Here is a 144,179-nt window from a genome sequence, read left to right on the forward strand (position 1 = left end):
AGTTATTATATAAAAAATATTTTTTCCCTCACACTCAACTTCATAGGATATACCATCTTAATCTGTAAATCTTGATAAAAATATTTGACATTAATGCTACGAGGATTTATATTGCAGGTTTTTATTTTGTACATATCAACTCTACCTTTTTTAATGGAAAACATTATGAAAATAATTATTGTTATAATACCTTAGAGAAAGATATTCATAGTCTAAGGAATGAAAGTAATATCTTCTCATTAAGAGGATTTAATGATATAACCACAACTAAGAAAGCTATTCCTCTAATCAATGATTCAAAACCTAATCCTCATTAGCCAAATGATAATTGGATTTATAAAAAGAGACAAGAAAAACTCTAAATACCTTACTGAAAACTTCGGAGCTTGATGATTTTAATATTTCTCACATAGATCGATTCATTTTATGGTCAACATGGAATAGGAAATTATCTAATAGAGGAAATGTAACAATAAGTTAGTATATAAGAAATGTTTTTTTCCCTTACACTCAACCTCATAGGATAGACCATCTTAATCTGTACATTTTGATCAAAATATTTGACGTTAATGTTACTGGGATTTAGATTGAAATTTTTTATTTTGTACATATCAACTCCACCTTTTTTTATGGAAAACATTACGGAAAATAATTATTGTTATAATACACTAGATAAAGATATTCATAGTCTAAGGAATGAAAGTAATATCTTATTTTTAAGAGGATTTAATGCGAGAACCACAACTAAGCAAGCTATTCCTCTAATCAATGATTCAAAACCTAATTCTCATTAGGAAAATGATAATCTTGATTTAAACAAGAGACAAGAAAAAATCTAAAGACCTTACTGAAAATTATATTTAGTGACCGAGTTAGTCGAGAATTATAGTTATCAATATATCGTAATTTGGAATAATGTAATCACATGGCCAAACTCCAGGTAGAGTACTTTTGTTCATGAGACTAGCACAAGTTTCATGAATTATATTATCTACAATATATTTGTTTCATACCCTAGGATAAAATATTCATAGTCCAACAAAATAAGGTAAAAACCTCTTCCTAGGAGACTTTACTGTTAAGAGCATGACTATCCAAGTTATTTCCCTACACAATTATTCCAAACCTAACCATAATTTGTGAGATGGAGACCTTTACTTAGATAGTAGATTCAAAAGAAACTCTAAATACATTACTAAGAGTTTTTTTTTTACAATGTTAGTCAAGCTCTCTAGTTTTCAAGATCTATAATTTGCAATGGCATAATCAAATGGCGAAATTCCAACTAGATGATTTCTATTCGTGGGCTTCGTAGTAGTTTCATAGAATATATGATATATGATTTCCATGTTTCCAACCAATTTGTAAACTTTGACCTCTTAAATAACCATGGGCTTGTATTTGATCATAGACTTTTAGCGTTAACTCATAACTTTTCCATTTACAATAGCCGCACATAAAAGACTTGTGATATTCAAAGGCACCTGATTTCTGACAAATGTAAATTTGATCTCTTGTTAAAGGATTTAAATAGTGCTTGACATATCTTTATTTGTAAATATAACATTTAAAACCTATATAATAATTTTAGTACAACCCTATCTACTTCCATTTGTAACTTTTTAATCGAGTGCTTTTTTTTGGGTGGGGTGAGGAATAAATTATTATAAGATAATTTTTACTTATTTGATTAATAAGAACACATTCACATATGATATATATCGACTATAGAACATGGGACATCAAATTCATATCGAAATGCTCATTTCCACAAGCCCAAAAAATATAGTAAACCAAATTATCGAATTTTTAACACATGTACTTAGATATATTTCCTCTCTCCCTTCAATATTTCACACTCTAAAACATATCAGAAAATAATTTATAGAAAATTTTCGAAAAAATAAAATCTTAGGACCCTTCAATAGCCCTAAATTCCTTAAATCATATCCCGAATAGTATACTAAACCAATTCCCAAATCTTTTACTTCATGGACATGAAGATATCACCTCTATATTCTCAAACTTTCATGGTCTTTAAAAGCACAAGAGCATTCCCTATATTCTTTTCCTCACCTCAAATGTATTATTTCCTGGATGGTACTGAAATGAACTTATCCATTACTATTTTTTATAATGTTTCTGCATTCACTTATGTGGATGACTTGTAAAAATTCCTACATTGGCCTATACATCGTGCTAGGTTGACCTAAAGGAATTATTCATATCTCCTAAGTCATGTTGATTTAGAGGGAGTTCTGTATACCATTGGAAGCTATTTGAACAATGTTTATGTCTATAAGTCCTCTACTCCTACTTGACCTAAGTATATAGAGTGAAATGACCTCCAAAGACAAGGTATCCAAACTAGGAATCAAAGAAATAGCTCTGTAAACAATATTTCCAAGAAAATTCATCTTTTAATATTTATCATTGGAATATATAGTTTACCACTATATTTGAAATCAATGATGATAATATTTCCAACAATATCACCCTTTTTCATTAATGGAAACCCTTAATCAGTTTTGCAACAATACCAAAGTTCTCGTTCTATATACAAGTCTTTTTTGTGTCTACATATATTCCTCTATCTAGAACTTTCCCCCTTTGGAACCAATGCCAATGTCCTTCTCTCCTTGATATTGTGATTCCATTTTCTGACAAGATGAGAGAGATACGACACTTATATTTTTTCTTAGACATTTAAATGTTTCCCTAGGACCAAGTTTGTTAAAAATATATGCAACCTATTCCTTGCTAGCAATGCATTTGAGCTTGACATTTTCCTTAACTACCTTTTATATTAGTAGGTGGTACCTGATTGAAATAAGATTTTTTGTTGATTGCATAGAAATATTATTTGAAATCTTGGTTGAACTTGCATTGTTGCAGATGATGGAGACCAACTTCTCATATTCTACCTTGAAATTATTTAGTGTCTTATTCAACGAAAGAAATTGTATGCAACATGATACTATTGTGATATATTTGGATTCTACTTTGAATAGAGGGAATTAAGTTTAATCCTTTCTCAACCATAATATTATATAATTTACCATAAAGAATGCTCCTCCACATTTACTTTTGTTATCATCAATACTTTCTTCTAAATATGCATTTGTATATGTTTAGGGAGTGAAGTCCTTACTTATATAATCTACCATAAAGAATGTTCCTCCACATTTACTTTTGTTATCATCAATACTTTCTTCCAAATATGCATATGTATATGTTTAGGGAGTGAAGTCCTTACTTATTGAAAACCACAAACTAAAGTCCATTATTCTTTTCATTATATATGAATATTATTTTTTCTTCTTTCACATGTGCTTCCTTTGGTGCATATCGATATATTCTAACCAATCCTATTTCTTGCATGATGTTTGGTCATGATACTCTCACATATAGTAGGAATCAAACCATTGACTTGTAAAATGTTTGATTTTCTTCTAGTCATTCATCATCTTTTCTCAATTTACTTCATGTGCCCATGTTTGTAATGATAGGTGGACAATACTAAATTCTATTTCTTTTCAACATCTCCTTGATGGATTTGGCCTAAAAAATGAATATTCCTCTTCTAGATTGAGAAATTTGTAGACCTAGAAAGATTGACAATTCTCCAAAAATGGACATATCAAACACTTTTTGCATTTTGTCTGTGAAATTTTCACTCATTTTGTTAGCATTACTTCTAAATATGATATAATACTATAAAAAAATGATTAATATATTTCCTTTCTTTTTCTTGAGCTAAATATTACGTTTGATAATCCTCTTTGGAAACCTTGTTATTGTAGGTACTTTCCAAGTCTTTAATATTGAGGTCTAAGAATATTATTTAATTTATAGAGTGGTTTATTTATTCTACTTATAAGATTTAAATATATACAATATTTTCTTATTCTTCTATATTTCTATTCATAAAGGATACAAATTTACATCGATTTTATACCATTTAAAGTTCTTAAAGCATACAAATGTAAAAAACATTCTGATTACTTTCAATATTGTAACTGGAGGAAAGGTTTGTACAATGACGATACTCTCAGCATGAGGATAACCTTCACAAACTAAAATTGCATTATTTCTTATTTATTTTCCGTCTTCATTGAACTTGTTTCTGAAGACCCACTTGTTGCCAATCACATTTGTATCATCTGGTTTGTGAACAAGTTTCCATGTCTAATTCTTCTCAATCCAATTAAGTTTTTCTTATATATAATTAACACAATTCTTATCACTAATAACTTGTGTTCACTTCTTGGTACTTTTTGCATATAAGGTGAAAGTTTATTTATTTTGGTGTACTTAATAGTCTTCTTATAGTCTGAGCTCTTCTATCTATATCACCAAAAATGTGATTTTCTATACTTTCTAACAAGTTTGGATGGTATATTTGGATATATATATATATATATATATATATTATTTTTCTTTCTTTTCGTCCTCCTTTTCTTCTTTATTTTTTCATTCTCCATACAATGTATCCTCTCTATTTTCATTTTTTTGTTAATTTTATTTTTAAGTATTTCTTCATCAGCTTCTACATCAATATTTTCTACCAACTTGTGTAGTGTTTTGTTCTAGCATTTGTAGGCATTTATTTTTTAAGATGAATAACCATGAAATATACCTCCATTTTTTTTTGGACCCATACCGTTCTAAATTATCCACATTATTGCTATATACAACTTTCTCCAAAATACGTTGAAGTACTTGACTATAACTCATTTATTTTTTCATAATTCGTAGAGTTCCTTGTTATAGTTGACTATAATTTGAGCTCCATTCAAATTATATATTTCTATGTGGATTACTTCTCCGAAAGACGTTTTTAGAAGTTTGGATTGATTCAACACTATTGTAGCCATTTCATATACAATTATGTTCTTCCTTTCTAAAACTCCATTTGTTTTTGAAGTCCTTGTTATAATAGAATGTATCTTGATTCCATTATTATCACATAATTCATTAAATTGATAGAGGTGAACACTTCATTTATCTTATCTTAAACACTTGATTTTTAAATCAATCTCATTTTCAACTACAAATTTGAAATATTTAAATGTCTAAAATTCTTGATTTTTTTGAAATAAATGAAAATAGTGTCATTTTTGTGTGATCATCAACAAGAACCATAAAATAATTCTCACCCTTTAAATTTTGTGTTCTTGTTGGTTCGTAACTCTATTTGTGTATAAGTTCCAATGTATTTGATGTTGAGTATTCCTTTGTTTAGAAACCATGTCTTGTCTCTTTCGCATGTGGATACAGCTTGAAAATAATGTTTGTAGGTTTTGATATCATTGTCATATCTCCTATTTCTTGGTATTTTTGAGTTTTTCTAGATTATCAAATTTTATATCACACATCCTTTGTTATAACCAACCTTAATCTATTTGTCCCATGCCACATTTTTCTCCTTTAACTTCATAGAGGACATATACATCGTTTAGGTTATATTTACATTTGATAGTAATCTTCCTATACTTTCTTTCCATATCTCACATCATTTAGAATAAAATATGAGGTTGTAACCTTGACCACACATTTAACTAAAAATTTGAATATTATGTTTTAACCCTTCAACATGAAGTACATTGTATTTTTAGTCTCTACATAATTAAGACTAATTTTACCTTTTCCAAATATCCCTGCAAAAATATTGTTCCCAAAGGTAACATCTCCTCATTCTTCTTACTTTAAGGTGAGAAATTTGATCTAATCACTACCTTGTTCTTATAAGAATCATTATCAATGAACCCTTAGCTTCATTTTCTTTAAGCATATAGTGTAAGTCAACATATTTCCCTCTTATGTTATTCATACTTGCTTCCATTTCCATATCTTTTGGTGTTCTTCTAAATTCCTGATGTGAATATGTTCTTCCTTTATTTTGTTAGGAGACTGTATTATGGTTCTTATACATTCATGATGTTCCCAATGCTATTACACATACAACATTCAGTATGGTAATCAAGTATGGAAACGAATCAATTGTAGCTTCTATCAACAAACCCATAAGATTTTTATTTATTTTTCTCACATAATCATTCTTTGAGGTGTGATGAGATCATATTTATCTCTCTTACATGGTCACTTATTTTATAAACTCTATAACCTATTTCTTTATGACCAAAATTATCACAAGAAAATTAATAACCAAGATATTTTGTATCGGGTTCTGAAAGGCCTTCTCGATGGAACAACACTTTTGAACTTATCCTTCATGTTCTTGTATGAAGAATATAGGTTCTACCAATCCTCATTTCCGACACTATTTTTAGTTATGTTGTTGAGGGAGTTTATGAGAATACTAGAATAGATTCTATGTGTTTGTTCTTTTTCCTTTTCTGATGGCTTTATGATCTTGAGGCTTGCATCTCCATTGTGGGTCTTTAATTTTTAATTGTATTGAAGATATATCTTAATTAATGGTGACTTTCGGAACTAATAACATTATCTAATATATTAGGACAATTTCCAAATTTCATGTTTTTATTGAATTGGATAGTTTCTTTGTCTATTTCCATTCTTAAGGAAATCATTTTAGCTTCTAGATTCCACATCATTTTCTCTTCCTTTAGTTGGCTTCTCACTACCTCTTATATGGATTTTTACTTTTGTAGTTGAGTCTTGAGTATGATAATTTTTTCCTGTTAAATCAAGATCGTGATCATTATTTTCATCATTTTGTAGTTTCTCCTTTTGATTTGTATTCTTTCATGTAAGCTTATCTATTTCTCCTAGCGAGCTAATGAGTTCTAATTCAATATTTGCTTTCCCATTTATGTCTTGTTATTTTGAATTTTTTTTCTTTACATATTATTCATTTTCCTTAAAGATATGCGTTTTATCCATGTCCATGAAGAGGAATCATTCCTTTTCAATCTCAAAAGAATGTCCATAACTTTCCTTAGATAATTTGTTGGTGTGTATATAGAAAAACATATTCTTCATGGTATATTTTCCTATGTTTTTTCTGTAAGGTTTTCCTTTATTATTATGTTCCAAGACATGATGATCATATTCTCTTTTTCCATATACGCAATTAGTAGCAAGATGCGCTACTTTACCACAATTATAACATTTGAAGAGTATTTTTACTTCTCTACTTTTCAAATCCTCCTTTATATTTATCACAAATTGTGTTTATCTCATTCATGGCTAGACCAATTATTATGCTTTAAATATTTCTTCCATATTTTCTAGATTTTCTTTTTATATCCTCATTTTATTTGCAATGTGAATCCCGTGTAGCTCATGCATCATCAATTTATATATAGTCTTCATTTATTCAATGGAAAACAAAATTTGGCATCAAATCTTAAGGGTTGTGACCTTAGCACCATTTTAACCATCATTGGTGCTTCAACCCTCTCACAAATTTCTATGATACCTATGCTGCAGATGATTTTATAGACATGATTATTTACAGTTATTTGTAAGTAATGTTGAACTTGATGCATATGGAGGCTAGGATTTAAATTGGTTGAGTTTGTAATTAAATTTTATATAATAAATAAATGTTTTATATTGGAAATGTTACATTAAAAATGACATGAGTAAAATGGACTTCTTGAAAACCTAGGATCTATTAATTGGTTAAGTCCGTGTGGTGGGCATTCCCAAATTCTTTGAAAATTCTGAGGAGAAAGATTACCACGAGAGAAATAACGTAATGGGAGAGAAATGTAATTTTGTGTGGAAGAGATAATATTCGCTTGACATAAATCCTAAGTGTGGAGTACTAAAAAGGTATGTTTTTGATGATCATTTCAGTGGCTTTTCAGTAGAACTTGTAAACCTTTTTGCATCATGAACTTCGAAAACAATGAAGAATTATAACAAAACATGTGAGATTAGTATGAAAGACTTAACCACTGATAATTGTCATTCTCATGTGCAGGAAAGGGTGAAAATGAGGAGTTGTTGTTCCAAAGAAAAAGACAAGGATAAGGTAATTGTTGTCCCTTTGACGGGAGACCGAGTGTAAACAAGGCTAAGCAGATCAAAGCAAATCAGCCCAGAAAAGGGGGAGAAGACACCAGCTCGGCGCAGGAGAAAAGAGATGATTAAGGATTAATAGTTTGGTGAATCCCTCAGGATCTTTGATCTTGAGGGATCACTTCTTTATCTATCTTGTTACTTATACATCTCCGCCCTCACCCTTATATAAAGGGACAACATTATTAGCTTTGGGGATGATGCTTTTATGTAATTTTTGTTAAAGATCAAAACTTTGATCATCGAGTCTCGATAAGAACTGGTTCATTATAATTTTATTTCATGCATTAATACAAACTTGGTGATTATTTTATCTCTGCGTCTGGATTAACTAAAGCGGTGTACCCTTGGAGGCTAAGGGCCCAGCCTTGGAGGACACTTGCTTCTGTATTACTACGATTTGATTTCTGCGTGATTTGCTTATCATCGTTATTTGGTAATCTGATATGCTTTATAAGTTTACATCACATGCTCTGTTAAGATTAATTCATTAAGATTTTTACAGACAAAACTATTGTATTGACTCTGCATTATATTACTGATCCTTTCAGAGTTGATTGAATAGTATTAGTCTTGACTGAGTATTGTTACTATTTTGTTACAGAGCTTTTGTGTTGTACATTCATGTTATAGAATTCATCTTAAAGTTGTGTTCCTTACGATTGTTGGATTCAGAAGTAATGCTATTCTATTTTGAAACGTAGTCATATTCCTGTTAATTAAGATCGATGCTAAATCAGATTACTATTCAAGCGTGTTGTGTGCGTATATGATTTCCAAGAGTTGTTCCATAACTTATCAGTAATTAGTGATGTTCCATTAGTGTGTGCTGCTTGATCTGCCTTAAGAGTGAAAGATTGTTGTTTGATTACGATGAGTGCATTTGAGTTAGTAGATTAAGTTTGATTAATGCTCGCAAGACTTATTTGTTTAATTGCTGTTCCATTTTAGAATTGCTGTTCCATTCCAGATTTGATGTTCTATTTCTTATTTGTTGTTCCATTTTTCCATCTGCCGTTCCATTTAATAGCATTTGTTGTTTTGGTGTGAGAGACGATCTAAGGTTGTAGTGAGCCTCAGCATTTACTGTCTATCTCCCAGACCCATGGTCTATGCTCTAATTTCATTTCCATCAGTTTCTAAAGGGATGGGTTATCACTGCCGAACCCTTGACTGATAAGTTGCCTAGTTTTTTGAGTGTGTGATTTATTCTTTTGGAGTAACTTACTTATAGACAAGCATCCATTTACTCTTGTATTTGTGAATGTTGTACTACTAGCATTACTCTGAAAAATGATAGCCTCAGATTGAGACACTCTTTAAACTAACAAAACGCTCCCGGATTAACATATTAATGTGAGGTAATTAGAGGTGAAAGAGACCCTTTTTATAGCTCTACACTAAGTTGGGTAAAAAGATAAGCATAAGCACAAAAAGACAGAAAGACACACTTATGAAGGAAAAAAAATTAAGATAATCTTAGATGGAGATAAATACCAAATTGAGTAAAAGGAAGAGATTTTTCCTATATTTTTAAAAAAGGGCCTCGGGAAAAAGGTGGGTATACCTTAAAAACAAGATGTTGGTAAAATTATACTAGCAAGAGAATTAATAAATACCATAAAAATGAGTGTAAACACTTTGAAACATTTTGGTTTCTATCCCGTGGGGAAGAAATGTCACCTCAGGGGGGGTTGCTAGTTGCAATTTGTTCTTCGAGAGGAACATTTTCTTTCCAATAGTTTTCCCAGTAAGATATTATGGTAAAAAAAGAATTATTCTTATTTTTTATGGTATTTAAAGAAGTATATGAGATATTTTGTTATTGTGTGATTGTTTTATATATTTATTCAATAGAAAAAACATGTTTTTATTTCCAATTTTAGTAGCCCGAATTTATAGAAATTTTCTATACATTGTATAACAACGAGTTGTCATATGGCAATACATGTTATAGCCACATATGTAGAATTGAATATATCATATGTATGCATGTGGAATAATTTGTTAAATAAGTATGGTACTATATTCAACATGGAATTGTGCTATTGGAAGGTTTATCTATTATGTAGTAATCTAATATAGAGACATGAAGTATTCTTGCTTGAATGTGGCTTTTTTATAGAGAATAAAATTTGAATGTATTCCTAGTTAAAAATATCCTATATAAATGATGAAGTAATAGGTCAATTTAAATTATGGAAGTTGTTATGGTAGGAAATACATGCAAATAGTTGGATAATAATTCAATACAATAATTAGCTATAGATAAAGCCAAACAACTACTCAATATTGAGTAAGGAACCATGGAATAGAATTACTAATGGTTGAGATTGTTATTAGTGCCATATAGATTATGTTAGGGGGAAATATTCTTATGGTATTGTATACTTTGATGTTACGGTTTGTAATGGGGTTAAACAATATTTTGGAGAATCATAATTAGCCTACATATTTGTAAAACCCAAATTGTAGCTAGAGTGTCAAGAAAGGTCTTGTTTATTCAAGAAACAAAAATCACTTTATTGTGAAAAAAAATATTAATCACAAAATTAATGGATACTCTTACTTATCCATATCTAAATTAGTAATTTGTAAGTTGATACTCTTAATTATCCACATCTAAATTAGTAATTTCTAAGTTGGGCGAAGATAATAGAAGTACTGAAGAACTATCAATGCAATAGAAGGAAAATAGATTCTTCCAACATACATCATTTAGCCATGTCTTCTATAGTAATTACAAGTTACAATAATAGTTTATGTCTTCTTCTCCACATCCTTAAGGACCAAAAAAACCTAAGAGTAATATAGAATGACATAAGAATTCATGCTAATAAAATGTGAACACCATGGTAACTATGATAATCAGGTTATTGAATACACTAACCATTGATACATTTGGAAATACACAAATGTCCATGGATAAAATTATATAAATGAGAGTGGATTCTCATAACCAAGTATAACCCAGAGACTACCTTACGAAATATCATTTTGGTTGGTTTACCCAAAACTAGTAACTGACAAAAATCATGTCAAACATGACCTTGAAATTTTATATCATAAAACGCACCCAACCGACAATGCCATTATTAGAGATACTTAATTACAAAACTTTACCAACAGTGCATAATTCTAACCTATGTGGTAAGGTAGCTAGAAGTCAATTCTTACATGCCCAAAGCAATAAGGTAGATCAATAAACAAAAACCACGATAGAGACTACAAATGTTTGTAACAAAGTGAGCTAGCCTTGTTACTAAATTACTATAGAGAATAAGTCAATAAGAAAATTGGGAATATCGTTCAGCAAGAATATGTCAAATAACATTTACTTGTGGAAGAAGGATACAATGAAATCCATGGAAACCTACAAATGGAAAGAACACTTCATGAGAATAAAGATTAAAATGAGAAAATACACATACAGGAAAAAATGAGTTGACTACTAAAAACCCCGTAGTAATATAGATGCATGGGTTAAAAACCCTGATATCATAAGAAAATTGAATTAAAATTTCCAACTTCATTGTCGAGCAATGTGTCTGAATTTTAACACCAAAAATTCGTATCAAATTTTACGAGAAGACCCTAAAGGGATATAAAATTGAAATTATGGATGTAATGATGGAAATATCTGTAGTGATAAATCATAGAAAAAGAAATGTCTCCCCTTGGAGACATAGAAAAAGTAAAATTTTCATAGACAAATTTAAATTGGGTTACCTGGAGTAGTTGGGGTGTCTAGTAAAAAATAACCTTGTTTATGTTCCTTTACTAGCCACTTGATAGCAGGAGAAAGGAAAAGTCGGAACCACACACTTTATAATAGATAGAATAAGGAATGATAGTAACTCATAAACTCTACGACTGAGGAAAAACATGTTCCATAGAAACTTCCTGGAGGGGAAAACACCTTTCTGAAAACCCACAAACTTCACTAAGCTATGGAAATTTCTTCTTAGAACCTTCATAAAAAAAAGAAAAAGGTTTTAGATGAGTTAGGAAAAAAATTAGCCCCCACTTAACTTGCATGATAGAATTTTGGAGTAAATTATAGAAATATCATGGAGAGAAGATCAGTAAATAAAACCCTTGGTTGTAAAAGAAAATGAAATAAACATAAAATACCTCTAGTCTCTCTTGTATTTGGCTATGTGGAGGGAAAACCTCAGAAAAATGGAGGGCACAATAAGTTACATGCATATAATAAGAAAAAGAAAGCACCTAGACATGAGCAAGGGTGTTGAATGAGGTCAGAAACACTTGTGTTCCTCCAGAGGCAAAAACTTTGGCTGAAAAAAAAAATTAACAAAGAAAATGAACAAATCTATGAGCAAACCTACTTCTATTACCATGGATGAAGGATGACCATTAGATTATATTGAAAAATCTCCATCATAGAATATAATATTAATATGATCATGGTGAGTTAAGATTTGGTGGAACTATGATGTGGTATATGCCATATGTGATCAAGGACCAAAAAAACCCTATACTCCATGCAGGAAAGAATAAAACTAATATATATATATATATATAGATATAGATATAATTTTTTAAAAAGTTATGAAGTATAAAAGGGAGGGGGTGAAACCCCATAAAATACATTATAGTGTTAACCCTACGCAAAAATATGACGTGAATGTATTCCCAACTATATACATATGACAAAATATATTAACTTAAAAGGTATGGTGAACAAAGGGCCCCGTAATAGACTTAATGGCATCATATTCTAATAGGTCCTAAGTCCAATCATAGAATTAGGGAATAATAATCAGAATTTAGGGACAAATTATAAATGTATTTGTTTATAATAATATGGAAGGCTTGTTTAATAACTTATAAAAATCTTATGAAATGCTATTGGAAAGGAAATATGTATAATTACCAAGCTTTTAATAAGTAAACATGTCTCGGTTGTAAGATGAGTTATGTAAAAGAGAAAAATAAAATTTTGGATGTGTTTATAAGTACGTTACATGAGGTATGAGAATTGTGGTTCAACATTGAGGCCTATGGGCCTACCCATATTACAAATTTAATAACATTATTATGTGCATTATATAGAGCTAATAAATAAACAAAGAAAAAAATGGTAGAAGTGTTTGCTATATTGGTAGAAGTTTCTTCTAGATCTCTTGGTGAAGGAGAGAAAAATAGGGGGTAGTATGAGATGAATTGTTTCTTCCTACAATACAAATATTAGCATGGAAAATATTAATTCATAATTGCAGATGAAATAATAGTATGTTAGTCGATAGAAAAAGAGACACATTTGAATTGGAACGTATACACTATGGGTAGACATGTAGAAGCAGTGCATATCAACTATGCATGATTTCCTATACGAGTGAATTGGATTAGAAAAACAAGTGACATAGTGATGGAACCAACCCACACTCCAAGATATGACCTTATCTAAAGTATGTCTGGTGCTGATTAATAATTTGTGTTTGTATTGCGATTAGGCACTAATCACACATTAGTCATGAGATATTTTCCAACGGTGGCTGAATCATTTATGACAAGGTTTTAATGCGACAGTTGACCTGTACCCATGTCAGTTCTCATTTTCCCACTTGTTCAATTCGGCAAAACCCTTGGCATTTTGGTATTCTGTCATTTCTGCTTTTCATTCTGCATGATGAACTCAGTGAGGGTTTGTTCTGGTTATGGCTTCCTGTGTTGTCTGTGAATGGTAATGAGCCACACGCTCTGCCTGTGCCGGTGGTGGCTATGCTCTTTGCTGGTGCGGCTCTATCACACATTCTGGAGGTTTGTCTATTCAGCTTCTGGGCATAGATTGTTGATTTATTTACTTGAGCAAGGAAACAACCACTCATTGGTCTTGTCTGGTCTCTCAATTGTTCCTGTTCTGCTATTTCTTCGCTTTGCTATGGTTCTGCTGCAATTTTTTTTTTGTTAATGTCTCTTCATGCTCTAGGTTACAGGCATGGTGACCTTGCTCTGCTCGTATTCTTTAGGTAGTTTAACTATCCATGCTTCATTTCCATTCTCGTCCGATTCCAGCGCTAACGGTGTGTTGCCCCTTTGGTCTTAGGTGGTCTCCATGTTCTGTGGCTCAATGGCCTGCGTTTTCTTTGTGAAAATAAATCTCCAGGTAGTGGTTTTGTTCTCCCTTTGCTCGTATTATATTTCTCTTCGATCCCTTTTATTCGTAGTTGAACTAACAGGTTCTACCTGCTCTGGTCTCGCAGGTCAGGGTTTGACCTTTGATGTGGTTGGTTTTGAACTCCTCAGTTCCTATGTGGTAAGCTCTGTCATTGATTTCTTCTTATGTTTGAAACTAGGGTCTGTAATTTTCATTGGCCAAGCCACAACATTCGTTCATTTGTTTTTTTCGAATGTTGCTATGCAACCTGGGTTCACCTCTATTACAACTCTTGTTTGTATTTCATTTTGTTGTAACCATATAGTTGTTTACGAAGGTTGACTGTATCAAACCCTCAACTAGGGTTTACTCAGTTTCATGGACATTATTTTCTTTTACTTTGTCCAGCAAAGTAACACTTAACTATTATGCAATAAGAAACATATGTTTTTTTTCTTTTTCCCGTTGGAAATGAAAAGAAATTATGTTGAGATAAACCGTCACTAGTTATCTCTGTTTTGTGGTTTGTCCACTTGGGCTCAGGTTCTTATTTTCTAGTTTGGTTGGTTGTGCTACATTAGATTCTTCTAGCCAGAGGCCTATTTACTGTTTGTACATTCTCGTCTATGGAAAACTTGTATACATTTGATCTGTCAGTACTCTGATATTTAAGAGAGGAAATGTATGAAACTGTATGCGTGCACCATGTTTGTCATTCTGAATTATTTAGTGGTTAAGAGAAAAATAAATAAATATAGATACATAGCACAAGATTGCTACAGATGGATGGATTCGAAAATAAACTTGCTCTCTGTCTTTTGAATATTGTATGCAAAAGTGCTAAACCTACTAAATGATTTTCTAATTTCACATTTATATCTTCTATACACAATTATCTGAACTGTGTGTAGTTACTTTTTCAGTTGCTATTATATTAGTTACACGATTGTTCATGTGTTCGGTTCTCCCTGTACTGCAAGATTTTACATTAGAGATATTTGTCTTTTTCCTCTAAAATGAAAGAACAATTATTAAACTATTGTTTATTGAGGACAAAAAAATAGTGATCCTAACTCACTAAACTATCCCTAACTAATACTGATATTAGAAGAAACACAAAGTCCTACATCCTACTTTGACAAACAAAACATAAAGAAACCAATTTTCTAATGAAACATTCCACCTTGGCGGAGACCAACAGCCTATCATGGTGCCCTAGCTAGATGCTCCTGCATCATGCTCTTGGGGTAAAAAGAAATCATGGTTCTGGTCCGTGAGCTTCTCGACTGAAGAAACCGCCTACTCTATTTGCTTGGTGTCAAGCCACGAACTATCCTCAATAGGACAGTTCTTCCACTTGACCAAGTATTGTAGATACTCCTTCCGCCGAGTTCGTTTGGCCACCTGAGTGTCGAGGATTCTCGCCATCTCGGGAGGTTGAACGTAAGGCGTTTGTCTCATCCAAGTTTCATTTCCTTCTTCGGTGTCTTATGTAGGCCGTGTGGTTTTGTTTTCTTCTTCTGGGTCAGTAGTGTAGGGAAATAGGTCTGCTACATTGAAGATGAGCGAAATGTCTATCCCTAGTGGCAGCTGTATCTCATAGGCATTCGCTGAAAATTTCCGAGGAACATTTCAGGGACCTATCTTCTTGTACTTCAGCTTGTTGTATGCACCTCTAGGGAAGCATTCCTTGCGTAAATGCATGAAGAATTTATCTCCCACATTAAACTACACTTCCCTTCTTTTCAAATCTACTTGCTGTTTATATTTTCAGCTGCTTTCCTGCAATTTAATTTTCAACTGCTCATGCAAATCTCTCATGAAGTTAGCGAAATATTCCCCATCTACACATCGCCTTTCTTGCTGTCCAAGATCTCGCAACTCATGCCCTCCGCAAGAATGCATGTTGTACAAGATCTGAAAAGGACTACAACTCGTTTTATGATTAGGTGAGTTGTTATAAGGGAACTCTGCCTGGGCAAGTACTCGATCCCACATCTGCGAATTCTCAGCAATCAAGCTTCGTAGTAGGTTCCCCAGACTTCTGTTTACCACCTCTATTTGTTCGTTAGTCTACGGATGATAAGTAGAACTATAACTCAACTTCGTATCCATCTTCTTCCAGAAGGTGCACCAAAAGTGCCCTGTAAACTTCACATCCCTATTAGGAAGAATAGATTTAGGCAAACCATGTAGCCTGACAATCTTTGTAAAGAAAAAGTGGGCCACGTGAGTGGCATCACTGGTTTTTCTGCAAGGGATGAAATGCGCCATCTTCAAAAACATGTCTGCTACTACCATCACCGAGTCATAACCTCACTGCATCCTTGGTAGACCCAAGATGAAGTCCAAGTTGACTGAGTCCCACGGTCTACTTGGAATAGGTAATGGTGTATAAAGTCCCGTGTTTTGACTGTGACCTTTGGCTAACTAGCACACCTTACATCTGGTCACAATCACTGTACATCCCTTTGCATTTTTGGCCAGAAGTAAAAGTTGCTGAGCTGCTTTAGTGTCTTGTCTATGCCGAAATGTATAGATATACCTCCACTGTGCTTCTCTCGAATAATATTCTCTCTCATCGAGCAGTCAGGAATGCATAGTTGTCCTCCTATAAACAGCATTTTCTCCTGCAAGTGATAGTCCAACCACAGACTATTGTCTCTCACCAAAGGATTCTAGCACGCTTCATAAGCCTCCTTAAAATCTGTGTCAATCTGATATAAATCTTTCAAGTGCTCAAAACCCAGCACTTGTACAGTACTGTCCTACAAGAGTAAGGCCCTCCTACTCGATGCAGCTGCCACCTTGTTGGCCTGCCCGCTGATATGTTTCAACACAAAGGTGAAACTCTACAAATATTCCACCCACTTCGCATGTTTGTGATTCAGCTTGTGTTGTTGCATCACATACTGCAGTGTAGAATTATCCGAGAACAAAACAAATTCATTTCTTAGCAAATAGTGTCTCCAATGCTTCAGTGCCTGGACAACAGCATAGAATTCCTTGTCGTAGGATGAATATTTCTACATGATTTCATTCAACTTCTCGCTGAAAAATGCAACATGTTTATCTTCCTCGCTAAGTACAACTCTAATAGTTGTACCGCTAGCATCATAGTGAACCTGAAGAAGGTTTTTAAAATCTGGAAATCTCAGGATTGGTCTCTCTGTGATCTTCTTCTTTAGTAGCTGAAAACTCCTCTTTGCTGCATCAGTCCATCGAAAAGGCTAACTGTCCTTTTTGATAGTGTCCAACATAGATTTGAAGATTTCACTAAAATTTCTTATGAATTTCCCGTAAAAACTCGCCAGCCCATGAAAACTACGTACCTCAAATAATCTTTCGGGGATGGCCAATTGACTATCACTGCAATCTTCTCCGGATCCATCTTTAGCTCATTTTCTGCTATTACGAAGCCCAAATAAATCAACCCTTTTTGCAGAAAAGTACACTTTTTCAGATTTATCAGTAGCTTATTCTGATGCAATTTTTCCAGCACTTTTCAAACATGTCGAAAGTGTTCCTCCCTTGTCTTGCTGAAAATTAATATGTCATTCGAGTACACTATCACAAACTTCCCGATGTATTCTTTCAGTATTTCATTCATTAACCACATAAAGGTACTGGGTGCATTGCTCAGTCCAGATGGCATAACCAACCACTCATACAGTCCCTCATTAATCTTGAAGGCTATCTTCCACTCATCCCACTCTCGAATTCGAATCTGATGATACCCACTCTTTAAATCAATATTAGAAAAATATGCTACCCCACTTAGGCAATCCATCATGTCGTCCATTTGTGGCAGTGGAAACTTGTACCGAATGGTGATTTTGTTGATGGCCCTTGAATCTTTGCACATCCACCATTCTCCTCCTTTCTTGGGAGCAAGAACCATTGGAACTGCGCAAGGGCTCAAACTCTCCCTTATCAACCCTTTGTCTAGCAGTTCCTGCACCTCCTTTTTAATCTCCTCATTGTCTTTGGGGCTCATCTGATATGTTGCCTTATTCGGGAAGCTTTCTCCAGGTATGAATTCAATATGATGACTAATGCTTCTTTTGGGGGGCAGTTTATGTGGCAAATCATCCACCACTATGTCAGTAAACTCCTACAACATCCGTTGAATTTCTGTGGGAAAATCTGACACCTCTCTATGTAGCAATACTGTCTTTACTATTTTTACAACAACACAGCTCACCTCGTTGTCCTCAACTTGTTTCAGAAACTATTTTTCGCTCATTAACAATACTTTTGTCTCACTTTCTCCCACTGTCTCTTCATCTTTGATGGGCACAAGCGTATGCTTGATCCCATCTTTCACAAACTTGTAATAGTTTGTCTTTCCATCGTGTACCACCTTCTTGTCATACTGCCATGGGCTGCCTAACAGTATGTAACATACATCCATCGGCATTATGTCACAAAAGACCTTATCCATATATCTACCGATATCAAACTCCACTTCGCATTACTCATCTACCAGCAATTGATGGCCCTTTTGCAGCCATGAAACTTTGTAAGGGGCGGGGTGTTTCAACCGCTTCAACCCCAAATTTCCACCATCTCAGTGGCTACCAAATTATCTATACTTCCACTATCAATAATCAGCTTACAACACTTACCGTGTGACTTACAAACCATCTGAAAAAACTTTCCACTGAGTTTGTTCAGCTCTTTCTTTAGCTGGTTTCAACAAAACCTTGTTTAAAACTAGGGCTTCCCCTATTTCTGGAGCATTCTCTACTTCTTGGGGAGGTTCCTTTGCTTATTATGGTTGTGTGACATACTCAGTCCTCTGCTCGACTTCATCTGCCTTAGGACACTCAAACGATCTGTGTCCCCGCTTGTGACACCTGTAACATTGATAATCATCTCCTCTGCCTCGGACATTTCCCCTACCTTGCTGATCTGGCCTACCACCTCTCATGTTATCACCTTTTTCTGTTGTTCTGGAAGTTTTAAAATTGTTGCCTTCCTCATTACTTCTAGCAGTTTGCCCTCTGCCATAAGATTGGCCTCTTCTTCTGCCGGTGCGTCGTCCTCCCTTGGCATTTTGTTTTCTAGTAATTTTCTCTTCAGCTCTCTTAGCACTCTGATATGCTTCTTCAAATGTTTTTCAGAGAAAGAATACTAATTTCATCTAAGATTTCTAGCCTTAAACCATTTACATACCTGGTTGTCTTTTCTAGTGTATCCTTTGTATAATCGGCCCTTAAGTTCACTCGATAAAACTCTTCATTGTACTCCCTTACTGTCATCCCTTTTTGTTTCAGATTCTTCACTTTCCTATGTAGTGAAATCTAATAATCCTTAGGCAGAAATGTACCTTTCAACTTGGCCACCATCCTTGACTAGTTCTAGATCGGCAACTTGTTCAACCTCCTTCTCTTTATTTGGACATCTTCCCACCATAGGGTTGTGTGTCCCTTCAACTTTTTTGCAGTGAACTTAACTCTGTGGTCTTCATTGACCTCCTCACACTCGAAACACTTATCCAGCTCGCTGATCTAATCCAACAGAACCTCTATGGACAAGTTGCCATCATAATTTGGGAGTTATAGTTTTGGTTTACTGCTTGCCATTAAGACTGACCTCAACAATATCATTTCCGGGCCTTTTCCATCTGATCCATCTGTTTTCACTATAGCTTCCTCTTTTCTATCATCACCTATCTTTGGATCCCTTCTTCTCCCTTCTTCAACTGCCTCCAAACGGGTAGTAATAATCCTAATCTCCTCTCTCAGTACTTCCTCTGCTATCTTTTGAACACCTCTTCGATGACCTCACCTTCCTACCTCCATTTCTCCAGCCAATTCCAAATCCTGATCTGGTACTGCTATGATGGAACTAGCTCACACTCTAAGATATGACCTTATCTAAAGTTTGTTCAACGTTGATTAATAATTTGTGTTTGGATTATGATTATGCACTAATCAAACATTAGTCATGATGTATTTTCCAATGGCGACTGAATCATTTATGAATTTAAGGTTTTAATGCGACAGCTGACTTGTACCCACCTCGGTTCTCATTTTCCTACTTGTTCAATTTGGAAAAACCCTTGGCATTTTGGTATTTCGTCATTTCTGTTTTTCTTTTTGCATGATGAACTCAGTGAGGGTTTGTCTTGGTAATGGCTTCCTATGCTGTCTGTGAATGATAATGAGCCACAGGCTTTGCTTGTGTTGGTGGTGGCTATGCTCTTTGCTAGTGCGGATCTGTCACACGTTCTGGAGGTTTGTCTATTCAGCTTCTGGGCAGAGATTTTTGATTTATTTACTTGAGCAAGGAAACGACCACTGGTTTGTCTTGTCTGGTCTCTCAATTGTTCCTGTTCTGTTATTTCTTTGCTTTGCTATGGTTCTGCTGCTAATTTTTTTTTAATGTCTCCACATGCTCCAAGTTATAGGCACAGTGACCTCGCTCTGCTCATATTCTTCAGGTAATTTAAATATCCATGCTTCAACTCTATTCTCGTCTGGTTCCAACGCTAACATTGTGTTGCCCCTTTGGTCTCAGGTGGTCTCAGTCTTCTATGGCTCAATGGGCTGCATTTTATTTATGCAAATAAATCTCCATGTAGTGTTTTTGTTCTCCCTTTGCTCATATTATATTTCTCTTCGTTCCCTTTTATTCGCAGTTGAACTAATAGGTTTTGCCTACTCTGGTCTCGTAGGCAAGGGTTCAACCATGGACGTGGTCCGTTTCGAACTCCTCAGTTCCTATCTGGTAGGCTCTATCACCGATTTGTTCTTATGGTTGAAACTAGGGTCTGTAAGTTTCATTGGTTGAGCCACAACATTCATTTGTTTGTTTTTTTCAGATGTCGCTATGCGACCTAGGTTCACCTCTATTACCACTCTTGTTTGTATTTTGTTTCGTTCTAACAGTATAGTTGGATATGAAGGTTGACTGTATCAAACACTTGACTAGGGTTTACTCTGTTTCATGGACATTATTTTCTTTTACTTTGTCTGGCAAAGTAACACTGGACTATTATGTAATAACAAACGTATATTTTTTTTCTTATTCCGTTGGAAATGAAAAGAAATTACGTTGAGATAAATTGTCACTAGTTACCTCTATTTTTGGGTTTGTCCACTTGGCGCTCAGGTTTTTTTTTTTCTGGTTCGGTTGGTTGCGCTACATTAGATTCTTCCGGCCACTGGCTTATTTACTATTTGTCCATTCTCATCTTTCGAAAACTTGTATACATTTGATCTGTCAGTACTTTGTTCTTTAAGAGAGGAAATGTATGAAACTATATGCGTGCACCATGTTTGTCATTCTGAATTATTTAGTGGTTAAGAAAAAAAAGAAATATAGATACACAGTACAAAATTGTTACAAATGGATGGATTCAAAAAAAACTTGTTCTTTGTCTTTTGATTACTATATGCAAAAATGCTCAACCTCCTGAATGATTTTCTGATTTTACATTCATATCTTCTATCCAAAATTATCTGAACTGTGTGTAGTTACATTTTCAGTTGTTGTTATATTAGTTACGCAACTGTTCATGTGTTCAATTCTGCCTGTACTGCAAGATTTTACATTAGATGTATTTTTCTTTTTCCTCTAAAATGAGAGAACAGTTATTAAACTATTGTTTATTAAGGGAAAACAAAATAGTGATCCTAACAGACTAAAATGTCCCTAAATAATACTGAGATTAGAAGAAAAACAAATTCATACATCCTACTTTGACAAACTAAACATAAAGAAACCAATTTGCTAATAAAACTTTCCACCTTGGCAAAGACCAACACTCGGTCATGGTGCCTTAGCTAGATGCTCCTGCATCACATAGTAAGACTCGTAATTGCATGAAAGTTTGTTATTGACCTAAATGGAGATATACTTGTGTAAATGGGTGAAATTTCATGGGACACTCTGCATGATTATATTGACATAATTTGATTATAAAATGTAGAAGCATATATAGAGAACTTGACTATTAGTATGTAAAGAACATATCAGTATCTAAGTGCATATGGAAATAAATTTTCCATAAGAGGTAGTTGCATAAATAGGCTATACATACACACACACACACACACACACTATATATATATATATATATATATATATATATACTCATGTTTACTATTTTAACTATCAGATGATAGCATAAACGATAATAAAGTAATGAGTTTTGAAGGTTTGGTTTACAAAAAATAACTGTTAACACTAAGAAATATTGAAATAATGTTTGAGTATAAATTTTGGAAAAGTAAAGTGTGAAAGAACAATGAAATAAACCTTTTTTCTACATGTGTGTGTGTGTGTGTTTTTGCTTATATACCTACAAATATGTATATATCATGACAATAAATGTGTACAACATGTATATAGCATTGGTGTAGGAACTCCAAAATAAAACACTGAGTGTATTTAAAATAACTATTCATGCATATGATGATTGACTCATTATAAAGTTGACTTATTATTAAAAAATATGGGAACTCAAACACTCTAATCCCAAACAATTAAATATTTCCAATTGGAGTAGTTAGTAGTATAATCTAAGGTAAGAAGCATATACAATCCAATGGATACAATGATGCAAACACATGAAAATATAATCATAATGATAGAGAGCTAATGTAATATGTATTAAGTATAAAATAAATATATGTAACAAATTGTTGTAGTTTCTAGAAACAACAACATTCTTTGTTGCCATACAAGTATGGGGAATGAGAACCTATGACATTATAATTGTCTACTTAAACAAGAAAGTCTCATTAATGTAGAAGCCCTATGGAATGGGGTTTGAAGTGAAAATTTTCCCTAAACAAATGGGAATATATATATATGATGATGACAATGATGATGGTTAACGTCCGCTGAGACCAAACAATGGTCTATCAGACCTAAAGAAACAAATTATTTATTTTGATTTAAGATTTTATTCCTATGCTCAAAAAGCTTGTAAAGAAGCCTCCCAAGCTCACTATAATTTTGACATTGTAAATGGCTAGGAAGGTCAATATTGTAACAAATATTGTGAAACTGAGATCTAATGTGGTTGTACACGGGGAACTCTAAGAGGAAGTGGTTTTCATCCTCGATGTTCCTATTCTCACATATATTGTTTTAGAAACTGCCCAATGACCTGTTTCACTATGGAGCTCATGAGAATTCGTTCTAATATTTGATATATTAATTTTCTTCTTCGAGCTAGTTAAAATAGAGAGATACTTTTGATCTTCTAGCGTGGGGTTGATGACCTTATTATAATAACGTAATTTTCTTTTAGCTGCTAAATCTTTCTCACACCGCATTTTTCTTTGAACTTAGAAGTAAAAATATCTTTAATGTTATTTATGTTTTGCAATGCATCATTTTCGTTGATCTCCCAATATTTTAACCAGGCCCTTGTGTCTTTATGCCACCCTTCATTGAGTCTTAGGTGGTTTTGGTTGGAATTTAAAGCTAGCTTAGGAATTCTATGATCATCTATGTTATTGAGTTTGTGTTTGTACAACAAAAACCTAAGCATAGCTAGGCTCTCAATGGGGAAAGACCTGCTTCTTTAAGGATAATAGGATAGGGTGTATTACTTTTAATTTCTAGGTTATAAGTTATAAAATTCTTTTGGATTTCCTCAATCTTTCTCCATGATTCTCTGGAGATGCTCTAACCCCAAACCTCACAGCCATATAAGATAACAGGAGTGACTAAAGTTTCAAAGAGGAACTTCTTTTTATCCCACATTAGGAGGTTTGATGTTTTACAATTATTTTCAAGACCAAAATAAGCTTTCCACCCCCCATTAATCTTGTTCTCAATGCTATGGTTCCAGTTGAGCTTATGATGAATATCAACTCCTAGGTACTTGTAAGAATACACTTCCTCCAAGTTATTATTGTCATACATAAAATTAGCATAAGTGTCCTTCTTGGATTTGATAATCTTAACTTTTGTTTTGTCAGTGTTAACAGTCATACCCATGGTAGAGCAGAAATCCTTAAGAAGACTGAGTTTCTTATCAAGATTAGATGGGCACCTTTCCAAAAGAACAATATTGTCAGCATAGAGAAGAAGGATGACGACTATCCCAGCTAAGATCGTGCCATCACTTCCTGTTTCCTCTAAATAGCGTTCGAGCTTATCGATGTAAATTCCTAATAGGGTAGGGGAGAGGGGGCAACCTTATTTAACTCCGATGTTACACTTAATATCTTTTGACCACCCCTCATTGCTCTTTATCTTGGCAACTACATTCTCGTATAAGCTTATAGTGTCAGCTCTCAACTCGAGAGGAACCTTTAGCTCTTCTATTCTATTCCAAAAGGAATCATATCGAAAGCCTTTCTAAAGTCCACAAAGCAAAAAAATGAATTGGATTTATCATTACGACGTTCCTTCGTAATGATCCTAAGTGTAACAAGGTGGTCCATTGTTGAGTGATGCCTTCTGAAACATGCTTGGCCTTTAGCCCGCTTACCTTCACTTTCAAGCCATATGCTTAACTTCTTTTCCAAAATACTACCATATAAGTTGGCTGATCATAATTGTCCAATAATTATAGGGGTTATTTGTATCCCCATTTTAAAAATAGGGATAATGAGGCTCTCAGTCCAAGGTTTAGGGAGCATAGGAAATTTTAGGGGCGAATGTTCACCCTTTGGCAAAATTAAGGGGTTTTAAATTTTTAGTGGGCGAATATTTTGTATCATAGTACATTTTTACAAATCACCTCAAATAGCCCACCTTATTTTAAGGGAGAGGGTAAAAAAGGTAAATTTAGCCCTTGAAATTAGGAGTTACAACCTTCCATTCGCCCATTTTCAAGAATAGGTTTTATTTAAGTGAATCCTATGGGCTGAAGGCCCAGATACCATATTTATAAAAGAGTTATCGTAATTTAATAAAAATATAAATAAATGAGAGGTATGGTAAATAAATAAAACATTTTTTATATTTACTCCATAAGTCACATTATATACATGCAAGGGTGTAAAAAAAATTAAAATATAAGTAAAGTGGAGGTATGGTAAATAAATAAAACGTCTTTTTATACTTACTCAAAAGGTATGATAAATAAATAAAAATATAAATAAACTAGACGCATGGTAAATAAATAAAACCTCTTCTTATATTTAGTCCATAACCCTCGTTCTATTTATAAAGGCTCAAGAAAGAGGTTTTATTTAAGTGAGTCCTATGGGCCAAATACCATATTTGTAAAAGAGGTATGGTAAATTAATAAAAATATAAATAAACGAGAGGTATGGTAAAAAAATGAAACATTTTTTTATATTTACTCCATAAGTCACCTTATATTTACAAACACTCAAAAAATGTGTTATATTTAGGTGAAACCTATTGGACAAATACCATGGACTAGATTGTTATTAATACCATGCAGAAAAACATTATTAACCCTAATATTAGTATTAATAAAAATAAAAATGGCACATGGTATTGACCCATGGTATTCACCAGAATGGCACATGGTATTGACCCATGGTATTCACCTGGAATGTAGCCTATTTGAATGGGGAATTAAACCAGCATAGGTATCAAATATCGTGATATGAAAACTAGCATAGAGTGAAAAAATATTTGATCTGATCAAGAGTAAAAATGGATTTTGTAATTTAATGTATGTTAAACATTTTAGCTTGGTTAAAAAAAAAGATAAAATAAAAATCAACTATTAATTTTATTAATTTTTATAAATTACTAATAGTAATTTTTAAGCTCCAGGTTTATGATAACCCATGGTATTGACCCATGGTAATACCATGGTATTCATGTGAGCATAGACTATTTAAAGGGGAAATTCTATTATCTTAGATCCATCTTAATTTTGGGTCTACCAGGTGCTCAGATGGATAAATAGATTTCACCCCCCTAAGAGTGGTAGATGTGGAGTTAAGATGGATATAGGTTGGTTTTTATGATAATGAAGATATTAAATAGATTTAAGAAATTATATTGTAAAAACATCTTAAGGTGAATGGTTAAAGCATAGACATTGGACAAGTATATATGTATACTTCTGTTTTAAACTGAAACAAATCCAGGGCTAAAAGGAATGGATTGATTGCACTAGTCATCCTTCTATAACTTTCCAACATATACTGGAGTAAACAGATCGTAATTTGGGTAATTTTTCTAATTGCAAACAGGAACATACTTGTGTATTGGTAGGGTGGTTATGAGGTCCCTAGAAGTGATGAATTTGAATATTTCTTGGTTTTATATATAGTATTAGGTTTTTTCTCATGCTTTCTGTGAATGGCACGGGTGAATTTTATCCTACACCCACTAGGTTATCGATATGTAATTTCGGTAATTTTGATTTCAAAAGATATTTTAAAGAAATTCAATGATTTCATTTGTGTATTCAATAAACACAAGATTTTATAATTGAGTAAAATATTCGCCATGCCTGGTGAGAGATTCGCCAAAAAATTATATATACATATCATATTATTTATAAAATCGCCTTCCATTTTTCCTATATACCATGGAGATTCCCCCATTTATTATACATGTAAATTTGGGGGGGTTCTTAAAATTTTCCCTATTAGGGAGCCCTTACTTGATTGCTTGATTGAAAAGTTTGTGGATGTGGGGGATGAGGACATGACCTCCAGTTTCTAAGATTTTCGCCTGGTAACCTTCAATGTCCTTAGCTTTCCCATTAGCAAGGCGATTAACCCCAAACTTATTTTCTTCTAAAGAGAAAACATTTTTCATTGTGAGAAGGGTTTCCGAATTATCCATGACATTTGGAGATTCATAAAGCTTTTTAAGATAGGAATTCCAATTGTGAAGAGCAATTTTATTATTGTACTTAGTCTTCCTAGTCAGAATCTCCCTCCAAAATTTCTTAGGAGCTCCCTTAGAGAGGTGTAAGAGATTCTCCTATCTTTGACAAATGTATTGCCTCTTTTTCCTTTTAGTTAGGGCTTTCTATATTTTTATCTTGTCCATTTTAATAGATTCATCAACGGCTTCCTTAATTGATCTCCTCACATTTTTACAATCTTTGTCATACCATGGATTGGTTTTGCTATTTCTTTTATTATTTGAAACTTCAATTGAGAACTTGTTAATAGAATATGAGAGGGTTGTAGTAAAATTATGATAGAGGTATTCTATGTTGTCTATACTAGATAAAGGAAGCAAATTAGTTTTTAATTCATTTAGAAAGAGATCATTTTTATTTCTATCAAATATTAAGTTCTTTTGGCTGTAAGTGTTATTTTCTATGGTAACTCTATGCATAACAAAATTGAGAGTTATAAGTAGAGGCCTATGAACAGAGTTAGGTTCATGGTCATTTAAGATGTCAAAATTTATTATTTCGTTGTATAATGGGAGATCAGAAATAACGTAGTGTACCACGCTACTACCAAGTCCATAGATGTAGGTCATATTCCTAGAATTGGGCCACTTCTTTAGACCATTGCAAATTATGAGATCCTGAGCACTACAAAGCCTGAGTAGCTCCGACCCAAACAAATTTTCCCCGGGGTCTTCAAAGCTCCTTTTGTACCTGCTAGCCACAGTAGGGTCTTAATCTAACCAAAGAGGATTAGGGTTGGAATGATTTCTTAGAATAATAGCTTGGTTGTTTGAAGTTCAAGCATTAAAGTCACCTATTAAAATGATATTACCGTAATTCCTTAGGCTATAAATATCATTCTCTAAACCATTGTAAGGGTTAGTTTTATCTAGATTCTTCTTCTTATATGTTATAGAAATTTTTGTGCCTTACAGCATGAAGCATGAAATGTCCATAATCTAAGGGATCCAAAGTCCCTAAACATGTTGTTCCTACACCTAGAGGAAGAAGGTCAGCAAACCACAGCACTGAATAAAAGTTCTCCACCTGAAAACACTCAAAAACAAGGCAATTCTGGATCATGTCAACTGCTCCACTGAGCATCTGCGCTGAATGTCAAGTGCTCCACTGTCTACCTGCGTTGAATGTCAACTGCAAAGAAGGCTACCTGCGCTGGGCGAGTTTGGACATGTGGCACAGTCATTCCTCAAGGTGTCAATGCCAGGAAGCTTCCAAAATGACACTTGGATCAAGGAATTCGACTGGTGATGAGTAAGAGGGTCTCGATCTCCAAGTGGAAGCAAGAACCTCCAAGTGGACTCAAGAATTGAAGAATAACTGAAGTGAGAGAGGACACTAGTCAGCTTCATGCCAGCCTCAAGCTGACTCATCCTTTCTCCAAAACTCCTATATATAGATCTCTCTCATGAGGTCTAGGGGAGGCTGGAATCTTGTGAATGTAAAGAAGTGATGTTGGTTTGAGTTTAGAACTATTGGGTGATTTGCTTTGAAGGAGGTGAAGAGGAGATTTCTCTCTGCTGGGAAGGTGATGCTGGATTGGGCCTTTTATGGTTGTATCACTTCCTGAACCTTACTTCTTCCATTAATAAAGCATTTGAGGTTCTTCTATATGCATGTGTCTCAATGGTGTGTTGTTATACTTGTGTATTTGATTTATTCTAATCCTTGAATCAATTATGAATGTATGCTTCTTGTAGTTTCCCTCTCTTGCCATTTTGCAGGATCTTGGTGTAGCTGGGCCAGTGAAAGAGTAAGGAACTGAGGGCAAGCATCAAAGAGAGAAGATTGGATCAATCATTAGCGGAAGACATCGGTTAGTGGATCTCTTTCTCCCCTCTCTTACATCTCATAAAGAAGTAATCTCAGATAGCTTTGCTTTGATTGTTGCTAAGGAACTATCACCCTTAGAGTGGGATAGGGTCATTCCGTATTGGATACTTTTCCCAACAACAAATTGGCGACTCCGCTGGGGATCGTATCTTGTTGGTTGTTTGTGTTTCTGCTATTCATTTCCTAAACACAGGGAATACCGAATCGAACTGCATTTGGATCTTTCAAATGCAAAGTAGAGGGCAGCTACTCTAGCTCAGTTTCTGGGCATGTTTATGATTTGAAGAGCTGATCCACAAGGACTTTGAATAGCTCTTAGTGATAGCTTTTCATCCTCCTTTTCATCCTTTAGTGTGTACTTGATTGATAGCTTTGATTTGGCCAAAAATTGTGGAATTTTGAGCAATCTGTAACCCGGAAACCCAGAGAAACGAGAGTTTCTCTCTTCATTGCAGGCACTGTGAAGGCAGTCTGCATTTCATCGTAGGTCCCGAAGGGGCTACCTGCGCTGAACCAGTTTTGCCTTGTGCAACTGGGGTTCTCTCCCTTCTATTGCCCTGTTTTAATCCTTGTTTTTGCAGCCTGTTATCAGTCAATGTACCTATCTAAAACCACCTTTCTTTGCCACTATTCCGCCTCGGTTGTATAAAGAAACTGTATTTGTTCTTTGTGTATTTCTTATATCATTTGCAGTTTCCCATAACGAAAGTGAACTAGTCTTGCTGTGGCCTCTTAGATCTAGACCTGTGATAAGTGTCGTTCTGATCTTAAGAGTTAGTTTGTTTGTTGTTCATAGCTGATTGAGCTTTTGCTTTCGTCATATGGTTTGAATTTATGTATTTCTAGTGTTGAAACAAGTAAATCTTAAGGTGTCTTTTGATTTTGGACAAAAGCTTGTTTGCTTTCACTTGAAATTGAATTCAAAGTTATACAACAGCTTTCTTTTTGTAATACATCAACATTAAGAAAGAGAAAAGAAATACCTGCATTGTGCATTTTGCATTTGATAAGTTTGCATGTTGGTTTAGGAAAAAGTGCATTAGTGTGTGCTCTATGATCTGTGTGAAAAGATGATGTCTTTCTTTTCCCTCAGTAGTTAAGATTTTCATAAGTCGAAAAGATTGAAAAAGCTTGCTTATCATCTTAGACTGCATTTAGGAATTTGTATCATACATCTCGTGGTGAACCTTGAAAGGGAAACTTTAAAAAGATCAACTTAAAATATATTGAATGAACCTAACAACGCTTTGAAACATAACGCAAACACATAGAGGTCTAAGCTAGAGACGTGTTCCGACGTCGTTAAACGTAGTGACTGTCGATCTCGAAGAAGGTGGGTGATTCCTCCTGGGAGTCGGTGGCACTAATACGGACTTGTGCTCCCACGTACCGTCGCGTATATATTGGGAGACCCCTATAGGAACAAATCCTTTATCCATAGGAAGTCGTGTCGGCCGCCCTACTGATCACAATGCAGTGAACACATCATTCACGAAGATCGACCACCCGTACCGTAAAACGTATTCTGTGGTTTTGCGAAAAGTTTGGCACACCCTCTGCCTAGATCTCCAGAGCAGTTTCTTTTGGCCTTTTTCAAACTCTATAACTGAAAAAGTCCATCCGAGCATTTGTCACTTCGGGCTCGTTAAAACATCGAAGGAGACTAGAGTCATCTTTAGCTTTTTCTCGACTCTTTAAAACTGAAAAAGCAAGTTGTGTCTAAAAGCGTCTAATAAAATTCATTCAATTCGGAAACACAAATTTTCCCTTTTAATATTTTGGTTGATCGAGTAATCCGCAATCGTGGATGAAAGTCAATTGAAACCCCGTCGTTCGCGGAGGCTTACGAGTCGACTGTCTTTGTCTCCGGAATCGAAAACAGTACGGACAAAGCAAACTCGTTTAACTGGTTCAAAATCTCCTATAAAAGTTAGAACAAGTGTTCCAACTACATCTGAGGTTCCGGTTACTCCAAACATTTCTGGAAACCCTGCCTCTATAGAAGAAGTTCAACAGCCACAGAAGGACACTAATACTGATCCTAGTCTGGGGGCAAATACTTGTATAACTGAACCAGTTCCATCTGTAACCGGTCCAGAGAGTTTTGTTCCTCAAACAACTGTCACTGTCGAAACAACCACTTCTTCGGCACCAGAAATATTTTACGGACCTGACGGTCTTCCTCTTCCACCGAGTTTGATTGTGATAGAGGAAATTGCAGAGGATCCGCAAGCGAGTACTCCAACCCATTTTGGAGTCGGGGTCACTCTATTTCCTTCATCAGAAGTTAATCCACCACAAGTGGAGGTTCCTGTAGAATCGCTAGGCAATCTATTGGATAGACTTAAAATGTCTGAACAACCGTCATCATCTAGGACTGTGTCAAATGACACAACGATAGCAGAAGCCCCTGCCGTCACTCCGACAATGTTTGCCGGCATACCAGCTGTCCCGACTAGCTCACAACAGCTAGAAGGAGTCCACCAAGGGACTATTTCGGCAGTACGGTCTGTTCCAGTTTGTTCATCCGGAATAATATCCGGCAACTCTTATGTTGAGACTCGCCAAATTGATCCATATGGAGGTCAATTTGGGCAATCCAGTCCCCAAGGACAATCAATCCCCTTGAGTTCCGGATTGCTACCATATGGGGGGCAGTATGCCCTTTCATTACCCCCTCCGGGAGGGTACCCATACGTGAGTTCACAACAGTATTCAGGTTATACTGGAATTGCATCAAGTAGTTGGGTACCTATGCTACCTCAACAACCAAGGGTTGTATATTCTATGCAACAGTGTGTACCTATGACGAACATCCCAACCACACCGGCTATTGTAACAGTGTCACAAGTTCAAGCGATGCCTGTTGCATGTCAACCTCAGGTTGTAATACAACAGCCCCTTGACCTTGGGTCACAACCACAATCGCCAACTGGTGGGGCGACACAGGTCCAAACGGGTACAATTACCCCACACCTTGGTCCAACGGTTAGCATAGCAAAACAAAACATGGCTTCACAACCATGGTTAGTGCAATACCAACAACCACAATTCCAGCAGGTGTACCAAGGTTCTGAGCAGCAGATCTTTGCGAACGGTGGACAACCATATATCCAAAACGGTCAAAACCAACCACTTTACAGTGGTCAAGTCCACCAACCGTATCAGTCATACCAACATCAATTACATTATGCTGGTATGCAAAGGCCCACTGCTCAAGTGATTCCATTGTACCCTGGTTATGCTTTGCCTAACCTGAATCAACAGTTACCATTCGTGGCGACTTTAGAGTTACCCGATTTACACCGGTTAAGCAACGATCCGATTGCTTATGCCCCTTGGTGGCCAGCGATTCCTCATAAACTTCCATCTGACATTCCTAAATTCAATGGAAATCCAGGTGAAGACCCATCGAATCACGTGATGACTTTTCATCTGTGGTGTTCGTCGAACACCCTAAACGACGATTCGATAAGGCTTCGCCTTTTTCAGAGGACATTGACAGGTCCAGCAGCTAAATGGTATATTGAATTACCTAGAGCCTCTTTCGACAATTTTAGTTCCCTAGCCACGACTTTCTTAACCCATTTTCAATTACCGATAAGGTATGAAACGGGAACAGAAATATTAACCAACTTCAAGCAGAGAACTGCCACCCATATATCTGATCATATACATGAGTGGCGTCGTCGTCGTAGGATGGTGAAAACATACGTTCCCGATCAGCTGTTAGCTGAGTGGTTTATAAAGTCGTTACTTCCTGCTATAACGGAAGATGTGGCCAAGGGAGGAGTCGTAACAGAGGAGCAAGTTATCGCTCGTGCACAGTATTTGGACTTAGTTTATACTCAGTCTGGCACGCTCTACGACAAAATACCCGATGCTCCTAGACGGGAATTTTCAATTCCTCCTCCTCCTAAATCAAATAGTGACTCTCATGCTGGCGATGGCGTGATTGGCACGGAAAACGCGAAATCGATGAAGGCTTCGTCTAAGAAAGCCCGTAAGAATTCGGATCAAAATGCAAAAGAAATTCTTGCTTCGGAAGTAAATGTCGTATCAGCAGATAAAGGTAAAGAAACCAATCAACCAAGAAGCAAGAAGAAGCAAAACAAAGGGAAGAAGAAGAAACAGGGTGAATCGTCTCCTAGAAAAAATTCTTCGAACCCTCCTGGGCAAGGGAAACAAAATTATCCATGTCAAATATGTGATGAAGAGGATCATTACACAAGGAATTGTCCATTCAAAGCTGAGTTGAAGAGATTCTTTAAAAGTTCCCAAACCTCAGCTGTGTTAACTGATCCATTTCCCAACCCAGGTGAAAATATGGTTGATAGTGGAAATGCTTCCCCGTCGCAAGTACTTATGTTGTCGGTTTCAAAACAGTAGAATGATGCTTTGATTTCAACAAGGAACAAAGATTACGGGAATCCTCAGCTGTCGAACGAAAAAGGTAAAGATCAACCAAGTAGTTCGACAACAACTTCGACAGAAGTTGTACCACCCATCATCCCTGAATTAACAATAAAACCGCCAAAGGGTGTAGTACACAAGTCGACATTTAATCCTCGCGCCAGAGCGGCGCAGCATTATAACATAGTGGAAGATTTGGCACAGTCGCCATCCGCTATGTCGACTCTTGAGGTACTACAAAATTGTCTAACCCAAAGGCAGGCGTTGTTATCAGCAATTGGTGGGGTTGATCCTAAGGATTCCAATCTTGTATCCTTTGATCACAAGGGATACGATCCTCAGTTACCAGCTCAACTAGCTTTCCTTATTCAAGTGAAAGCCCTCAAAAAAACTGTTCACAGAACAATTATTGATGAGGGAGCATCAACATGTATTATGTCGATGAGTTGATGGAAAACTTTAGGATCTCCAACCTTGTCGCGATCTTCGACAACATTAAAAGCTTTCGACGGAATGACTTATACCCCGTACGGTATCCTTAATAACTTGAAAGTTGAACTAGGAGGAAAAACAGTAGAAATTGATGTTGAGGTCATCGATGGAAATCTTGACTACAACATCCTACTGGGTAGACCATGGATTTATGCCATGGCAGCTGTTGTGTCGACTTATTTTAGGAAGATCGCATTCCCGTTTGAAGGAGGGATTACGGTCGTCGACCAATAGAACTTCCTCCCTAATGGTTCACAAGTTACAGGAAGCATTCCCATGATCCATGAGAGCAACCATTCGCTTCAAGATATTGGAGTAGGATTATTGAAAGACCCAACATTGATGGGAACTTTCGCGCTACCACCTCCTATTTACGTGGGAAATATACCGTTTGTAGCAACCTGCAACATGATATCTTCCACGAAGGTCGCAAAAGACAATGTCAACATGGATCATATAATGGTTTTGCCCCCAAGCCCTTTAGAAATATTGTAGCAATCAATGTTTCAAGCATGGGAGGTGGACCCAAATCAACGCTCGTCAAGCGTTTGGGTAGATAGGTCTAGAGAATATGGTATCCCATTAGATCCTTGGTCGAAAGTACATGGGACTGACGAAGGAATCTTACGATCAATGTTGATTGAGGGGGCACCATGGAATGATCACCACCATCGTTCCCTTCTTCCGGAATATGAAGAAGATACTCAAAGTGACCTTTATCACCCTTCAGTTTTTGAATTCCTAACAAATAATGTAAATATGGTGGATTCCGAGCGAAACTTATCCAATATTGAAGAGACTATAGCCATAAATATCTCGACTAAAACAGATGTTGTAGAGAATATTTATGTCGGCAAAGGTTTTTCCCCTTCAGAACTGGAAATATATAACGCTCTTTTTCACGAATTCAGAGATTTCTTTGCTTGGTCATATGATGAAATGCCAGGCATTGACTCGAGTATAGTTGAACATGAAATTAAAATTTATCCTGATGTCAAACCAGTAAGACAGCGGCTTCGGCAGGTGCACCCCAAGAAAGCCGCTGCCATTAAGGCAGAAGTTGAAAAACTTCTCCATGCTGGATTCCTCTACCCGGTTCCTCTAACCGATTGGGTATCAAATATTGTCCCTGTTATGAAGAAACAAGGGACGATTAGAGTGTGTGTTGATTATAAGGATGTAAACCAAGCTTGTCCGAAGGACAACTACCCTACACCCTTCATCAACCAGATAATTGATGAATGCGCCGGATGTGAAATCTTTTCATTTATGGATGGATTTTCCGGGTATAATCAAATAAATATCCACCCACAGGACCAGTCAAAGACTGCATTTATTTGTCCGTGGGGCACATTCGCTTATCGAAAATTACCCTTTGGTTTAAAGAACGCAGGGGCGACGTTTCAGAGGGCTATGAATTATGCCTTCCATGACATCAAGAACATTGTTCAACCTTATCTCGACGACCTTCTGGCTCATTCGCGAAAGCGGACTGATCATCCGCAGCATTTAAGAGCGATATTTCTACGTTGCCGACACTACAAGATAAGACTCAATCTGCACAAATGTGTGTTTTGCGTCGGTTCTGGTCGTTTACTTGGCTTTGTAGTCCCTAAGGATGGGATTCGTCTCGACCCCTGTAAGGTTCAGGCAATCATTAATTTGCCTCCGCCTTCAAATTTGCTTCAGATTCAGAAACTCCAAGGGAAAGCGAACTTTCTGAGGAGGTTCATTCCAAATTACGCAGAACTTGCTAAAGGTTATACTCGTCTTTTGAAAAAGGATGTACCTTTCATCTGGGACCAGGTGGCGCAAGCTTCCTTTGATGCTCTGAAAGATTGTCTAGTAAAAGCATCATTAATGTACGCCCCGGACTATCAAAGAGATTTTAACCTGTATCTGGCTGCAGCGGATATGACCATTGCGATGGTTTTAGTTCAAGAAGTCGATGGAATTCAACATCCTATATATTATTTAAGTAAAACCTTAAATGATACAGAAAGTAAATATTCTTATGTTGAAAAACTAGCGCTTGCAGCTGTTCAAGCGATTCAAAGGTTTCGACATTATGTCCCCTTTCGGAAAACTACCATCTTGTCAGATTGCAACCCCATGACTTATATACTGTCGCGACAGTTGCTGGGGGGCAAATATTCAAAATGGATAGCGATCCTTCAAGAGTTTGATCTGGAATTTGTAAAATCCAAGTCAAAGAAAGCTCTAGTTTTCGCAGAATTATTGTGCGATCTCCCATCGTTGTCCAACGATGAAGCATCAGAAGAGTCAATCGTGGACGAAAGTTTGTTTCTGATATCTACAAGCGATGAGTGGTATGGAGATATCATAGTTTATCTCCAAACCCAAAAATTCAGGCCAAACACCTCTCACTCTGAACAAAAACGTATACGATATCAAGCAAAAGACTACATGATCATCGGTGATACACTTTACCGTCGAGGTATCGATACAGTTCTGAGGAGGTGCCTTACCCATGAGGAGGCCGAAAAAGCCCTGAATGAGTGTCATTCAGGTGCGTGTGGGGGGCATCAATCTGGATATGCAACAGCACAAAAAATCTTACGAGCAGGATACTTCTGGCCAACCATGTTCAAAGATTGCATAACCGCAGTCAGAAGTTGCCATGCTTGTCAAATTTTTGATAGCAAAACCAGACGACCACCCGCACCTTTACAGCCGATAGTTGTTGTTGGGCCCTTCGCCAAGTGGGGCATCGATTTCATGCAATGTAACCCCACCTCGACCGGGGGGCATGGGTATATTTTACCAAATGGGCCGAGGCGATGCCTACATTGGATAACACTCGTGAAACAGCTGCCCTTTTCTTTTTCAATCATGTAGTCGCCAAGTTCGGCGTACCACGGGCTATAGTTACAGATCATGGATCGCATTTCCGCAATCACATGATGGTCGAATTAGCTGCCAAGCTAGGGCTATCTCACGACAGCTCTACCCCGTGTTATCCGCAAGCCAATGGACAAGTTGAAGCAATCAACAAGGTCCTAAAGCGTATGTTGCAAAGGATGATCGGGGTTCATAAAAGAAGGTGGCACCTAATCCTGTACTCAGCTTTGTGGGCTTACCGAACGTCGGTAAAGAACGCAACCGGGTTCACACCTTTTCAACTGGTGTATGGCCTGGAAGCAATCTTGCCAATCCAGTGTGAAATTTCGTCACTTAAACTCGCAATTGATCTCCTCCCCGGAACTTCAGAAGAAGAGGCTCGTTTCTTGGAATTAATCCAGTTGGACGAAACCCGTCGTGATGCCGCTTTGGCTAACGAGGCCCATAAGAAACGAGTCAAGGCTCAGTTCGACAAAAGTGTCAAACCCCGTATCTTCTCAGAAGGTGATTTGGTCTTGCTTTATGACCAAGAATCTGATAAATTGGGAGCAGGTAAATTTAATTCCTTATGGATGGGCTCCTATATTGTTAAAAGGGTGTTAGCAAAAGGATCCTACGAGTTAATGGATTATGACGGAATTCCACTGGCGCAGCCCCGTAACGGGCTGTACCTCAAGCGTTACTATGCTTAAATAGTAACCTGCATGCTTTTGTTGTATTTTGTTTTCGCTAAAGTATTTGTTCTGGTCGAGTGATCCACCTTTTTCATTTGTTGCAGATGTCGAACCTTCTGGAGACATGTGTTGGATATGCCGACGGAGCGAGTCGTAGTTCGCGGAACCTATCCTCCGCAGCCTGGGCCATTTTTTATCCAAGCAGGCGAGTTAGTAAGTTTCAGAGGTGTGTGTATTGGGCAATCAACGAATAACATCGCTGAGTATAGCGCGTTGATAGAACTACTCTCTGATGCCATCACACGTGGCATATGCCGACTAATTGTCAGGCTAGACTCACAGCTCGTAATACTACAACTCAATGGTATATATTCCGTTTGCAATCCAGCTATTTATCGCATGTTCCTAAGGGTTGAGATTTTGGAAAGACAATTTGATTCAATTCAATATCAACATATTTCCAGAAACTTAAACACATTAACCAACTCATTAGCAAATTATGTGTTAGATAGACATTTGCGACATTTATAAAAGAGGCATATCATCAATGATTGTGCATATGGATCATATAACTCAACCAGAATAAAACTCGAAAATCAAAATATATATAAGCTGTTTATAGTTCATACATAATGTTTTGTAACCAAGACAAAATTGGTCATATGACCCAAAACTCAAAAAGATGCTAGGGGGCACCCTAGCCTAGTGGTGCTCATGATAGCACGTCACGGCCTGTGCAATAATGCGCAAGAGACGAGTCCATCGTCTAGGCACACCAGTAGTGTGTCGCTGCAGCTGTAAAGGTAACTCATCAATCCTCACATCGGGAATGCCGAGAGTAAGGCTCTCAACCTGCTCCTGCACAGCTGTAAGGGTCTCAGTATCGTCAAGGTCGCGGACAGGGAAAATTTTAAGAACCCCCCCTAAATTTATAAATATAATAAATGGGCGAATCTCCATGGTATATAGGAAAAATGGAAGGCGATTTTATCAATAATATAATATGTATATATAATTTTTTGGCGAATCTCTCACTAAGCATGGCGAATATTTTACTCAATTATAAAATCTTGTAAGATCTTGGTGAGTCTTTCATTGAATAATAAAACTTTGTAAAGTCCTAGTGAATCTTAGCATAGGCTACATGCTGGTTTAATTCCCCCATTTAAATAGGCTACATTCCAGGTGAATACCATGGGTCAATACCATGTGCCATTTTGGTGAATACCATGGGTCAATACCATGTGCCATTTTTATTTTTATTAGAATATTTTACTCAATTATAAATTCTTGTAAGATCTTGGCGAGTCTTTCACTAAATAATAAAACTTTGTAAAGTCCTAGTGAATCTTAGCATAGGCTACATGCTGGTTTAATTCCCCCATTTAAATAGGCTACATTCCAGGTGAATACCATGGGTCAATACCATGTGCCATTTTGGTGAATACCATGGGTCAATACCATGTGCCATTTTTATTTTTATTAATTCTAATATTAGGGTTAATAATGGTTTTTTTCATGGTATTAATAACAATCTAGTCCATGGTATTTGTCCCATAGTATTTTTGCCATAGGTTTCACCTAAATATAACCCATTTTTTGAGTGTTCGTAAATATAAGGTGACTTATGGAGTAAATATAAAAAAATGTTTTATTTGTTTACCATACCTCTCGTTTATTTATATTTTTATTAATTTACCATACCTCTTTTACAAATATGGTATTTGGCCCATAGGATTCACTTAAATAAAACCTCTTTCTTGAGCCTTCATAAATAGAACGAGGGTTATGGACTAAATATAAAAGGAGGTTTTATTTATTTACCATACGTCTAGTTTATTTATATTTTTATTTATTTACCATACATTTTGAGTAAGTATAAAAAGACGTTTTATTTATTTACCATACCTCCACTTTACTTATATTTTTATTTGTTTACACCCTTACATGTATATAAGGTGACTTATGGAGTAAATATAAAAAATGTTTTATTTATTTACCATACCTCTCATTTATTTATATTTTTATTAATTTACCATACCTCTTTTATAAATATGGTATTTGGCCCATAGGATTCACTTAAATAAAACCTATTCTTGAAAATGGGCGAATGGATTCACTTAAATAAAACCTATTCTTGAAAATGGGCGAATGGAAGGTTGTAAGTCCTAATTTCAAGGGCTAAATTTACCTTTTTTACCCTCTCCCTTAAAATAACGTGGGCTATTTGAGGTGATTTGTAAAAATGTACTATGATACAAAATATTCGCCCACTAAAAATTTAAAACCCCTTAATTTCGCCAAAGGGCGAACATTCGCCCCTAAAATTATCCTTGGTCGCGGAGGATAGCTCTCCTAGCAGGCTCCACTACCGGGGCAGCAAATGGCGGTCTCGGACAAACTGCTGGACGAACAGGACCAACATCTGCATGCAACCAAGAGTATGATTAAAAGTCTTGATAGAATAAAGCACAACGACATTATGAATAAAATAGTAAACAGTGATATGGTCAAAGAGTTTACCAATAGCGCCCCACTGTTCACCATCCGGTAACACCAAATCCGGATCACCTCAGAAATCCATACCCACATATGGATACTCGGAAAATACCATCTCCTGGTGCTCAAACCACCTGAAGAAGGCATCAGTAAAAGTAATCTGAGGTTGACCAGCATGCCTAGACATGTGATCAACCCACCTCTGCATGCGTGGCTCGGTCGGAGAAGGCAAGTCGAGTATAATATACTGAGGCTGCATTAGTGGTATTTTCTCCAAGGCGAAGGCAGTCAGAATAGAACCAAATCCAAAGTTCTTCAGCTTCCCGTCCTTTACCTTGGTCAATTGACTTTTCACCTGAACAAGTACTGCATCACACCAGTTGAATACTTTCGGTTGGAGACACTCCAAGGCGTGCTGCACATAAGATCTGTTGGCAACATGTAGAGCTGTGCTACCGGCCATCCTACCAATGGTATACAAAATGGACCTGAGAGACATGTCAGTAATCTCACGGATAACAACCTTGCCATCTCTGCTCGGCTGGGAACCTTCCCTGCAATACTGGCGGACATAATCTCTCACGGAGTCAGTCCCCCGAGCTGTACCTGACAAAGAAATGGGGGCACCTCGCCTTGACAATCCAATCAAGAAGTAAATGTCCTCTATGGTCAAGGGGATGGATTTTCCCCTAATCTGGAATACTTGGTTAATGGGATCCCAAGCATCAAGCATATACTGCAGCAAAGTAATTTGTGCTCTCATGCTAGAGATACGGAAAAACTTTAGCAGGCCACAGTTCCGCAGCGCGTTCACCATGACAGGGTCATGGAGGGCAATCATGTCCTCCTCTTCATGTTCTCGTTCTCGCCATGTAAGGGACATTTGTTCAAAGATCCCTGCAAAACAAAGAAGAGAAGGAGTAAGTTCCTGAATTTGATGAAAAACTAGCGAAAACTCATCAAAAAAGGTGCTGGAAACTCAGTTTTTTGAGCCCAACGCAGGCAGGCAGTGTCCCACCTGCGTTGAAGGTCAGGCTACCTTAAGGCAGCTTGACATTCAACGCAGGTTTCGAATGGGAAACCTGCGCTGAAGTTAGGGCGCCCTGGCAAAACCCATGGGGCTCAGAAAAGTTGAAAAATAGGCACAAAACTGAAAAAGGGAACCATGAAAAGAAAGAGCTAGGGTTTAGCTCCTACCTGGTCCAGACGGTGCCGAAAATCATCCGCAGAATCTCCCGGAATCAGCTGGTGAAAATCAAGGGGGAAGAGGCACCTCCAGAGCTCCAACAAACCAAATGCAAATGAAATGGTAAAATGAGAGGTAAAAACACTTTTTAATAGCTTTTTACGTAGTTCAAAGCAAAATATTAGGGTTTTCATCTCATGATTATGTATTTCTAACAAAGTTTGTTGCAACAATTGAGAATGCAGTACTATCCTTGAAAAGGGAAAAGCTAGTAATGGTAAAAAATCAAAATTTGACCATATAATCGAGCAGTTTTAGCATAGTGTTCATGCTCGTTAAAAAATAAACGCAAGATCCGAGCAGTTTTAACGCGGTCTTCATGCTCGTTAAAAAATAAATAAAAGCAGTGAGCAATGTTTCCCCCAGAGTTTAAGCTCATTTTTAAATAAAAAAGAACCTATTCCGGTAAACAACCTCTGTGATCGTAAATTTATCAGCCATAAAAGCCTTGGTCGTGTTTGCACCTGCCACCTCCACCGTCATTTGGCCGATCGTTCACCTCCATATGATTGTTTACCCATTTTGAGGAACAGCTGCGAAAAGTGATTTCACCTAGCCATCCTTGTGACACTGCCGTGATTGGAAAAATTCCAACCTGTACCTGGAATCTGCTGCTATCCCTGTGTATCACTCGTTCCTCAAAAGATGAGTCTTCTTTGAGCTCTTTTCAACTGACTCGTAAAATATGAAAAGATAGCCGAGTTTTGGCCTTCCAGCTCGTTAAAAGGACCGGAAGAGCTATCCCTCCTCTAGATTTTAATCTTTTTGGACCTGAGGGATTATTGTACAAAAAGGTCGAGCGCTTGTTTTATTCGGCTCGTTAAAGTTATCGAAAACTCATCCCTTCTGTATTGTTTTATACTTTTTCGGACTTAAGGGATTAGATGATGAAAAAGGAATTTTGGAGTTAACTTTCTGTACCTTTTCAGACTCTCTAAAAATGAAAAGGATCGAGTTTTCCTTGTCGTTAGACTCGTTAAAATGATTAAATAGTGACAAACTTGTCTTTAGACGAGAACGAGTTTCCCTATCGCTAGGCTCGTTAAAACATAGCGATGGGCTTGCTCGAAGGGCAGGTTATAGAACAAGCATATGTTATCCTCCTCAAGCTTGACAAAAATAAAGAGGTACTAGTCAGAAATGACTGGGGAAAAATTGGGAGAACCTCAAAGCTTTAATGGTAGCAAGTCGCTCTTGAACATGACACTTTTCCTCTGTACCACATCGGGTTGGGTTGTTTCATTCACCGGTCTCATCACCATGGTCTCGCCAAACCATCGACATTTGGGGTAATGCTACCAATCCATCGCATCAGTGTCGTTATATGTTCAAGAGATGTTGTTCAGAAAGAGTCAACCGTGTCCCATCCACTGCCATACATTATCCTTCATCCATCCATGACCGCCACCCTGAATCATATGTCACAGATTGTTTTCACCTCCATTAAAATCATTAGCTCTATTCCGTGTCACTGATGTGGGATTCATTAAGGCCCTCCTTTGACGGATCGCTTCTTGTCGACTTCAGCTCATTATCCAAGAAGTTGATCTAGGAACAACCCCCTCAGTACTTTGAAGCTTGCATGCCTCAATGGCAAGTTTCTCACTTCCAGCGACAGGTATACATCAATGACCTTCGACCGAAAGATTTTGCGTGGTGTTCGATGCCAAGTCCTTTATTCACACCACGTAAATTGTACTGCAGTACCTTGAGGGTCATTATCATTATCTTTGATTCCTCTCGCGCTTGTTAACTGTTTACATCATTAACCGGTAATCAAGCGATGTCTTTCCATGTTCGACTTCAGCGCAATTCTCACATGGATCGACTTGTACTTAGAGTGAAGATCGAACGAGTTTGAAGACCCCGGATCTAGTTTCATCCATCCGGGCTGCGATATATATTCAGGAAATATAGAGACGTTTGACATGTGCATCATTGCAGCAGATGATCATCCTACTCAAAGGATGATAATTTCAGCAGAGAATTATCAGTCTACCATCAGACGATCGTCTGTTCTATGTACCAGAATGAATTTATAAAGCTGAGCATGGGAATGCCCGCCTTAGCTAGATCATGAAAGCAGAATGAAAAATAATGTATTATATTGTATTTTATTACAGGTCACCTCTCAGCGATTGAATGAACTTCGGATCCTCCTGATAAAGCATTTCACCCAATAAACGACCTCATACTTTAGGGGGCAACTGTTATAGACATTTTTGTGCCTTACAGCATGAAGCATGAAATATCCATAATCTAAGGGATCCAAAGTCCCTAAACATGTTGTTCCTACCCCTAGAGGAACAAGGTCAGCAAACCACAGCACTGAATAAAAGTTCTCCACCTGAAAACACTCAAAAACAAGGCAATTCTGGATCATGTCAACTGCTCCACTGAGCATCTGCGCTGAATGTCAAATGCTCCACTGTCTACCTGCATTGAATGTCAACTGCAAAAAAGGCTATCTGCGCTGGGCGAGTTTGGACATGTGGCACAGTCATTCCTCAAGGTGTCAATGCCCAGGAAGCTTCCAAAATGACACTTGGATCAAGGAATTCGACTGGTGATGAGTAAGAGGGTCTAGATCTCCAAGTGGAAGCAAGAACCTCCAAGTGGACTCAAGAACTGAAGAATAACTGAAGTGAGAGAGGACACTAGTCAGCTTCATGCCAGCCTCAAGCTGACTCATCCTTTCTCCAAAACTCTTATATATAGATCTCTCTCATGAGGTCTAGGGGAGGCTGGAATCTTGTGAATGTAAAGAAGTGTTGTTGGTTTGAGTTTAGAACTATTGGGTGATTTGCTTTGAAGGAGGTGAAGAGGAGATTTCTTTCTGCTGGGAAGGTGATGCTGGATTGGGCCTTTTATGGTTGTATCACTTCCTGAACCTTACTTCTTCCATTAATAAAGCATTTGAGGTTCTTCTATATGCATGTGTCTCAATGGTGTGTTGTTATACTTGTGTATTTGATTTATTCTAATCCTTGAATCAATTATGAATGTATGCTTCTTGTAGTTTCCCTCTCTTGCCATTTTGCAGGATCTTGGTGTAGCTGGGCCAGTGAAAGAGCAAGGAACTGAGGGCAAGCAGCAAAGAGAGAAGATTGGATCAATCATTAGCGGAAGACATCGGTTAGTGGATCTCTTTCTCCCCTCTCTTACATCTCATAAAGAAGTAATCTCAAATAGCTTTGCTTTGATTGTTGCTAAGGAACTATCACCCTTAGAGTGGGATAGGGTCATTCCGTATTGGATACTTTTCCCAACAACATTATAGAAGTTAGAATTGATGGGGGAAACAACATATTGCTATGTAGGACTTTTTATTATTAATGTCTTTGATCTCTATCCAACTATATTGGTTGTGAGAGTCATTTTTATAAATCCTAATGTGTGGGGATATGTTCTTCTTAATGTAACAAGCTATTCCCCCAATGCCTCTACAGGAGGATCGCTTGTTCCAGGTAGACCATAGCATAAAGCCATCTATGTTAGGGACCTTAGATTCTTCAGACTCCCAAGATTCAACAAGCAAAATAATATCAACATCATTTGAAATCCAACTTAGCTTGGGGCCTTTGTTCCATGAGAAGCCCTGACAATTCCAAGATCCGGAGCATGTTTAATTGCTATTGATTACTATATTTTTGGTTTCTATCTCGAATAAAGGTTTTTATATTTCTAATTATTGCCCATTTTCCTTCCTTTCTAGCTTCTTTTACCTTTTGAACCTCCTTTCTTAATTCTACTTGATCTTTTGGGATGAGATATTATTTTATGAATATTTCCATTCTTTTTAGACTTGAGGTTTTACTAAGTATGTCGTGCTTATGATCAGTGGAGCTCACCTTTATGCGGATTAGTCTTCCTTTATTCTCAGTTAATTTCTGCAACCTTGTTGCTTCTCTGAGACACACTATTTCAATTTGTAATCTATTATGTAGTTCTGTCTGGGCTAAGGCTAAAGTATTGTCATCTACTTCCTCTTTTAAACTGAAGATTATAAGGTTCAAGGCCCTCTTGTTACGTTCATGGTCTAATTCTATTAATTTTTTCATTTCATCTTTAATTGGTTTGATATCTAACTTATCTACCACATTATTTAGGGTGAGGTGGCTATTAACCTTTTCTTCTAGTTCTTTAATCATGTCTTCCGTTTTAAGACTCTCTAAAGTATCAACATCTCCTTGCTAGGATGGTTGGTTAGTATATTGGTTTTGTTTTCCTATAACCTGCAATCTAGTCTCCATTGCCTCAATTTTATTGTCCAGTAGTTCTATTTTATAATCTATTTTTTTTTGGATTGTGTCTTCAAGAGATGCAAATTTATTTTCCAGCATGGCTTCTAACTCTTTTTGTAGCTTGGCTTCTCTTTCTTCTCTATGTTTCTCTAAAGACTCTATATACTCATAAAGGCCTTGCAGAGTAACTGTGCTAGGTTTGCCCTTGGTAATATTTGGTAACTGTGGTGAAATATTCATACTTTAAATTATATGAGCAAATATGTATTAGAAAAAGAAAAAGATAAGGAATGTGTGCACCTGATATTAGCAAACCTGACTGCAGATCACCCGTGCCCACCGCAGCTTGCAGAATGAAGAATATATGTGAAGAATATATAGAGTACGTTTTTAATTCTTTCATCGAGCCTCAGAACTCCTTCACTGAAGAATATATGAGAAGAATATATAGAGTATGTGTTTACATCTTTCACCGAGCCTCAAAACTCTTTCACCAAAGTATATATAGAGTATGTGTTTAACTTTTTCACCGAGCCTCAGAACTCTTTCACTGAAGAATATATGCGAAGAATATATAGAGTAAGAATATATGCCAAGAATGTATATAGTAGGCTTTTAACTCTTTCACTGAGCCTCAGAACTCTTTCACCGAAAGAATATATGAAAAGAATAATATATATATATATATATATATATATATATATATATATATATAATTTTATTACAACCTTCTTTCGTACAATGGCTATTAAATATATGGCAAGCTAAAAGTCTAGTGAATCGGGAATTTTTGGCGATGCACTCTACATAAGACCCATAGTAGACATAAATTTGGTCAAAAATTTCAGTGATGCATATAGAATTAGAAAGGGACCAAGGTAAAAGAAGACTCTTATGATTAAGATCATCAAAGGACCTAAGCTCTAGTGTCAAAATATTTGAAGAATATTGGTAACCGTTAATGTAAAACATAGTAAGAGGTTATAGTAGGATAAACTATAACAAATAAATATAAGAGGCCAAGTGATTGAACAGGTTATGAGCTAGATTAATTAAAAAGAAGGAAATATGGGAACTATTTTTCCTCATAAAAGGTGACATTCTCAACTTGAGAAAAACGTGTTGAATGACAAATAGATAGAAATTATAAAAATAGTAATTCTGAATGTATATAGAATTTTAAGTGTCAGACTCTATTTTTAAAATAAATGAAATTAAATAAATGAAATTATGGTATTAATATGAACTCTTGAATAAAGGTTTTGAGAACACAACTAATGTAAATCAGAGAGAATAAAGACACTGAGAATATTATAATTAGAAAATATAAGAAGAAAGAATTAGAAGAGAATAGAAAATATACATAGACCAAGGTGTATACAAGACTTAGTAAGTTATATAAATACCAACAGAAAATGACTTAAAAGAGAAGTTAAGAATCGAGAAGCATATAAATGAACTGTAGCACAAAAAACCATGTAGTAATTTATTTTTTCCTTAGCATTTCTAATAGTAGCATTCTCATAACTTAAGTATTTTTATCAAGAAAATTATATACTAACAACCTTACTCGAGTGTCACTATGCTGAGTGTTGTAATTTGTGGAGGTAATTGGAATGCCATGGCTATCAAATTTATCTACAGGACTAATAAGATTGATAAGGTTATGGATGAATTAATAATATTCTTCATGATAGATAAACATTCCTAGAAAATCCAAAAGAAAATCTATTGAACCTCATTGATGGACGAATTTTAGGAATTGATTTCCTAGTAGTCTAAAAATTCAAAGTGCAAAATATCTGAATAAGCTAAGAATTGTTCCATAGAGCATGACCAATAAGAATTTTTTTCCATGGAAGGAACCTGAGGAAGAGGTAAATATGTGATACTCAAAAGTTAACATATTCAATATTTTGTAAAAACCAGTAGGTTGTTGGTACTTTGAAATAGAGTATCACATAAAATTGTGGTTAGGAGAAAATTAATCATGGAATTACGAGAGAAAGTGAAACAAATTGATACTCTTACATTAAAAATGATATCAATAATGGAACCTTGCCTTGCTAAGAAACTTGAAAAGTAAAAGACATTTAGCAATAGTGATGAGAGGATTCAGAAAATGTCATCTTTATGCAGAATTGGGTAGTGCGAAATTAATATAAGGTAAAAACAAGAGTGAAAACATGTAATTCTTTAAAAGGTCATTATAATGGACCTTTAATAGGGAAAATAAATCCTTCACTAGCATAGAACTGAAGGATGAAATGGTCCTCGAGTCTATATGGGATTACAAATTTTTATTATTGGTTCAATGGAAAATTTTCCAATTGGTTTATTTTATAGCATTGTATTTAAAGAAAAGTTCACATGGAAACAAAATGACCAAGAATTTTCATTGATTGAAATGGTTGCTAACTAAACATTGATTTAGGTAACGCAACAGGATAAACACATGAATGCAGATTGAATTCTTAGAGCATCCCAGTGGAATTGAAACAATTACTATGGCTTGGAACAGTCCAATAAAAATGGAAAAGGTTATGGGTGAGTGGTGTAGGCATAAATATGAAGGAAAAAGTCTTAATCTAGTTTTTCTAGCCGATGTATTTTTTGTTTTTTTGTTTATATATATATATATATATATATATATATATATATATATATATATATATATATATATATATATATATATATATATATATATATATATCAAGAAGATTCCCTAAATTGATGAAGATAAATCTACTAACATAATGTGTGTTGAGAAAGTTGATATGCATATAAATGTAAAGGGAGGAGACCCTATGGTTGTGAACATAAGAAAAATGCGTGTAACCTTGATAGTAACCTATCATGCAATATGAACTGAAGAGTGAAGTGAGTGAGTTATGTGAAAATATTGGATGAAGTGTAGAATGAATTTTGCATGTTTATAGTGCTACAACTCTTTTGTTGTTTACCAGTAGATATCGAGTATTCCATAATGTTTTTTTCTCATGTGTTTATAATTGTAGCCTCTTGGTTTTACAGTAAAAGAAAGTAGTAAAGCAACAAAGATGGAAATAACTATGTCAACTTGGATATAGTAGACAAAAATATAACAATAATGAAAATGGTGAAAAAGGGGAGGATATCCTAAAATTTTAGGCATGCATGATTGATGCATATATGATAGTATGAAATCAAGATTAAAGAATAGTAATGCTACTGGGAGTGATAAGCCACTAGTTTCAACTTACCATAAGAGGCAAGTTAAGTAATTGATTTTTCAAATAACAGTGCCACTATGTGAATGGTATAAACAAAACTAGTATTTCCATGGTTTGGGAATTGCACTGAAATCATTTAAGGGGATGCATGTCACTTGACATAGCAATTAGGTAAGTGTAAAAAACGACTTAATGTTATTTTTGATGTGATATACTAATGTTGATAACCCTTTTTGGGTGCATGAATAAAAGTTTATAGTGTACAAAGAATGGATGAGAAAAGTTTTAAAATTGCATGTGAATTTCAAACAGGAGTGAATTTTACTGAGTCATCACTCAAAGTAAATTGAAAGGGAATCACTTCATCCATGGAGAGGCTATCTTGAAAATGAAAACGAAATGTAGGAGTAATTTCTTTCATTTCTCTAGGAGTCACAAAATTAAGGAAAGATTGGGGACAATGTTTATTTAAATCAAGAAAGATGTGATGCCTTTGGTGTAGTTTATTTTATAGGCATGATTATTTATAGTTATTTGTAAGTGTTATTGGAATTAATGGTCGTGGAGGAAAATATTTAAATTAGTTGATTGTCTAATTAAATTAGTTGAAATGTTATGGAAAAGAGAACATGAGTAAAATGGACTTCTTACCATACTACTAAGTATTAAGTGGTTAATTCCACATGGTGGAACTTCCCAAAATCTACCAAATATCTCAAGAAAAAGATTGTCACACAAGAAATAGCCTAATGGGAGAGAATCATTATGCTTCATGGAAGAGATAAGTTTAGTTGGAGAGAAATGCTAAGTTGCGTAAAATGTTAAGCATAAGCACAACTGGAGAGAAACACATGCATATGAAGGAAAAACATTAATATAATGTTAATTAGCTAGAAAGAAATGATAAGCTGAGTAAAAAAGATATTTCTCCTATATTTTAAAAAAGGAAAGCCTAGGCTGAAAGCAGGTATTCCTTAAAAGCTAGATGCTACTAGAAATCTTATGGGAAGAGAATTATTAAACACCACACCATTAAGAGTAAACAATTTGAACAAATTTTGTTGTTATTCATGGTGGAACAAAGCCCGAGCTTGGGGTAAATTTTTATTTAAAGTTCATTGGTTGGGAGGAACCTATTCTTTCCCATAGTTTTCTAAGCAAGGCATTCTAGTAAGACAATTTTTTTTTCTAATGGTATTTAAAGAAGTATATAAGATATTTTTTATTGCATGATTGTGTTATATATCTATAGAAAAAAAGTAAAGGTATTTGTTTCCCATTTTACTAGATAATTGATAGTATTTTACTATACATTGTATAGTAGTTAGTTTTCATAGGATGATACATATTATAAAGAAATTTGTAGAATTTAATATATCATATCAATGCATGGGGAATAAATCATTAAAGTATGGTACTAGATTAAATAAAGGACTGTGCTATTGCATGGTTGATATGTGTTGCGGTAATATGATACAAAGATATGAAGTAACATTGCTTGAATATGTCTAGTTTATAGAAAATAAAATTGGAATGTGATCCCAGTTAAAATGATGTTATATAAATGATGAACTAATAGGTATATTTAAATTATGGAAGATGTTATGTTAGGAACTACATGCAAATGACACCATAATAATTGAATATAATATCGTAACTAATTGTAGATAAAGCAAAAAAACTACTCAATATTGAGTAAGGAGTAATGGGATAGAATTGATAAATGATTTCAATTGTTAATAGTAGCATGTTTCCTATTTTAGGGGAAATATTCTTATATTCTTTTATACTTTTATGTTACGGTATGTACTAATGTTCAAAAAGAGTTGAGGGATTCAAAATTTAGCCTACATTTTTAAAAAACCCCAATTATAACTACAGTGTCGAGAAAGGTCTTTTTTATGCAAGGATATACAATTATCTTACTGCGTGAAATCTAGTTATCATTGAATTCGTTAATACTCTTAATTATCTAGATCCAAATCAATAAGATGCAATTCGGGTCAAGACAATATAATTATTGAAGATAATGTAACACAAGGAAGGTAGATTCTTCCAATAAGAATGGTTTAGCCATGGCATGTATAGTCAATATAAGTTACAATAAGAGCTTATGATATTTTACATTAAAGACAATGAACCTAAGAGTAATGAAAAACGAAGTAGAAATTCATGCTAATAAAATTAGGACACCATGGAAAGTATGCTAATAAGACTACTGAACGAACTAACCATCAATATGACTAGAAATATACAAATTGGAATTCCGAAAATTACATAAATGTGAGCGGATACTCAGAATCAAATATAACTGCGTACATTTCTTTACAAAATATCATTTTGGTCGATTCACCGAAAACTAGGAAGTGACATAAATCATTCTTGACATAGCATTGAAAGTTTATATCACATAAAACACGTAACCCACAATGGGGTTATTAGATAGACTTAACTACGAAACTAAGCTAAGCATTTAGGGTTTCCAACCTACGTGATAAAGTACTCAGGAATCACGCGTGGTATGTGCAAAGCAATGAATTAAACCAACTAATGAAAATGACGGTAGAGACCATATATACATGTAACAAGGTGAGTTAGCCTTGTTAGAAAATGACTCCAGAGAATAAGTAAAGAAAAACACTATTGTTATCTTTCATAAAGATCAAGTCCAATAAATTTTACCCCTAGAAGAAGGATACCATGAAATCCATCTAGGAACATGCAAATAGAAACAACACTTCATTAGAGCAAAGATTAAAATAAGGAGAATACACACAGGAAAAAAAGGAAAAAATGAGGTGACTACTAAAAATGTTTTAGAAATATAGAGGTAGGGATTAAAAACCCTAATATCAAAATGTACATGTCTAGAAACCTTAGAAGACAAAATCAAACTAAAATGACCTAGTTTCGAGGCTAGGAAATGCTCCTGAGTTATAACACCAAAAGTCTCTATGAAATTTTAAGAGAAAATCCACAAGGGATATGAAATCAAAATTATGGAAGAGAAGGAAATCTATATAATGATAAGTCAAAGGAGGAGAAATGTCTCCCTAGAGAGATATAAAAGAAATAAAACATTAACAAAGGAAATGAAATGAGGTTACCTACATTTTTTGGGGAATTTAATAAAAAGGAGCTCTATTCATCCGTCTCTATTATCCTCTTCATAAAATGCATAACCTAAAGTCAAAAACACAAACTTGATAATAAAAATAATAAGGAGGAAATTTAATTTATAAGTCTCTCTGAGTGAGGAAACAAAATTTCCATAGAATGTAGCTGGAGGGGCAAACACCGTAGCAAAAAACCCATGAACCTCACCAATTTAAGGCAATTCTATCTTAGAGCCTTGATAGAGAAAAGAGAAAGGTTTCCAACGAGTTAGGAAAAACATTAACTCTCGCAGAACCCGAAAGACACAACACTAGAGTAGATTAGGGAAATATCATGGAGAGAAGACTAGTAATTAACAACCTTGATTACAAAAGAAAATGAATGAAATATAAAATACCTCTAGTCTCTCTTGTATCCGGTCGCATGGAGGCCACATCAAGTTACATGCATAGAATAAAGTAACACATGGATATGAGGAAGGATTGAGCGAGGTCAAAAAAACTTTGAGTGCCTCGAGAGGCCAAAGCCTTCATAGGGAAAAATACATTCAAGAAAATGAATACGGCTAGGCTGAGAAACTTTAGTCATATTACCATGGATGAATGATTTCATTCATATTATATTGAATAATATCCACCATATAATTTGATAGCCATGTGATCATGGTGAGTTGGGTCTTGGTGGAACTGTAATGTGGTAGATGCCACATGGGAGCAGGGACCCAAAAACCCTATACTCAACACCAAAAGAATAAAAATTATATATATATATCTATATATATATATATATATATATATACACACACACACACACAATATGTGCAATATATATTTTCCAAGTTCCCATCTAACCAATGTGCGTAATAATAACTTATTTTTCAAGGATAAAATGGAGGGGGGTGAAAGCCCATAAAATACAATATAGTGTTAACCCCATGCAAAAAAATGTTTCGTAAATGGATTGTATACCTAGCTATATACATATGAGGCAATATGTTAAGTTAAAGGGTAGTTTGAGAAATTGACCCAACAATAGACTTAAGGGGATCATATTCTAATAGGTGTTAAGTCTCATCATAGACTTGGGTAATAACTATGAAACTTCAGGGATAAATTATTGATGTATGTGTTTATAAAAATAAGGAAGCCTTCTGTAAGAACTTAAAGAAATATTATGCAATGATATTGAAAAGGAAATATGGATAATGACCAAGCTATTGGTAGGAAAATATGTCTCGATTGCAAGAACAATTGTATAAGGAACTATAATCTAGCTAAAAAAAATTTTTTGGGGGGATTTTCTCTGAGGTACAATACAATTCCTATGATCATGTTCATAGTTTCATGCTTGCAGAGGATATTTGATCTCATATTTTCTTCTTCTTTGATCTTTAAACTCTCAAACTGTCTTGTATGAGTTTGCATCATTTGCTTCATAGATGTTTTCAAGCCTTTTCCAAATTTATTTTGTTAATTCATAATGTTAACTAACAAAATTATGATTTTGATATGCCACTAAACCTAACATTCATGATTCTACATTATGTTCACTATTATTCTTCTCAACCATATCCATTGAAGGATTATTTGGGTTTTTAACTAGCCATGACTAATTTTGAGATGTTAAAATCAAAAGACATTAGAAAAGTCCTCATTCTTATACTCCATTATTCATTGTTTCGTTTGTTAAACAATTAGGCTTTATTTAGTGATAATCCTTCATGCTTATTCATGTGTGATCCTAAAATCTACCTTCTAGTGTTTATATTCTTTTCAAATGGATCAACTCTAATACTAATTGTCTAGCACAAACTTATAATGAGAGGGGTCGAGGGGGATATTCAATATAGTATTGTTTTTTCTTATTTAAAAATCAATGAACCTTAATAAGACAATAACATATGACATGTATTAACTATAGAACTTGAAACACAAAGTTTACATGGAATCCCTCAATTCTATAGGGCATATCTACAAAATTATAGCAAAAGAACATATAAAGTTTTTACCACAAGCTTGTAGGGATATTGTCTTTGTCTCTTATGGTTTCACTATCTAAAACATATTAGAATATAAGATAAAGTGAAAAATGCAAATTGACTTATTTGAAGTATATTTCAATATAATTCAAGAATGCTAACTTATTCATATCATATATCAAAAATTATAGCAGGTAATTCACAAATGTTTGCCACATCTACATGGACATATCACCTCCATCTCCTAAAAAATCCATATCCTTTAAAACTCCTAAAATATTCCATAGCTTCTCTTACATACTTAATATCACTTCTTTCTTGGATGGTCTTCAAATTTAATCATCGCTCCGTTATTTGTAGTGATTTTACATTGAATTATGGATTTTCCTTGTAAAACTGGCTAGGTTGACCTATACGTTTTGGCTACCAAAACCTGACTTAGTATTTCATATCTCCACATTCTTATGTAGCTACATCGAGAGCCATTAACCATTAGAAAGATATCAGAATAATATTTTCAACCAGATATCTTATGCTTCAATACAATTAGGTACTAGGTTAAAAAACCTTACAAAATATAGTATCCAAACTGGACACAAAAAAATTGCGTATCCAAAAAAGCTACATACATTTATGTTGTTATATGTACTCATTACTTCTTCAATAACAAACAAAAAATTATAAATTTCCCTTCAAAAATATAAATATTCCATAACTTCTGGCACATTTTTCTCCTTTCGTCCATAATGGTATATGCTTACATAATTCCTAGCCTTAATCCTCTCAGCTATAGTAGGTTTCCAATCATTCGCTTTTACAATGATTTATTTTATTCTAGTGATTCATCGTCATTCCTCAATTTAATTCCTCTTATAATTGGTGTATTGATAGGTGAGTAGTCTTCCATTCTACATTTCTTCATCATTTGCTTGATTCTTTTGGCCTGATAATTGAGTATGCTTTCATTAGATTAAGGAATCTAGAAAACTAGAAAGAATGGCAATTCACCAAGCATGAACATATAAAATTCTTTTTCCATTCCTTATGCAAACATTTACCTCATTCCACCAATAATGTACTTCCAAATATCATACCATTGACATAAACCAAAATGATTAATTTTTTTTTTTTTTTGATTTTTTTTTTTTTAATGAAAATATTGATGTATGTAGTTCATTTAAAAAAAAATAAAAAATCCTAGGTATTTGTTAAGTCTTGAACATTGAGCGCTTGGAGCTTGCTTTAGCACATAGACTGCATTCTTCAGTCTACACATGTGATTTTCATTTCCTAACAATTCGTATCCATTTGGATATTCAATGTATACTTCTCTTATAGGTTTTCATTTATAAAAGATACCTTCGTATCCATTTGATATACCTTGAAATTGTTGAAACATGCAAATTCTAGAAGCATTTTGATTGCTTCCAGTATTGCAACTAGAGAAAATGTTTCTTAAAAGTCCATACCCTCAACTTGAGGATACCTTTTATAGACCGTTTTTTCTTTATTTCTCTCTATTATCATTTTTACTCAACTTATTTCTAAGTAGCGATTTGGTGCCAATCACATTCTTTCTTTCTATCTAGGAACAAGTTCCCATTTCTTATTCTTCACAATCTGATATAGTTCCTCTTCCATAACATTAACCCAAAGCTTATCTTCAATAGCTTGTATAACTTTCCTAGGCTCTATTTTGGATAAAAATGAAATGGTTTCTTATTTTTTTTTTGTTACCAATTTTATTTTATTCATTGTTGTATCTACATTACCAAAAATTTAATTTTTGGATGATATTTTATATAGGTTTCGATGGGGTCTCTAGATATTAACATCTTATTTATTTGTGCTCCTTATTTACTTCATCCGCTTATTCTTCCTTTCTCCTATTGTTATAGATTGTTTGCTACGTATTTTCATTTTTCTATGACTTTTATTTTTAAGGTATTACCCCATCCACTCTTACAACAATATGTCGTGGAAGTATGTGTCATATTTTGTTTTAGCATTTGTACTTGTTACTTATAGATGCATAGCCAACAAAGGTACCTTCTTTTGTTTCTTGAATCGAATTTTCCTAAATTATCTTCTTTTACCTTTATATAAAAGTTTCTCGGAAATATCTTGTGGTATTTTCTAGTAGCTTCTTTACCTTTCCATAATTCCCAAGGTGTCTTTCTATTGTTCACATTAACTTTTGCTCTATCGAAAATGTAGACTGATGTGTTGAATGCTTGTCCTAAAACGTTTCCTAGTATTTTGGATTGATCCAACATTGTCCTAGCCCCTTCCCCGATAATATTTTTCTACCTTTTTTCAACTCCATTTTGTTGTGTATTCATTTTTATCGAAAAATATCTCCTTATTCCATGATTCTCAAAGAATTCATTAAATTTATTAGAGCTAAACTGACCTCCTCTATCTGATCTTAATAAATTTATTTTTAAACTAATCTCATTTTAAAATAGAGTTTTGAAAAGTTTAAACTTCTCAAACGCTTCAAATTTTTCTTTAATAAATGTAGCTTATGTGATTAACATGTAATCATTGATAAGCACATTGAAATAGCTCTCACAATTTAAATTTTGTTCTTGATGGGCTATAAAGGCCTCTTTGTACAAGTTCCATTGGATTTGATGTTGAGTACTCCTTCGAAAACAAACTCTTGTTACTTCTTGTCCTAAAATAGCTTGCAAGTGGTGTATTTAGGCTTTCATATCCTTAGCATATCTCTAATTTCTCTTGACTTATTGTTTTTTACTATATTTTAAAAGTTTATATGACCCATCCTTCTCGGCCATAACCATATTTTTTCTTCTTGTCCCGTACAACATTTTTCTCCTCTAACTTCATCAAGGATGTATGCCTTGGTGAGGGTTGATTTTGCATTTTTCACAAATCTTCTTGAACTTCATTTTATAATATCATATCCTTTAGAATGCAATGTGTGGTTGTAGCATTGATCACACATTTTAATGACACTTACGATATTGTATTTTAACCCTTAAATGCACAAGACATTATACATTTTTTAAACACCCTCCTCACACATTCACCCAAGTAACCAAGCCAACCTGGGAAAACATGAGACAAGAGGCTACTATGATCAGATTCGACCTCCTAGGTAACCTTAAGGAACTAGAGTCGATGGAACATCACACACAACCGTCCAACACCATCAACAAAACCATCAAGAGACAAGTTAGCCACTCATTCAACCTATCCTTTGGTCCCACTATTATTTTGGACCTCTTAGTGCATAATCGATCTTGTGTTATGGGCAAGGGAGTGACGAGAGACCTAAAGTTGCCCTCATAGGCCTGCATGCCAACACCTCTGATCTAAACATGGCAGTTCTATGCCAGCAACCATGGGATTCAAGCCACCTTTTTAGAGCGAGAGCGTAGGCCACCCCCCAGAATTGAATGAAAGCTAATAATTAAATAAAGTATAGGGAAACAATGATGTCAAAGTAAATAGTTAGTAAAGACCTTAACCAGAACCCTACTAGTCATGACAACCATTTCATCAAACATATCATTAACATGTAACCTACAAGTGTAAACAATAGAATCAAGTGTAGGGATCTTGTACTTATTCGAGAATCGCTAGGAAACCATTATTTCCTCATGTCATTTTCTACCTTATCACTTATTAGGTCATAGATACAATATCCATTCAAGTACAAGTAAAAACATGCTAATATCCAAACATAGTTGCTACCATAAAATGTACATATAACCAATATAATAGGAACAAAAATACATTAAACATATCATCCATCAAAAGCCATATACACAATAGTACATTTACAAATGAAAATTAATGGAAGTAATTTCTCATTAATAAATGCAATGAACAACCTAGTGATGTGACTACCACATTCCAGCCGACCATAGATCAGTTGATCCAAGTCTCTCTTCATCCAATCACCCCCCTACCATATGCCAAGCATGAATGTGGGAATCATAGAACACATCAAAAACACCAATCAATGTGGATGCCATCGGATTTCTTCACTTACACCGTCAGGAACTTGAGTGCCTCCTAGTCTCTCAAGCTCTACCATTCCTCCAGAGTTTGATGCATGGATCACTAGGCCCTACAACGAGACATACTCTCTGGGCTTTACCATGAATTCCATCCCGGAATCCTTAGGCCCAACTGAGAGAAAAGCCACCTCTTGGCTTTACTGTATATCTTGTCATTCACCGACAAGGATTCCTAGGCCCACTCTGGCACACAATATTGCTTTAAGGGAAACCACAGTATGGTTCAGGGGGTTTCTAGGCCAGTGGCTTCATGCATCCTCACTCTAGTTTGGGTACCACTACCATCATGTGTTTATCAATTTAGAGATCCACCCCACTCGACTTCAAATCCAATCTGACCATCCCACACAAGTCATATGAGAGAACCTATCTCATCAAATCTATCCAGAAATGACAAGGCTAGGCTAAAAATATTGTCAAACCCATGAAAACCCATCCCATGGAAGAAAAGAACACATGAAATCCCATACATGACAAATATAGAAAGTAAAATACGCATACAAGTTGATACTTACAATCAAGCCTATTGTAGTTGCTTGATCCCACCTTTTTTGCTTGATCTTTGCTTCCCCTTGCCTTCTTTGCCTTTATTTCTCCAATGCCAAAGTGTTCCAAGAAAACTCTAAGTGTCCAAGAGTATGACAGAGAGAGAGAATAATGAAAGAGCTCCAACGTTGAAATGGCAGAAGGTTACCAACTGATCCTCATAAGACATTTTATGAATGAGGCCTCTATTTTCTTCATTTTCAATTATTTTCCTTCATTTTCATCCTCACATGTAACCTATGACCTTTCACTTCCTTTTTCTTCTAATTTCCATTATTTTCATAAATAATTGTGCCAAAAATGGCATTTTTCCTTTCCAAAGCCTTAGCCATTACCTCCTCCAATTTCCTTAGCCATAGACAAAAAAATGAACACTCCCTAGGATGTCTTGCCAAACATTCAGCTTGGAATAAGTGTCCCATTCATCAGTGGTTATTGTTTTTTATGTTTTATTACATGGATGTTTTCATAAGTGTTGTTATAGAACCCTCCCCTTGGGTTAACACCGTCCTTGGTGTTCAGTGACACCTATAACCAAGAAGACTACTGAAAACAAAACATACTACCCATGGATCTTTATAAAATAGCTCATTGTAGTTTTTACAATGAATGACCTGCTCAAAAGAAAAACACCATGACAACACGACCAAAGAAAAAACTTACCACATATTGGAGCTTTATAACACAACTCATTAAGGTATTTACTGAGAAAATGTGATTCTCGTACCAATTAACAAGGGAGTCGAGAGGCTCACACCTCCACCCTCAAAGTAATATAAGGATTCAACTCCTTCCTAGGAAGTCTAGAATCCCCTGCAATCTCAAGTATGCATCCAATGTCCAGTGCTATAATCCCACGCCACTTATCCTATCAACTAATAATTACCGTGTCATTGTTCTAGGGCACACTCCCATTGTGAATTTGATTCCATTTAGTAATGCTAATGACCAAAACAAATCCATCCCCAACCTTCCCTTCTCTGTTACACAGTCCCTGGGGAAATCTAGTCAACCCTTCTGTGCGTTCACTCACCTTCCAAGTTCCATTGAGACCCCCACCCTAGGCAGTCGTTCGCTTTCCAAGGCTTCCTCGCATCGGAAGATACATAAAACAAGGCATATACTTGCCTCAAAACCATCGTAACGGTGATAGTGTGCTCCTAGAAATCAATGGACACAATTGGGTACCATTGTCCCACAATGGAACTGTTCTTGAAGTACTCTATTAGCATACTGTTGGATGTTCTAATTTCTTTTACTATTGCTGCCAATTCTTGTAGTCGATTTCATCTACCGAATCGGACATCTTCATGCAGTCATGTACCAAGCACATAACTTCCATTATATTTAAAATAAATTGAAATAAATTCACATCATACTTCATCGGTAGCTCGTCAATAAGGTACATTTCCAATCATTTTCACATTTTGTTACAAGAAGTCAAACTTGCATATTTTACCAAATCAACATGAATAAAAATATCACATCTGATTAACTAAAAACATAACCATAAGAATAATAAATCACATGTAACCACCATAAACTAAAATCGTAGATCACATGTAGTCATCATAAATCGGAATCATAGATCATATGCATAGTAAAACTGAAATACAATATTGATAATTATCCTCATGGATCCTTACTCTACCTTTGTTCTTTTTTACACACACTCGAGCAATTGGCATGCACAAAAAGCACCTACTACCTTCTCCTCCACCAAGTGCACATACTCATAGTGTGCACCACAAACATATAACCACACATGTCATACAATACCATGCAATGCATGCACCTATACCTGGCATACAATGCATACACCTACTCCGAGTGTACATATGTATCCATGTATAATGTACATGAGAAGACAGTTATCCACACACAACATTTGACACCACAAAATGCATACTTGTACACTCGGTGTACAGCACAACTCATACACCTACACCCAATGTACAACACAACACAATGCATACACCTACATCCATTGTACAACACGATAAATGGACCTCCACCTTATGTACAACATAACACAAATATGTGTCTAGAGTGCAACACAATGAATGCATATGTCACGATACCATGACTACACAATGAAAATACATAATATTGCATGCCCGCAGCACAGCATGTACGACATGCACTCAATCTCACATGTACACTACTACCACATGTACCAAGCACCACCTGCACAATGTCTGCACAACATTATATGTACATGACACCACCTGAAAAACTTGTGCACAACATTACATGCACATGGTACCACCTCCATAATGTAAACACAATGCCATATGTGCACTACACCACTGTACAACATGTACACAATACCACATGTACACAATACCACATGCACGAAATGTACGTGACGCCACATGTACACATCACCACATGAAATAGATGTACATAGAACCACCTACACACAACACCACTTGTACAACATGTGTACATAGCACCACGTGTACAACATGCACATAGCAACACTTGTACATAGCACTACATTTCCAACATGTACATAGTAGCATTTGTACACATAATTGCATATCCAACATTCATACAACACTATATGTACTACACCATGTAAATAAAATTACATAATCAACATGTACAAACACTAAATACACACCACACTGCATGCACACAACACCACAGGTGCAAGAAGTATAATATATATGACATATTCCCAATAGTCGTAACACACATCCAAAAAGACAATGACTCTTTACCAACGAACCTTTCTCGTAGTATCTTATCTATGCTTGTCCCAACATGTCGTTGACCACATTGGTTTCATTTTGCTAATGTATCCTTCCATATTACCTATCATAAACATAGACATAATACAACTATACAATATCACTTCATATCCACATGATACTAACCTTGTATATTTGTCGTGACTACCCTTGCCACTTGATTCCTCATGAGCTAGGAATCTCTTCATGCCATTCACCTCCATAGGAAATCATTCCTCCACAAGAAGGATCCCTGACAACCCTGTCAGATAGTGACAACATACATATATACTTATACAATCATTAGAATAAAACAATCATCATCCTCTCAGACAATGGCATACAACATACGTGCATAGATATATGAACAGCAACATAATCATGATCATGACATAATTGCGAGATAACATAAGGTCTAGATTAAGAGAACTTCCTTATTTATGCACAACATGCACCACATTGAGAATAATGGCTCCCAATATAGCCAAGGAATACAACACCTCAGATCCATTTAATTTACTTTTTCTAGTTACCTTTCACATGTTTGTACTGTCCCCATCCATTTACTACTATGGACCAACCGGGCCAACCGACTGTTATAGTCTTGCCTTCCACTATGCTTACTCATTCAAAGAGATTCATCTAAGTCTTACCTTTCCTGTTGGGTACCACACGACTCTCCCTGAGGTCCACTAACTTTCTGCTTCCCCAACCAATTCCCAAGACACTCAAAACATAAAAGGCAAGACAAGAAACAACCAAGAAGAAAACCATGAAATTCAATAACAATATGACATCACAGCAAAGTGGCATGGCCATGCACTAAACATAAAAAAACAGTAATTCAAGCTCAAGAATATCACAAAATACCAAAGGAACAAGACTAAAAATAGACGCCATGAATCAATCCCCATGGTTCTCAAGGAAACTCAATCAGAGAATTCTTCAAGATTTCATGGCAACCTCTCTTGCCATGCAACTCCCTACATCATACTACCATAAAACATAATTTTTAGTGCATAAATAAACATAACAGTACACCAGTTATGTCATTTTGTTGTGCCAAGCACATTGCTTGCAACTGAACACATCCACACCATCTCTCAAGGGACTCCAATCGTTTAACAGATCCACTTGTAACTAAAGACTAGCTAATATACCTGTCAACTACATTTTCATGAATCTAGCACATATCCACATGATTTCAAAAAAAATCAAGGTTAAGAAGACTTCATGTATGTGACGCAATCATTTGTTTAGAATTAGGGTTTTCAAACATAACCAAAATAATTCTTTCCCAATTCCTTTCTTTCACCTTTTCCTTGCTACAATTGAGTGCTACTATGCATTGTCACATCACCCAACTATTAGTTATATAAACACATCAATTGTTACCTTGTCACGCTAATACCAAATATGTTTCTTGAAACTGCTCACACATGTCAACCAAATTTTCCACATATCAAGACAATCCTATCTATCAATTCAAAGTCAACTGCAAATCATGTCATAATCCATAGTTAACTCATATCCATAAGTCATAATACATAATGCTACAAATACCACCTGTCATACTCAAGTACATGTCAGCTATCTCAACTCATATGTATTAGAACAATCATCTTAAAACAAGATTATTTGAACACATGAAATTCATCAAACATTCAAGAAAATTTCAACATACCATGTTAAATAAATCAACTAGACAACATACTCAAACATTCAAGTACCAAATATATGACATAAGCAAGATCATACCTTAATGTATCTCAGGGGAAGTGATCTTATCTTCACAATCAATTGAGTTTAGCATGATACAGCTTCACAACATATCAACTCAAACATAAATCATGATATCCATAATAGTAACTAACTAACATGTTCACATAATAAGCTCTTAAGCATTTTTCGTTCATGCATAACAAACACATGTAAAATCAATCTAGATTAGTACAACACCATCTCACAAATATGTCAACTCATACCTTAATATTATAACTGAGTACCAAACAATATACACATCAGTCTAGCTAGATTTCAGTCATCAATGCATGACCATATCAACTTCACAAACCATCACCTCATGCATGATAACAACCAGTACTTGATTGTACACATTTCTACATGAAACCATCAATATGCATAAGCAATGCCTAACCAAACATACATACGATGCATGAACACATGTAGTCGAGCATAAGGGATCAATTCTTGTAATCAACCTACAAGACTGACACATGTAATCGAAAATATTGAATAATGTAAGCTAACATACAAGGATGTAAGTAAGTGACATAAAATAAACATATAAGCGACATATAACCATATGCAACCAGTAACATACTCATGACAAATACATTTTGCGAAATCGATATCAAATTCTCCATGATAACCATACTACAATCCTAATAAATCATCAAGAAAATGCAACAAGCACATGAAATGCAAGCATAGGAGACATGCATGCAACTGACATCCATGCATGACCAACACATTCAAACCATCCAGTCTGAGCATTGAACCATGCTTTAGTACCACTATGTAACACCCCCCTCCCACATTCACTCAAATAACCATGGCAACCGGGGAAAACATGAGACACGAGGCTACTATGATTAGATTCAATCTCCTAAGTAACCTTAAGGAAGTGGAATCGATAGAACATCACACACAGTCATCCAACCCCATCAACTTAACGTTTAGTAGATAAAGTCAGCCACTCAGTCAGCCTGTATCTTGGTCCCAATACTATTTTGGACCTCTTAGGCCATAGTCGTTCTCATGATATGGGGAAGGGAGCGACCAAAGACCTAAAGTCACTCTTATAGGTCTACATGCTAGCAAATTTGGTCCAAACTTGCTAGTTTTGTAACAATGACCCCAATATTTAAGCCGCTTTTTTAGGCCCAGAGCCCAAGCCACTGCCCAGAATGGAATGAAAACTGTTAATTAAGTAAAGTATAGGGAAAAAATGATGCAAAAGTAAATAGATGATCAAGACCTTAACCATACCCCTACTAGCCATGACCTGCATTTCATCAAACATATTGTCAACATGTAACATATAGGTGTAAATAATAGAATTAAGTATAGGGATGTCATACTTATCTGATAATTGCCATGAACCATTGTTTCCTTGTGTCATTTACTGCCTTATTAGTCATTAGCTCATATAGAGGAAATCCATTGAAATACAAGTAAAAACATGTTGAGAGACAAACATAGTTGTTGCCATAAAATGTACATATAACCAACATAATAGGAACAGAGATACAATAAACATATCAGCCATTAAAATCCATATATACACCAATAAATTTAAACATGAAAATCAATGGAAATAATTTCTCATTAATCAATGTAATGAACCATTAGGTGATGGGACTACAACGTTCCACCTGACCATAGATTGGCTGAACCAAGTCTCTCTTCAACTAATCACCCCCTTGCCATATTCCAAAAATTAATGTCGGACTTATAAAAAACCAAAACCGCCAATCAGTGTGGATGCAACCGAAGTTCTCTGCCTACACTGTGATGAATTTGAGTGCCTCCTAGTCTCTTCGGATTTATCGTGCATCCAAAATTTGATCCAGGGATCACTAGGACCTACACTGAGACATACTCACCAAGGTTTATCGTGCATTCCATCCGGAAATCACTAGGACAAACGGAGAGAAAATCCATCTCTTGGATTTACTGTATATCCTGTCATTCACTCACAAGGATTCCTAGGCCCACCAAGGCACACAATCTAGATTTACTGCAACCCACATTATGGTCCATCAGTTACTAGGCTAGTGGCTTCATTCATCCTCATTCTGGTTCAATGACCACTACCACCATGTGGTCTTCAATTCAGATATCCACCCCACTCAGCTTTGAATCCAATCCGTCCATCCCACACAAGCTGTATGAGAGAACCCATCTAATCAAAGCTATCATGAAATGGAAAGGTGAGGCTAAAAATAAAGTCACACCTGGGAAAACCCATGCCACGGTAGAAAAGAAACACATGCAATCTCATGCATGCCAAATCTAGAAAGGAAAATAGACATGCAAGTCGATACTAGAAATGAAGCCTTCTACAGCTACTTGATCTTGTGTTTCCCTACTTAATATTTACTTCCTCTTACCTTCTTTTCCTTTCTTTCTCCAATGCCAAAGTTCTCCAAGAAAACTTGAAGTGTCCAAGAGTATTAGGGAGAGAGAGAGAATAATGAAACAACTCCAACATTGAACTGACAAAAGGTTACCAATTGATACTCAAAAGACTTGTTATGAATGAGGCTTCTATTTTCTTCATTTTCCTCCTCACATGCAACCTTTGCCCTTTCACTTCATTTTTCTCCTACTTTAGATTATTTTCATAAATGAATGTGCAAAAAATTCCATTTTGCCTTTCCAAAGCCTTAGTCATTGTATTTGCCAATTTCCTTAGCCGTAAACAACCAAATCAACACCCCCTAGGATGTCTTGCCTAACATTCAGCTTGGAATAAGTGTCCCATCCATTCGTGGTTATTATTTTTTTTATCTTTTATTACATCGATTTTTTCACCAAGACTATTACAATTTTTGAATTCCACCATGAGGACTAACGAGAGATTTTCCTACAATCCTTATAAAAGCGTTGTCACAAAAGGTAATTCTTCCCCCTTTTTCCTCATTTGGTCTAAGAAATTTGTTCTAATACCCTCTCATATCTTTTAAAAATCCACTATTTGTACCTTGGATTCCTTTGTTTTGAACATATATTGCAAGTCCACATTATTTCTTCTTTGGTTCTTGATGTATATTTTCTATGCCTTTATCTATTATACTCTATGCCTAGTAAGAACATATTCTTACTTATTTTATTGAAGAGACTTTACTATGACGCATCGACATTCATGTCCTATGTTTCCATATATGTTTCCTTATAACACTAAATATTGTAATCAAATAGGAAAGGAAGTTAATAATAGTTTCTTTCAATTATTCCATGAGGACGTTTGGTTGTTTTGTTGGGTATACGACCAAAAGTCCCACATTGACTAGAAGTGGGGAGGATCATGGGTATATAAGGATGGAAAAATATCTCCATTGGTATGAGGGCTTTTGGGGGTAAGTCCAAAAGCAAATCCATGAGGGCTTAGGCCCAAAGTGGACAATATCATACCATTGTGGAGATATGTGGTGTCCAGAGTCCTTACAAGTGGTATCGGAGCCATGCCCTGAAGTTAGCCAAGTGGATGAATCCTCAGAATGCCGAACGAAGGTGGTGGGCCCTGGTAATATCACGATGGGATCCATGGATGAGCTCGGTTAGACAAGCAGTGTGCTCCGGATTCTTCATGGACGTGTCCTGGTCCCAACACGGTGAAGAGGAGTTGACCTGGGATAGAGCAAGCTCTCGAGGCAGGTGGTGCTCCATGTAAGGCATGTGCTTCCAACACATTGGAGCGGAGAATCCTAGTTGGTAAGAGAGTGGACGGATGGATAATTGTTTGAGGGGAGGCTCGATGGTCCTTTGTTCAAGGGGAGGATTGTTGGGTATACGACCAAAAGTCCCACATTGACTAGAAGTGGGGAGGATCATGGGTATATAAGGATGGACATATCTCCATTGGTATGAGCCTTTTGGGGGTAAGTCCAAAAGCAAATCCATGAGGGCTTAGGCCCAAAGTGGACAATATCATACCATTGTGGAGATATGTGGTGTCCAGAGTCCTTACATGTTTTCCTCACATAATCATTCTATAAGGACTCATAATATCCTCTCTTTTAATCTCTCACATCACCACTTATTACATAAAATCTAAATTATATTTCTTTCCAATCAAAATTATCGTAAGGCAAAGAGTATCCAAGGAAGATATTTTGGAACTTTGGTGGAAGACCTATTTTGAACTCATCCTTGTTGTTCTTATGATAGTAATCAAGCTTCTGCTCATCCACATTTCCTTGTTTGTTTCTACTTTAATTGTTGATGAAGTTTTTGAGAATATTAACACAAGTTTTAGTATTTTCTTTGCTTTCCATTTATGATTGGTTTGTGCCCTTAATGCTTGCACCTACCTCAAGGGTGTTTTGTTTTTCATCATATAAAATACGTGTCATGATGAATGGTAGCATTTAGAAACTAATAATATTATACAACAATTTGGAGTTATTTCTAATCTTCAATCTTCTATACAATTGATTAGTTTTTTTCTCTAGTTCCTTTCTTAAGGAAATGGTTTTAGCTTCTAGCTTCTCACATTTTTATTCCTCTTCTTTCAACTAGCTTGTCATCATATCATCTATCTTTTTCTCCTATTCTAGTTGATTCATTCAGATGAAATATGTTTATTTCTATTTCACAAAAATAATGATCCTACATTTCATATTGTTATGATTTCTCCTTTTTGTTTTTATTATTTCCTGTAAGCATGTCCATTTCTTCTAAGGAACTAACAAGTTCTACTTAAGGATTCTCTCCCTTCTTAATGTTTTTTTATTCTTAACATAAATTTTCTTTTTTAATGCCCTCATTTTATTTATCACTATACTATGTGTCCATGGAAACGAAGAGGAATTCTTCCTTCTAAATATAAAAGATGCATCCACTATTTTCTTCAGATTAGTTACTATTCTCTCTACAATTAAGAGTCTTCTCCTTAGCCTATTTTATATTTTGTGTATACAATTTTTTATTTTATTACTACATTCTTCTTCAAAATCATTGTCTTCCCTTCTTGCATATGTAATTTTAGAAATAAAATGGCTTATTCTACCACAATTAAAACATTGCAAGGGAAGCTTACCTTCTTATCATTCAGATCAAGTTTTTAGCTTTCTCACAAATTGATCTTCTTCTATATTTGAATCATGAATGGAACAAACATAAGGTTGTCTACTTCTATATTATTTTATTATTATAATTTTTCTTCCTTCTATGTTGTATTTTTTCCTATATCATCATTTCATATGCAACAAAAGTACAATGAATCTCATCCATCATCATTTTTTGCATATTATTCTATTGATGGTGTTGGATACCATCAACATACAAGTGGTATCCATGATGTGAAGTCCCAATTGGAGCTAACATTGTTTGGAGTAGGAGCCCGATCCGGGGTGTCAACATGATTTCCATAACTCTAAAGTTTTCCTTGCTTTAAAGTAATAACATAAGAGATTATACACATAACCCTTGTATAAGGAAGTAAGTTGACATTGTGAAACACTAATTACAATGTGTAAAAGGATACTTTCATGAGAGGGTAGACATTAGTGAGCCTCTGGAGGGAAGCAATAGTACTAACCTAATAGAGACACATGAACATATGAACACAACATATACCGAAAACATCACAAGAATAGTGCTAAAACATTCAAAATACACACAAGAATTTTTTTTGGCTCATTTAGTTTCAAATAGGCAAAATATCCAAGTACATCAAATACAATGGTGAGCCACTAGCTCCAGTAGTGGAAAATTTGAGTCACCTCTTTCTACGCAAAAAATGTTTTTTCTATCTTGTGGAAAGTTAGAGAAACCAGGACTAGCTCTCCAAAGCTTAAGCCTCCAAAAGACCTTTTCTTGAGTTATGAGGCTTCTTTTATAACAAGATGAATGAACTTTCACATCCTCATGACTCTTTGACCATCCTCATGATTCTTGGACTTATAAATCACTTTTGCACTTATTTATAATACTTTTGGACTTCTAAACAACTCTTTTGTCCATGCATTACATTCTGTCTGTTTCTTATGAATACATAATTACCTTCCATATGATGATGTGGCAAGGAATAGGTTACCAGTTCGCAATGATGACATGGACCTCAAATGAGATGGTAATGCCTAGTTGTTTTACCGGTTACTTTGTCTTCAATGTTTATAAAAGATATTATTGACACTTCATATTTATGGAAGGTCCTATTTGTTTCTTATATTCAACCCCAAAAGAGTATTGGATCATTGTTGGAATCTTTTGTATGGTCATGCAATGCCTCCTTTCCGTCATGGTATACGATTTGCTTCATGTCTTCATGATTGTTCTTCTTGGTGCTTCTTCTCCGCAAGTTTTTCTTTTAGTTTTCCCCTTTTTATATTCCCTAAGAATCAACTTGGCATGCTAAGAAAGTACTCCTACCAATGAAAATCATTCATGACACGGGAAAATAAGTCTTAAAATTATCTATTATATCACTACCTAGCTCAGGTAATTAACTTCTTATGACAGACCTGTGGAAGGGTTGAAAGAATGAGGCTTGATTAGGAGGGTCCATTCAAAATCAAAAGTGGCTTAGAAAGGATCTATCGTTTAGTTTTACTAAGACATGCACTACGAATATTAGCTCTCCTTGGTCTCTTTTAGTGGGAAAGGTAAAAAGACAAGGCGGAGAGCCTGTTACTTATGACTGTGCCATGCACTAAGAAGGAAAGACAGGAAGACTTGGAAAGTGAATCTTAAATACTTAGAGGCTGGGAATCCTTGAGCCTTTTACTATGTGATAAACTGAATAAGGGAGGACTAGGAAAGTATTTGGTGCATAGCGCAAGGGGAAGAAGGAAGGATGAAGGCTTCAGGCTTAAGATTGGTGCATGCACTAGTTGAAAGGAGCATGCCTTTCCGAAAGTCTAGTTTGACTGGTCAAATCAAACTCTCTCTTTAGACTATGCGATGCACTAAGGGAGAATTCCCAAGGATGAGGCTTGAGTGAAAAGAACACTAGGAAGAAGGAAGGGGACTCAATGATGCTTCATTATGTGCCATGTACTCGGAGGAATAGGAAGCTCAAGGACCAACATAGTTTGTCATAAAAAAGGGGTCACTCATGATTTCAAATGCAATTTTCCCTCTAGACTAGCATAGTTTTAGCAAACAGTGGGTGCTTGTCCATTTGGAATGTGAGATTCATTAAGGGATGCCATAGAAAGGAAGCCATCTTTCCTAAGAAAATTTTCATTACATTGTAAGGATAGGAGGGTTAATGTAATCCATAGTTTTCCACTACAAGAGGGTGGAAGCAGTCTACGTTGTTAGCTAGGAATGCTCTATGTGTCTTACAAAGTAGAGGGGTTCAAAATTTAGTTCATATAGTCAGTAAGAACAATAAGGGTTAGCTGACTTCCTTGGAATATTCTTAATGTGAACAAGTCTTGGTGAGAAATATTGCATCAATGAGGATTGTGAATAGGCTAATTTCATCTCTTGATAAGAGTGTTCATGCCCTAACAACTTTCACTAGGAAGGAAGACCTAGAAAACTTCTATAATGAAAAAGTATGGGACTAGTAGAGTAAGAGAGAGAAATTCATCTGAACATGAATCAAAATTGCATCACACACATGAAAATCTCAAAACAACAACAAAGCGACACTTATTTCTAAGTACGATAGTTGAAACGACACATTACAACACCTAGAACACAAGTTACCATAAGAGTGTTGACTGAGACCAGAAGGTGCAATAAGCTATCAGAACATGTCTAGCATGTATTCTAATGGTATGTATGACTGTGTAGTGTAGAAAAATGTTCCAAAACTAACTCGAGTGATGTGAACATCTGTGACATATGTAGGAGTGAAAAAGACAAAAGAAACACTTGCAATCGGAGGAAAAATGAAGATGACACTTGAAAAATGCAAACAACCTTGAAAGTGACAAATGACAAAGTGAAGATAACATGAAAATTAAACTTATGAAAGTGAAAGCAAGAAAAAATGATAGTTTCAAACGTAAAAGTGACACTTGTGAAATTGATGGTGTGCAAAATTGAGAGTTGAGAAAATTCACCGAACTAAAAGTACAATTTCAATCAAAGTGGCAGAGACTGTAAATTAGATGGTGTTGTGCTTTTTCAATATCGCATAAAGGAATTTTCGTTGATAATTTTATCAAGGACTGAGCGTGTTTGAGTAAGTGACTTTGACAATCACAAATTTGAGAAAATGACTTGAACTATTTACAAAATATAAATTGACCATAAAGTAACCATAGAGTGACGAATAATAATATGCTTAATAGGTTCCAAAATTCAAGTGTGAGAAAAAATTTGGGGGGTGTTCATCATAACATCAATGCTTGGTGACAAACTATTATAAATCTAGCTTCTCTATTGACCTTTTACCTTTAAGTACAAGGTCCTAGTCTATCAGGAAGCATTGATTCATTATGTGGATCACCTTATATTTTATACTTATATCGGTTAAAGATATAGTCTCTCATATTCCTTCCTTAGCTTGAAACACATCAATATAAAGTAGTCATACCTCAATTGTCTCAATACGGGAAACTGATAGTAAGTATACTGATATTTTAATCTCATTCCTTGGTGTTCCTCTGCTGCTAGTGAGTCTAAAAAGTACCCTAATGGAGTCAACTCAAAGAACCACAATCATTTCTTTGCTGCCAGTAGGCCTGGATAGTACCATTACCAAGATGCTTGCTTCACTTCTCTGTGTAGGAGGCCTTTCTCTTCTTCACATCTTTATTTAGTTACTAATAGAATGTGAAAAGCCATTTATTTGTTTTCATGTGAGATCCCGCCTTGTTGAGAGCAAGAGTGGTTTGTTCCTTATTTAAGGTACTTTAAAGACAACTGAAGTTATATACTCATTTAAATTTTTTGTCCTTTCCCTTCTACTCGATTGAGTCAACAAGTAAGAACATAACACAATACAAGGTTGTGTTAGGAGTGAAGATTCTAATAAAGATATGGGCTTCATAGTTGGACCAAAGGCTTTCCATCTGGAACAAACCATATTTTTCATTCAAACATAATTGACATTAAAGATATATAAATCCAAAATAGAGATGACATAACAAATTATCCAAGCATTGTTCATCATCCCAATTTCCATTTTCAAATTTTCCACATTGCTTTTTGACAAAAAAGGATAATATTTCATGGAAATTATTATTAAAAAACACCAAAACAAAATCCATATCAAAACAACAAAACAAAACAAAAAGGAAAAATAAAATGGGGGAAGAACATAAAAACAACAAGCGGGAAAAAAATATCAAAACAAAATAGATGTAGTGACTAGATGGAGAGAAGGACAACAAATGGATGTAATGCAAAGGAATCTAAATGAAACTAAGCCCACTCCTAACCTAATCAACTAGAATGTGAGGCTAAGTGTAGTGATAATTCCAATGTAGCCAACGTTGTTCTTGACCCACGACGATAAAGATACGAGAAATTAAAAGCAATATAAAATGATGTGTAAGGGTAAAGATAACAACTTGAGAAAATTTCACAATGAATCGAATGCCTCTCTTATTAACCAAATGATTTTCCACACGAACTAGTTTTAACCATTTTTGTTCTTTACCTTGTTGATTTAGATCTCAATCATACAAAGCTTTTAGTCTTCTTGGGAATACACATTCATTCGTTTTTTGAGTTCTTGCAAACATCATAAAATCAAAATTGTTTATTTACAACAAAGCCTCATAGGTAAGATTATTCTAACCATTTAAGAACTGGATCATGATATTCATGACAACAACTTTGAAGACCCTAAGACTAATGACAAGATAAATTAATAGTTAAAACATTCAAATCACAAAGAGAATCTCCAGTAGAATGATCAAATTTGTTCAATAACAATTGAGTTAATCAAGTCTATTTCGAATCCCTTTACATCCAATTACATTCAAAATCAATAATATAAAGATTAAGTAATTTAAAAAAATTGTTGTTATTGTGATATCAGGAAACAAATCAAGATGTTGAGTTAGAAAGGTATTAGAAAGATGTGTGAAATCAAACCTAGTACTTAGACTGACACAAGGGTTTTAGTTGGTTGAATGATTGAAGCAATTGCAATGAATATAGAAGAGGAAATGTTCCATGGAGATTATTAGCTTCATGATATACACAAAATAGATAAAAATATGATCACATTCAGAGGAGTCTAACATAGTAAAATCCTTCAACCTAAAATGACCTTTATCCTGATAATTGAAATGATAGGTTCTAAGGTTGTAAAGATCCATGAAAGGTATGCTTTCCAAGCCTTTGTATAATACAAGGGATTCATATGAAACAAAACTAACCAAAAAAAAATATTTTATCTTATCATAAATTATATCTTGAATATTAACTTGAAAATATCGAGAGTCCTCCAGGAATGAACTCACCTTCAGAGGATGAATGCCAAAGAAGGGACTACGTATGAAAATATCGATCCATATTACATCATATATCTCAATAGGATTGCAAGCACCTGACATAACCATCAGCAGGAGCTAAAGTGCCTTTAATTCCTAACAGGTCTAAGATCGTTTTGATGGTGGATCATCAAATTTGGGTTCCTTAAAAAAATCAACAGGTAGGCATGCACCATTGTCATCTGATGTATCAATGAAAACAATATCTGGGCTACTAGTTTGATTGGATTTAAGATTAAAAACATCATATTCTTAATGGATAGAAAACTGAAATACAAAATGGGAAAATTCCCTTCATCACTCATATTTCCACATTTACAAAAGATTTATAATTGAATAGATCATGAATAATCACTAGTAGAAAATGGTGAAATTAGTGACTCGTTTTTAGTCACCGCAATTGTTTGAAGTGAATTAATACTAAATTTTAACAATTTTAAGTGACTAAACTAAAAATGACTAACTTAAAAGACTAATTTTGTCTAGGGATAAAATATACGACTAGATAATAATTGACCAAACTAAAAGTGACTGACTTAAATGACTAATATAGTCGAAGACTAAAATATATGATAGGATAATAAGTGATGATATTAATAATGATTAATTTAAATTACTATAGTCCAACAATAAAACTATGACCAAGTAATAAGTACAAGAAGTATATGAATTACTCATTTATGTTAGTAAATTTTAATTATGTCACTTTAGAAATGGAAAATTGCAATTTTGATATTGAAGTGTTACATTTCACTATATGGGTCTCTGAATCCACTGCATTGTTAAAATTTAGAGACAAAGGTGTCCCTAAATCCATCTACAGCATTGAAATTATATATACCCTTTTGTCTCTAAATTTTAATGTTGTAGATGGATTCATATATCCCCTTCTTTGAATCCATCTACAATGTTAAATTTAGAGACAAATGGGTCTTTGAGTCCATCTGTAGCGTTAAAAGTTAGAGACCTCTTTAAGAGGGTCTCTAAATCCCTTTGTGATGTTAAGTACATAGAAATGACTTAAAATGAATAAAATTTTCTATCATAACAACATTTGACATAAAAATGACTCAAAATGCACATACATTATCTTGAATCCCTTATTAAAAAAACTATTATTCATTGCATTGTGAATAAAATGTGATATAAGATTACTTGTGCTATGAAATGTTTGACTTCAATCATTTACTTATAATAGTTCATGAATATTAGTAAAGAGAATTTTCATAAATCCTTTGGCATTAAGATGTTGTGAATTACCTTCATTTTGAAGGTATTCTAGAATATTGATCTGGTTGAAATATCCATAAAAAATAACATATGATAAAAGAGAATTGCCAGTAAAGAAAGAAAATGGCATACAAGTTTTTTCTTTATTCTATGTTATTGTTTCCTATGCTACCACCTTACAACATTTACTTTGAAACATGTGGTGAAATTTCTAGATTTATATGTTTAATGAATAGAGTGTTTAGATTTTATATAGACTAATTTATTATTGCCTTCTTTGGTGATATTCTTATGCATTCCAAGACAAAATGGGAGCACGAGTGAAAGTAATTGAGGTTGTTTCTATAGGTGTTGCAAGGGAAAAAATTGAATGCCAAGTTGACCAAGTGCACTTTCTATCAAAGGAAAATCCATGATTTGGTTCACAATGGACCCAGGGAAGATTAAATCCATCAAACATTGGCCATCACCAAAGAATATTTTAAAGGTGAGATAGTTTATGGGTTTACCTAGTTACCACATGATATTCATTGGGTTTCTATAATATTGTACATTCAATTATTTCATTGCAACAGAAATGAGTATAAATTGGATGGACTACAAATTGTAATCGGTAAAATATTTATTAACCAACGCACATATTATAAAGAATGCAAATCCAAATGAGGATATTTTTGTGTGCATAAATCCATGTAAAGGACTTGGTGGACCCCTTATGCAAGATAGGAATGTCATATGAATTGAAGAAAATAAAAGAACATGAAATAAATTATGCTACCCATCACTTGGAGCTTACAACTATTATCCATGCATTGAAAATGTGAAGACATTATCTTAGGGGATGAAATTTTGAGTCGAAAATAGACCATAGTGGTTTGAAATACTCACATAGACAAATTAGATGGTTGGAATGCCCTAGTGAATCTAACTTTGACTTCAACAACATTAAGGGAAAAGAGAATAAAGAGGTTAATGCACTCAACAAGAGGGTGCATGTAATATATGTTATAGCTATTAGCATATACAACATAGACTTAAAAAGAATAATTTTGGAAGATTAGGATCAAGCTAACACTTTTTACAAATTAAAGAAGGCTTACAACAAGGTAATTCACACCAAAAATTTAAATATTGCATGCTAGAAGAGGATGGAATCATCTTGCAAAGGAACACAAGTTTATGTTCCTAATTCTAAAGAATTGAGAAATTTAGTGATAACAGAAATGTGTGATTCACCACATGTTGGACACCTAGGGTACAAGCAAACTATTGTAGGTATAAGAATCCAGTATATGTGACTTAGCATGAAAAACCATGTGGTTAATTACATAGCCAAATGCATGTAATGTTAGAAGGTAAAGGCAAAACATAGACATCCAACATGATTTATATGTCCATTGTCCATTCCTAAATGCAAATGACAGACTCTTACCATAAATTCCATCACCAAGTCACCAAGGATAACAAGGTGAGATAATTCCATCATGGTAGTGATGGACAAGCTTATGAAATGAACACACATTATTTCAATTAAGTTGATTTATAAGGAATCCAATATTGTGGAAATTTATATAAAAGGAAACTTTTGAAGTTATATTTCGAGTTGGGATAACCTATAAAACAAATTCATTGTTGGTCTAACATATATTCTAAAAGAGATGGAAAAGAATATAGTAAATATAACGAAAAATATAAAGGGTATATAACATAGGTAGAAAGTTGCGCAAGCAAAGGAAAAATGCATAGATAATTTAGATTGGTTGGGCATGTGTTTTTCAAAGTGAAGGCTAAAAAGAGCTCACTAAAATTGGGAAGCTACCCAGAATAGGTACATAGGATAAGGTTGGTTATATACTTTGCTTCATTACTTGCATCCATGAATACTCATAAAAGTGTTTCATGTATCTTTATTGAAAAAGTATGTGCCTAATCCTAACCTTGTGATTGATTAGACTATGGTCTGGGTGGAGCACAAAGGGTCTTAGACTCGAAATTCAAAGTTCTCTTGTGCAAAGCCATTATCTTGGTAAAGGTCTAGTGGACCTACTGTAATGCCGAAGATACCACAGGGGGCATGAAGAGGCTATGTGGGACGACTACCCATAGCTTTTTGAATATTTTGAGGAAATATTAATGTACATTTTTTAATAAATGATTAAAGACTGCACTTTTTATAGATAGGATTAATAAATTCCATAGGTTGGATATTTCATGTTCAACCAATGGTTGAGCCCTCAAAGGTAAGTGGGGCAACCTAAAGGATTGTGATGGAGATAAGGGACTACTCTTCCTTGGATTATGTAGAGGGCTCGACGAGTGGTTGAGCCCCCAAAGGTAAGTGGCACAACCTAAAGGATTGTGATGGAGAGAAGGGACTACTCTTGCTTGGATTATGTAGGTTGAGGGGAGTGAGAGTTGGGCATTTGTAATTTCTATAGGAGTTGTTAAATTATCAAATTATAAAATTCTAAGATGTAATTTCTTTTAATGATGATGTGCACAAAAGATAGTGAAAAAATGTAGGGGAGGAAAATCTAACACCCCAGTTTTGATCACTAGATTAGAAATCTATATTTTTAAATATGATGAATGTCTAAATGCCAAGATATATAATATGTAAAAATTTATCCAAATGTCACTATCATGATTGGATTTCAATGGTTTCATTATGTAAGGTGATGAATGTGCGAAACTTGCAATAGTTGGGAGGAGACACCAAAAAAAATATCCATGATAAGGGTTGGTGCAGTTTAGGTCTAGTGTGATCATCAAGTGATTTTCATGGATTAGATGCCCCAGGTTATGGTTTCTTAGAACACATGCTAGTCCCACAAGTCATGGAAAAAATATCAAACAAAAGAATATATGTAAACATTTATATCGAAAATAATAATATGAAGTACATCACTAGTTATAAAATGGACAAGGACATACTCATGGAGGACCTATCATTTCATAAAAGAGGGAGATAAAAATGGCTCAAAGGGTAAATCAAACATGCATAAAATTGCATGTTATTAGAATAAATTAATTTTCATTACCGTATAATCCCCATTTGACAAGTTGTTAAAACCAGTCATTGAATTCATTTTTGAGGTTGGTAGAAGAATCATATGAATCAGTTGTTGAAGCATGGGCTAAGTACACTCATGAGGGGAGTGGTTTTATTGAATGCATGTAAGAGGTGGGTGAGAGAGTCATATCACCTAGAAGTGAGAACATGTGATGAGTAAAATTATCTTTTGAATCATCTGAGTCAAAACATGCATAAGAAAAGGAATTTGACTAGAGGAGATAACTAACTTTCAAAAAGCAAGAGGAAAAAAAAACTAGAGTTTTGGTGCATGTTTAAATGTTGTTGTGCATGATTAATTCATCTACATTCTTGAATTTTAAAATACAGTCACATGAGCCTATATTCCAGACAACATACATTCATTTCTTTCAAAATGGTATTAGATTTGGATTTATGGTAACATGCCTTAGACTAAGGGTATAAGTATGTCACTCATCATCTTATTTTTATGTTGTCAAAACCTAGAAAGTTTTAAATTAGAATAATAATTGTGATGAGGTTTAATAATATTTGTCTCAAACATCCACAATTAAATGAAAACATATATGTAGAGAATAGAGAAAGTATATCATAAATGAATCACAAAGAAAAATTATTATTCCTTATTCATTTGGAAATGGATTTTGTTATAGTTTTAGAAAGAAAGCATCAATTGAAGAGTCAATCCTTAAATTGGAATGCATACAAAATAAAGGCTAGAAGAAACAAAAAAATATGAAACTAACTGACAAAATAGTATTTAAGATTTTAAAAGTGGTCCTTCATGGGAGGTGAACTACTAGTGATGATCCTCCTTGGCGATCACAGTCTAATGTGTGACATTAGGTCCTCCTAGCTTAGATGGATATTTTCTCCAGTTCCTTCTCAACTTAGTGATGGAGCTATGTATGTGAAATTTCTACTAGATAGGTTATCATTAAACTTGCGAGTTCTACTAAAAATGATATGATAAGAAAGGTTACAATGATGTGAACGGTCATATGAATAAAACCCTACTTAATGTATAGATGCAAAAAACTATGCTATCAAAAAAATTGAAAAACAGGTTGTCTTGTAAGCTACCAAACAATACTAAAATCATAGTGTTCCCACCATAAAATTCTAATATATAAATTAAAACAAGTATCTTATCCAAAATTTAAAAACTCATTGTGTCAAGTCTCTCACTCTTACATCTCAAAATATTTAAGCTCTTAAAATATTTTGACCTCCAAAATGATCAACATGCATACTTTTGTGACATTTCATAATGAAGAAAAATTATTATTTTCCAAACCATTTAAAAACAAAACAAATGTCTAAAAGAAAACAAATGTTGAAAACCTTCAAATAAATTTAACATTCTTAAGTGGATTTTACTAGCTAATTCCCACCCAAACAAACAAAGTAACACCAAATTGAGTGTGTTCTTAAATGTATTTTACCCTAAGCTAATTCCCACTCAAAAAAACAAAATAGCACCCAATTGACATAACCATGACTCTGACTCTGGGCAAAGTGAAAGGCATAATCAATGATGAACAAGTGGAAGCTATCCACCCAAGCATCAACTTCAACAACCAGAATATTCCCTTCGAAAGATCGCTGGTACAGAGAGGCTGCGAAGAGCCATGGATGATTGGTCGAGCCCTTTTGGTAAGTCCTTCAGTAAGTCCTCCAGGCCATATGTAATATGTCGAGATCGAATAGAAGGGAGTTACTTCAGGTTTAGCTAGGGAATCAAGAAAGAATGGTCCAGTCAAAAAGCCCAGCCCTGTATCACTCAAAGAGGATCCAAGCTCATTCACCTCGTCCAACCCTGGCTTCACTAGTCTGCTGGGGTGCAAGTATATAAAGTGATGAACTTGGACATCAACTGGGCATTCAATTCGAGGCCAACTCGCGCCTACCCTCCTTCCTTCCTTCCTTCGTTAGCATAAGATAAGGACCCGTTGTACCCTCAATGGTTGGCTGCTAACCGGTAAGTTGGTTACCTTAAGCCTTATTCAGATTAGGGCTATTGCCGCATACATATTTGTTTATTGGCAGTCATTTGAATCATAAGGTAAGTTAAAGAGTAAATATCGTGTTGTATCCCCGCCTCGATTCCTGGCTAAAGAAATAGGTTAGGTAGTGGCCAGATTCTTGTTCCAGAAACACGCTTATTCCGGGTGGTCACTTAGGTTCGATTCGGCCAAACCTATAGTGTCGATTCTTGCCACAGAAACATGCATATTTATATATAGACGAGATATACAAGCACGCTGATCAATCCCAATCTGCTACAAAGCCCAACCCTCCCACTGAAGCCCAAGATGTCACACCCCACAACATCGATCATGCCATCTACCTTTTTAAGTGCTCGTGTAACTAGGACGGTGTGCACAAATATTGTCAGACAAAGCCACACTAAATTATTTGCAATTAGAGAATCCAGATGCTTCAAAAATTATAGCGCAGCACCCAGATTATACAAATTGCTGTCAGTCGTTTCATTTTTCAGGGGTTTTGAAAATTGGGTTTTCAATAATAATGTGTACCAATGAATGTTGGAGAGTTGTAAAAATGGAAAGGCCAGAACAATAGTTTGACACAGCTCCACATCAAGATCGATCTCCAATCTTCCATGTATCTACCTTCACTCCAATAGACAATTACTTAATTGATTGCGGGGCATAAAAAAACACCACCATTGAAGGGAAGATATTTGAGGCGGATTCCTACTCATCATCCCTTCTTTCCACAAGCCAGGATATCCTGGCCACTGTTCAGAGCACCAACGTTCCTTCGGATCTCTATTTGATAGCCCAAATATTTACTCAGTGCTCCTCTTACACCTTCCAAATTAATCAACAAGGTAGTCACTAGGTACGTCTATATTTCTATCATGTTCCACACGGTAGCTATGATCTTAAATCTGCAATATTTTCTATTACAACAGATCAATTCGTTCTCTTTCATATATGGAAATAGGTACAGGCCACTGGATCAATCTTTAGAATCTCTATATCAATTCTCATTCTTCGAATTGATTGAACTATGATGCCTTAGTTGCAAATTTGTTCTATGTTTTCACAGGAAATGCAGTAGTCATTCACCGACAATTAGGAATTCAGGGTTGAATTTGGATACATTGAGGGATCTCTTCAATAGCTCACCCCTGCTAGCGGAGAAAGAGAAGGATTGATGGATGGAGGAGGATCTCATCAATAGCTCGAGTTGAGACCCTTTCCGACAGAAAACTGCGGATATTGAATTCAAGGAAGAAACCATACAGATTGGCTTAACGACTTCTTCTGTTAATTTTTTTATATAAAAAGTCCTTATTCTATTTTAAGGAACTGCTAAGAAATAAATATTGAACTTGAAATGAGGAGGGCGCCACCACTAGTAGCCATTAATGTTTATTAAGCATCAGTACAATTTGGACCTTCCCTTGCACCTCCATCAGCACCATCACTAGTAGAACCATCAGTGGAACCCTCAGTAGAGCAAGCGGAAATAGTGGTAGGGCCAGAGGTAGAGGTAGCTAGACAAACAAAGATAATGGTAGCGTAGATGGACGCACATTGAGATGAAAGGCCAGTTGTTCAAAGGGGATATTATTATGTTCTCGATCGAAAATAAGAGCCTAAGTTTAATGGTGGGGATAAAGAGTTGGATGCTTGAGCTAAAGAGCCTGATGCGAGCCTGATGCTCCTAAGCGAGATGAATATTCTTATGCTCATGGTAGAGGGCCAGATTTGGATGTTAGTGATAAAGATTGAGATTCTCGAAAGGAAATGAAAAGCCCTGTTTGTGCCTTGCTACAAAACATCGATTTGTTCGATGCCTATTTTGGTGAATAAATAGTGAAAGGAAAGATGAGTAAAGAGAACCAACCGATGAGATTGCCCTACATTATGCTATACTCATTTCTCTCTTATTTCATTTGATAGACTTAGCTAAAACATAATTAATTTTGACTATTATTATTTTTTACTATTCCCGTGACAAAGTACATGGTTACAGTCAATTATTCGTGGAGATTTACTGACATAAATTCTTACGGAGCTCCAGATATCAGTGTCACAGATGAATAATTGGAGGTGTGCGCATTGATTTCCATGACACAAATCTACTATATCACCAATTCCTTCTACTCCACTACTCTGTTCGTGCATTTGGACGGGCCAATTTTCATAAAATCCATACATTAGTGCTTAAAGGAGGAATAACTTCTCTCTAGTAAGTTCATAAACTTCTAAGAATTTTATTTTGGCATTTACGTTTCAAAACTTAATGTATTTTGATTTTATGTGAAATTTATGTTCTTGTTGGAGATAGAGTAGATTACTAGGAATATTGGCTTGTAAAAGTTTCTGCCTATTTACTTGATTGATACCTTTAAATGACTTCATGGAAGTACCCATCCTTTAATAAATACAATATAAAATTGGTACTCATTGGTCACTGGATTAAAGTTAATTGAAGCATGTTTCTATATGTGGACTACATCCAAATGCCTCCTCCACCATGCTTGGAAGATTCCCTTACAGATGTTTTGGGGAAGTGCAATTGTGCTTAGTCGCTTATGATGAAGAAATTCTTATAAAGGACATATGGGCATTTTTTTGCAATGTCTACAATCTCCTTAGTTCTTGTTTTGTACGTAGCATTTTGAACATCAATCCTAGAATGGATGCAATAGGCATCAAAAACTACAATGGGAACATAACCTATTGTTTTGATAGCTATTGGAGGCCAACATGCAATCTAAACTTTGCATGAGTTTAGGCTCCAACATAAATAACAACTCTACATTCTAATCTATTCCAAGTAGCTAAATAATTTACAATGTTGTCACATTGTAACTCTCTTTAGGCTTATTTTGAAAACTCTAAACTTCTTGAACAGAGGAGGAGGTTGACCTTGACTATATATTTCAGTGAGAATCTAGAGATAAATAACTTTTTATTCTCCCTAGATTTTTCATTGTTGTGATGGTGACAAAACCTATTTTCCACCCCTATTTTTTTTATGGCTTTACCCATGCCTTATTGCATAAGTTATATTATTCAATAAGCATATTCAAAAATAAAGCTAGTGGCATAAATCACAACTCCAATAGGCCATGTTTTTTTACTACTTATATATTTTCATTGTATTCTCTCCTTCTCCAGATCCAGGTGCTAACTAGACGACAGTGAAAACCCAGCTATATGTTTGACAATTTTCCTTTGAAAGAGTAGTGCAATTCCAGTAAGAGGAGGGAAACATAATTATTCTTCTTTTTATTTGAAGTTTCTAAATAGAAATAGAGAGTACCAAAGTGAGGCCTACAAGAAAACCATCAAGTCAATATAGATTCATATTCGATACTAAGGTTATGATCATCAACATGTCTCAACATGCTTTCTTTGGCTACAATTTTTACTTCGGAGGGGATGGGATTGAGATTCCTACAACCTACATATACTCGGGGTTCATGTCGTAGGAGTCTAGTTTATATTGAGGCATTATTTCTATTCCCAACTTAATAAGGAATATGTCTTTCTTGACTCAAGAGATAGTGTTGTAGGACATCTCGTTCAAGATGTACCACTTTGGACATGATCATCAGAGCCATAACCCTTTATGGCTTCAAGGTGTGGGGACCTTCCTTCTTTGGGTTAATTGGGATAGGATAGAGAGATTCTAAATGATTATATTACAATGCTTCATCTCCTGAAAACATGCAATTCCTTAGTCTATCATCTAGGTCAATTTCATGGTATTGCTTCAATAGACCACACCCCCCGGTGTTGTGGGGAAAATGCCTATGCAGGACGATCCTATCCACCTAAGGTGTGACATCGCCTTAGCAACAAACGAATACAGCTATTATGATTTCTTCCTTTACGAAATGTGAAAGAGGGGAGATCGGCAGACTTACCGTTTTCTTCCGGTTGTCCCTCGAACTAGATCCTCTTCTCTTTGTGTGTCCACAGCTACTTGCCTCCTCACTTGATCAAGAGAACGGCTACTTGAATCCCACGAGATCACAAGAGAACAGCTACCTGTGACAAGAGAACAGCTACTTGCGACAAGAGAAGAACACAATACAAAGGCAAATATACATATTCATAAATGATTCAGGATTAGAAGCAAATCAAATATACTAATGGAATCATACAAAATACACCAGCATATAGGAAAGAATCAAGATAGCTTTATTGATAAGTAACAGGGTTCAGGAAGAGATACAACCCATAGGGCTCCAATCCAGCATCTCCTTCCCAGCAGAATGGAATTCCTTCTTCAGCTCCCTTCAAAGCATTACACACCCAATGTTTCCAGCCACAAACCAACAGCAATTCTTTGCAATTACCAAATTCCAGCCTTTAGATCCCATGGAGGAGAGATCCATATATAGATGTTTGGAGAGAGGATGAGTCAGCTTGAGATCTGACTAGTGTCCTCTCCCTCTCTCAGTTCTTGAGTCCACTTGGAGGTTCTTGCTTCCACTTGGAGATTTGGAACCTCTTCCTCATCACCAGTCGAATTCCTTGATGCAAGTGTCATTTTGGAAGCTTCCTAGGCATTGACACCTTGAGGAATGACTCTGCCACATGTCCAAACTCGCTCAGCGCAGGTAGCTAGTGTTGGAGTTGACATTCAATGTAGGTAGCCAGTGGAGCAGTTGAAATTCAGCGCAGATGCTCAGTGGAGCAGTTGACATGATCCAGAATTGGCTTGTTTTTGAGTGTTTTCAGGTGGAGAACTTCTGTGAATTGTTGTGGTTAGTTTGCCTTGTTCCTCTAGGGGTAGGAACAACATGTTTAGGGACTTTGGATCCCTTAGATTATGGACATTTCATGCTCGAGGCTGTATGGCACAAAAATATCTATAACAGTTGCCCCCTAAAGTATGAGGCCGTTTATCGGGTGAAATGCTTTATCGAGGAGGGTCCGAAGTTCATCCATCTGCTGGGAGGAGACCTGTAATAAAATACAATACAATACATTATGATTCATACTGCTTTCATGATCTAGTTGAGGCGGGCATTCCCATGCTCAGCTTTATAAATTCATTTTTGTACATAGAACAGACGATCGTCTGATGGTAGACTGATAATTTTGGTGAAATTATCATCCTTTGAGTAGGATGATCATCTGCTGCAATGATGTACATGTGAAATGTCTTTATTTTTCCTGAATATATATCGCAGCCCGGATGGATGAAACTAGATCCGGGGTCTTCAAACTCGTTCGATCTTCACTCTAAGTACAAGTCGATCCATGTGAGAATTGCGCTGAAGTCGAACATGGAAATACATCGCTTGATTACCAGTCAATGATGTAAACCGTTAACAAGCGCGAGAGGAATCACCGATAATGATAATGACCCTCAAGGTACTGCAGTACAATTCACGTGGTGTGAATAAAGGACTTGGCGTCGAACACCACGCAAAATCTTCTGGTCGAAGGTCATTGATGTATACCTGTCGCCGGAAGTGAGAAACTTGCCATTGAGGCATGCAAGCTTCAAAGTACTGAAGGGGTTGTTCCTAGATCAACTTCTTGGATAATGAGCTGATGTCGAAAAGAAGCGATCTGTCACAGGAGGGCCTTAATGAATCCTACATCAGTGACATGGAACGGAGCTAATGATTTTAATGGAGGTGAAAACGATCTGTGACATATGATTCAGGGTGGCGGTCATGAATGGATGAAGGATAATGTATGGCAGTGGATGGGACCCGGTTGACTCCTTCTGAATAACTTCTCTTGAACATATAGCGACACTGATGCGATGGATTGGTAGCATTACCCCAAATATGGATGGTATGGCAAGACCATGGTGATGTGACCGGTGAATGAGACAACCCAACCCGAATGTGGTACGGAGGAAAAGTGTCATGTTCAAGAGCGACCTGCTACCATCAAAGTTTTCTTGATTTTTCCCAATTTTTCCCCAGTCATTGCTGACCAGTACCTCTTTATTTTTGTCAAGCTTGAGGAGGATAACATATGCTTGTTCTATAACCTGCCCTTCGGGCAAGCCCATCGCTATGTTTTAACGAGCTTAGCAATAGTGAAACTCGTTCTCGTCTAAGGACAAGTTTGTCGCTATTTAACAATTTTAACGAGTCTAACGACAAGGATAACTCGGCCCTTTTCATTTTTAGAGAGTCTGAAAAGGTACATAAAGTTAACTCCAAAATTCCTTTTTCGTCATCTAATCCCTTAAGTTCGAAAAAGTATAAAACAATACAGAAGAGATGAGTTTTCGATAGCTTTAACGAGCCGAACAAAACAAGCGCTCAATCTTTTTGTGCAATAATCCCTCAGTCCAAAAAGATTAAAATCTAGAGGAGGTATAGCTCTTCCTGTCCTTTAACAAGATGGAAGGCCAAAACTCGGCAATCTTTTCATATTTTACGAGTCAGTTGAAAAGAGCTTAAAGAAGACTCGTCTTTTCAGGAACGAGTGATAAACAGGGGTAGCAGCAGATTCCAGGTACAGGTTGGAATTTTCCAATCACGGCAGTGTCACAAGGATGGCTAGGTGAAATCACTCTTCGCAGTTGTTCCTCAAAATGGGCAAACAATCATATGGAGGCGAACGATCGGCCAAATGAAAAGTGGAGGTGGCAGGTGCAAACACGACCAAGGCTTTAACGGCTGATAAATTACATTCACAGTGGTTATTTACCGGGATAGGTTCATTTTTTAGTTAAAAATGAGCTTAAACACTGGAGGAAACTCTGCTCACTGCTTATATTTATTTTTTAACGAGCATGAAGACCGCGTTAAAACTACTCGGATCTTGCGTTTATTTTTTAACGAGCATGAACTTTATGCTAAAACTGCTCGATTACCCAGTCATTTGATAAGAGTGTCTCATGAAAGATTCCATTTTTTATCGATCTTGCGCCTTACCAAAGCTATGCTCCCTCTCCTTTCTTTATGCAAGTTCGGAAACGGCTAATCCTACGAGTTTAAAGGGTTAGACCTACGGGTTTAAAGGGAGGACCTAAAAATTTAAAAAATAAATAGTCGCCCCTTGCTTGCACTCCAAAAGGTTTGCATGCCCCCAGGTATAACGTACGATTTCAAGGTTACCCCTCAATTTGCAGATAAAACATTTGTTTTACCGGGAGAGGCCTACCTCTTTCAGGTTACCCAAAGATTGTCTCTTTATTCTTTCAACAAAACACTTCCTCAGCAATGTCTACCGAAATAGACAGAGGTGGGCGAAAAACAGATTATTCCACCCACATAACTTTGACAAAAGAATCTTATTCCAGAACAACCCCTCTTCCAACCACGGACGGGGTACGGACTAGTCATATTCTCCCGCGGAAACCTACCCTATACCCAAAGATTTCCTGCCGAAGCAGGCCAGGACGCATGCCCCCTAGGTTCCAGTCATATCCTCCCGGATTACTCGCACTCATCAGGAGGACGGACCGTGGGTTGAGACACTTCTTGCATGAATAGACCATTTAGGGATGGCACATGACTATTTGCGATGCGTGATCCGGGAAACGAAAGTTGGTCCACGAGCTTGACCATTCTTCCTTCATGCGGAAAACACATTACTCTAAAGAGTGAGGAGACTACAGCTCCCATGCAATATATATAGTCTCGTCCAAGGAGTAGGTTATAATCCAAGGGTCCTTGAATGACCATCACGTTCATCTGAACGGTCTTCCCTTTCAATGTTATAGGCACATTGGGGAGGATCCCTAAAGGTTGACTGGTTCCTTTATCAAAACCTGATAGATTTCTCATCTCAGGTAAAAGCGCTGGCGATCCAAGCGCTTTCCAAGCAATAGAGGAAAGGATACTCACAGATGCCCCCTCATCAATGATAGTGCCATCCATTACCATTCTGTATATTTGACAAATAATTCTGAATGGTATATTGGCTGGCAACCGGGGTCTGCCTAGTTGGTTCCAATCAAAGGACACAACCAGGTTGCTTGGTGGTGGGACCGAATATACGGCCGGATAGCACTCTGATGAACTTCCTTCCTGCGACAAAGGAATGGTGGCATTGCCCCCTTGATCATTAGAGTCAGTGCTGATGAAGAGAATCTGGACGGTGTCGTCTTTATTCTCCTCTGTGATGGTGTCATTCGAAGATGGAGCCTCTGAAGGCAAAACCGGGTCAACTGCCGTATCAACCTTTTGACTTTCGTCAGGCATGGATCCAGATGGTTCTTCTTCAATGACAGATGTTTCGGCTGACCACCTAAGTGGCTCAGCCGAATTCTCAACTAGTGAGGGACTTGGCAAGAGTCTTTGGTATCCAGGAGGGAGATGCGCTCGTAAAATCGGGCGATCTTCCAGAACTCTTTTTGCCTCGTCTAAGAAGGGACAATGGTGGATGGCGTGATCGCCTTCACACAGTCTGCAGGGAAACTTAACTCTCCTATTCTGTCCTGAAGCTTCACTCCCACTAGTTGACGGTGAGCAGTCGACATGGCTATCAGAGGTCGATGCTACCAAATTGTGCAAACGGGGGGACCAGTCTCTTAGTATCCGTGGGATACAGGGACAATCTCTATGGAAGTGGTCTCCCCTACATATGATGCATGGCGATTTAGGCCTTACGAGTGCGGTGTGTGGATTTTTGTTAGATGACACTTGTTTGCCCCTAGTCGCCTTAGGCTCCTTCTTCTTCTTTTCTTTCTTCTTCTTCTCCTTCTTCTCCTTAGGAACCTGGTTTTTAATTTGACCAGTCCCTTCAAGCGAAGAGGAAGGAGGGGAGGAAGATGAAGTTGAAGGCTGGGAGGCAACTCTTGTCTGATCTAACTGTTGACTCGACTGTTCATGAATGGTGGTATTCTGAACGACATTGGTTGAAAAGAGCCAAACCGGTAGGCCGATTGTCAGTCCTGGAAGCGACAATGTGGCCATGTGGGGCGCACCAACATCTCCCCAAGAGGAGAAGGGACTAGGATTTCCACCCAAGGGAACTCCTTGGTTGGTGTGCTCCATCTTTTCAACCTAAAGATCAACGCAGGATTAAAGGGTGATTGTTCCGTTTAAAATAAATTGTTAACGACGCTTTTAGACACAACTTGCTTTTTCAGTTTTAAAGAGTTGAGAAAAAGCTAAAGATGACTCTAGTCTCCTTCGATGTTTTAACGTGCCCGAAGTGACAAATGCTCGGATGCACTTTTTCTACTATAGCGTCTGAAAAAGGCCAAAAGAAATTGCTCTAGAGTTCTAGGCAGAGGTGTGCCAAACTTTTCACAAAACCACATAATACTTTTTACGGTACGGGTGGTCGATCTTCGTGAATGTTGTGTTCACTGCATTGCGATCAGTAGGGCGGTCGACACGGCTTCCTAAGGATAAAAGATATATGCCTATAGGGGTCTCCCAATATATACGCGACGGTACGTGGGAGCACAATCCGTACTAGCGCTACCGTCTCTCAGGAGGAATCACCCACCTTCTTTGAGATCAACAGTCACTAGGCTTAACGACGTCGGAACACGTCTCTAGCCTAGACCTCTATGTTGTGCGTTACGTTACAAAGCGTTGTTAGGTTTATTCAGTTTCTTTTAGGTTGATCTTTTTAAAGCTTGCCTTTCAAGGTTCACCACGAGATGTATGATACAACTTCCTAAATGCAGTCTAAGATGATAAGCAAGCTTTACAATCTCTCAACTTTGAAAATCCTAGCTACTAAGGGAAAAGAATAACACTATCTTTTCTCAAAGAGCAATCAGCACACTCTAATGCACTTTCCCTAAATCCAACATGCAAACTATCAAATGTAAAATGCACAATGCAGGTGTTTGTTTTCCACTTTCTTAGTATAAATGCCTACAAAGAAAGCTTTTTGCACAACTTTGAATTTGCTTTTAAAATGATCAATACAAACAAGTTCACTTTCTTCGAAATCAACAAGGGTAGAAGAGATTACATTCACTTTTCGATTTTCAAAATAAAGACTTGTTTTGACACTTTGAAAGAGACAAATTCAAACCAATAAGCAAAAGTAAATCTATAATCAATCTGAAATCAGCCAATGAACTCTCTTCTAAGACCACAATCAATCAGATCTGAATCAAAGGCTACAGAAAGACTACTTTACTCATGCAAAGGAAAACTGTAAATGATGCCACAAACACATAAAAACACTTACAGTCTTTTTGTACAAAAATGAGGCGGAATTCAAGCAAAGAAAAGGGTTTATCAGACTGGCACCTATGCTGGTTAAAGGCTGCAAAAGCAGAGATCAAAACAGGGCAACAGAGGACAAAGAACCCCAGCTGCACAAGGCCACACTGGTTCAGCGCAGGTCTAACACTGTCAGTTTGACATTCAGCGCAGGTAGCCCCTTCGGGACCTGCGTTGAAATGCAGACTGCCTTCACAGTGCCTGCACTGAAGGAGAAACTCTCGTTTCCCTTGGGTTCTGGGTCATAAAATGCTCAAAAATCGACTGTTTCAGGCCAAATCAGAAACACAAGCAAGGTATAAACAGAGGGATGCTTTGATAGGGTACTAAAGACTATCACAAGGATTTTCAAATCATTTGTGGATCTAGTTTAGATCATAGACAAGTCCAACAACTGGATCAAAGCAGCAACTTTCTACTTTGCATCCGGGAAGGATGCAGTTCAATAGTTGCTGTCAAGTCTATGAAGTAAACAAATGACGGAAACACAAATGAAATGAATAAACAAGTTCTTCCCCAGCGGAGTCGCCAATTTTTTGTGAGGAAAAATGCCTATGCAGGACGATCCTATCCACCTAAGGTGTGGCAGCGCCTTAGCAACAAACGAATACAGCTATTATGATTTCTTCCTTTATGAAATGTGAATGAGGGGAGATCGGCAGACTTACCGTTGTCTTCCGGTTGTCCCTCGAACTAGATCCTCTTCTCTTTGTGTGTCCACAGCTACTTGCCTCCTCGCTTGAACAAGAGAACAGCTACTTGAATCCCACGACATCACAAGAGAACAGCTACCTGTGACAAGAGAACAGCTACTTGCGACAAGAGAAGAACACAATACAAAGGCAAATATACATATTCATAAATGATTCAGGATTAGAAGCAAATCAAATATACTAATGCAATCATACAAAATACACCAGCGTATAGGAAAGAATCAAGATAGCTTTATTGATAAGTAACAGGGTTCAGGAAGAGATACAACCCATAGGGCTCCAATCCAGCATCTCCTTCCCAGCAGAATGGAATTCCTTCTTCAGCTCCCTTCAAAGCATTACACACCCAATGTTTCCAGCCACAAACCAACAGCAATTCTTTGCAATTACCAAATTCCAGCCTTTAGATCCCATGGAGGAGAGATCCATATATAGATGTTTGGAGAGAGGATGAGTCAGCTTGAGATCTGACAAGTGTCCTCTCCCTCTCTCAGTTCTTGAGTCCACTTGGAGGTTCTTGCTTCCACTTGGAGATTTTGAACCTCTTACTCATCACCAGTCGAATTCCTTGATGCAAGTGTCATTTTGGAAGCTTCCTGGGCATTGACACCTTGAGGAATCACTTTGCCACATGTCCAAACTTGCTCAGCGCAGGTAGCTAGTGTTGGAGTTGACATTCAACGCAGGTAGCCAGTGGAGCAGTTGACATTCAGTGCAGATGCTCAGTGGAGCAGTTGACATGATCCAAAATTGGCTTGTTTTTTAGTGTTTTCAGGTGGAGAACTTCTGTGAATTGCTATGGTTAGTTTGCCTTGTTCCTCTAGGGGTAGGAACAACATGTTTAGGGACTTTGGATCCCTTAGATTATGGAAATTTCATGCTCGAGGCTGTAAGGCACAAAAATGTCTATAACACCCCGCCCGCTTGGTGTAATTGTTGTGAGAGCCTCTTAATTTAATCAGTTAGTGGCCATTTCTATCAATCGACTTGTCGTTTTTAAGTAATCTTTAGACACTCTAGGTGATCTCCTACTATCTAAATAAGATGCAACCTAGGAGATTAGAGAGGATATCTACAAGCTACATCCAAATCAGTTGGATTTCGTACTCGAGGGCGTTAGCTTGAATATGTCTTTTTATTATTTTGAGTGCTTTATGTAGCTAAGTGAACCTTATTGTTAGGCCTATCTATACTAATATACATTGGATGCACACCATTATGATTCCCATTGGTTCATTCAGAGTAGGCTCCTGCTAGCTTTGGTTTGAGATAGCTCACCACAACACATGCCTCAAAAGGAATTTTCAGTTGTGTCACTTACAAGAGATAAATTTGGAGGATGAAATTGTCTTCAATTGTTCCATCTATTGGGAGATAACATTGTTACATATTTATTTTATCTATTATTGACTGATAACACTTGTTTTTTTTTCTCATGATTCACATCTTATGCATCAGCTTTCAAGTTTTTTTTGTTTCTTAGAGTCTATAGCCCAGGGACTTGTCACTAGGTCTTCTTAGCTTTCCATTTTAATATTAAAATACAAAACAATATCATTGTACAAATCTATTTTCTTAGCACTTAAAGGATAGTTTTGTAGGCTTATTGAGGATTCATCCCTTATATTGGAGGAGAAATGACCTTAAGTGAGAGGGATGATCACCAAGGTGATAATGGGTGATATCCTCAAGTAACTTTGGGGTTTGTAGTTGATAATTGAACTTATTTTTTGAAGCACAGAATTTTAGAGGTAACAATGAAGTGATTTTCTCCTTGGATTGATGGAATGACTTTAAGCACTTACTCCATTTGTTAACAAACCATCCTTTGGCTAATGTTATGGATCTTTTTATTTTGAGAAAGAAGCTGCCATGAGATATTTGAAATCTTTTGTGGATGCATCAAAGGCTGGATTAGAGGAGGAGAGGGAGCCACCCCTCCTCAGGGAAGTCATGGTTGTCCCTAAGAAAAGAGAACTTGAGAGAGAAACCCTAGTTGTACATGATGTCATTTGTATTAATTGTAGGATTTGAACAATCAAATCTAGCTTTAACAAGATATGCTAGATCATTTTTGAACATGCTCAATACTCCCAACTGTAGGTGGGAATTATCTCCTTGAAAAGTTGTGGGCCTACTTTTCCAAGGGAAAACAATGGCACACAACTATGACTCCAAGGATTTATATTCACTAGCATTTCCCTTTCTGAAAATGCTTGTTTTTCACCTTAATTTTTTTCCTTAAATTTCATTTTTTTACATCTGCTTAGAATTGTGGGTGGGCCCCATGGCATGAAACTGGAAATAAAGTTAAAAATGATAAATTAAGCAACTATATTTTTATGTGAAAGAAAACTATCTTCAAAATTGACTATGTTCTACCTTCTTTCCTGTCATATCATATAAAATTGATTTGTGGTCTTTGATTGAACAAAAAACTATATTTTCCCCCATTTTTTCTGGGAACTGCCATGAACCTTGCCATTGAAGCCACTAAACTCTAATGATAATCTTCATCTGATGTTCTTAAGTCATATGACATATAGATGCAACTATGGCTAATATGTGTGTATACATACACACAATTTCCTTGTTTCTTGGGAATTTGAAAATATCTTTTAATTTGTACCTTCTAGGAATCTAGATTGTGCATCTATTTCCACATTCTAGGTGGTAGGATTGAATTAACCAATAAGTGGTCTAGTTTTTTATATCTGCTAAATAGCTTATCAACTTCTTAAAAACTCAAATTTAAATCGATTTCAAATTGATGAGTTCTATAACCCTAGAATTCCACTACCATGATTTTGGCCCAATCCTTAGCATGTAACCACTACTTACACATCTTCAAGTGAGCTAGTTCTAACAATAAATATAGCAACCTGATTCCAAAATGTGAAGGTGTCACTTGGGACAATATTTAACAATATCTGCTCTATTTCTCTTAGCCACCTCAGGATCCTTGTAGATAATTAGTCACTTATCTTCAAAATGAAGCAAATAGTACTCATCATAATATGCCATGCTTATGCATATGCCAAAGTACGCAAATGCAAGTTGAGTTTGTCCTATCTCTTGACAACTCTCTTCTTGATTTGATTAGTGGGCTATAATATATGATGATCTATTGAACTCTTTTGAGTCTATTATCCATGTCCTTATAAACATCTCCATACAAGACACATTTGTTTCAAGGAATCAAAGCATATCCACTACTTTCTCCCAAAAAGAAAAATGGCAATAACACTTAGCAATAATTGTGTTTGATGGCTAAAACACAAACCATCTATCCTGAAAAGTCTCGTGTTTGTTGTGACATCAGTCTACCATAGTTAGAAGGTAGTTCCTATCTGACTTTCTCAATATGCTAGATAACAAGTTCTTATTGAAATGCTTTGCAAATTTCTAAAGAAGAATACAAATGAAGAAGATCTGTAGGTTTGACTATAATGATCAATAATTTATTTCTTTGAGTTGTATGAAAAGGAGTTTTATGTACATGTTTCTTTCTGAAGTTTGTAGCTGATTGCCCAATGAGATTGTGAACTTCAACCATTGTTATAGGATGTTGAATTTTGATGAAACATTTGTATTTTTTATATTCTCATCTTTTGCACATCAATTGTTAATATAGGGGTTCTATAGATTTTTCTATCATATATGAGAGTTGAATTTAATAGATCTTTTATTATTAAATGATCTCAGATTCTCAGGCTTTAGTTAGCTTTGTACTTGCAGGGGAACTACCCTCGAGATTGTTTTCCTTGGTTGCAGAAGAGGTATTGTTGTTTGAATATATTAGTGCATTCTTTGAGATTGCAACGATGTTTTTTTTCCAAATGTTTGACTATGGCAAGGAAAAGTTTTCATATTTCTATTAAAAAGAAGAACAATTGTGTTCTTTTGTTTAGTCAGCATACAAACTGTAGTTTTTTTAGGTTGCAAATAATATACTTAAAATATGTGTATTTTTATTAGGATTCAGGAGATTTACAGAAGAATGATGCACAAGATATGGTGGAATGCATTACAACACTTGTAAATTAAAACATTTCTAATTATGGTACATATGATATTTTTCTGTTAACAGCATGAGATATTCTTGCAATGATAGATAGAGGTAAATCTAAAGGAGGGCCCCATGGTTGGCACTGGGTTTTAGAACCCATTGAAGGGACAAAGGGGAAAGAGAATGTGATAGGCACTTGCAATGTTCTTTATCCAGATTGTAAGTCCTTACCTTTTCTTTTGTAAATGTGGTTGCATCTTTTCTCTTGGTCACCAAACCAACTTTTCTCTTCCTGTCTATGAGTTTTTTGTTCCCTTCCTGTCTCTGTTTTTTTATGTTGCAAGGAGAAACCTTGTAGTAACTATATGAAATGTTCATACCTTTGTTAGTTGTTATTATTTAAGTTGCACTAATTTCCTATGAATCAATGTCTACTATATGTTTCCTACTTGCATCACTAATCAACCTACATAGATCCATCGTAACTATGGATTTTTAAGTACTAGGTGGGACCAAAAAGGATTTAAATTAAAATCTCTTTATGCTTCAAAGATCTAGAGTTACTATGGATTTGTGCTAGAATCTATCTCTCTATATATCATATTTTAAAAGTAGTTCAAAAAACTCTAACTTGGTTAACTTGGATGAGTTAACTATCAACCATATCAACTTGGCCATATATTTAGTTTGGAGGATCAGTTGTTGTTGAACCAGTCAAAGCATTGCTCAACTAGTCTAAAAAAAAACTGACCCTAGTAAACCAAGTAAAGATACTTTCCCCAACCCTCCATTTGCATCAGACCTCCCTTAATGAACATGTGGAGTTTTGGAGCAATGTTGAAGAGTAGTGATTTGTCCCATCTAGGTATACCCTAAGTTTCATACTTTCAACCCATTACCAATTTGAACTTTAAAGTTTTCAATATGAAATTTGCATAAATAGAAGTTAATATAGGGTTTTCAATGTTGCATATTTGAATTTGCAGATTGGAATTTTACCATGCCCCCAAGAGTCAAAGGCCTTGCATGGATCCATGTTGATCTTTCTGATGAGTATTTTATTGCAATAAATGCATTGGTAGGTGGGGGAGACTAGTCACAAGAATTCTTGGCTAGTATAAGAGGCTAAGTTTCCCCAGGCATCACCCCATTAGAGGAGTTTGGACAAATTAGATTGGAGCTACAAAATCAACTTGTGAAATTTAATGAAGACAAGGCTAGGAAAAAAGAGATGGATGTTGTATGTTTTTCAGATTTTAGAGTCTAGAGGGAATTTAGAGCCCCATTCATCAATAATTATGTATTTTGTTGTTGACATGTATTGTGCTCAGTGCCATTTTGAAATTTTGTGAGATATTCAAACTCTATATGGTATGTGCATGAGCAAACTTTATATATTTTTTCTCTAATGGCTTGGAATCTTTAAAAATTATTTTTAATCAATACCTAAGTATTTTAAGTATTTTTTAGTAGACCAAGTCATTGAAATCAAATAAGCTTGAGTCAATCTGAGTCTGAGTGGGAGTCCAAGTTGACCCATGACTGATTCCAAGTCTGAGTCTGAGTTGGAGTCCATGTTGACACTTGATAGATTTCGAGTTTGAAAACATTCATCTATACACACTCATAAATATATTTTTGGTATTTTATTTAAATTTTCTTTTTTAATTATATTGGAGCTACAAAATCAACTTGTGAAATTTAATGAAGGCAATGCTAGGAAAAAAGAGATGGATGTTTTATGTTTTTCAGATTTTAGAGTCTAGAGGGAATTTAGAGCCCCATTCATTAATAATTAAGTATTTTGTTGTTGACATGTATTGTGCTCATTACCATTTTGAAATTTTGTGAGATATTTAAACTCTATATGGTATGTGCATGAGAAAACTTTATATATTTTTTCTCTAATGGCCTAGAATCTTTAGAAAATATTTTTAATCAATACCTAATTATTTTAAGTATTTTTTAGTAGACCAAGTCATTGAAATCAAATAAGCTTGAGTCAATCTAAGTCTGAGTGGGATTCCAAGTTGAACCATGACTGATTCCAAGTCTGAGTCTGAGTTGGAGTCCAAGTTGACACTTGACCGATTTTGAGTTTGAAAACATTGATCTATACACACACATAAATATATTTTTGGTATTTTATTTAAATTTTCTTTTTTACTTTATGAATTTTAATTTTATTTTCTATTTTAATTTACATGTGTTACCCATGGATGTTATAATCTCATACCCACTAGGCTGTAGAATGCACCTAACTTCTCTCAGTGTTATAATTCATTTCTAGTGAAGCTTCTACAATGGTGTACATTTCTTATTCCAGTTTTTAGTGTACTGCAATATGTGAGCCATTCCACATTTCCAACACTTTTTCATGTTACAGTCTTTTGCAATTTTGATTAATAAGACCAACCTATTTTGTATATTTCATAGAGGAGACCAATATGTTGTAGCTTTGGGCTTATTGGATGAAGGAAAAGTTATTTTGGGTGTGTTGGCCTACCCAAATTTTCCCTGGACATCTGTTAGCATCAATGCTCACCCTTCAAATGATCCAATTGGTTTTCTTTTTCTCTGCAAGAAAAGGAGCTGGAACTACTATGCAATCATTGGATGGTTCTATACAACCTAAAAGGGTGCATAACACATTCATTTTTAGCCAAGAATAATATTTTGTTGGGACTGATATTAACACCATAGTTGATATTTTAGCTTTATTTCCATCTGATATTCAAAGTTGATTTAATGTACTTTTGCATAGGTGTATGTAAGTGCCATAGAAAAGTCTGAAGAAGCATATTTCTTTGAATCATACAAGGAAACACATTCAATGCATGACTTGACAACTGCAATAGTGAAGGTATTTTTCCATCAAGTTCAAGATCTTGTGATATTCCTTTTTGCAGTTGGCAAATGGAACTTTGTTAATGAGTTGGGATCTACCTTTTCTTAGAGGCCATGATGAAGAGGTATCTCTTCGATTAAATTCAACCAATACTTGCATCTTTCCTCCTTTGTTGAGATAGGCCACAACCATGGGTCATCAAAGTTGCTAGGACTTCCACCCACTTTTGGATGGGGTAGATAACTCCATTGGCCACATTAATTCAGTAACATGTCTTCGGGTAGTTTTGAACCTGGTTTTGTGCACTGAAAGTTCTTTGATTTAACCACTTGACCACAACCCACCTGAGAGGATTTTGAGTAGTTTGCTTCAATTGTTTTAATATAGAGTTTAGCAGTTTATTTACTGTATAAAATGTGAGATTCCTATGAAAATATCCTTGACATATCCTAGGTGTAAAAGCACCACCAGTTAGAGTAGATAGTCAGGAGGAAAAATATGGAGCAATGACAAGGGGTGATGGAGCAATATATCTTCACTTTCCTAATCTAGGCTATAGTGGAGATCATGCAGTTGGTTGCATTGTAATCCAAGGTGATTCTAGAAATTTTATTCTTTCTAAGCATTTTTTGAATTGTTCTTTTTCAGCTACTTATTCCCATGTGGTACGTTCAGATTGCAACCATGTTTTTTTTCCAAATGTTTGCCTATGGAAAGGAAAAGTTTTCATATTTCTATTAAAAAGAAGAACAATTATGTTCTTTTCTTTAGTCAGCATACAAACTATAATTTTTTTAAGTTGCAAATAATATACTTAAAATCTGTGTATTTCTATTAGGATTTAGGAGATTTACAGAAGAATGATGCACAAGATATGGTGGAATGCATTACAACACTTGTAAATTAAAAAATTTATAATGATGGTACCTATGATATTTCTCCATTAACAACAAGAGATGTGCTTGCAACGATAGATATAGGTAAATCTAAAGGAGGGCCCCATAATGTTAGGGACCCATAATGTGCTTTATCTAGATTGTAAGTCCTTACCTTTTCTTTTGTAAATGTGGTTGCAAGTTTTCTCTTGGTCACCAAACCAAATTTTCTCTTCGTGTCTACCTGTTGTATGTTCCCTTCCTGTCTCTGTTTTTTTTATGTTGTAGGGAGAAACCTTGTAGTCACTATATGAAATGTTCATACCTTTGTTAGTTGTTATTATTCAAGTTGCACTAATTTCCTATGAATCAATGTCTAATATATGTTGCCTACTTGCATCAACTAATCAACCTGCATAGATCCATCTTAACTCTGGATTGTTAAGGACTAGGTGGGGCCAAAAATGATTTAAAATGAAAATCTCTTTGTGCTTCAAAGACCTAGAGTTAAGATGGATTTGTGCTAGAATCTATCTCTCTATATATCATTTTTTAAAAGTAGTCCAAGTCAACTCAGACTTGGTTAACTTGGATGAGTTGATTTCCGACCATATCAACTTAGCCATATATTTAGTTTGGAGGCCCAGTTGGTGCCAAACCAGTCAAAGCATGGCTCAGCCAGTCTGGCAGAAAACTGACCCTAGTCAACCAAGTAAAGAGACTTGCCCCACCCCTCCATTTGCATCAGACCTCTCTTATTGAGCATGTGGAGTTTTGGAGCAATGTTGAAGAGCAGTGATTTGTCCCAGTCAGGTATACCCTAAGTTTCATACTTTCAACCCATTACCAATTTGAACTTTAAAGTTTTCAGTATGAAATTTTCATAATTAGAAGTTAATATAGGGTTTTCAATGTTGCATATTTGAATTTTACCATGCCCCCAAGAGTCAAAGACCCTACATGGATCCATGTTGATCTTGTCAATGAGTATTTTATTGCAATAAATGCATTGGGGGGTGGGGTGTGGGAGACTAGTTGCAAGAATTCTTGGCTAGTATAGGAGGCCAAGTTTCCCCAGGCATAGCCCCATTAGAGGAGACTGAACAAATTATATTGGAACTACAAAATCAACTTGTGAAATTTAAGGAAGACAAGACTAGGAAAACAGAGATGGATGTAGTATGTTTTTCAGATTTTAGAGTATAGAGGGAATTTAGAGCCCCATTCATCAATAATGATGTATTTTGTTGTTGACATGTATTTTGATCAGTGCCATTTTGAAATTTTTTTAGATATTCAAACTTTACATGTTATGTGCATGAGAAAACTTTATATATTTTTTCTCTAATGGCTTGGAATCTTTAAAAATGATTTTTAATCAGTGCCTAAGTATTTTAAGTATTTTTTAGTAAACCAAGTCAATTAAATCAAATCAGCTTGAGTCAATCTGAGTTTGAGTGGGAGTCCAAGTTGACCCATGACTGGTTCCAAGTTTGAGTCTGAGTTGGAGTCCAAGTTGACACTTTACCAATTATGAGTTTGAAAACATTGATTTATACACACGCATAAATATATTTTTGGTATTTTATGTAAATTTTCTTTTTGACATTATGAATTTTAATTTTATTTTTTGTTTTAATTTACATGTGTTACCCATGGATGTTATAATCTCATACACACTGGGTTGTAGAATGCACCTAGCTTCTCCTAGTGTTATAATGCATTTCTAGTGAAGCTTTTACAATTGGTCTACATTTCTTATTCCAGTTTCTAGTGTACTGCAATATGTCAGCCATTGCACATTTCCAACACTTTTTCATGTTACAGTTTTTTCTATTTTGATTAAGGAGACCAACCTATTTTGTATATTTCTTAGAGGAGACCAATATGTTGTAGCCTTGGGCTTATTGGATGAAGGAAAAGTTATTTTGGGTGTGTTGGTCTGCCCAAATTTTCTTTGGACATCTGTTAGCATCAATTCTCACCCTTCAAATGATCCAATTGGTTTTCTTTTTTATCTACAAGAAAAGGATATGGCACTACTGTGCAATCATTGGATGGTTCTATACAACCTAAAAGGGTGTGTAACACGTTTATTTTTAGCCAAGAATAATCTTTTGTTGGGATTGACATTAACACCACAGTTGATATTTTAGCTTTATTTCCATCTGATATTCAAAGTTGATTTAATGTACTTTTGCATAGGTGTATGTAAGTGCCATAGAAAAGTCCAGAGAAGCATCTATCTTTGAATCATATGAGGCAACACATTCCATGCATGACTTAACAGCTGCAATAGTGAAGGTATTTTTCCATCAAGTTCAAGATCTTGTGATATTCCTTTTTGCAGTTGGAAAATGACCCTTTGTTAATGAGTTGGGATCTACCTTTTCTTAGAGGCCATGACCAAGGGGCATCTCTTCCATTAAATTCATCCAATACTTGCATCTTTCCTCTTTTGTTGAGTTAGGCCACAACCATGGGCCATCAATGTTGCTAGGACTTCCACCCACATTTGGATGGGGTAGATAACTCCATTCGCCACATTAATTCAGTAACATGTCTTCAAGTAGTTTTGAACCTAGTTTTGTGCACTGAAAGTTCTTTGATTTAACCACATGACCACAACCTGCCTGAGAGGATTTTGAGTCATTTTCTTCAATTTGTTTTAATATAGAGTTTAGCAGTTTATTTACTGGATAAAATGTGAAATTCCTATGAAAATATCCTTGACAAATCATGGGTGTAAAAGCACCATCAATTAGAATAGATAGTCAGGAAAAATATGGAGCAATGACAAGGGGTGATGGAGAATTATATCTTCACTTTCCCAATCCAGGCTATAGTGAAAATATTTGGGATCATGTAGTTGGTTGCATTATAATCTAAGGTGATTCTAGAATTTTTATTCTTTCTAGGCATTTTTTGAATTGTTCTTTTTCAACTACTTATTCCCATGTGGTACTTTCATTGAATGATAATTGTGTTCTATGATTTTATTTATTGTAGCATGATTGGATCAAATTGTTAAAATGATATACATTTCAAGCCAATAAATATGTTATTGTGATGAATGTTTATTGTTATTGTGTAAGGTTAGATGACAAATCTGTTTCATGTAATTATTGATTAATGATGAAATTATTGGGTAGTTCTATCTACCAACTCATAAATTATGTAATATTTTTAACAATGTGATAGGAATTGATCTTGACATGTGTTTATTGAGATTGTGTTCCATGTTATTGTTCCTTGGCCAGGCTACAAGCCCCTATCTACTGTGGTAGTATTGGTAAGTTTTGTGAGAGTGTACTGTGTTTCTCAAGGGGACTAAAAGGCCCTGTGCACCATGTAATATTTCCAAGCTTTATCATTATGTTAGTAGGAGATTTACTTCCTCTAGACCCTAAGGATCATGACATATTGGGGCATGTTACCCACCCACATGTATGGGTAACCATAAGAGATTTTTTCTTCTATGATGCAATTTGCTAGCTAGTTGTCATACATTATTTATTATATGTTGTCTTTTTGTTTCCATATTTTTTCACAAGTTATCTACAACTTGAGTTTTTTAACATGTAACTTAGTTGGCATGATTGTTCCTAGGATTTTCTTGAAGGTTGAATACTAATTTCCTAAGGTGTTCTTTTCTATGGTGACATTTTATTTTCTTTTTTTATACAGGTCATCTGGTCACATAGTGGTCACTATTACCCAACTAAAGAAACATGTTCGAATTTCTTGCATTTCTGGGGAAAAATGGTGGACATTGTTGATGTTGAGGTATATTTGTATAAATCCTATATAGTCTACTTCAGTTTATATTTCATCATTCATCACATTGTATCTTATACTCTCCATTGTATCTTCTTTCATTTTCAGAAGAGGAACTCAATATTGATGGTAAGCGGGAATTGAAGAAAGAGGAGAACAATAGCACTGGAGTGACAAATATAGAAAGAGAGAGAGAAGAGAACCAGTCTAGTGATACCCTTAAAGCCAATATCCTGCATGAGACACACATATACAAATTGATGGTCAAGTATTTAGAGTTGGTGAATTCACCTGCAATGCCTTGGAAACATAACGATAATGTTTTGAAGTGATGAAACAATAATTTATGTATAAATGTTTGTCCAACCAATATTAAGTTGTAAACTCATATTGTAATACTTGACATTTCATATAATATACTTTGTGGTTGAAATTATTTACAGTTGTACTTGTAGATATCATTTAGTGTTGTAATTAACATATGTAACTTCGTGTTTTCATATTAGATGAACATGCACATTTTATGATATTTTTTTTTTAATTTAGTCGCAAAATCATACTAGTTAATTTATGTTGATTAATGATGAACACATAAAATCAATCTAAAACTACTAAATTAGTAGTTCATATTGATTTATGAATACAAATAAAATGAAAATATGACTAAATTAGTCGTTTATAATGATTATTAATGAAAGTAAATGGAATGAATATAAACTACTAAATCAGTCATGTATATAATGAATATGAAGCTACCAAGAAAAGATAAATGATTGTTGTGAATGATAAATTTGTGATTACAAATGAAGATTAAATTTTGCATATATATGACTATTAGTGGCTAATTTACAGTATCTTATAACACGACTGAACTTTAGTCATATTTCTTTAGTCATTAATTGGTTTCAAACAATGACTAAAACTTGTATATATATTACTATTAGTACTTAGTTTATAGTATCTTATAACATGATTAACATTTTGGTCATATTTCCTTGGTCATTAATTGATTTTATTGGGTGATCATGTAGTAGTATATTTTGTTATGTATTTTGTCATTAATTCTGACAATTAATGACTAAATTAATGACCAAATTTATCACTAAATATACTACTAAACAATAAAATTGAGACAATGAATTAATGACTAAGCTAAATACGACTAAAATTTGGTCACATTTTAAGATACTGTAAATTAGCCACTACTGGTCACTGGCTGAAAAATGGTCATTTATATGAAACGTTTAGTCATTTTCTTAGTAAATAATTAGCCATTTTGTACTAGTGAATCGATTCAAAATTTTCATCCTCTAATTATATTATCACACCATCCTATACTTGATTGCAACCAAGATTGTTGAGATAAATATCCAAAGAATTTAGGGGGGTTTCCAGTGTGACAAACATATCAAACATATGTGGGAACAACGAATAGTTATATAAATAAGAGAGATGAAAATACCCAGGAGGAGGAGAAACAATTATACTTAAATCATATTGAACTTGAAAGAAAAATATATCAGCATCATTTTCATTAGTATAATGGTCAAATATAGGCATGCCAATCTAACACTCAGATTAACCATGATCATCCAAATAGTAAAAACCCTGACAACTTACCACTTCAAATTTGGCATCCAAAGATGTATGAATTAGAGGACATTTAGGATCATTTGAAATAGAAAGAACATCATACTTAACAAATGGAGATTCTAAACTATAAGAAACGGATTCTAGATCGATACTTTGCAGATCCATGTCCTCTAAATAATATCATATATCATCTAATGTACTTGTCTATTCAACATCAGATGTGTTAATTGAAATAGGGATATCATGGTGAAGATTATGCAAAGTCTCAACATGGATGTGGGGTTTAGATTTATTTGACATTTTATCATGATTATAAGATAAAAGATTAGCCAAAAAGGAAATATTATCATCTTGAAAGAGGGAGGAAATATAAGACATATCTTGAACATGTTTCTCCTCTACATGTGAAATACAACTACCTTGCTCTTGATTACCACTTAAAACAACAGGTTGAACATCATTAGAAGTTGAACTAGGTTGATTAAGCAGATTACAAAGCAAGTAATCTTGAAACATATGTGGTATAGGTTTTAGAGTATCCCTAGAGAGAATCAAGTTTTCATTTCTACCGTATTCAAGAATGTACTTATGGACATTAATACAATATTGAAAACTAGAGGAATCAATTTTCATTTTAGGCTCCATGAAATTATTGAACCAATCCAATTTTTCCTCAATAGGATGTGGATCAGAAGAAGTGGATAGAGTTGGAATGGACATATTGACAATTTGATTTTAAGGTTTCCCAACATGATCATTAATATTTACATGCACCCCAATTGGTACTAGAAAAGGAATACAAGGAAAAAAAGGAATTGTAGGTTCCTCCTTAGAAGATTGAGGTGTCTCATGGTTTTCCAAAGTTGGGGAGGGAGAATAATTTGGGGGTTCATATTCCATAGATTTCAAGGTGAGTAGAACCAAACTCTAAAAAATTTCCATAATTAAATTTGAATCAATAAGTCCCTCGGGAAATTAATAGCAAAGGTGAAGAAACCGATTAAGAAAATCCTTTGCAGTGTCACCAATTTCTATTCTAAGTATATCAATTCTATCACATACATCTTGATAATCATACATATCAATGACTCTCTGAAGCTCCTTAACAAGTTGCTTAAATGAATGGATAGAAGCAATAGGAAACATATGACACCATTTCTTAGCTCAACCTTCAAATGTGAGGGTGAAAAATATGATTTGAACATATTTACAATGAATTTCTTTAGAGAGAAAAAATGCATAAATTGAAAGAAGTGCTCAAGGACAATTAGTTCACTCTCACCATCAAACTTAAATTGAGACAAGTTATGAATAATTTCCACTAGAATTGTAAGATCAATATCTTTAACAAAACAACCTAGGATTATGATTTAGGAAAGAGCATTTTAAGATAAGATATTCAAATAGACCCAGAGGACACAAATTGTCATTTTTCCCTCCCTCTATCACCAAAATGATGAAGGTGTTGGATGTCTCCAACATAAAAGGGGCTCCCCAATGTGAAGTCCTAATTAGACCACATTATTTGGAGTACGAACCCCATCTAGAGTATTGGCCCAACCACCATAACTCTGAGGTTTTCCTTGGTTTCAATGAATAACACAAGAGATTATACACATAACCCTTGAATTAGCAAGTAAGCTGATATTGTGAAAAAATAATTGCAACGTGTAAAAGGAGACTTTCAATAGAGGGGAGACATGAGAAAGCCTCTAGAAGGAAGTGATTGTACTAACTTAATACATACACATGAGAGCATGAAAACATTTGTTAGTAATATAGAAAAATAGTTCACATAGACATAACGATCACTAAAGAAAATACAACAAACATTCATGAATATGAGTACAAAATCCACCCAAAAAGTTTAATTTCTCTAGTAAATATTAACACAAAATATACGCAAACATCCAAATAGTAGTCCTAAAACATTCATGATACATGCATGAAAATGTGTTGGCTGATTGAGTTTCAAATAGGTGAAATATCCAAGTACATCAATTACAATGGTGACCCACTATCTCCAATAGTGGAACATTGAGTCACTTGTTGGTTCTCCAAAGAATATTTCTCCTCTCCTATTCCATGTTAGAGAAACCAATACTATCTCTCCAATGCTTAAGTCTCCTAAATTACTTTTCTTGAGTTATACGGTTGCTTTTATAACCAGAGGAATGAGATTTAATATCCTCATGACTCTTGGACTATCCTCTTCATTCTTGGACTTCTAATATGTCCTCTTGACTTCCAAACAACTCGTTGACCTCTAAATGAATTTTGTACTTCTATATATGACTTTTGTACTTGTACACAACTCTTCTGTCTGTATATGACTATATGACTCTTTATATTCCACACATGACTCTTGGACTTCCACACATTACATTTTTCCCTTTTCATTAGAGTAGATCATTACATTCCACATCGTGATGTGGCAAGAAAGATGGATACATTTTCCATAGAGATGGATCTTGCACAAGTTAAAACTTAATAATGACAAGATGGAGCTCATGATGAGGAAGTAAAACCAGGTTGTCTCCTTCTTGATTTGTCTTCAATCTTCATTAAATAGTTGATCAACACTTCATAAATATGCAAGGTCCTATTTTTTTCTTATCTTCACCGATCAAAGTTTCTTGGATCAATGTTGGAATCTTCTGGGTGATGATGCAATGGCTTCTTTCTATCATGGTATAGGATCTGCTTCATGTGTTCATCATTTCTATTCTTGGTGGTTCTTCTCTGCAAGTGCTTCTTCGTGTTTTCTCCTTGCCATATTCCTTGAGTATCACCTCTGCATGATGAGAAACTACTCATGTGAATGAAGATCATTTATGACAAGGGAAACTCAATCTTAAAATCATCAATTCTATCACTACCTACCTCAGGGAATCAACTGCTTATGATAGGCTTGTGGAAGGGTTGAAAGGAGGAGGCTTGATTAGGATGGTGTATTCAAACTTAATAATGACTTAGAAAGGTTCCATTGTTCATTATCACTATTCCATCTGCTATGAAGAGGATCTCGTCTTGGTCTAGCACAGTGACGAAGCTGAAGGGACAAAGTGGTGAGTTTGTTGCTCAAGACTACAACATGTGCTAAGAAGGAAAGAGAGGAATACTTGGAAAGCATAGTTTGACCAGTTAAATAATGACAGAGGCCATCCTTGAGCCTTGTTACTATGGCATGTGTTGAAGAAGAGAGGCTTAGGAAAGTGTTCAACATGGAGTGTGTTATCACTTAGGTTGTTCCCCAAAGTTGTAAGAAAGGGAATACGACCGAGGTAACCACAGACGAATCTTTTAGATACGGGATCTCGCCAATCTGTATCTAGAGAGGGCTCTCTCTTTAGGATTTAGCTTTGTTTAGAAAGTGTTAGGCTAGTTATGAAGTTCGAGGGTTTTTTTTTGGGTTTGGATGGTGAGGTCCAATAGAATAGTGAGGCAAACTAAATATTTCAGTCCATTGGGCATGATGGAGTCAAAGAGGATGGCTTTCAGGATCTGGTTTCTTAACAAAGGATGGTATCACAGGGCAAGGTAGTCAAATGTGGGACAAATACAGGCTAGAATCAGATGGAATGGACTCAATTGGGTGAAGGGCAGTTAAGAATCCTTCAACATATTGAAAGAGGGAAAATGGATGTTTACTACTAAGGAGCAGTTAAGAATTCCATAGCAAATAGACAACATGAAAGAACCAAGAAGTAGGAGCAATTAAGAATTCACTCCTTATATTAATTCTGAAAAAAACATAGAGAATAATAAAGATTGAAGACAGAGTGCAATTTAAGCAAATTCTGAATTAATCATTTTCTTTATCATTCGGATTACGAAACACTGATGATATAGCAAAAAAGAAAATTGTAAAACATGAGATATAGGGGACTTATTGATCCGCAGTTTGATTCAAGAATTTGGTGACAATTCTTCTCCATCAATTCCTCATCCAGTAGCCAGACAACAAATGGTTCCAACAACTTTTTTATTCCAAAGGTTCAGTATTACAGCAAAATCTATGAATACCCACCAACCCCAAATACTTCATTTGGGGGGGCATTTATACAAAACATCTTACAAAATATCTAATGAAGGTAATATCTAGTGATGACTAATCCCTTTTTTACGAAAGATAGAGACAAACAATCTCGAAAACAGGGAAAAGATAACTTGATGTCATGTTGGCTACTCTGCCTTTGTCAGATGTGCTGGATGCAGGCTCTTCAAGTCGGTTTACAGATGTTTTCCACTCATACTCTGTGCTCGCTACTCTGCCTTGGTCAGATGTTCTTCAATCCTGTTTCAATACACTTTGACCCGTTTGATCCTCTTTCATCTCTATTCATCTTATCGCAGAAAAATAACCTGAAATTTACGTTTTACTTAAGAGAAATTTACAAAATCCCCAACATGTCTTCCCACCATTGTTGCTCTAGTAATTTATGCTTCTAATGTTTCCTCAGGGTTTCATTGGCCTCTGTTTATCTAAAAAAATTAGGTTGGATCTGAAACAGATGTTTTACCTCATGCTCAATATAAAATAAGTTCTCTAAGTTATCATAGAGAATTTGGCCTGTGGGGAGTGCTTTTACTCCTGAAGCACTTGTTGATGAACTAACTTGATCAATAACATATGTGTTCAACTTATGTACATAATCTATGTGTTTCACAAGCCGACCATTATTTCCTAAAAGACTTGGTAGCCCTTTATCCTACAAAATTGTAAACCTTTCCATGAAAGAATTAATTTCTACTTGCATATCCTGGCATCTTCTTTCCAAATTCTGCATTAAGGTTCTCTTGGTTAGAACTCTTTTGATTTCCAAAGTGGTGCCTATCCTATCTGGGATGCCGAGTTGTTCTAGTTGTTCCCTATTTCTGTTATTCAAAAATTGTATGAGCCGGTTGGCTTGATCAGGGATTTTTCCTAATAAAGCTCTTGATTTTTGAATTTCTCCATGTGTTGCATTCACTAAGTCAATTTGCTTATAAATAGTCTGGATAGGTGCCCAAACATTATTTAGGGATTGATTGATGTTGGTCCAAAGAATTCCTCTGATTTTTTCTGGAGGCTTATCCATAGTGAGATCCTTCTCTAATGTTCTTACTTTATTCTCTATTTCTTTAACCTCTCTTATTTTCCTACCACACTGATTTTGGATTTATCATAACTCTTTTCTACTTTTGCCAATTTCTCTTTCACTCATTTCAATTCTGACACTTGGAGTCTCAATTCTTCCATGGCCTTTATCAATTCTTTTGTGCTCATATTAGTATTGCTGCGTGGTGTTGTTGATGTTGTTTCTATACCTGTAATTACTTCTGTTGTGGCTGCAGGGACATTTGGGACCAATGTTGATCCAATTGTTGAGGGGACTACAGTTGTGACTGTAGGGATTACCTTAGGTGGCTGGGAGGTCGACTCTCCCTGCTTCTCTTTTAATTCTTTTTCAAGTGCCTACTCTGTATCAGTTAATCTTTCATTGAGTTTCATGAGCAGGTCCATCATGTCTTCCTCTGATTTCTACTCCATGGTTTCTACAGTCTGAGGGTGCCTTGAAGGAGGTATCTTTAACTGTTTTCTCAGGGTAGCAATTTCCTCTTCCTTCTTCTTGATTAGTGCCTTTATGCCTTTAGCATCTTTGGGGTCATGTCCCAGTTCCATGATGATCTCTTCTAAGGATTTGATTCTGTTGTCCTTGGCCAGAGAAGAAGCTTTCTCCTAATGCAACTGAGCTGTTGTGTTGTTTAAGGAGCTTTGTATCTAGTAGGCCAACATTGCTTTGCCAGTTATTGTGGAATAAACCATTTCCCCAGTCTGTTTATGAAGTTCAATTTGGTCCAGTGGATGAATGTCTTTGGCTAGGACCTCAAAATTCGTTCTAATGTAATTTGTTGCCGACTGTGGTTGTTGTACCTTTGGCTTGAAATAACTCATTAACATTTTGCCTTCTTTAATGTCATAGGAAGACATCAATCTTTGCTGGGTTGAGGGGGCGATTTTCAAGTATTGATTATAGATTTCAATTCTCATGGGATCATTCCTGGCCTTTATCTCTATGAAAGTTTTCTTAATGTCTGAGGCCTATTTGCTTTGTGGCCTGGTGGACGACACCTATACACTGTGTTGCCTTTCTATCTCCTGCCTATGGGAGCTAGTTGATGTTTCTATCACTGGGGAAGTCTGCTGGCTGACTACCCTCTCACCTCTTAGGTTGTCTGTCATTTCTTCAATAATTTCCTCTTCTGACAGAGGATTCAGTCTTTCTCACTTTGCTCCTGGTTGTTCAGTAGGTCCACTGATAGGTGTGTCCTATTCTCTGTCTCTCTTCTTTCTTCTTTCCTCATTTAGAGGAGTTTGTAGTGCTGGAATTTCTGGTGCTTTAGTTTGGGCTGGAGGAATTTTCCCCTGATTCTGTTCTTTTGACATTGCTGGCTGATCTGTCATTATAGGATGCTCTGTGGTATCTACCTCTTTACCCTTTGAAGTTCTTGTGATTGATGTGCTGGTTTTCTGTGCAGGCTACTGAGAAGTTCCAGCAGAGGATGTTCCAACTCCTTATTGTTGAGGAAGCTTGAAAGATACCTATCCAAAAGAGTCCACGTCAGGGGTTTTTTCAATATCTTTCATACCTTTTTCCATTTTTTCCTATTCACTAATTTCCTCTATTAATGTCCCTTCTACCCATTCTTCTTGATTTGCATACTATTCAATTTCTAGGATCCTATGATGTACATACACTGATAGCCTATTTCTCACCCTTCTGTCACTTATGAAGCTACATGGGTCATATGGCACCCACTGAAAACTCTTCTTCAATCTAAGGTGGTATTCTAAGATCTTTTCACCATCTTCCCACACATCCCTAGAACTGATGACATAAGGGCCTAACTGGTTTTTGATTCTCAGCTGAGCCTTCTTCTTTACATTACAAAAGTGTGTTAAGTTTGCATAGATGATCTGCATGAAATATTCTAATGCAAATAACCTCATGGGCACATATCTAGGCAACTTGAAACAACAAAGTTCACATCCATACACTATGATTTCTGTGTGATTCTGGTAGATGTACTAGTCACCTATCATGTATTGTTTAGAAAGCTACAAAATCTTCTTCATATCACCCGTGATCCTAGGAGGAGGAGCTCCTATCAATAGAGTGGAGGCTGCATGTACAAACAAGTCAATGAATTCACTATAGGTATAAGGGGAGTCACATTTATGGAAGACTGAGCACCAAAAGATCACAGACCTTCGATTTCCTTTTGAGTCTAATTTACTGATGGGAAATGGAAAGATGTCTCGCTGATAATATAACAACAGATGGTATATAAAGGAAGTGTATTTGAAAACTCCTTCTCTATCCAAATTCAGCAATTGATCATGGATTTTGTTGGCAATAAAAGTGGCATAGTCATACTTGACAGCAGAGGGCTATCATGGAGTAAAGATAGATAATAGAACCAGGGTGATATCATCCACATATTCACCAGACTTAAATTCCAAAATCAAGGATATCATGTCAGGGATGAGTTTTCCAGTCTCAGTGAACCAGGTATGTAAATAGGGACGTGGGCCTTGGGGCTGGCAGTTTGGTTTCATGAACATATCAGCAATATGGGTTATCTCTGAGTTGGGTAATTCAGAAGATTTTTCAAGCAAAAATCCCATGGAAAGATGATCAAGGGGCTCAGTGGAATGGAAATGTATCATCTCATTGATGGATTCAACATTTATGGAAAAAATGACAGTTTGGGAAGGAAACATAATTGCTCTATTGACAGGGTCATAGCTGGCACAACATTGGTGAATGATGTTTGGGAAAACATGGACCGAGGGAAGGAAGTACAGGGGAAGGTTTGATTCCCACAGTGCAAAAATGTCAGAGTTGCTTAGATGACTATCTCTAATTTGACAGAAGATTTGAAGATGATTCCTGTCACCAGATAGGTCTTCTATTTGGAAATCTATGTTGGCCAAGGGTAGATAATTTAAGTCCTTATGAGGTGCGTTCGTGGACGCGAAATTTAGGGCTATGGGGGCTTCCATGTTTGGTTCTTGTGTATTAAAACTAGAATTTGGGCTTTTTGTGGAAAGGATGGACTAAATAGTGGTTTTGGCGTCCCTTTATGGCAGATGTGGACTATTTTTTACTTGAATTTGGTTTTCACAGGTAGAGTTTTCAACGAAGAACTGAAATTTACGGGGTTTCCCATAAAATGGATAAATGCCTGGATTAAGCAAGCAAATTGAGTAACTACAGGTCGAGTAAAGGATTGTAGAGCATGTTGTTGTGGTCTCTCCGGCCAGGCGGCGGTTGAAAAGTTGGTACAGTGGCTCCAGTCATTATTTTGCATGGGAGCATGGACAAAGAGAATTACAGCGAAATGATATTTCGTTGTTTTTTAACGAAATTCGATTTGGCGGGTATTTTTGGCATTTATTAAGTGGATGACATCAGCATGATGGGACATCTTGTAATTTAGTGGGGGGGTGGTAAGCGCTTTTACCCCGCACTGCTTATGGGCTAAAGTGGCTTCGAACGAGGGGGCTACGAGCACCGCGGGAGGTTGACACGCATCCAAGCGCGATACCACCATTTCCATAGGCTGTAAAGTTCGGCGGATGGAGGGCTAGCGAAATGTATATCAGCCGTCTGATGGGAGGGTGCCGATCAGACGATGGGCGGTCAATGGAGGTGGCAGAGGCTTAAAGTGGCGGGACGACTGTAAGTAACCATTGTTTCAATGGTTTGGGAGCGATTGTATCAGTTGTCGGGGTGTTTAAGTTAGGTTATTAATTAACCAAAGGTTAATTAATCCCAAGGTTATGTGCGCGGAGGTTATTAATAAGCTCCTGATGAGCTATTAATCCGTTTTAAAACAGTAAATATGGTTATATAACTAGGGGATGGGAAATATTAATAATTGAGGATTTTTATCATAAATATAATATGGGAAAGGGTAATGGGATGGGATTTAAATAATAAAATTAAAGTTAATATGAAAAAATGAATTGGAAAGCGCCAAGTGATAATGTTTAAAAACTTATGAAAAAGGGGAAAAACAGGGATTTATACATGAAATGAGGCCATTTCCCTTAGTAAAAATGGGGTTTTACCTATGCATCTGATTAAAAAAAAGGAATGAGTGACTTTAAAGATATTTAAGCATATCTTAATATCTCTGGGGAATTTAGTAAATGATTTGGGAAAGGGATGGAGGTGAGTTAGTCATGCTTTTCTTGAGTTGTATCCAAACATCTGCCATGGTACTTGTGATAACAATAAGATGAATAACTTGAGAGTCAAAAATGAACCACAAGTATGCTTCTGCAATACCAAAAAAAACTACCTACCCCGCCTATTGTACCTATCATCTTTTCTTCTTTTTCTTTGGGTGCACTTAGACTAGCAACCATTTTCAGCTTTTCTTTTCTTTGCATGATAAGCCTATGTAAGTCTGCCCTTATTTCTTCCAAGGGCTCAGATTAAACAGTTGAGCTCCTTTGCTTCTCTACCTATCTACTTCTCTACCAAGTTTAAATAGTTTGGACAGATTTTTATTCTCTATCTTTAAAACAGGAAATTCAAACATGAACTGGCCAAGATTAAGCTATTTGGCCATTCATCAATTGTGGTAAAAAGTTCAACAAGCTGTACATGATGCTTTATTTACAGAAAAAATGAAATAGTAGTGGCATTTGGACTTGCACACTTTCCGGGTCCTTTTTATTTCGCGTTCATTTATTTTCATTTTTTCTTTTGACCATTTATTTTTTCACCCTTTGATTTTTCTTTTAGGGTATACCCTCTTTACATTTTTTTTAATTTTTTGATCTTCTGAAAATATGGAAAACCTTTGCAACAATAAAAGGTATTTACATATTGCAGAGCTAATCAAGTCAATCATAAAATATGACACCTATTGATATAGGAGCATAACAGAGTGCAAGGAGAGGAGGGAAGGATAAAGGCTTGAGGCTTAAGACTATGCTACGTACTGGTTGAAAGGAGGAGGGCTTTAGGAAAGCGTACTTTGATTGTTAAAATGATCACTACCTCTTCAGACTATGTGATGCAATAAGGGAGACTTGTCAAGGATGAGGCTTGAGCGCAGACCCCATTGGGAAGATGGTAGGGGACTCAATGATGCTTCATTATGCGCTATGTTCTGGGACGAAGAAGAAGCGCAAAGGCTAACACATTTTGACGAAAAAATGGGTCATTGTTGATTTAAAAAGTGCTTTTCCTTCCAGGCTAGCACAATTTCACCCAACAATGGGTTCTTTGCCGTTTGAACAAAGTTACCGATCAAACGAGAACTATTACCTCGAAATGAGAAATCTAACCAAAAACCGAAAAAAAAAATGAAAAAAGAGGCCAAAAACAAAAAGTGTCGACGCTGGAATAACGTTTTTTTTCGGGGTAAATTTTCTATATTTTTTTAAAATGGAAGTAAAAGCCATTTTTTTAATGCAAAAAAACCCTGAAAATGGAAACTATTGATACTGGAATGACATCCTTTTTTTCCGATGTAAATTGGCAACATATTTTAATAATGACGTTAAAGATAAAATATCATGATTCTAAAATACCTTAAAATTTCAATTGTAAACATGACATTAAAGATAAAATATCACGTCTGTTAAAAATCTTGATTTTCCAACAACTTTCAGGCATGGTATTAAAGATAAAATATCGTGTGTCTGAAAAGATTTAAAATTCTAAGGATGACGTTAAAGATAAAATATATCCTCTATGGAAAGCCTTAAAATTTCAACAATTTTCAGCCATGGTGTTAATATTCTTTTAAAAACAATTACCATTTAATTTATATTAGTTTATTTTTTTCTCAAGTTTATCATATTAATAACGATTTATTAAATATAATGTTTTTTTCATATAATGTATTGAAGTCACTCGATAGGAAACACTTCAGTTATGATGAATGAACAACTTTACAAAACAAATGAATTTATATGGGAATTTGGAGTTATTGATACTCTTTGAATTAAAACATTTGTGTTTTTTGAAATTTGTGTAAATATTCCATTTTTAAATAATTTTAGTGTTTCTAAATTTGGAAATTGTTTTTAAAAAACTATATTTCATTATTAAGAAATATATATATTTTAATTTTAATTTTATCTATAATAATAATAATAATAATAATAATAAAGTATTAAAATTATATTTTTTTTGAATTTAATGAATCAAAACTAATAGACATATTGAAAATTATGCAAAAAAAAATGTCGTTTCGAGAATCCTACTGACCACAAAGGATGTAAACCAGGAACCACAAATTGTTCTCCTAAACTTAATACTTATATACACTTTTTATTTTGAAAAATCAAATATATTGAGAATATGAAAACATTGAAAAAAGAACTAAACCAAAAAAAAAACACAAAAAAATTTAAAAATAATAACAAGTAAACAAAAATATATATTAAAACATAGAAAAATTTTAAAACATGACAAAATAAATACAATAAGAAAAAACAAGAAAAAAGAAAAACAAAACAAAAAAACAAAAACAAGAAAAAACAAAAAATTAGACATAAAAATGTAAAAAACAAACAAAATTAACTTATAAAAGATATATATATATATATATATATATATATATATATATATATATATATGGGAAAATATTTAAAAATAAATAAAAATTTGACAAAAAAAAAAAGAAACATTAAAAAAAAATATTTATGAGATAATTTAATAAAATACAAACAAAGAGAAACATTAAAATAGAATTAAAAAAAAAACATTAAAAAAGACACAATAAAAAACAAAAACCAAAAAAAAAAAAACTTTAAAAGAAATAATTAAAAATCATTTAAAAAAATTAAACTTATAAAAATAATAATAAAAAAATAAATTGAAAATAAAACAATAAAATAAAAATAACGAAATAAAAAATATCAAAAATTATTTAAAAAAACATTAAAAATATAAAAGAATAATAATAATTTTTCTAAAAAAAGAAAGAAAGCAAGAAAAATCAGTAAAAAAAAAACATTAATTAAAAAAAAAAAAAAACTTGTAAAAAAAAATTGAAACCCGATGGCATAGGCCAGCAAGGAGCTAAAAATGACATGTTAATTAAAATATTTTTATGTCAAAATTGGATAAAAAAATTGGAAAAACAAAAAATATGATTAAATTTTGATGAATTTCATATTCGAAGATGATGACATTTTAATTTTTTTTTTGCTAAAATAATGATTAAGATAAGATTTAAAATGAAAATAACTGGAAAAATGTTAAAAAATAGAACATACAATTTCAAAAACCAATAAAAAAATAGATCCTCAAAAATAAAAATTAGAAACATTAAAAGTTCAAAAATAAAAAAAATACAATTAAATAAAAAAATCATTCAAAATAAATAAAAGATAAGAAATAACAAAAATTGAAAAAAAATAATAAAATATTGAAACATTTCTTTTTAAATTAACCAAAAAATTTATAAAAATAAAAAACAAAAAAATTAAAAACTATTAAAACTAATAATTAAAAAATAACATTAAAACAACAACAAAAAAATATATTATTAAATTTGTTTAAAAAAAAAAGAAGAAGAAGAAGATAAGAACTGAAAAAAAAAATTCAAAACTTTTTAAAAAACATTTAAAATTTTGATTTTGTAAAAAAAAAAAAAAAAAAAAAAAAAAAAAAAAAATCGAAACTGGGGCAGGTCTGTTCTTCAGCGGTTGGGGAGTTGTCTAAAAATGTTTTCACTGCATTGTGATGATAGGAGGGTTATTGTAATGCATTGTTTACCTCTACAGGAGGGTGGAAGGAGTCGATGATGTTATCTAGGAGTGCTCTGCGTGCCTTGCAAGTCAAAGCGGATCAAAGCATAGTGCATAGAGTTAATAAGAACAATACGAGTTAGGTAATTGTCCTTGGAAGGTTCTTAATGTACAATAGTTTTGAGGTGATATTCAGGAGAACTTAGTGCACAAATCTTGGTCAGAAAGATCATAACTCATGAATATGCTAAGCTCATCTCCTAATATGGGTGCTCATGCCTTCACAACTTGTACTATGTAGGAGGACCTATAAGAGCTCTATAATATCTATGTGTGGGACCAATAGTGTAAGAGAGTGAGATGCACTTTAGCATCACTCAAACATCGATGAAGCACATGATATCCATTAATAAAAGCAATAAGGATACACAGGACTCATGAATAGCAATCTTACCTTGAAACTCTAACAAAGCGACAATTATTTCTAAGTGTGAATGTTAAAATGACACATTACAACACCCAGAACACAAGTTAAGACAACAGTGTCAACTGAGACCAAATGGGGTACTAAGCTATAGGAACATATCTAACATGTATTCTAATGATATGTAGGACCATGTAATGTAGAAGATTGAGTGCACTAGAAATAACTCTAGTGATGCACACAGTTACAACATATACATGATTCTTTGAAGTAGACATCCTTGCCTCGTGGTAAGGCTTTGGTGAAAATGACAGCTACCTACTCATTTGTGGACATGTACTCAAGCTTGACAGCTCCCTTTTGGACATAGTCTCTAATGAAGTGATACTTGACCTCAATATGGTTTGACCTATCATGAAAAACTAGATTCTCCATGAATTTTATGCAACTTTGATTATCACAGTAAATTACTGAAGGTCTCAATGCATGACCAAATAGACCAAACAACATCTTGCGAATCCATATGGCCTCACAACTAACCAAAATAATAGCCATATACTCTGCCTCGGCTGAGCTCAATGAAACTGACTGTTGTTTCTGGCTAATGCACAACACAACGGTGGAACCCAACCCAAAACAACACCCGAAATTACTCTTCCTATCTAAAGCACAACCTTCCCAATTTGAATCTGTGTACCCTACCAGTCTCACTCCATCACCTTGTCTATAATCCAGATCAAAACCCATAGTCCCCTTCAAGTAATGAACAATGTGTTTTGCAACCACCTAGTGCACTCTTGTGGGCTCACACATGAACTGACTCATAGTGTTAACTACAAAACATATATCTGGTCGAGTGTTGACCAAATACATCAAACAACCAATCAGCTATTTGGATAGAGTAGGATCCACCAACTCAAAATTAGAAGCGTGAAACTTCTTCCAATTAGTGATCATAGGTGTATACATGGGTTTGCAGTCCTCCATGTGAAATCTAATAAGAATATCCACAATGTACTTCCCTTGTCCTAGGAAGAAATGCCCCTCCTCCTGCCACACCTCCAATCCTAGAAAATAATGCATCAAGCTGATATCTTTCATCTCAAACTCTAAAGCAGGATCTCTCTTGTAGCCCTCAATGAGTCTCTCTACACTAGTGATGATCAAGTCATCAACATACAACACTAGAATGAAAGGCTTCTGTTGTGTGTGGAGCATGATTGTTCAAAGGTCTTTGTTTCAGCCGGATGTATACCGTAGGAAGTTTGTACACCCCTCCATGCGGGGGGGTGCATGGGGGACTTGTCCCCCTCGCGGGGGTCCGGGGGGGCCAATCCCCCCACGGCTGGGGGGTCCAGGGGCCAGTGCCCCCGAAGCTAAAAACAAATGTAAAATTGCCTTGTAAAATTATAGTAATTTCTAGTCAATCTGGGCCGTTGATTAGGCAGATGATCTGACGGTAGAACTTATGTTTAGTTTAGTGTTTTTTGCCCTAGAAGGAAACCCTTCTCTTTGTATGAGGGTATTGTATTGGAGTCTGAGATATAGATGTGTATTCTGTGAGCGAGAAACAGAGAGGTGAGACTGTGAGAGAAAACAAAGGACATTACAGCGGATTTGCTCTAGGTTGTGTCTCTTCATTTTGCTAGATAATAGAAAGGAAGGACTGGTTGTTCGGGGTGGACGTAGCCCAAACCGGGTGAACCACGTATATTTGTGTCTCTCTTGTTTTGTGCATTTTTTTTGTTTATATTTCTGCAATATTTTATGTGCTCCATTGCTCCATGATATATAATTTTCTAACAGCTTCTCACCCACCACAATGAATTATAGGTTTTGATCAACCTCACTCTTTGTAGAACCCAACTGCTCCAAGTATGTATCAATATTAGAGTACCAAGCTCTAGGAGCTTTCCTCAGGCCATAGAATGCCTTTTTCAATTTGCATACATGGGACTCCTTCTCATGCACCTCAAAGCCCTGTGGATGCTTAATATAAACCTCCTCCTGAATGAAGCCATTGAGAAATGTGCTCTTCACATCCATCTGGTGCATTTTCCAACCCATCTCTACTGCAATCGATATAATGGAGTGAATAGATGTATACCGATCTATGGGAGTGAAGGTCTCCTCATAGTCAACTCCCTCTACCTGTGAGAACCCTATCACCACAAATCGAGCGTTGAGCTTCTTGATGCTACCATCTACGGCATGCTTTATCTTATAGAGCCATTTAGAAGTAACAACTAATTTACCTTCAGGGCTTGGCAGTGCCTCCCAAACATCATTCTTTATAATAGAATAATACTCCTCCATCATGGTGCCTCTCCATATCTGTTGGCTAGCTACCTCCTCATAACTAGAAGACTCGACGTCAACAATGCTTGTTACCAATGCCATGTAACTACAAAACCACTCAGGTGGTTTACTTTCTCTAACCTGTCTCTTTGGCCCAAAAATTGATGTGACCTTGTGCAAGGTATATTGAAGCCAATTGGGCTTCCTCTTCCCTGAGCATACTTCTCCCACCAGAGTGAAAGAATCCTCATCATCATTAGAAGCCTGAACTCCTAAAGGCCTGCCAATAGACCTCATGCCTGAATCTATGCCTGTAGATGTTGAACTACCATGTGAACTGCCCATTAGTGGACTACCCTCTGAACTACTCTACGAACTACCCTGTATGCTGCCCGAAGAAACACCCACCTAACTTTGAGAGTCACTGCTCACTTACGGACCTGAAACTATAATCGATGTAATCGACACTGTAATCAAAAATATAATGGACCTAAAATTGTAATCGATGTACCTCCTGATCCCTAACCACTGCATCCTTGTGACTGACTCAAATGCTCTTGAGGGTCTGGTGACTCTGGATACTCTAGCTCCCATGACCTCCTGTAAGCTCTCTCCTCCTCAAACTTCACATCCTGCCTAACATCCACATTCCTCTGCATAGGAATATAAATTCGTTAAGATCTTGAGGTCTCGCTATAACCCACAAATTTTCCCTTGTCTATAGTGGTCTCTAGATTGTTCATGTTCTCCTTGGGGACATAGGGATATGTAAGGCACCCAAAGATACGAAAGTTCCCAACATCAGTCTTCTTCCTAGAAAAATCCTCCTCCAAAGTCACATTCCCCAAGGCATGATGTCAAATCTTGTTCTGCAAGTACATAGTAGTGTTGTATGCCACTTCCCACAAAAATCAAGGTAACCCCTCATCATGAAGCAAGGCTTTGGCAGCCCCTGTAATGGATATGTTCTTCCTCTCTACAACCCCATTTTGTTGCGGGTTGTAAGGAACTGTGAACTCCCTTCTAATGCCTACCTTAGTAGAAAAATCAGCAAACTCACCAAGGGTATACTCCCCTCCATTGTTCGACCTAAGTATCTTAATCTTCCTACCTGTCTGGGTCTCCACAAGAGATATTAACTCTTGAAACCACTTGAAGACCTCACTCTCGGTCTTCAAGAAATAAATGTAGGTCTTCTTGGAGTGGTCATCAATGAAAAAAAGATAGTACTCATAGCCACTCAAGGGTACATGAGACATCCAACCACTCACATCGGTATGAATCAAGTCAAGGATCCTAGTCCCTCTGTTGTCACTGCTGGGAAAAGGGATCTGGAAAACTTCCCCATAACACATCCTCTTCATACATCAAGGTGATTAGAACTAAAATCTAGCACACTAGTGGTGATCTCCTGCAATGTACTAAAGGCCCCATGATACATGTGCCCCATCATGCGCTGCCAAATCTCACACAACTCTGAACTGCTAGATTTGTTGTTGATCCTATCTTGGGTGATGCTACTCAATGCCATTAGAGGTTGGAATGAGAACTTGTACACCTTAGCATGGTACACACCAATATCTCTAGTTGAAGAAGTTGGAGTTCCCCTAGGATATATAAGAACCTCCCCTCTCCTGAACAACACATCATACCCTCTATCCTCAAGTGTTGAGATAGATATCAGGGCCTTCTTCATTCAAGGCACATATAGAACATCTAACAATTTCAAAGAAGGTTTGGTACCCCTATCAAATGTCAATGTCCCCACACCGATTTCTCTAACAATGTTGTCATCACCAAGTACTACCTCCATATTGGCATCACCCTCTGAAAGCTCTGAGAAGTACTCTCTGAATCATGTCATGTGGCGAGAAGTGCCACTGTCAACATACCAAATGCTAGAAGATGCTCTGCTAGTAGTGGAGAATGCACACTCCCTCTGAACCTTTATGGTAGGTGATCCTATACTAGCAGCCTCACAAGTTATGAGCCCAATCTCCTGATCAAAGATCTTTGAGAAGCTTTATATCTCCGCAAAAGTTTCCATGGGTTTGTCTCTCCCTTTCTTGGTCTTCTTCTCCAGACATACAACAACATGGTGTCCCAACTTTTGATAATTCCAAAATTTGACTTTGGAATAGTCCTTCTCCTTGTTTTGTTGCTTGCCTTTACCTTTTCCTTTGGCTCCACTATTGGAATCTTTCTTCTTTGCTCTACCCTCCTTGCCTCTTGCTAACAATGTCATATTGTCATCCTCCTCCACCTATTTGGCTTCCCTAAGATGGTTCTTTCTGATATCATTCTGAATGAAATCAACCCACAACCTCTCCCAATCGAGAAGGTTTTCCCATGCAACAATTCTCTCCACAAAATTCTCCCAAGTTTCGGGAAGACCATTCAAAGCAATCATCACCAACTCAGTGGCTGAAATGATCTCACCTAATGTTTCCAAATCATATCTCATTGAAGTGATCTTTGTGAGGTATTATGTAGCACTGTCAGTCTTAGCCATTTAATGGCCTTCAATTTCTCCTTCAAGACCATTTTTCTATTTTCGTTTGAGCTCTGGTAAAGACTGGTCAAGGTTGTCCACATCTCATGTGCATAAGTCTTTCCTCTCACATGAGGAATGACATGGTATTTGATTCCTTCCAAAATCAATCTTTTTGCCTTAGCATTCTTTTTATTAAACTCTGCCAACTGTAGAGGGTCACCAAGTACTACACTGGGTTTTGTGTGGTATTTACCATAATGCCCCAGACTTATGCTTCCTCAAAGATGCTCTGGATTCTCTCCTTCCATGCACTATAGTTGTTCAGCCCATCCAAATTGTCTTCAACTCTCAAACCCAAAGACATGTTTCACTGTCCTACTAAACTGAGATTTTCAAATATGTGGTAAAGGTTTATGTTTTCTGTGTAAAAATCAACTTGCTATAATTTTCACTTTGTTGTCCCAAGCTACACTTTTCAGCCAACCAAGCTCTGATACAATGAAGAAATTTCAAACCCCACTCTGGTTATTAGTTTTCCTTATCACTTCATGCATTTAATTTTAAATCCAAGCATGATAAAAATTCTAAAAGCTCAAAATGACAATATTTTTCTGAAACACAAATTTAGATATTTCACAACTGTTGAAATTGCAGAAATAAAACAAAACAAAATTATGACAGCCACGCACAGAAAATAACACAAGGATTTTCGGTCAACGTGACCCTGGAAAAAACCCCTACAACTCTTCAGGAAAACTAGTTTGAGAGTTCTTCTTTATTTCTGAAAATGATTTTACAGAGAAACTGAAATACATAGTAAAAATTCCAGCAGCCACAAAATCAGCAAACAATGAAAACAAAGTTTTCTAGAAATAAAACATCAGTAAATGTTGTATCGATAGCCTCGAAAACTTTTCCCAAACATTTTGTATGGACTATATGGAGCATATGGATTTCAGCAATACAACTACCTCAAAATTCATGCCCAAATCGACCTCGAAATCCATGCCCTTGTTCCTGCCCCTCTTCCTCGATTTTTGTGCTCTCCCACATCCTCGATCTCTGTGCCTTTCTCTAGTTGTACAGTTTTTCCGTGGGATGCATAACAATAAATGTTGCTGCCAAGATTTGCTGAAATGTCTTCTTGCTGCTCTCCTTTACTTCCTCACTGCTCCAGAATTTTCTCCCTGCTCTCTCTTCTCTTTCTCTCAAATCCTCATGAAAGAGTGAATGATCTTTTGCTCTTATCTTCTCCTTTTACTCTCTAAATGACCTTTTGGGTAACCCTAATATCTCATGGCTCAGATTCATTTAGATCTAGGGATGAGAATAAATATGCATTTAATTCTCACTTTTTTATTTTTTAACTCACCCACTTAAATAAAGACCCACTTAGCCTTTTATTTCCATAGTCACTTTTTCACTTTCTAATTCTTCATTGACTTGAATAAAGCTGCATTTAAATTTGAATGTAACTTTACCACTTATAAAGTCACTTTTAAATTAGAATATAATTTTACCACTTATAGAGTCACTTTTAAATTAAATTGACTTTACCACTTATAAAGTCACTTTAGGAGAAAAGTGTAAATAAATTTGGACACTTTTCCCTAGGCCAAAGATCAAAGCCTTATGGAACCTCTTGTCCTCTGGTACCCAAATTTTAACACTCCCTCTTACCGAGGAAAGTGTTCCACACCACTCCCATCTTGTCTCTGAAGCAGACATACTTGCCCTGTGGTAAGGCTTTGGTGAAAATGTCTGCTACCCAATCATTTGTGAAAATGTACTCAAGCTTGGTAGCTCCCTTTGGACATAGTGTCTAATGAAGTGATACTTGATCTCAATATGCTTTCACCTGTCATGAAAAACTGGATTTTCTGTGAGTTTTATACAACTCTGATTATCACAGTAAATTACTGAAGGTCTCAATGCGTGACCAAATAGACCAAACAATATCTTGGGAAGCCATATGGCCTCACAACTATCCAAACTAGTAGCCATATACTCTACCTCAAGTGATCTAAATGCAACTGACTATTGTTTCCAGCTCATCCACTACACAACTGTCGAACCCAACCCAAAATAGTACCCGCAAGTACTCGTCCTATCTGAAGCACAACCTACCCAATCTGAATCTTTGTACCCTTCCAGCATCACTCCATCACCTAGTCTATAATCCAAACCAAAAACCATAGTCCCCTACAAGTAACAAAGAATGTGTTTTGTAGCCACCCATTGCACTCTCCTAGGAGCACACATGAACTCACTCAGAGTGTTAACTAGAAAACATATCTCTGGTCTAGTGTTAACCAAATACATAAAACAACCAATCAACTATCTGTATAGAGTAGGATTCACCAACTGAGAATTAGAAGCATAAAGCTTCTTCTAATTAGTGATCATAGGTGTATACATGGGTTTGCAGTCCTCCTTATGAAATCAGCTAAGAATATCCACAATGTACTTCCCTTGTCTCAAGAGGAAATGCCCCTCCTCTTGCCACACCTCTAATCCCATAAAATAATGTATTAAGCTAATATCCTTCATCTCAAACTTTGAAGAAAGATCTCTCTTGCATCCCTCAATGAGTCTCTCTTCACCAGTGATGATCAAATCATCAACATATAACAACAGAACGAGAGGCATCTCACCCACTACAATGAAGTATAGGTTCGGATCAGTCTCACCCTTTATGAAACCCAACTATTGCAAGTATGTATGAATCCTAGAGTATCAAGCTCTAGGATCTTGCTTCAGGCCATAGAGTGCCCTTTTCAATTTGCATACATGGGACACCTTCCCAAGCACTTGAAAGCCCTGCGACTACTCAATATAAACCTCCTCTTGAATGAAGGCATTGATAAATTTGGTCTTCACATCCATCTAATGGATCTTCCAACCCATCTCTACTCCAATCGATATAATGGAGCAAATAGATGTACTAAGAGCTATGGGAGCGAAGGTCTCCTCATAGTCAACTCCCTTTACGTATGAGAACCCTCTCGCCACAAATCGAATCTTGAACTTCTCGATGCTACCATTTGTAGCATGCTTTATCCTGTAGAGCCATATGGAAGTAACAATTGATTTACCTTCAGGACTCAAAATTACCCCCTAAACATTGTTCTTCATAATAGAAGAATAATCCTCCATCATGGACTCTCTCCAAACTTGCTCACTGGTTGCCTCCTCATAACTAGAAGGCTTAGATTGAACAATTCTTGTTACCAATTCCATGTAACTATAGAACCTCTCAGGTTTTTTACTTTCTCTAACCTATCTCTTTGGCCTAGCAACTGATGTGGCCTCGCACAAGGTATCTTGAAGCCACATGGTCTTCCTCTTCCCTAAGCATACTTCTCCCATCGAAGTGAAAGAATCCTCATCATCATCAGAAGCTTGAACTCCTGAAGACCTGCCAACTGACCTCATGCCTAAATCTGTGCCTATAGATGTTGAAGTACAGTGTGAATTGTCCATTAGTGGGCTACCTTGTGAACTGCTTTGTGGACTGCCCTGCATGATGCTTGAAGAACCACTGACCTTATTTTGAGAGCCACTGCTCAATGATGGACCCAACACTATAATCAATGTACCTCCTAATACCTGACCATTAGATCCCTATGACTGACTCAGCTACTCCTGAGGGTCTGTTGAATCTAGATACTCTAACTCCCCTGACCTCCTAAAAGCTCTCTCCTCCTCGAACTTCACATCCCACCTGAAAACCACTTTCCTCTACGTAGGAATATAAATATGATAGTGTGGGTTGTAGCTTGGCCTTGTTCTCCTTAGGGATGTAGGAGTATGTAAGGCACCCAAATGTACAAAAGTACCCAACAATAGGATTTTTCTTAGAAAAATCCTCCTCTATAGTCACATTCCCCAAGGCACGATGTGCACTCCTATTCTGAAAATACACAACAATGTTGTAGACCTCTTCCCACAAAAATAAAGATAACCTCTTATCATGAAGCATGGCTTTGGTAGCCCCTACAATGGATCTTTTCTTCCTCTCTGCAACTCAATTCTACTGGGGTTTGGAAGGAATTTTGAACTACCTTCTAATGCTTTCCTCGGCACAAAAATTAACGAACTCACTAAGGGTATACTCCCCTCCATTGTCCAACTTAAGGACCTTGATCTTCCTACCTGTCTGGGTCTCCACAAGAGCTTTGAACTCTTGAAACCTCTTGAAGAACTCACTCTTAGTCTTCAAGAAATAAATCTAGGTCTTCCTATAATGGTCATCAATGAATAAAACATAGTACTCATAGCAACTCAAGGATACATGAGACATTCAACGACTCACATCTGTATGAATCATGTTAGCGATCCCGGTTGCTCTGCTATCAGTGCTGGGAAAAGAGGATATGGCAAACTTCCCCATAACACATCTTCTGTATAAATCAAGGTGATTAGAACTAAAATCTGGCACACGAGTGGTGATCTCCTGTAATGTACTCAAGGCCCCATGATACATGTGCCCCATCTTGTGGTGCCAAGTCTCACATGACTCTGAACTACTAGATCTATTGTCGGTCGTATCTCGGGTGCTGCTTCTCAATGCCATCAGGGGTTGGAATAAGAACTTGTACACCTTGGCATGGCACACACCTGTCTCTCTAGCTAAATAAGCTAGAGTTCCCCTAGGATATATAAGCACTTTACCTGTCCTGAACAACACATCATAGCCTCTATCCTCAAGTGCTGAGATGTTATCAGTTTCTTCTTCATTACAGGCACATATAGAACATCTAACACTTTCAAGGGACGTTTGGGTCCCCTATCAAATGTCAATGTCCCCACATCGAATTCTCTAACAATGTTGTCATCACTAAGTACTACCTCCATATTAGTATCACCCTCTGAAATATCTAATAAGTACTCTCTGACCCCTATCATTTGGCGAGAAACGCAACTTTCAACATACTAAATGCTAGAATATTCTCTAATAGTAGTGAGGAATGCACACTCCCTCTGAACTTATATGGCAGGTGATCCTACACTAGTTGCCTCACAAGCTATGAACCCAACTCCTAATAAAAGCTCTCTCAGAAGCTCTCTATCACTACAGAAGCCACCATGGGTTTGTCTCTCCCTTTCTTTTTCTTCTTCTTCGAACACACAACATCATAGTATCCCAACTTTTGACAATTCCAACATTTGACTTTGGAATAGTCCTCCTTGTTCTACTAGTTTCCTTTACCTTTACCTTTGCCTCAACTTTTGGAAGCTTTCTTCCTTGCTCTATCATTCTTGCTTCTTGCTAACAATGCCACAATGTCATTCTCCTCCACCTATTTGGCTGCCCCAAGATGGTTCTTTCTGATCTCATTCTGAATGCAATCATCGAAGGTTTTCCTATGCAACAATGCCATCCATAAAATTCTCCCAAGTCTTGAGAAGACCATTCAAAGAAATCCTCACCGACTCAGGGGGTGCAATGATCTCACCTATAGCTTCCAACTCATCTCTCACTAAAGTGAGCTTTGTGAGGTATGTTAAAGAACTGTTAGTCTTAGTCATCTTAATGGCCTTCAGTTTCTCCCTTAGGACCCTTTTTTTCTTTTCATTTGAGCTCTGTTAAAGACTGGTCAAGGTTGTCCACATCTCATGTGGATAAGTCTTTCCTCTCACATGAGGGATTGCATGGTCTTTGATTCCTTCCAGAATCAATATTTTTGCCTTAGCATTCCTTTTGTTAAACTTTTCTAATTGTGCAGGGTTAGCAGGTACTACTACTAGGTTCTATGTGGTATTTACCATAATGCCTCAGACTTATGCTTCCTCAAAGATGCTCTGGATTCTTTTTTTCCATGCACTGTAGTCGTTGAGCCCATCCAACCTGTCTTCAACTCTCAAACCTAAAGACATGTTTCACTATCCTACCAAACTAAAATTTCCAAATATGTGGTAAAGATTTCCATTTTCTGTAAAAATCAGCTTGTTGTAATCTTCACTTTGTTGTCCCAAACTACACTTTTCAACCAACCAAGCTCTGATACCATGAAGAAATTTCAACACCTACTCTAGCTATCAGTTTTCCTTATCACCCCATGCATTTAGTTTTAAATCCAAGAATGATAAAACTTCTAAAATCTAGAAATGCCAATATTTTTCTAAAAACACAAATTTAAATATTTCACAACTGCTGAAATTGCAGAAATAAAATACAACAAACTTATGACACCCACATACAGAAAATAACACAGTGATTTTTGGTCAATGTGACCCTGGCAAAACCCCCTACAAATCTTGGGGAAAACTAGTTTGAGAGTTCTTCTTTATTTCTAAAAATGCTTTTACAGAGAAACTAAAATACACAATAAAAATTCCAGCAACCACAAATTATAACTTATCTTGATTTCTGTGCTTGAACTCCACCTCAAAAATCATGCCAACCAACAAACATCCAAAACAGAATTTTGTAGCAATAAAACAACATTAAATGTTGTATGGCTAGGCTCAAAAAATGTACCCAAAACTTGTTGTATAGACCATACAGATTTCAGTAGTATGGCTACCTCGAAATTCATGCCCAAATATTGCTTGAAATTCGTTCCCTAGTTGTTGTACCTCTTCCTTGATTTCTATGCCTTTCTCCAGCTGTATGATTTTTCCTTGGGATGCATGCCAATAAATGTTGCTACCTCAATTTATTGAAATGTCTTCTTGCTTCTTTCCTTCACTTCCTCACTGCTCAGAAATTTTCTCCTTGCTCTCTCTTCTCTTTCTCTCAAATGCTCATGAAAGAATGAATGATCTTTGCCTCTTCTCTACTCTCTAAATGACCTTTTCGGTTACCCTAAGATCTAATGGCTGAGATTCATTTAGATCTGGGGATGAGAATAGATGTGCATTTAATTCTCACTTTCTACTTTTTGAACTCACCCACTTAAATAAACACCCACTATCTACGACTATCTGAAACTATTTTTTAACTCTCAGGCTCGAAACTCTCTGAAAAATTCCACAGTCACTGGCATGCCTTGTTGTGGTAGTGACTAGAAGGCCTCATTCACATGCACAGATTGTCATGGGAGCAGCTGTGGGTCTAGATGAGTGGAATGTCAAGTTTCTTGAGGGGTTGGTCACCTAGGAGGGTTGGTTGGCTCTTAAAGGTTTTGTATCATGTGTGGAAGGTCATAATGGTTTTTTTTGTGAGCTCCACTTCCTTAACTATACATGGGGAGTTAAATCACATCGTAGTAGCCTCTCATTAGATGTTTATCCCAACAGACCGGTTAACATGGGTAAATGTGGGAGGAGGGAGTTACAAAGTGGTATCAGAGCATGATTCACCTGTTGGATTGGATGGGCGGCATGTAGGTCATGCATTCATGTTAGTTGTATTCATGTGTGTTGCATATATATATTATTTATTATTGTGGTCTATGCATGTTTTTTGTATGCATGTTGGTTGTTATGGTTGTAGTGATGTCACCACATGAATGTGGATGGTGTGTTGTTGAATTTGGTCGTCATGAGTGTATGTCAGTTATGCATTGGTTATGCATGCTAGGGCTTATATATTGTTACGCATATAGTGATACCATTGTAGATATCATGTATGAGGTCATTGTATGTGGTTGGTATGATTAGGCATTGATAACTCGATAGTGGTTAAACTTATGTTATATGCTGACGTAATTATGATTATACATGTATCATGCTAATTTGGTTGATCTTGCATATGAGATTACTCCCCTAAACTATATTGAGGTATGTTTATTATGTTATGTTTAGGTTTTAGCTAACATTGTATACTTGCAGGAATGATATCAAGGATGACTAGCAAGATGGTAGACTACAGTTCATGACACTCTCCCTATGGATAAGATGAGCAACATTGTGCTGTGAATTGTTCTGACTTAGCGGACACATTGAGAAGTTTGAAGAAAAAAATAAGAAGTTGAAAAGAAGATAATGATAAAATCATCTAGACACAAGTGAAACAAGCATAATTTAATGCAATAATCCTTTAGAGTGTGTAATTATTGTAGAGATAGAGACCAATTTAGATCATCCATGGGTAGGAGGACATGAAAAATGGGACACATGGCAGCAGATATCATGGTGGGTATAGGTAAGATAGAGATGAAACGATCAAAGATGGCAGACTCTTGGATACTCTCGCTAGGAGAGGTGATGGACACATGTTCTATTCTAGTTATGATTTGGATAGGCACTATGTCAAGGGATATTTTCCAGATGAGTTCAAGAAAGTGAAGCCACCTACCGTTGATGGACATTTTAAGAATCTAGAGGATGCATAGGCATGACTACTTGGGATGAAGAAATTCTTTGAGTTGCATGAATACACATAGAATATGAAGGCTAGAATAGCTATCTCCAACCTCAAAGGGAAAGAAAACATCTAGTGGGAAGATGTGAAGCAAGTTAGAAACATCAAGATAAAAGACTTGAGTTGGCATGAATTCAAGAGACATTCCAAGAAGAAGTACTTGTCTGAGAGTTACTATGAGAAACAATCCAAGGAATTATATGAGTTAAATATGGGATTGATGACATATGAGGACTACACAACTAATTTCCTAAAGTTATTCTGGTATGTATCATATCCTAAAGATGAGAAGGCCAAAGTTCAGAGATTTGTCTATGTATTACCATTAGTATTTAGAGATCAAATTGATTATCCTCAGATGATATATCTCACCGTAAGCTATATTAGGGTATGTTGATTATGTTATGTTTAGGTTTTAGCTAACCTTGCATACTTGTAGGAAAGAGATCAAAGATGACTAGAAAGATGGTATACTACAATTCACGAGTCTCTCCTTATGGATCAGATGAGAAACATGGTGTTGGGAATTCTTCTAACTTAGCAGAGACATTGATAAGTTTGAAGGAAAAAATAAGAAGCTGCAAAGCCGATAATGACAAAATCATTCAGACACAAGAGAAACAAGCAAAAGTTAGTAATCCTTCAGAGTGTGTAAGAATTGCAAAGATGGACCAATTCAATTTAGCCATGGGAAGGAGGACATGACAAATGGGGAATATCGTAGTAGATCTCATGGTGGGTATAGATCAGATAGAGATGAGATGATGAGAGATGGTAGGCTCTTGGATACTTTCGATAGGAGAGGTGATGGACACAGATTCTATTCTTGTTATGGTTCTATTAAGCACTATTATCATCATTGTTATCATCATTACAGGAGGAGTGATAGGGGATATTTTCTAGTTGAGTTCAAGAAACCGAGGCCACCTACCTTTGATGGAGATTTGAAGAAGCTGAAGGATGCAGAGGCATGGCTACCTGGGATGAAGAAATTATTTAAGTAGCATGAATACACAAAGAATATGAAGGCCATAATAACTATCTCTAGCCTTAAAGGAGAAGCAGACATCTCATCGGAAGATATGAAATGGGTTAGAAACATCAAGACATAAGACTTGAGTTGTCATGAATTCAAGAGACTTTTAAGGAAGAGGTACTTGTTAGAGAGGTACTACGAGAACAAATCCAAGGAATTCTATGAGTTAAAGATGGGATTGATAACATATGAGGAGTACATGACTAAGTTCCTAGATTTATTGAGGTATGTATCGTATCTTAAATATGAGAAGGCGAAAGTTCAAATATTTGTCAATGGATTACCATTATCATTTAGAGATTGGATTGATTATGCTGAGCACTAGTCACTTGAGGAAGGTATTGCGAAATTTAAGAATTGTTAGGAGTAATCAAAGAGTAAGACATAATCATAGCAAGGTTGGAAAGGGAAAGACAAAGCTAAAGGTAAATGGAATCCGAAATGGAAAAAGCCTCAAGATGGAGGTGAGAAAGAAAATGTTTCACATAATAAGAGCTTCAATATAGTTAGATAGGGACAATAGCCACAACCTAGAGGATATGTGGCAAGGAGCATCAAAAGAGAGATTTTTCACGGTATCAAGGTGGCAGGCCTTTGATATACACACTGCAGGAGGCACATACTCTTAGGGATGTTGGGTAGAGTATTCCTCGTACCTATGAAACATTGGATAAAATTAGGTAGATCATGAATCATCCATTATTGAGATGGAAGGTAAGATCTTTGTTTGAGTTGTTTATATTTTGATAGACCCTAGATCTAATTATACTTATGGTATTCCTAACCTAGTGGATAATTATGGTTTGAATAAAAGAGTGCATGCAAAATCTTGGTCAATGAAGTTGGCCATAGGTATAAAGAAAATAATTCATCATTAGGTAAGAGCTTTTGCATTTGATTTGAATGTTATGCCTACCTTGGCACATCTGAATTTATTTTCATTGGGAGCATATAGTATTCTTTTGGTATGGACTAGTTGTATCTTCACAGGACAAAAATGGATTGTTATGGCAAGGCCATTGTGTTATAGATAATTTTTTCACATCCAATTAGTGAGCCTCCTAATGGGATCAGCCAACATCCTATTCCCCCTTGTCACCATCTTGCACAAAGAGCTATGCATGTACCTTTCATTTCCTACAGTTTCAACCCTGAGCTTCTTCATCTGAGCCAGTTTAGGGACCAATGCTCCTTGTAAGCCTACTCAGGTGCATTCACAAGTAGGTTTCTCCACTATAGCCTGCATTGCTCATGGACATATTGGTCCCCTTTCCACCTGTGTTGGTTCTAGCAATCTAGTATACTGATCGAGATTCTAGAAGCTGCCGCTTCTAGGAGTTTTGAGAAGTTGTTAGAACGACTTACCTTGGATAAAATATTCATATCCTATCCTTCACTACATTAGATTTCTCACCATTTATCGTTTGGTCATATCGCTCTATCAAAGGTGTATCTCTTACCTTAGATTGGTAATGGGATAAGAACTCCCAACTTACCCTACTTCTCTATATATTCCCAACCTTCTATGTGGTTGGGGGTTGGCTTTGGAGAGTGATTCTACCCTTATGTTGTTGTAGTGTGTGGTCATCATCTCATGCATTCAGGGTGATTGGAGGTGAATATTGTGACAAGAAAAGGACAATTCAAAAACATGGAGGAGCTCTTTTATAACATCAACTACTACTTATGGTTGTAATCTCCTTTGATTTATATTAATGCAAAGAATTCATTTTTTCCTATATGTGATGTTATTTCACTTATTTCAACATGATTTTGATCTATTGAATGAAGCACTTAGATAATACTGCATAGATCATGTAGTTTCTTGGGTTGTCTTATTTGACTGTACATGTTCTAATTTTGGCAATCGGAGCTAGAGTTGGGGCTTCCAAGCTAAAGAAGGAGAGAAGTGTGTGAAGGATTCTAGGTAGGTCTCATTCTATCATATATTTAATTTAAGGAAAATCATTATGTTCCTTATATCTATGTTTTTCTAGGTTATCCAGTAACCTAGGGAAGATAATTTTGTCCACAATCAGAAATCCCATATAACAAAATAGCGACTCCATTGGGGAACAAAGTATTCCCTTGGTGGTTTCCTTATCCATTGTATTTTAATACCTCCTTGACAGAACTTTGTTGCATCATCCAACCAAGAATAGACATAAGAAGTGACTTCATAGAACCTTTTTTTCCATTTTTCTACCAGAATCCTCTTTCCTAGGCCCAACACAACCATTATGCCTTTGACAGAGCATTGCACCTCACCTTGGCCCACTCTACACCAATGGTACAATGCACTAGTGCCTACTCTGCACTAGCATTGTCCCCTATTTTTGCATGAATTTTTCCTTTCTTCTTGAGCCTATCTTTGGTCATCCTACTTCCCATTGAACATCCATGACTCTTCATTGTCCTTTGGTCTCCTTAAATCCTCTGTTTGGTTTGGATATGTGTTGTTTTCCTTTGGTAATAATTGGTTTTGATTTTTCTTTTCTCTTATCACTTAGTTGCTTGCAAACTATTTTCGTTTGGTTGTTTTTCGCATGGATGAATTGTTTTTCTAGTCCTCATTCTGAGAAGTGTAACTAAATGAGTAATTGAACAGTTCCATCTTAGTTTTCTTCATTTCAAAAATTAAGTGCGGTGGAAAGAAAAAAAATCATCAAAATTTAGGGTTTTTCATGTGAATTAGAATATTAACAGTTGCATCGAAATGGAAATTGCATCTTACATACTGTTTACTGCATATTGTGTGTTGCATATTGATTTTTTCTTCTCTTTCTTAATTAGATTTTCATTGGAAGAGAAATGATTTCTATTTTCTCATGCCATATTTTCATTTTAGGATATTCAGGTGACATTCGTGGCAAGCCCTAACACTGAAACATAATCAAAGATAAACAACAAAACTTATTGAAGCAACTTAAGGAGAATTTGTAAAATTAACTCAAACATTTAGAGGTCTAGGCTTGAGTTGTGTTTTAGTATCATTAAACATAGGAGATGTCACTAGTTTCCAGCATTGCATCCTATGGGTGAAACCATGTTCCAGGTATGTGAGTGTATAGGACCATACTCCATGTACCTTCAAGAATATTGGTGGTGCTCCATGCATGTAAATTATATGGGAAATATCTCAAAAAATAGTTATGCATTAGAAAACACTACTACAGACTACACCCACACATACCATAGAGTATATTTTGGGAGTCCTCAATAGGTTTTTATCCATCCATAGGTAGCTGATTATGTCGCCTTATATACTGTGATACATCAGACACAACATTCGAGTAGATTGGATGTTGTACGTTAAGTCCTTGGTTCTCCAAGGTGTATATTGTAGTTCATTGTTTCTTAGTAATCCTTTATGCCTCGATTACCCTTTGTTTGATTTATTTATTTTTTTGTTAATAAAATTTATTGCCCAACGTGGAAGAACAAAATCACCCTCGCCGTCATTTGCGTAGAATGAAAAATAAGCCCCCACTTTCTTGAGATGCTACTCCTAACTCTCGTACTAGATAGAGGAAAAAATAAAAAGCCGAACCGGGAACTACTTCTAGCCCTCCTTGGGATATTCATCAACAAAAATCATCTATCCCTTTGTGTTACAAACATGAGGTTACATCTATTACTGTTGGTGACACTCACACAATTGAAACAAAAGTCTTAGAAACTTTGGTACTTGAGGTCATTGAATTTGATCTCACTGAGTCAGAAACTGTGTTTCTTGAGTTTATCGAACATGTTGTAGTGACTACAACCACTCTCCAAAATTTTGGCCTGCACCCAATTTCGGAGCCTCCCTTGAGAGTTTCACTTGACACCCTCAAGTTCACTCTGTGAACCCATGTGAATCTTTCCATCTACCTTGCTTGCTCATTTCATTCAATCTTTTTCATGTTGGTGTCTTAGTCATGCTTGCGACCATGCTATGGTTATGCTCAAAGTCTTCACTTCATGTGTGCTTGTTGTGTTTGCTATGGAAGCATCTGTTGCACTCACACAGGAAGTCACATTCACTATCACAGAAGCATCGTCATGATCGATCAACGATCAGTCATGAGTGTTACGCTTGTCTCTTGCACCATCAGTCAGTCATATTTAACATGTGTGTATGGATGCTTTTATTTGTCTCATCGTCGAGTCATGTGAGTGTGTGTTTACATGATCACCTATGCATATTTCGATCGTTCACACACTTAGTCATTTTTCTGAGGTTCTAACGATAGGACTCCCCTCGGACAACCGGATCGTCACCCTACCACCAACTAAATCAAATTTCACCCAAAATAGCACAAAAGCACTAAGCAAGTATTTCTGGGCTGTCCTAATCACAAGCGATTCAATCAAATTTCATACTGGCCACCTGGAGAGTCAGACCTAATAGTCATGCTAGGACTGACTCCCCTCAAAAATTGCATAGAGGCTATTGACCCTAACCTTGCATATAGACGAGATAGATACCAAGTGCCCATCCCTATCTCCCTGAGAAAATCGCGTGGTTTTCCCAATCAGTCTTCCCAACAGTCGATTGACTACTCATCTAGGAAATTTCATAGTTTTCATGAGGAGGCTTGTTGTTGTCCAGTAGTCCGCTAAACTCAAAAATTGTGTACAGATGATCAACAAGCCAGCCTCACAACCTCACTATAGTTTCCCTCACCAGCAGCTCCTAGTAGCTGACAGCTAATTCCCTATAGGAATTGTGTAGTTTTTGCTGCCAAACTCCCAGTAGCTGACTACATGTTCCCCTTGGGAATTGCTTAGTTTCTACTGTCAGTGACCTAGAAGCCAACTACCTGTTCCCCCTGGGAATTGCATAGTTTTGGCTACTAGGCTTCCAGCCAATTCATCCAAAAAAATGTGCAATTTCTTCTTGTTAATCCTGCATGCAACCTGGCCTATTCCCCAGAAAATTTCAAAAATTTTGCCTTTGAGCCCCTATTGCCCGCTCATTCCAGAAAATGTGCAGATTTTGTCTACCAGGATTACTGTAGCCTGGACTGTCCCTCCAAAACCTTATCTAGTTTTTCCTTCCAATTGAGCTAGACCTCACAAATAGTCACTGTCAACTTGGATGGTCCATCTTCATCACCGAGTGACTCGTGTGTAGTTTTCATCAATAGTGCCCAGAGCCATCATCCCACCTCACAACCTTGCTTCCTCTCCTGGTCACCTGCATATGAAATGATCATGTGTCATGGTAGACTAGGAGGCTTTTGGATTCGATGTCATCTCATCATGAGTGAATTTAGGCACAGGTACACTAAGAAACATGGCGTGATTACAAATAGGATGAATGAAAGGAGCACATGCAGAAAGAAAGGTTCACCAATGGATGAATGACTGATGCATGCGAAGAGATGTGCTCATGAATGGATGATCATGAAAAGATATTTTCATGGATGAATGAACGAGAAAAAATGAATGATATGCTCACTGACGGAAGAACAAATAAAGATGCAAATTTCATGAATAGATGAATCTGTCAAGCCTTACAACATACAAACAAGGAGCAATGTGCAAAGCAACGTCAAGAGAACCAACAACCATTAAAGAATATGTCCACCTTTCCATGCGGAGGTGAAGTTGTGACACACCACGAAAACATCAATCACCCAGCAGCACTACAACTAGACATACACTCGAGCAACATCATGAATGTACCAGCACTATCATGCCAAGTCATGTCATGAGTCATGTCACCCACATCTCTACTATGGGTTATGTTGTCAATCAATGTAATGTAACATGGAAGTCTAAGAGATCCACTTGTTTTAAAAAGAGTCATGTAAACTCGAAAAGTCATGGAAGTCAAATAGTCATGAGGGTAGTTGAATAGCCACAAGGGTCAGTTTCACCCTTGGCTATAAATACCCCCTCATTTTTACATGGAAGGAAATTCACCTCAGCTCCTCCCATAGAGCATTGGGAGTTTGTAATATTTTCTTTGAGGGGTAAGTATTGGCTCTAACGTTCCACACATGGGGTTAGTGATGTATGGCGTAATGATGTGTCTTGGAACTTTTGCTTAATTCAAAATCCTGATAACAGGCCAACACGTTTTCACACATGTATTGTATATTTTGTAAGACTAATATTTAACACTTGTAATGCATGTTGCTTGAACCTGTGTTTAACACTTGAACTAATTCACTTGTTGTAATACATATATGTTAATGAAAATGTGTTGTATATGTTGTTAACACTGTCTCACCCGTGTAGACTACCCTCCCAGACATCAGACATACCTTTCACATGGAACTTTCTATAACAACCATTGTACTCGCACAGACTAGCTCGTTGAGTGTTATATGTGTTATATTCCCTTGTGTGTTGTGATTGCCGCATCTATGTGGATTATTCCACTAGAAGCTACGCATGTCCTATTGTGTTGTGTGTTCCTAGCAAAGTTGGGACTTCTCCCAACCGACTTGGGACTCACTCCCACCCTCTCCCTCTATGGTGAAAGAACCATTGACACAAGTGACACTTACACTCACCAGGCACGCGAACCTCGCTTCTCGCAAGACAAATCATACCACTCTCCTCTACTTTCAAGTAAGAGTTGAGGAAAATCTTTAAGATAATGGCAACTAGGTCATCGTACTAGATGGGACTCCTACACAGAATGGTGTGAGGTCTAGTTGGAACTTCATACCGAGGAGATCCACTGATGTTGGTGGGCCCAACACCATCTACATTTTAGCACTAGAAGGAGAGCCAGATGACAAGTTGATCCTGTACATCTGGGTTAAATCTCTTACCCAATGAATAATACTCAATTCGTGCTTTTGGGGTGTTTCTCTCATTTATCACTTAATGAGTTATCAATCCTTGATGAGCCTCTTGATCACTTGTCCTTGTTAAAGTTTGACAGTGAGAATAGAACGTCTGTAGCCGAGCACATTTATGATTCTCTTCATTTTTGTGAATGTCATGAAATTGATATTGATGAACTTGTTTGAATACTCTTCTTCCCCACCCTTGAAGGTCGTGCTAATTGGTGATGTCATACCTTGCCACCTGCTACCATCCATTCCTTTCTCACTTTCCTTAAGGAGCTCCATCAAGAATTCGGTGATTGTGACCACCAAGATGTCTATGAAATAATCTCTTGTTTAAGAATGAAGCCTGGCGAATTAGTTTATGACTTTGCTACCCACTTCCTTCACCTATGTCATGAAATCCCTGAGTAGTTTGTGGACCTTGACTTCATGAGCCAAGAGCTGAGACGCTTGGTTCATGTCTCCCGAAATGGTGACCTTCCTGATTTTCCTTCTTCCTCAACTCTTGAGGATCATGAGACACCTCATGTCTTGAAGAGTGTGCCCCCTTGTAGCAACCGTAAAACCAAGAAATTTGTGCAATGGGTCCCACCTAGAGTGGTTGCAAAGCTAAGGAATTTATGCAACATGTTCCCAATCCATATACTCAGCCGCCTCTCAACCCAACGGAGGAAATTCCAAAATGGTTAGCAAAGCCTATGGTGAAAACTCATCCCTCCATTTCGTAAGAGGAAATCATCGTTCCTAACCCAATTCTTGAGTCTAATTTTCCTATCTTCCATCCTCCATCATCTACAAGCCATGAATCCTTGCACCATGACTCACTTGAGTGATCTACTTCACAAGCTAGTTGCAAACACTCTCTTGATTCTTGACCTATTGGCTCAAGTTACAGTCATGTTCAAGGCAGTCTCGTCATACAAGCAGAGTAGAAGGACGGTCAAGACATAATAAATTCCTCTCAAAACATTGAGCTTCCATTCCTAATTGATCCTTGATCCATAAATCTTGGTGAAACATCATGCACAATCCATTCTTTCGATCAACCTCCAGTCTTGGGATGTCATCACTCCCACGCTTCCATATGTTGTGATGAACACCCAAGCACATCATATGATCTATTGTCATATCATGTACACTCTAACTTAGATCTAGAATGTGCACTGGTCAAAGCAGAAATCCATATTGAAGCTTCCTTTGCACCTCACTTTCTTGTGTTTCCTATCATTCATAGCACATTAAAATGTGTCAGAGACACTCCACATTCTCTTGCTTATTCACCTTTTGAGTTATCTCCTCGATCGACACAAGTCAATGATGTTGCCCAAGATGAAAATAGTCTCAACACACAAGACTCTTCCCACTCATCATCATCTTGTGTGTTGCATGAAGATGGCTCATCAAGTCAGCTTGCTGAAAATTTTGATGAAGCCTATGAGAAGGATGGTTGTTAGCCTAAGAGATGTTTTGAAATAAGTAACAACAACCATCCTTAAGCCATGCATGACCTCGTTCACATCCCCAAATGCAGTTTTATAATTCTAGAAAGTTCCAGGACATGCCATGGAGTCGAGGCACTTCAATGTCTGTTGATGGTGATGTGCGGACCTCGTGACTCTCGTAACCCCGTCAAACCAAATCAGATCTTGTTTCTCATGCACAATCCATCTATCTGCATGATTGCACTCGATGTGGATCTTTGTGAAGAATATTTACCATCCGGGATATGATATTTCAAAATTTCATATTTTCACTAATGATCAAATCCACGAGTCCATTACAACATGTCCATCTTCATGCACCTCTCTTACATACAACTCATGTTGGGAGTGTCCATCCCTCACCCAATCATGGGATAGTAAATTTGATCATGTCAAGGACTATCTCTATCTAGAATCACAATTATCAGATGTTATCTCTCGTAATCAGCTCCTTGGTCATTTTGCAAATTTTGCACGTCAAATCTACCCACTCATTGCACTAGCAATATCCATGTGTGATGATGAGTGCACAACCTATCGCTCAAATCAAGTTATTCTCATTTCACCATGCTCCACCTGGTTTCACACATTCACAGTGTTGGCATCCTCTCTAAATTTTTGTGGTTACTGTCACACGGAATGAGTCGATCTTGCAGACAAGATAGACCTTCCTAGAATCTAAATATATCTAGTGACAAGCAAGCCAATCAAAAACTATCTTTCTCTAAATATGCAATTATAAACAAAGGCAAACAAGTGTTTAGGCCTACCTTGGGTCCAATGCAAGTTTGTAGAAGCATCGCTCCTTTGATCCAAATGAGCTCCCTTGTTGCGAATCTGCAAACACAAATAAGCAAACAAATTAAATAGCACCTAAAAAGCCAATATCATAAATCATACTTAACATGATGATCAAGGAATTCATGAAACAAATGACATAAGACAATTTGTTGAGAAAAATGAATCTGGTTGTATTAATTCAAATCAAAGAAGAACTTTACAACCTGTGCCTTGGTGCTGTAGAAGCTCCTCCCAGGGTCCAACAAGAAGTCTCCTCTACTTTGACAAGTTTCACTCTCTTCCCAATGAAGCCAAAAAGGTATGTGATCTCTCCTCTCAAGCTTAACTAGGAAGTCTCAATTCCACCATAATTTACCCTCAAAAATGTTCATCTTCTAACCTCCCTAGCAACCAGCCCAATGCCTTAATTTATAGTGCAATGGAGGGAAGTTACTAGGTCCTCCTTCAAAGGGATAATGCCCTCCTTCAAAGGGATAACTCCTCTCATCAAGGGATTAGCTCCTTCTCTTTTGGGATGCATGAACCACCTAAGAGTGACCAATCCACATCAAAATTCCTTCTAGAATCATCTAGAATTAACCCAAAGTGAGTTTTTTTAGAATAAACTTGCACCTTTTTTACTTTCACAGGGGTCCACACCCACTCCTTTAAGGACAGAGCGGGCAGGTCCACAGTTTTTGTGAATAGGAGGTGCGGGACCACAGGCAATAGTGAGAGAAAGTGCAGCACCAGAGCTTTGTTGATTTTTAATGTCTTTCTCTCATTTTCAAAGCTTGACTTGAAGAGCTGAGGTCTAAGACTTGCTTAGGAGGACAGTACAAGTGATGATAGACCCATACTGACTGTAGATAGTCATGGTGACGATATTTTTGTGTAACAGATTGCCCCCTAAAGTGAGAAGTCTGTAGTAGATGAGGATTTCATTTATCGTTTAGGAAGAGTGAAGTACTTTATCATTTCGAGGATCATATTGTAGAGAGCTTAGTTGGAACCTATAAAAACATTCAATGCAAGATATATATATGAGATCATATCATCACTGAGGTAGGCATTCCCGTACTCAGATCAAAACTGACTAGAAAACTAACCACTGCTCTGATATAGGAATGATCTTGTAATACATCACAAGTATAGACATATGTAGACACAGTATGGACGCAACCATCTATTTATGAATAGTCCACAATATAATGAATACAAAATTCCTCGTAGCCTAGATTGCAGAAACTAGATCCAGGGTCTTCATTTCTACTTCCAGAAACAGTATGATTCTATCCATGCAAATGAATGTGTTGAAGTCGAACATGGTAGAAACCACTTGATTACCAGTCAATGATGTAAATTGTTAACAAGTGTGAGAGAAACCACTAGTAATGTCAATGGCTCTCAAAGTACCTAGTACAATCCATGAGATGTGAATAATGTGTTGATGTCGAACATGTCACAGAATCCTTTGGTCGAAGGTCAATGATGCAACCTATCGTCAAAGGCGAGAAACCTACCATTGAGCCATGCAGATCCCAAGGTACTGAAGATTTCTAGATTATCTTTCTAGATAGTGAGCTGAAGTCGATAGAAAGTGATCCGTCGTAGGCAAGCCCACAACACGAAATCATAGATCAAGTTGAAGAAATTTAGTTGCAAGGACTGACTCAGGGATGGTCAAGATGGATGACAGATATTTTGTAGATGAATGGCTTATTGGCAATGACTTCTTGAACACATAATGACATAGCAGATGGTTTGGTGACAATTGACCCAAAGTTAATACCCAGAAACCAGCTGAAGACTTTCAATGTGGTTTGATCAACTGTTAGGCAAAGGATTTCCCAACCCAGGTGAATAAAAGTGTCGTGTTCAAGATGGTTACAAAGTATGACAAATAGGCTCATTTTTCTCTCTTTTCGCGCACCATTTCTGGCAAGTACCTCTTTATTTTTGACAAGCTTAAGGAGGATAACATTTTCTTGATTATAAGCTCATCCTTCGGATGAGTCCAACTTAGTTTAAATTCGAACCCTAAGAAGGAGTCATTCGTTCTTGTTTATAATTGACCAAGTCCTTTACTGTTAAATTTTAACGAGTCCAGTATAGGAGAAACTCAGCATTTTTCAATTTTAGAGAGTCTGAAAAGAATTAAGAAGATTCCAGGGTTGACCTTTTTCGTAAATTTGTGTCTCCGAAGCCCGAAAAAGTTTAAAATAATACTTGATAGAACCGCTTGATCTTTACGACCAAGGAGTAATTTTCGTAATCAGTGCCCCTGATCCGAAAAAGTAAAAAGGTGATCAACAACACGTCGTTTTATAACCAATATCGAATTTGAAATGACAAAAATCTGGCAATCTTTTCATGTTTTTACGGTCATAAAAAGAGTTGTAAGTGGACCGTCTTTTTAGTTCCATTTTAACGAGTTTAAAAAGAAAATCTCAGCGATCTTTTCATGTTTTAGGAGTCAGAAAAGAGCTTAAAGGTGACTCTAAATGTTTTTTTCGTCGAAAATGACCGATTTTGCCTGAAAAATCCGTTATCCTGAACAAAAATTGCAAACATTACTCATACCTGTTTGAGATGGATAAAAATGTTGCAAAAGTTACCTTTCTAAAGTGAAACATAAACAAATTTACAATTCATTTATTCAAAAAACTTATAAAAAGGGCTTCCATCAATCCATTTTTACCGTTTGAGATTTGGGTGAGAAAATAGTGCTTTTGGTCAGAAACTTCTTGTGAATATTGCGGAAAATCCATCCGTCGGAATCGAACGCCGTCTCATCCAGGTAATCCACATCATCCTACTCTTCAATTTCAACCGTTTCAATTTGTTTTTTAGGGTTTTACTTCATTTTTTAGAGGGTTTTTAGGCTAGAAACCCGCGCGCAGGGACCCACATGCATAACACTGGCAGCCCGCGGACCCCGACTTTTTCTCAATGGGGAAAAAGTCAGGGGTTCGCACCTTCCATGAAGGCAAGGTGCGGACCCACGCACTGTCTCTAATAGAGAGGGTGTGGTCCCCACAGCAAGGGTTTTTAACCCTAAAATTTCGAAATTGACCCAAACAAATCAATTTCTTGCATTTTAATTCGCCTTTTTGTTGGATGTAGAGTATACATCATGCTTGATTGGTGAGAACGGGAGCATGAGGACATAGATCTTGTTGCGTTGAATCACCAACCTTCGATCGATGCATTCAAGGCATGTGGCTTGTACAAATTCTGGGCCATACCTGGCATGAGGGCCTAGGTGGACTTCTTGCAGTGGCTGGTAGACAGGTGGAGCATAAAGGACCAGTGCTTCTTCATTGGTGGCCACCAGCTCGAAATTGAGCCGGAAGACATATACTTTTTGACTGGTTTTCCTAAGAGAGGCAAAGACTTGACTCTATTCAGGACTAGGCTAGGTGGCTAGTCTATCGATAGCCTACGGCTAGAGTTCTGCAACAACCAGGCTAGAGACAAAGGGATAGACATTAAAACCATATCCCATCCTGAACTCATGGTGATCACGTTTACTGTTACCAGACATTGTGGGAGCGCCGCACTACATATTGCCACCGGATCCCAGATGTGGATGGCAGTTGACTGCTTTCGAGGCACCATCTTCAACTGGTGCGATGTTGTGTTGGCCAATGTAAAAGGCCAACTGACCAGATCCAAGAACGGACAACTGAAGACCTTTGTTTATGGTGCTTTAGTTGTGAGTTTTGGTCTGGAGAGGGTCCCGATGTTGGTCCCATAGCACCTCACTATTAGAGTTGGGCTTCCTCGAGAGCCCAAACTGATGCGATGGGTTGCAATTATGGCCCGTCATCTTGACGAGGGGACAAAGGTCGTTCGATTCAAACCTGAGTATTTCCATTGATTGGAAAACTATGTTTTTGCTATTCAGGACTTGCCTTACACTGGGGTAGATTTTCGCGGTGACCCAGACATGGCTCTTCCACCAGGAAAGCAATGGGATGACTCAGGTAAAATCATTTTCAACATTTTCCTATTTAAATTTTTTTTTGTTTTTATGCCGTCCCAAAACTGAGAGTAAAAGTTTCAAATGCAGATGTGGGTCCACAGTGACCAGCCGCTCTCTGGCCTTATGAGAGGAAACAACCAGCTGCAGCGGCACCAGCCCCACAGGACGAATCAGCAGAGACTTTGGCCGAGATGGAGAGTCATCTAGAGCGCTTGATAGGGGACATTCCAGATACCGGCATAGATGACATTCCTCGTCAACTACAGCACTATGTGATTGGGTTCCCAGGACCTTTTAGGAGGTTCCTTTGTAAGGTGGCCCATACAGTGGTTTCTTATTGAGATCATCACTAGTGATAGGATGATCGCCTATTGTAGACACATATGACATTTTTGCTTTCTGTACTTATCATTTTTGCCGATCATAAGGTGTTTTTCAACCTATGATCGAGGACGATTTATATTTTGACACACTCCTATATATATCATTATTACCAACTTATCTTGTAAAACATATTATGGAA

At 36.2% G+C, this 144,179-nt stretch overlaps 1 pseudogene; it reads left to right on the forward strand.

Moving 5' to 3' along the window:
* Positions 1-13,557: 13,557 nt before the first annotated feature.
* On the forward strand, positions 13,558-100,803 carry LOC149262992 (uncharacterized; annotated as a pseudogene).
* Positions 100,804-144,179: the final 43,376 nt, after the last annotated feature.

This window comes from Pinus tabuliformis, chromosome 6 (assembly GCF_031772625.1).
Source record: "Pinus tabuliformis cultivar Carrire ecotype Pingquan chromosome 6, CPIR1, whole genome shotgun sequence".
NCBI lineage: Eukaryota > Viridiplantae > Streptophyta > Pinopsida > Pinales > Pinaceae > Pinus > Pinus tabuliformis.